At 41.9% G+C, this 125,702-nt stretch overlaps 1 protein-coding gene across 2 annotated transcripts; it reads left to right on the top strand.

Moving 5' to 3' along the window:
* Positions 1–2,780: 2,780 nt before the first annotated feature.
* On the top strand, positions 2,781–112,151 carry GLRA2 (glycine receptor alpha 2). 2 transcript variants are annotated; one of them, XM_060273500.1, is made up of 9 exons: positions 2,781–2,848; positions 5,195–5,328; positions 26,993–27,060; positions 37,789–38,012; positions 51,967–52,049; positions 53,657–53,794; positions 55,549–55,763; positions 87,974–88,123; positions 111,386–112,151. In XM_060273500.1, exons 1-9 carry the CDS (start codon positions 2,781–2,783, stop codon positions 111,671–111,673), a joined length of 1,368 nt encoding a protein of 455 aa, XP_060129483.1. In that variant the 3' UTR covers positions 111,674–112,151. The 2 variants fall into 2 exon arrangements, with proteins under 2 accessions (XP_060129483.1, XP_060129484.1); XM_060273501.1 differs by lacking the exon at positions 26,993–27,060 and adding an exon at positions 27,162–27,229.
* The last annotated feature ends 13,551 nt before the right edge of the window (positions 112,152–125,702 follow it).

The following is a 125,702-nucleotide window of genomic DNA, read 5'->3' on the forward strand; positions in this document are numbered from 1 at the left end:
TGCCCACACTGGAAGGTCTTTCTTCAGCTAAAGGGGCCCAGTCCACTCCAGTAGTCTCCTACTGCAACAGAGTGGAGGAGCCTCCAATCTCACAGGAACTTTATGGACAGATTCAGGTAGCCAGCGCTATGACTCCAATGCAATAAGGCTCCCCCCCTCTCCTCCTCCATGCCTTCCTGGAGGGTCAGGAGGAGGAAAGGGGAGATAATTTTTATTGGGCAAGTAGAAATGCTCTGGAGTGCTAAGTTGAATTTCACCCTCAGTAATGGTGTCTTCTGATTCAGAGGATTAATTCATTAATTTGTCAGACACAGCTTGGGCAGAAGATTGTAGAATCAACACAGATGCTTTATCCTTCCACATGTGATGAGTTTTAATTGAAATAACAGGTGAATAAATTAAAAGGGAAATCTAAATTGAATTGAATGCAATATCACATGACACCTGGGGTCCAACTTCAAATTGCTTTACATATTATGGTGTGCTTAATGGAGAGGGGATGGTGCCATTATGATAGGAAAGAACTGGGCTCTTCACTCTTCCCTAATCTTGGACCAGCCAGAAGCCAACTTAACTTTAATGGAAATGAGAGCTTCCTCTGGGCAGCTTCAAACTGGAACTCCATGTAATGATTTTCTAATGGGAAACATGTAAAGTGTCCATATCAGATTAACGGAAGGAAACAGCCAGCTCAGAAGTAATAGGGAGTTTCGGGGTTGGGATTGAGGACTGAATCTAATATTCCTCTTGACCCAAACACAGCATTACAAATTTTATATACTGATCTTCATGTATACAGTTTCTTGATGAGCATTTTATTTGGAGGGAAAGATGTAAAGTTGTGTTTTGTTTTTTAAAATTTAAAAAGAGCCATAGAAAATGACCCCTTTCACTCTGGCATCCCGCTATGTCTTTCTTGAATCCTCATGTGTAAAAAGTGGCAATAAAATTGGAGTACCTCCTTTGCTTGTGGAATGTCATGCTCAGTATGTAATGAGGCATTTAAAAATCTGGCTGACATCTTCATCAGCCGTAGGAAGGGCTGGTTTGCTTGACATTACATCCCAAATTTCTACATCAGAGCCAGAATGAGAGAGAGAGAGACCACATCTTGTTGAGTTACAAATACATAGGCACTGTCCACTTTACCTCTTAATTAAATGTACTCTGGAAACAGAAAGTTCTGTTGTAGAAGATTCAAATAAAGAGGCTCTTCAGTAAGCAGACTTTCTTGTGGGAGTTAAAATCACAGCCAGCTGAATAATGTCAAGGATCCTGCATTTTTCCAGGAGACAATGCAAAAGGTGGCCGCTTCCACCATGCAAAAATAAGAGGCTTTTCCTTCCCCAAGGTTGCTTTTTCTCTTGCAAATAGGGCCCATTTCCAACTCTTGAGGGAAAAAGATATGATTTCACTCTGCCATCCCACCGGCTCCACGCCCCCCCCCATTCTTACCTGTCCCTCCTTTCTCAAGCAAGCAAGGTGCAAATATATGTCTTGTTTCCACAGAAGACGAGGCGAGAGTGGGTGGCTCCCATAATCGAAGCCCCTCTGGGAGGTTATGGTGTCCTCTGAGGCGTTTGTGGGGTTTCTTCACTGATATCCTGGGGGGTCTTTTGTGTCTTTCCCCCACATCACCACTTCTTCCCATTTCAGAGTCAGGAACTGCAGTGTTGAGAAAGGCAGGCAAACCGGTTTCCCACAGCTCTGTCACCACGCCGGGAAGCCGGGGCTCTCCTTCTATGCTACATACAGTCTGGCAGCCTTAACTCTCATGAAGTGGCAGGAGTGTAAATAATGGATAATTCTGAGGCACCATGGCGGGTTTCTGACTTCTCCCCACGCTGCCTTTTCCCCACCCAAAGTGCCTCCTCTGCCTCTCCCCCCTCCCCTTCCTGCGCCTTCCTTGTTCTCCCCCCCTTTGTATCCCTCCCGCCCCACGGAGCTGTATAACAGCAGATTTGGCCATGTCTTTCCTCAGATTTCTTCGGCCCCACTCCCTCTCCCGCGTTTATGGGAGGAAGCTGGGACCCAAAACAGGCGATGGGACGGGAGAGTTAAGCGCCTGTTCCTGGAGGAAGAAACGTCTCTGAACTCCAGTCACGTTTGATGGAGCCAGAAGCATGCGCACAAGCTGAGCGTGGAGCTGTCCAAGTGCTGAAATTTATAGTCCGTGTGTAAGATCAGGGCTCCTTCCCTCATTCCGGCACAGGAGGGAGCGTAGCATTTTCCCTCCAGCGCCACACCAATCACCCCCTCTCGATATTTACAACTTGCCGATAAGGAAGAGGGAGGGAAGGAGAGAGGCAAACAGCTTCTTCCCCCATTTTTAACGACGATTCAGACAAATGCCGATGTGCAAGCCCAAGGGAAATAAGAGCAGATCTGGAAGACAGACCAGCGTGGCAGCAGCGCTATTCCCCTTGTTATGGTGCTAAGGTAGAGAAGGATTTGATTTTTCTTAGCGGGGTTCAAGATTTGGGTGAAAGCATCCTAGAGAACTGCCCGTTCAGATGCTTCGTATCTTTTGTGCTGGCTGTTTCGGATGTGCCTGGGCTTAACCTAACCATGATTCCGAGGACTGGTACTTTTGATTTTTTGCCGTCTCCAATGTATAGAAACGCAGGTCTTCTCTTTCTGATTTTAAAGAAATTTAAATTATTGTTGGATTTGGGGATTTAGAGAATACATAGTACTTTCTGAGAGCCTCCTTCCCCTTTGATTGACTCTGGAACCGTTTCTGGGATATTTTTCCACACTCAACGCAGAAAACAGGAGGAATGAACCGACAGCTAGTGAACATTTTGACAGCCTTGTTTGCCTTTTTCTTAGAAACACACCACTTCAGGTAGGTGAAATCAGTTCTGAAAGCCTCTATTAAACCTGTAGGAATTTAGGACAACACAGGAGGAGTACTCCATAAACTTGACATATTTTAGCTGTTGTTAAATATTTCATATTAAATTTATGCAGACTACAGACAGGTTTCCATTTGAAAATAGCTGTTGCTTGGTAACATACTTTTAAAATTTCTGAACAAGTTTGGACAAGAGAAGTTATATAGGTACCCTTTCTGTTAGAGAAAAAATGTTTTATGGGCAATGAAACTGAAAACATTTCCCCAATGTAATTGAAATTTACCTTCTTCAGTATTATTGGAATCTCTCAACTAGTCCCTTTTCTTCCTATATAGGATAGTAAAATCTGTTTTTGGGGATGGGCTTATTTTGTCTGAGGAAATATACTCAAGTGTATTTAGTTAATCTCTAATGCACTTTAATCTCCCTGTTTTGTTAATAATAAACGGTGGCAAAGGAGAGTTCCCACACCCTTGAAATGCATGCTTACCTGTAAAGTAGCAGTGCTGTTCTGTATTAATGACTGTGAGTAAAAACTGGAGGACTGGAGCTATTCTGGATTAATGAACATGGGGTAAAAAAAAATGATATGAATTTATGTACGGTATGTGGTGCTAAAGAGACAGAAAACTGCTTGTGGAAGAAACCTCAAAAATAAGTCATTATCCCAGCAGATTTTGATCACTTCAAAAAACATCTGTTTAACATTTAAGATGCCTAGATCATATTGTTTCAACTAAACACCCTGTATGTTCAGCAGAAGGAAAAGGTGGATAGTTAAATGAACAAATCAGGTTTTTAGATGAGGTTCATTATGTGATTATTTCCAAAGGGATAATGTATTTGTCAATGTAAGTGACAGCTGATGCACTTCAGTGAAACTGTTGGTGCTAATGAAAGGCTATTCCAAATAAAAATGGTGTAATTGATCATTATCCAATTTTACAATTACATATTTTGTCTACTTATCAGCCTATCCCAATTTCTCTACATACCAATTTTAAAAAGTGTTGTCATGTTCTGCTTAGCAATACTGTTTGTTTATTTATTAAATTTACATTCCACCCTTCCTTCCAAAGGAAACCAGGTATGTGATGTTACAAGAGTTGATGAGGTAACATGTTACTGCTTCATAGTGTAGGGATCAGGAATACTTATTGACTTCAGTGTCCAATAACCCAGAATGCATATTTGTGTGGTCACTATATAAATAAAGGGTGATAGCCAAAATTAGTCATACTCAGAGTAAACCCACTGAAATCAATGGACTTAAGTTTATTGATTTCAGTGCATCCACTCTGAGTGTGACTAATGTTGGATACCACCCATTGTATTTCTTTTTCATTTCTCTGCTCTCTCTTCACATTTAATCATTTTTAGCACTTACTTTAAGATAACACTAGAACACAGCCTATTGTAAAAGTCCCTTTGAGAGGATTACTTCTGATCCCTATTAGATGGTTTATTCAAACATACATCAATTAAAGTACACATTTTAGACACAAAGGAATATATTAAAATGTGTGGGAGAGTTATTATGATGGAATTCATTTCCTTGTGGATCAAATTTGTTCATTTCAAGTACTTCTTGTTCTTTATCTTAAGAGGGAATGCTTAGCATGTTACATGAAGAAAGCTATGAAGGCATGAGAGCACAATTAACACCAAATAGGATATAAATTGATATGAATGCTGCAGGAAGGGGCCATTATCCTTGCTTGATGTGGGCTGATTGAAAATTAAAAACCTCACATCTCAACATTTCCCGGAGGAAATAAATAGAATTGGTGAAGAACCAAGTCATTTAATTAATGCCTATTAAGATTGTAGAGTTTCTGTGCTTGTGTAATGTTCTATACACTAACACAGCCAAGGTTTCTAACTCCTCTGTGATAAGTTTTGCCAGTTTTTCTAAACAACTATGAACCCAAAGTAAGGCAGATGCATATTTAAGATTGTTGTTGTTTAGTCGTTTAGTCGTGTCCGACTCTTCATGACCCCATGGACCAGAGCATGCCAGGCACTCCTGTATTCCACTGCCTCCCACAGTTTGGTCAATAGCTATATGCCATCAGCGATACTTATAAAATTCTTCAATGATGTCTAAGTAAAAGCCAATATTGAACAAAAAAATCTCAATCCTTGACATTTCTTGCCTGATTCTTGAAGAATTGTGATGCTGTTTGCTCTTCCATACCTGAGAATGATATGTAATGCTTTATTAATATCATCAACATATTGTTACATTCTTTTCAAATTGGCAATAGATTTCTCTCATGAAATTATGTGAATTCAATCAAAGAATAATGGCTAATGGTAGTTAACTATTTGTTTAGGACAACTTTCTGTAAAGAACATGATTCCAGATCTGGGAAAACCCCTTCACAGGCACTGTCTCCTTCGGATTTCTTGGACAAACTGATGGGGCGGACATCAGGTTATGATGCACGAATAAGGCCAAATTTCAAAGGTAAGTTCTTTCTAAGTCCATTAAAAATTAATTGGGAGTCTGTAAAATACCAATTGTGATCTTTACATGTGCGCTAGTTTAGGCCTTTATGAAGCTCTGTTCTCACAAGCATATGAATCACTCAGTAATTAAAATGTGCTTTGTGTATATGAGTGATCCATAACAGATCCAGCACCATAAACAGAACTTAATATTTTGGAAACACAAATGCTTTTTAGTGGAGTGTATTCACTCGTAGTCATCAAGGCCTAGTTCACACACACACACACACACACACGACTTCATGAAGCTGATCATTGTATACTAGATGACTGGGGTGTCAACTTGAGTGAAGACAATTTATTTGAGGTTATATTGCGCAAAATGAAAGCCCCATCTGTGGTGTTAGATCTGTTATGTCCCATTCATTGCTAGATATTGCGCTTCTTAAGTGATGAACATGCATGTCTGAATCAGCTTGAAGCATTGAGGAATCATGTGATGCATATGCATGTGTAAAATGGTCCTTAGTTAGATCACAAGTAATTACTCTGATTTTAGAAATGTGGTTCTTTACTGGTTTCAACACAATTCTAAAAGTGGAGTTGAATTACCTCCATATGGAAACAGGGAGGGTAGAGAATTAGTTTTTTTTATTATATTCAACTTAGGTTCAACAAACGTACTCAATTTATCCATAAACAGGATATTATGTTGAACCTAAGTTGAATATAATAAAAAAAAACCTATCCCATTGATTTATAAACAAACACAGCAATTTGTATATACATGTCTATGATATTAGGCCTATGCCATTTAACTTCCTTATTTCAGGTTGATCTTCTGAAGTCTATTGGACTGTCAAATCCACTCTGAAATAAGTGAGCTGGTGATTAAAGAAACAGAAGGTTTAGTTATTAGCAAGTAAGACAGTACACAAGATCTATTCATGAAATACTTGGAGAGAGGGTACCCTCACCTTAGTGCACAGAAATGTTATCTTGTTCAATTCTAATTTAGATCTGAGCCATTGTAGACATGATGTGTTTAAAATTAATCTGTTTCAGCCTCTGCTGTTCAGTGGACAATACAAAGGATGAGGTTTCCAGAGCGGTATATAGACATAATAATCGGGTTGTGTGGGGAAAACAAGTGTTTCTGCTACTTTTGTCATTTGCCTTCCAGATGTTATTGGACTACTGCTCCCATCAGCCTCAGCCAACATGGCCAGTGGTTGGGGATGATGGGAACTGAAGTCCAACAACAGCTGGAGGGCATCACATTGTCTGCTACATAGTAGTCAAGAGGTGGCACATTTGAGCACATAACCTATAGAAGACTGCATTTGCAAATATATCAGACTGCCACATCTTACAAGAAACTGTGAGCTGAAGGTGTTCCTATCATTTGAAAAGAGGTCACAAAATGTACTTCTTTGCTTCTCACTTCTGCTCCCTCCTAGAGCACCCTGAATCCATTTTTTCTGGAATCCTTAGTTTATTCTGCCTCTTTTGCTTTCTAGCTGTTTAACCTTTGCAGGAATATATTGAAACAGTGAAGTAAAAGTTGCAGAAGATGGGTATAAGCACATGTGTCTGTGGTAGGATTGCCACATTCTTCACACTACACGATGGGAATAGGGTTAAAAGGTGGATGCAGAGAAGACTCTTCCTGTTGCTTATAACACAGGATCCCTTTTGGCTTATAAGATCCTGGCTTAGGAAGCTGGCAGTAAACTATTTGTTAATTAATGAAAATTATGAACTGCTTGATTGTAAAACAAACAAAAGCCCACACCACAAAGTGGTTTACAACAATATAAAATAATGCACAAAGTGTTGTTGATAAAAAAACACACAGTTAAAAACAGGTGTTCAGTATTCAAAGTGTAATTTTAAAAACCCAGTAGCAAATCATCATCATCATCATCATCCACATATAATGTCTACATGTCTGGCTAGGCTTTCCTCAACAAAAAAAAATGTCTTAAGCTAGCACCAAAAAAAAAGTGCAGCAAAGGTGCTTACCTGATATCAATTAGCAGGGAGTTCCAAGGTATAGGTGCTTCCACACTGAAAGATTGATTTCTTACAAGTGCAAAGCAAGTGGCATCTGTAACACTGCCAGATATGCAGATTGAAATGGTTGCACAGGCATATATTAGGTAAGGCAATCTGGCAAATAAACTGATCCCAAGCTGTTAAGGGCTTTGTATACTAATAGCAACACCTTGAACTTGGTCTGGTAGCAAATAAGTACAGTACAGATCTCTGAGCACAGTATTATCTGCTGACAGGGTCTCCCTGCTGTTAGCAACCACACTGCAGCATTCTCCACTAATTACAGCTTCCAGGTGAAGCACAAGGGAAGCCCCAAATAGAGTGTTGGGGGGGGGGGGCTGAAGGGACCTCGACCTCATTTGTATGAGGTGCATTCATATAACACTTCACAGATTACTTCCAAAACTTGCATGCTCCTCCATGCTCTCTTAATTGGATAAGATAAATATATTGCTTTCTTTCCATTTTTATTCCCTGACACCAGTATGGCAAAGAGCTGCCCATGCTTGAAAGGCAAGTGATTGTAAAAGTGTCACTGAGAGTAGCCTCACCCAGTTTATAAGTTTTGGACCACAACTTCAAGACATCTAGATGGCACTAAGCTGGTTTTGATGCTGATGCTGATTGTAGTCCAAAACTTTTGGAAGACATTGGGTTGGGTTGATTTAGAGAGTCTGGTATGGTAGTGATGCTGCAGAGCACATCTGAGCCTTTTACACTGTGGAGCGTTTTTGAGCTTTCCTGTGCCAGTAACTTCCAATGTGATCTCACAGTCTAACAGGTGTACATTAGCATTTAAAACGTTTAATTGCTGGCTAATGAGGGAATGCTACAGTACAATAAAATGGCATATTTGAATCAGAAATATTCTCGAGCATTTTAAGCACAAGAAACAAGCTTTCAAAAAGAAGAAAATAATTCAGATACAATTGATATGTGCCAGCAGGCAGAATAATTATACGAAAAAAGGAAACTTACCTTTCAACACTCTCCTTGTATCTGATTCATACTGCTAACCATTTAATTATGCTACTTTCTATGCAAAATCTAACATGGTCTTGTAAGTGGCTTGGAGACCTTTTCCTTGTGTAACAAGCAAAGAATAAGTTCAAGTCATCAACTTCAATGGCAGTGGGAAGCTGTTTTAAACAGCCCTCTAAAATATAACTGTCTACAACCCTCAGATATGTTATGTGTAAATGATCCTATGGAAAATGTTTAGTTCAGATGTTGCTGAACTACAATTCTCATGTCCAATGGCCAGGGGTGACAGGAGTTGTAGTTCAGCAACATCTGGAGGGTCAAACACCCCCTTACCCCTACTATAAATGAAGTATTCCCAGAACTCACACCAGTTTAGGAGCCTCATAAACATTTGTTGAATCTTTGCCCCTTTAACATGTGACCCACATAGCTGGAGTTCCAACTGATTTCATATGGTGATTGCTCCCATCATATCTCACTTCTACTTGACTTACTATTATCTAATTTAGCAGTTTTTAGTAACTTATATCCAAACTGCAGCCTGGACAATAAAGCCAATCTCTCATACTTCTCTTTTAGAGTATGGCTGCATGCAGTTAATCCCCTTTGCATATGGGGAAAAGAATGGTTGTATTTTGAAGGATTATATCTACAGCCTTAAGGGCTACAAGCTCCTCATTTACAAAATCATAGAGGAAATCTTTCTTCAACAGTTCTAACAAATTCATTGATCACCTACTCAACTCCGTTCCCATTAGTGACCATGCAAGATGTTTGCATGTCTTTTCTCTCTGTCCTCAACAAAGAAGCACCTGCCCACATTTTTTGGCACATGATGCTTCTTCCCAGTGCTCCACACTATATATATGTTAGCATGCCATTTTGCCACAAATAAGGCTGTCTTATTGCGATTACAATTTTTACACACTATTCACTTTATTTCAGCTAGTTATACAACATTTAAGTTTCAAAACTGTGTACAATAGGATTACAAAAAGCATACAGTAAAGGTACAATTAATTCAAATTAATAATACTACTATAATTTTTTAAAAAAAACTACTGGCAAACCATCCTGTGTTCCAAATTGGTAGAAGGACATGATAAAAAAATATGAAGTACATAAATTTCATAACACAGATGGGCTAGGCACCATACAGAACACATCTGTTCTTTTCTAGGATGGCTTAAAACATCCAGATGTGCTTGAGGTCTCTTTTTCAATTGGGAATGATTTCTCAACTTCAGTGACCCAGGGGTAAAAACAGCAAACTCCTTTTGGACTTCCATAATGAGGCATCAGAAAATACTCTTCTTTACTGCTCATTTTTAAAAAACATCTAATGAGGGGCCTCTGCTCTGCAATTGCTCTGGGGTGAATCTCAGGTTTGTACTTTGCCTACTTCTCTAGGGCTGTATAATAAATAAAGATGCATAAAGTCAATCATGTTGTTCAAATCATAAACATGACAAATCCTGAGCAGACACTGTCACGTTTACCTTAGTTTGCCTCATTCCACCCCCCAGCAGAAACATTGTTAATAGTCCTCCTACTCTGCAAAGCTGGATACATAGAGGTGAGTTTCTAGTAAGACTGAGGGATAAAGTGGGAACAGCAACAAAATGTTGCAGTGTTTTCCCATCTCCTTTGTAGGAGTGTTTCTGTCCATTGTTTTGAGCTTCCTTTGCCCTCCTTAGAATGAGGAAAGAGCTCAGGCAGGGCATTTGCCACCACCTTCACACTCACCACACCTTCACACTGCACAACACTTTAGTGTCTGCATTATGAAAAGGAATGGTCTCATTCTGCTTTTGGACAGAACTCGGAGCACGGTGTCTAGTACTGGGCAGCATAGTTAAAGATTGATATGGACAAGCTGGATCATGGTCTGCAGAAGAGTGCGAAAGATGGTGAGAGGCCTGGAGGCCAAGTCCTAGGAAGAACAATTGAAGAAGTTGGGCATGGAGTTAGCCTGGAGAAGAGATTATTAAGTGATTATATGATATCTGTCTTCAAATATTTGAAAGGTTGTCACATAGATGGTTGGAGCAAATCTAGTTTCTGTTGCTCCAGAGGGGAGGATCCAACCCCAAGGGGTTCATATTATAGAGGAAAAAACTTAAAGAAAAGAGGAATAATTTTGTGAGCTGTTCAACAGTGGAAGAAGGTAGACTCTTTTTCACTAGAGATGTTTTATGAGAGCTGGCCACATATCTGGGATATTGGCCCAGATCTGGGATGCTGGATTTTCTAGGAGAGGCTAGACTAAATGATACTGGAGATCCCAATCTCTGAGCTTCTATGGGTACTGAAATGAATTGCAGTGGCACAACTACTGGGAGAGGCAGCCTTTATGACAGTTGTGTGCCCTTAGATCAGTAACTAGATTGACCAGTGAGCAGAAAACAGAGGCAATGGACCATTATCTTATCCTATTCCTAGCTTAGTGAGGCCAAACCTGCTTCTCCGATAAACATATGGCCAGGCAGCCTGTGTCAGGGCTTATGGTACATTATGTGTGTTTCCAGAGCTCTCTCCTTATTACTGAAGCTACCTTGCAGAGGTTAGACGGGGGTTAAATCACTTCTATCTCATTGAGTAAGCGTGCAGGCCACTTTTAGTCCATGTTGCCCGCCACCATTTTATACATGAATCTGCCATGTCTAGGGAAAAGTATATAGGTGAATGGAAGAATGTTTTCCTTGCAGAGGGTCCCAGGTTTAGTCTCTCAAATCCCCCATTTGAAAGAAACTGTTAGCAGGTTTCTTCTGGGTAGCCACTGCTTATCAAAGTAAACAATACTAAACGGGATGGGCACATGATCAGCATAAGGCAAATCCGTTTTATGCTCAGGCTTTGCTTATTTCAAGACCCTTGAAATGTTGTCTTCCTTTCAACCAGCACATCTTGACTGAGTTGTCTGGTTAAGGTGCGCCTTACCTACTTGATGTCATGCGCATTGACTTCACGCCCACTGACAACCCTGAGACTTTGCCGTGTTAGTATTTGGCTCAGATCTTGTGGTTTCATAGTAGTCAGTATATTATCAGCTATAGCAAGGGACAACAATAGAACTTGCAAAATCCCTCCTGATAGTAACATAGGGAACTGCTTTCTACCAAGTCATACCATTGGCCCATCTAGCTCAGTATTATTTGCATCAGGGGTTGCCAGTGTGGTGCCTTCCTAATGTTGTTGGTCTCCAACTCCCATCATTCCTACTGGCCATGCCACCTAGGACTGATGGGAGTTGGAGACCTAGAACTTCCCAAGACACCACACTGTCTGTTCTGACAAGAACCAGTTCTTCTTTCTCAGCTCTGTCTGAAGATGCAGGGGATTGACGCTGGCACCTTCTGCATACAAAGCCGATGATCTGCCCTTCCCCCTCTCCTCCTTGCTTTGTCTCTCTGCTGAGAAAGCTGAGTTGCTGGAGGCACCAGAGAGCATATTTGACACCTCACCCACTCATCACAGCCTCCCTTACCCTTGGTGTCAGAATCATGTAACCCTATTACATATCACTCATGGCCCTCGTAGCAGAATTAGGAGAGTCTGCCTTCCTTTGGAAAAAAGCCTTTTCCCCCGCTTATCCATTCCATTGTACAGAGTGAAATACTGCATTTTGAGCTCTGTTATGAATGCCTCAAGTACAGCCTCAGTTTTACTTGGCAGATTGAACAACGCTAGTGAGAGTGACAGAAAACACTACATTATTTGCACGAAGCATTTTTCATCTCTCCAAAAACTGATGGTTGCAAATCCATTGCATGTAGCTAATGCCCACCTGGAAACTGGTAAGCAGCCATTATTAAACCATTTCACAAGGCAGAGGTGGATTTAGGGCAGCGCAACGGGTTCCCCCGCACTGGGTGCCGAGTGGAGGTGGTGCCTTCTTGAAGCCTGCCAGACCCCTAGAGCCTCCTTCCCAAAGCCCAGTACCTCCCTTACACGGCTTTTGGAAGACAGTGCAAGGGCTGGGTGAGGGGCATCAAATTTTGGCCTCACACAGGGTGCCAAATTACCAAGGTCCGCCATATATATATGGAATACAACAACATACATGTATGCCAAAACCTGGGGCTTATCTACACTTATATTTTGCACCACACTTTCCAGCAACAGGCCCACACTTTAAAGCACAGTGTTCAAGCACTCTTTTGTTGCCCCAGAGCTTTCCCCGCAAGAACTCACTCTCAGCAGCACAACAAACATCAAATTGGGTTTTCTTCAGATTGCTCTTTGCTCCAGTTCAACTTTAAAAAGCAGGTTTTTGTGGGGAAAGCTGCAGGGCAAAAAAGGAGAGAGAGAGAGAGAGAGAGAGAGAGAGAGAGAGAGAGAGAGAGAGAGAGAGAGAGAGAGAGAGAGAGAGATCTTGGACATGGAGCTTTAAAGTGTGCACTATGCTTGGAAAGTGTGGAGGAAAGTTACCAGTAAGTGTAGATAAGCCTGTTACATCAAGAGGAAGACCAGGCTTTCCTCTGGCTTTCCATGGGTGGGAGAGTTTGGATGTGGATTCAAACAGGCAACCTTCTTCCTGCAATCTAAAGTGGCTCTGTCCCAGGAGAATATCACCACAGGCTTGTTATGAATGAATAGATAAGCTCACATGTGCATGGATACATTTCTATGTAAGCAGAACTATTCTGTTTAGCCATTGTCACCCGCCCCGCCCCCGACGACTTTTGGACAAATGAGGCCGTACTATATATAGTGCCTTTAATGCTAGACAGTGCTCTGACAGGGCTATTATTTCATGTTCTAGAGTGACAATGTGCCCCAAGTCACTCCTTCTGATGCAAAACTTACTGCTGTCTCAGTGTGAGCTGCAGTTAGGGCAGGGGTTGCGCGGGGGTGTGTGTGTATCTGATTACAATTCATCTCTTGGCGTCATGTTATTTTCATGCTGAGTCAATGGGTTTAAGGCTGGATAATAAACACACTGGACTAGGTCATTTATTTATAATTTACCCTGACAACAGTTACAGATAATGGCTTTTGTACTTTATCTTATCCCCCCCCCCCCACACACACGTTCAAGCCCATTGCATGGCAATTTGCCAATAGCATGGGGAGAAAAATTAATTACTGAAAATACTCAGTTAGAGAAAGGAAACATTCAACAGCAAGTAAACAACAGAATGAAGGGGGGGGAACAGTTGTTGCATGGAAACAGCTTCTTAATGTGTGAAGGGGAGTGGTATGTAAAGTGCTTAGTAGAAACCCAAGAGATACCCATTTCATTTGTTGTCTAAAAATGTTTGTATTGAAAATGGAACACTGAGCACGTGTAATGGGGATCCGGAGAGACGGAGGTCTGATGAGACAGTAGATGAGCACCTTGTTTCTCACTCTTTTCCATGCACAAGCAAGCAATGGGTTGAGCAGAGCAGTGCTTCACCCACACGCACCTTTGGAGAGGGAAAAGGATCACACTCACACCAGGCCATCACACATACAGGCCTCTTAGTGTAATATTACAGACCCTTCAAGTGCCCCTATTTTCCAGGGACGTCCCTGATTTAAAGAAGCCATCCCGGTTTCTGATTTGATCCCAGAATGTCCTATTTTTCCTTAGGATGTCTCTATTTTCATTGGATAAATCTTGGAGGGTATGGAGTTATCCAGCCCTTGAGCCAGTCCTGTATAGGGAAGTTTTTTAAATGCTTAATGCTTTATTATGTATTTACATATGTTTGAAGCTGCCCAGAGTGGCTGGAGCAACCCATTAAGATGTGTGGGGTATAAATAGTATGGGTGGTGACCTGCTTCTGAAGACTTGGTCATGTGAGGGTCTGTGTGTCCCTCAATTCATGTTCTTCATCGTATACCATCAATGCGAGCCTTAATCTGTCCATAAATGCTACATAGTGAACAATCGCCTGGCAACCAGCTGCTGCTGGCTTTGCATTTTGTCTGCAAAGTCCCTTTTGTGAAAGCTCCTCCTCTACCTGCCTCTGATCTGATGTATCTGTAGGGCAGGTGGGTGTGGCTTAGCCAAAAGAAGCCAAATGAGAAAGCCTGGCAGACCTATGGCCTGGAGGCTTCCCACCCCTCCACTTGTTGGTTGGTGGTATTGTTTTGGCTACATAAGGACTGACTGTCAGAGAACTTCCCACGTTGGACAAAAAGACTCCTTCCTGCATTGCAGAGTGTTGGATTAGATGGCCCTTGTGGTGTCTTACAATTCTATGATTCTATCAACTGATATTGCTATTAGTATACACAATGATTGCTCAGGAGATAAAACCCAGATTTTGTTGGCCTCTGGAAAAGCCCTGGCTTTTTCCCTGAAAATATTCCATTCCATTCCATTTGTTTTTACTTTCTACAAATACAGAAAGCTGCCCAGTGATCAGGTTGTATATATTATCTTTTTCAGCTCTTGAAACTAGGATTCAGATTTTGCTTGTCTACTGAAGAGATGGCAGGGGGTCTCTCAACGCTGATAGATTTCACATAGATACAGTACATCCCAGTGTCACGCGGGGATGTTTGTTAGTCTGAAAAGAATGTCATGCTGGCACAGTAGAAGGAGACTGTCTGTAAGGAAGCAGGAGGAATGGTAAGCCAGCTCAAGACAAAGAGGAGGGAAAGTGATCTGTCTTATTTGAGTGTGTCAAGAAACTATTGAGTGCCATAAATCTTACACACACTTAAAAACAAATTTTGATCCAATAATCTGTACAACCATATCCATTTTCTCTCTTTTGTTCTCGGGAGACAACCAAGTAATACAACACAAATAAATAAAAGAAGTATGGAAATTTGAACAGTGCTCAACATGGAGCCTCCCTTCTTTGTGTATCACACAACTGTAATTAAAAATTTTATATAGATTTGAGACAGGATTCAACCAAAGTTGGAGGAGATGATACCTGCCCCATCAGCCCCACATAGAACACATTCTATTTATCAAGTCTTGAGGTTACCAGTGCATGATTCACCACAGCAGAGCTATACCATCCCATAATAGCTGCAATGGGCACACCAGCTATAACTGGTAAAAGGCACTGCTAGCCACTGAGGCTGCTTGAACCTCAGATAACAAAGATAGAGCAATAATACATAATTAAATCAATTTTAAAAACAAAAAGACAAGCAACATAACTGATAATTAAAATATCAGAATAGACTTCAAATACCAAGCCCACCTAATAAAAAGATTGGTGATTACAAGCAAATATTTTGCTTGAATGGTTTCCATTGTGTAAAGTCTTTGGGAGGAATTCAGCATGGCACTAAGGAGATTGCTCTGTCAATGCAAGCATTTCTGCTTGCCTGATGGAACTATCTCCCCTCTCCTCTTCCCATGTGCCATTCTGGAGGTTTTTCTGACTCCCACCCAGAGTCAATTGGGGGGCAGGAGTGGGGTGGGGGAGGAAGGCCTGTTTCACTAGCAGAAGTTTTTGCCCGAGCTTCAACTGGTGGGACCCATTAGTTGAATCTGGCCCTGTGATTTTGTGCAGAAAACACCAAGATATTAAATTCCAACACATATCATAGAATCATAGAATTGTAAAGTTGGAAGGGACACCAACTTTTTTTCTATTTGAAGAGGTCTGGACCCAGAGACACTGAGTCAAAAAACTTCCCCCTACTCAAAGTCCTGCTGTGAAAGGGGCTTGCCTTCAACTGACCAAAATCACTTAATGGCATGATATCTAGCCTTGAGAATTGTGGTGAGTAATAGAAATAATTAAAATAAAAACCAATTCTGATTTTGCATGTTTCAAGTTCAGCATGTTACATTTCAAGCCCAGTTAGATTTTCTTCCATGCCCTTCCTTTCCAATCCATCCCCATTGTTATCATTGCCCAGGCATTTAAGTAGCACAAATCTGTCTTCATTATGCCACTGTGGCACAGCAATTGGAAGCACTCAGTCCTTCCATTTGAAAGTTTGAATTAACTGGCATGTGTGAAAGCACAAAGTACGCTTCTTTTCTCTCTCCTGTCACATTCGTTGGAATGGGAAGCCATTAACTTGTGGACTCCGAGAACTAGCAGCAAAAGCACAATGGGTGGGAGCAGTTTGCAGAGACAATGGCTGTGTGCTCTTCTATCAACCCATCCACTTGTTTTGTATTAATGTGGAAAGTTTTATTTGCAGCCCATTGAGTGTTTAATTCATGCTAAGGCACCAGAGGTTCCTTCATATATCTAAGTAAAATTAAAGATCAGTCAGTAAGTCTCCATTACAAAGTATGACAAATGAAAAAAGGGTTTGCTGCCCTATGTCTCCATCAGCTGCCCAGCACAGCTCCTCGTCCACATATGACTCCTCTGCTTCTTGTAACCCCTCCGCCATGCTTTGGGTATTATATTGCCACCATTGCTTTTGCTGCCTTCTCAAGGCTGCCATGTTACACCCATACATTGGATGTGAAGGAAGTTGGGGAATATGGTACTGGATGGGACAAAGGATCAGATATTGTAGTGATTATGGTGGGGTGGGGTTGGGGGGATGTGACTATATGTGCCTTTTGATTAGAAGACTCAGAACCAAACCCCCAACTGGCCCATGGTATCTATTATGAGGAATCACTGGCAGTTGGATGCAACTAAAAGAGGATAGAACTATAGCTCAGGTATAGTTATAATTAACATGGTGCTGTTAATGCCAAGGTTGCAGGTCTGATCCCCCTATGGGACAACTGTGTCTTCCTGCATTGCAGTGGGTTGGATAAGATGATCCTCAGGGTCCCTTCCAACTCTACAGTTCTATGATTCTATTGTTTCCTGTGATGTACATGATCATCATTTTCCCCCAGGAGTCTGTCTGAGTTTTTGAAGATTTTTTTTAACCCTCTGCAAAACCCATAAAGCAGGGACAATAGTGGTTGAGTGTGCACACCACAATATCTTTATCATGCCACCTTCAATGGGGAAAAAAAGTCATCAAACTTACCAGCATCAAAGAGATCCCGTATTCACCCTGCGTAAGAATGATAAAGGCTGAGCTGAAAGGGTCTTGTAAATGAACATTTTCCATAGTGCTGAAAAGCACTTTCCCTTTTTGTGATTTGGGAGTCACAATAAAAGGGGACAAAGCTGTTCCCAAATGCAGTGTGAGGGCAATCATTGATTCAACACAGTCAGGACATGTTCAAGGCCAGGGCCGTCTTAAGCTTATCTGACGCCATGGTGCACAGCTCCCCAACTTGCTGGGGTGCCCCTCAGAAGCCCCTCAGCGCCCAAGTGCAACACGCCAGTAAACCCAAAGGGAGATATGGCTCTGTTCAAGGCAATATCACACTAACTGTCAGAGTCTTCTTCTCACTTTCATTCCCATCATCACCATCTGTTTACTTGTATGCCGCTTTCCTGCAAAATTGTGCCCAAAGTGGCTAACATCAAGCAATCAACAATAAATATAACAATTCCAAAAACATATTAAGAACAATTTAAAATAACCATAGTGTCAATAATTGGGAGGAAATGCAGCATTATATAAAGCAATACAAATAAGCTAACCTACCGGTAACTTAATTTAACAGCTAATAATAATAATAATAATAATAATAATAATAATAATAATAAATATTTATACCCCACCCAGCTTAAAACAAAACAGTTGCATTAGGTCAACATGTGATAAGGAAGCAAGATTTTGCCAGGTTCCATGTATCAGTGGGTCTTGCTCTTGACTTTCATATGTTCTGTGGAAGATGAAATCAGGGCAATATTTGCATACAGTTATGGCTGAGATTCTTCCAATTGGTCAGGAACCCTGGGAATTCAGGGAGCAGTTTCTACCAAATGTGTAGAGATTTGATCATGGGGCAGCAGATGCAAAAGCTTAGGACAAGGTCAGAGGGGCAAGCTTAGCTTCCCTATCATTTACAGAAGGGTGTGGAAAGGAAGGTGAGAACAGGGCTAAACCAAACACTTTTCAGGAACCTATCAGCACCCCACAAATCTGAGCTGCTCTTCCTTTGCCAGTAGTAAATCTATGCATGAACTAATCAGGTGTTCAGTCAGAGCCTTATTTTCTTAATGACTTCAGGGGAAACTAGATGTACGTCTATAGCTATTGTTGGGTGAGTGGCTTTAAACCATATGTTTTGGGGTCACCTGGATGTGAGGAATTAGTATTTGTAATGCCTAACTTTAAATAAGGAACCACGGAAGGAAAATGTGTCAGCCTTGGTGTGGATGCTGAATGTGGCTGGGGAATCCACAATGTTTGTGACACAAAGACTTGTGAATACTTCTTCTCAGCAGACCTGGCTAGGATTTCACTGCAAGCCACTGTGCTCTCTAAGGCTTTAATACCCAGACCTCGTTATTCACATACCATTTTAGGAGGCTTTTGTTTTTGCCTTGAGCAGACGTTTCCTTTCATTAGAAGTTCTGTCCTATTCGCACGTCACCTTTCTAACCCTTATTAAATTCAACAAAGAGCCATCCAACTAAAGCAGCACTCAACACTTCTCCTGAGCCTGCACTGCTGAAATTTGCAGTCTTTTTTGACCTCATTTTAGGTCAACCTCAAGGTGGCTTTGATAGCAGATATTTGAGGTGAAACAGCTCTGTTTGTCCTTCATGTTATGATACTGTTTGATCTAATTGGAGGTTATACCGAGAGGCTCTGAGTGTTTTTTCCTGAACAGAAGGGAAGGCTTTATAGTAAGCTACCTAGTACTGAGATTATTCCAATGATATTCATAAAATGTTCCTTTAATTAGAAAGTACCTTACATGATTTATTTATTTATTTTTGTGTCCTACTTGACAATAGTTCAGAGCAGGTTAAAATAAACCAGCATCTCATTTTATCATCCCAACAATTTATTTTATCCTGAGAGTCTGCTCCATAAATTAACAAGGATTTGAACCTGTTTTGTTCACATCCCATCCCATCTTATTTTCATTTTATATTTTATTTCATACCTGATATTTATACCACCTTTTAGGGTACAGTTGCCCCTTCAAGGGGATGTACAAAATTACAGGAAGACATAGCCTCGTTCCCCATGAATTGGTTTGATGCCCTTTTAAAGCCATCCATGGCCATGCACTATGTTAAGAGGTACTTCCTTTTATTAGTCCCTAGTTGTAGGATTACGAGAGAGGGAAAATTTCTCTACACCACACATCTACTCCCTTATCATGTTCTCCTTGCTCATCGTTTTTCCTTCATAAGTAAACAGCTGCAAACATTGTTTTAACATGAAAAATGCATTTTCTTAGTGGAAGTTGCTTGCAAAATTGTGTATATTAGCCAAAACTGCATACCAAAATGTGTGATAGGAGAAATTCACACTGAATTTCTGACAAAGTTTCATACAGTTTTGTGGATTTCTTTTTTACAGGAAATTGCAAATTGCTGTCGAAATGTGGGGAACTGAATTTTAGATTCAATTTTAGAACCAAAATTGACAGTTTCTTCTTTTCCTGTGCATATACATGATCATTAAACATGTACAACTTCCCTATTTAAGAGTGAGGCATTACTACATAATATATATTCAGAGCACTCATTAAGTACATGTTTATGCCTGAATAAGAGTCCTGGAGATGGTTTATGTGTTCCTGTGTCATACAGGGGAATCTGGAAACAGCCTCTGTGCAATTGTTTTTCAATGCCATCACAGAGCCATGTAGCACCGGTCATAGCATAAATCTTCAGCCTGACTTGGAGAGCACCAGCTGCTGTAAGAATCCCCTTATGTTACTGCAAGTGGCATGGAAAATCCATAGCATGGATGGTGTTTCCAACTTTCTCTGTGTGATAGAGCTAACACCGAGCTCCGCATTAGTGATGTGCATTAGCAATTCGGCCATGCAGCAGGATAAAGCAACTTGCTTCAGGCAAGATAGGAGAGATGAAGGCAGGAATTGATGTCTCAGTGATGAAGTGAGACTTTGAAAATTATTGTCCTTAGTGGGGGAGAAGGGGTGCCATTTGGGTTCCACTTCAAACAGCAAAATATCTACAGCTGGCACGGATTCTAAGTAGGACACGAGGAGATAGTAGCTCTTCTGTGTTGCTTAATCGGCAATAATCAGGTATGATCTGATTCTCCATTGCAATTGTGCTTTGTATATCAGCCTTCCCAAAACTCTTAGCAGCTACAATAGTGGTTGTAACATGCTATAAGGTGTCCAGTTTGGGTAGCTTTAAAAGGCGTTACACACATTCTGGCAGAAAATTCATTCAAGGCTTTCAATGGATATTGGCTATATATTGCCTCCAATATCAGAGGCAGGATGCATCCGAACACCAGTTGCTGGGGATTGTGACCAGAACTTCCCATAGGCATCTGGATGACCAATGTAGGAACAGAATACTGGACTAGATAGGCCTTTAGTCTAGCCAAGCTGGGCTTTTATGTTCATATGTCATCGGCCTCCACTTCACTAAGAAATCCAGGGAAAAGAAAGATCACTGGAATTAAACAGCGCCTTCACAGACCATAGAAGTGAAAGAGCAAGCGAGAAAGAGTGGCAGTCTTTCAACTTCCTTCTTCAACTCTATGTGCTTCTCAATAGATGAAAGCATAACCATTCTCACCACCTCATGACCAAAAGAGCAGCGAGGGAGGGATAGCTCAGATAGTTCATGAACTCCAGGGAGAAGACTTCAATGGTGCATTGTTGGTGATCCCAACACAAGGTACAGTTCTATGGAAACATCCCAACATCCATGACATTGTGTCATGCTTTGGCGGGTGGCGTTGTGGTCTAAACCACTGAGCCTCTTGGGCTTGCTGATCAGAAGGTCAGCAGTTTGAATCCCCATGATGGGATGAGCTCCCATTGCTCTGTCCCACCTCCTGACAACCTAGCAGTTCAAAAGCACGCCAGTGCAAGTAGATAAATAGGTACCGCTACAACCATAGCTGCCAAGTTTTCCCTTTTCTCACGAGGAAGCCTTTTCAGCATAAGGGAAAATCCCTTTAAAAAAGGGATAACTTGGCAGCTATGGCTACAACGGGAAGGTAAACAGCATTTCCGTGCACTCTGGTTTCTGTCACAGTGCTCCATTGCACCAGAAGTGGTTTAGCCTGCTGGCCACATGACCCGGAAAGCTGTCTGTGGACAAACGCCGGCTCCCTCAGCCTGAAAGCGAGATGAGCACCGCAGTCCCATAGTCAACTTTGACTGGACTTAAATGTCCAGGGGTCCTTTACCTTACCTTAGTTCTCAATAACTTCAATGCATAGTGGGCAATGGCAGCTTTTGGAAGATGTGACCACAATGAGAAGCAAAAGCAACATTTCCCCCCACAATCATATCCCACTGGGTATATATGCTATGCTATTTATACCCTAGATAAAGAATTTAAGAAGATAAGAGTTTGTGCTTGATAAAGCAGAACAATAATTTTAGACCTTATTTGATTTTTCCAAGAAACTGCATAATCATAAAATATCATACAATTACTACATTTTAGGTCCTAGAGGGTTTTTTTTTAACCATTTCTCTTTTTAATGGTTGCTCAAAATTGCTGTCAATGAATAGTAATATTGACTAAAAGGAATTTTTGTCAAAGCCCAGCTTTTAAGTCTTTTTACGTTCCATTTATTTCAAAATACTCCAAGATGATGAAGGTTTCTCAACAGATACCTTACATAGGGCCCTTTATATTTTTGACACACAGCATCTAAGAAGCAGAATAACATCCCAAAACTACCTCACAGAATGACAGCATAAAAGGAAGTAAAAAAACTAACTTCAATGGGAAGGTTACCTTTGATTTCTACTTGTAGCAGTTTGGGGTTTTTGTCATACACACGATTCCTTTTTTTGGATTCTTGTGATCATCTCATTCTGTCTTTCACATTCTGAGTTTCTTTATCATTTAGTTGGGATACTGTCTGGTTGTATCAAAGTTCCTAAAACGCCATTTTAATTATTGCCATAAGGCCAATAAGGAGGCATTGGTTTCCTCTGAAGGCCATAAAAACACAGAAGAAGAATGTTTTGCTCTATGATTTCGTTCTTGCTGCTTTCACCAAGTAGATGAATAGTAGAGGAAATGGGTGTGTCTGCAGTCTCTATATTTTACAGGTTAATGTTTAGTAGGCTTATTCTGGTGGCTGGACTTAGATATTTAAAAGTTTCACAGGTGCCAGCATAAAAAAATGGCTGCCACAGGCAAGAAGAATAAAAAAAAGATAGGTGATTCTACTTCTTACTGCTGAGTACCATTACATATAAAGAAGCACTAAGAGACCCCCCTCCCACCACCACCAAAAACCTTGTACTGTATTTCACACAAGGATCCACAACAAAGTACGCCGGCCACTGAAGGCATGAGAACTTCCCAGTGAATTGTGAATCGAATTACCAAAGCACATTTAGAGCCAGAAGTCAATAGGGACACACACAGTAGGTTGACATCAGCGAAATGTGGGTAACTGAACACTAAATGCTTTCAATTTATAAAGCACCGCAGAGCTTCTAGAAGAATAGATTAGTAAGCAAGTCTCTGGAGAAGGCAGATGCAAGGAAAGGCTAATCCCAGCTACAGGATCTTTAGCAAGGTTTTGCTGATTCAGAACTCAACTACGAGAAGGTATTTTGTTTTGGTTTGGAAGAAATGAGGCAGCTTTAGTGTTTTTATATGCACTGTAAGCCACCCAGAGTGGCTGGGGAAACCCAGCCAGGTGGGTGGGGAATAAATCATAAAATCATGATTATGGCAAACTAAATCCAGGCCAGGGCTGCACTCAAAATGGATTTTTCTGCCATGGGACAGCTCCCATGACGAATCTTGGGCATTATAATTCTGTGAAGACAGTAGGTGCCCCAGTGCATCCACACAGTATGGGCTGGATTCAACAAAATATTTGTGCTAATTGGGGGCAGTATAACAGGTTCCACATGCACAATGGGCCTTTCACCCTTCTCTCCCCACTTGCCCCTCCAAAAAGTTGACTTGCAGGGGGTCAGAAGAAGAGGAGAGGGCAAATTCTTCCATCATGCAGGCAGAAATGCTTATGTGGATGAAGCATACCCTTTAGTGCTACTTTTAATTCCACCCTATATATTTAAAACCTGGGATCCATGAACCAACTCATTATTTCCTTATGTGCCATTAAAGCTATGTTCTTATACAGTATTAGGCCACTTTTTAAAACGAAGTAATTACCAGCACTATGGCCTTGCCTCATTATACAGTATATTTCTTCCTGAAGGCTTCTGCCAGCTTAAAAAATGTTTCATTGACATTATTACTGAGGTGTAAAAGTTAAAAATTTGCAGCTGCAATAATACCTCCGGCACAAATTGGTATAGCTCCACCAGATAGAGATAATTGCTTAGCCTTGTTGGATAACTCACAGGTCACCTGACCTGTAAAATAAGATCTGCTTCAACAGAACCCATTCATTGCTATTAAAATATAGTTTGAAGTCACACCTGGCTGCTGACGAGCCTACTGCTTTCCCAGAATGCCACAGTGCTGAGAATGTGGCCACCAACTTATTCAGTTGAGGCACTTTCTAAACCAGATCTGCGCCAGGCCTGGAATGAAGAGGTCAGCTCAATTTGCTAGTGGGTTCTTCCTATAAATCTACACTTGTGGTGCTCTGTGAACATAGTCCACTGGGCAGCTGCATTTCCATTTACAAATACTGTGAAATATTCAGTACTTTAACAACGTGAATGCCAAAACGGTAACCGTGGGACAGTTATCATTTTTCAGTCACATGACGATTGATTGATTGATTGTTTTTTGCTCTCGAAAGCATGATACGTAAATGCTGAACATGAGATATATTTCATGAATCGGAACGCATTTATTAGCTAGTACATAAAATCACCTTGGTTAACAATGTCTAGTTTTATGAGGAAAGGCCACAGCGGTTTCACACCTTAGTGTCGAGTAGCCCTATTGCTGTGTGTCACTGTATCACTGCGTCAGCTTATGAATGAAAGGTTTCCATGACTGCTCCCAGGATGAGGTCTGATGAGGCTGTCATGCAATCTGCATCATGCCTTGCTGTCTAGTAAAAATCAATCTTGCATTAGCGGAGACTGTAGACCTATCTATTTTGTGCAGTGCGTTGCCATAATCTTTTGTCTCAAACTTTAATGTTTAAATTAAATGGATCTGAGGCAAACAAGCGACCAATGACAAGTGATGGACGGACCCTGTTCGTTTCTTACAAACATTTTAACAATTATTTGCATATATGAACATCTGTGTACTGCCATTCCTTCAGTATCCCAAGAGAGTTTGCAACACACAAATACCAGTACAATAAAATAAAATAGTCCATCACAATCCAATAAAAATCCAGCAATCGCACAGCAGCCAGGGAATTCTCCGTGGCTCAATTATCAGTAATAAATTCTTCAATTTATTATTTCTAGGCCACCCATCATCCATGCAGAAATAGGGCAGCATGCAGCAGGCCTGAGTAACATTAAACACAGCACCAAAAATGATACAATAGAATACATAAAGCAAACAATTATTATAAAAAGAAAAAATAACCAGAGCAGACTAAAATACCAACTGTAAAATGTGCCTGGGCAAGTAGATAAGTGTTGACCTGGTGCTGAAACAATCATAAAATTGGTGTCTGTTGAGCTCCTATGGAGGGCATTTGAGGAAACAGGGTGCCACCACAGAAAAGGCTCTGGAGTGTGCTGTATTTTTGTACTTTTGTCTTTCCAGGCTGTGATGCTTTAGGGCTTCCTTTTTTGTTTTCTTTATTTCTGTTACATTTGCACTTTTCCTAATATATATATGAATGAAAAGGCCCTGCCCCTTGTAGATGTCCAAATTTGTAGTAGAAAAGTCAGCAGTCAGTTTAGCCCCCTCACTCCATAGTGTTTTCTGTTTATATAAATCATCTATCAAAGAACGCAAACATTACAATATTTCAGGTAGGTAGCTGTGTTGCTCTGACGTAGTCAAAACAAAATAAAAAAATCCTTCCAGTAGCACCTTAGAGACCAACTAAGTTTGCCATAGGTATGAGCTTTCGTGTGCATGCACACTTCAGATTCTTCAGATTCTGTTTCAGTGTATCTGAAGAACTGTGCATGGACACGAAAGCTCATACCTATGGCATAGGTATGAGCTTTCGTGTGCTCATACCTTCTGGACAAGCTGGCTCATACCTTCTGGACAAGCTGGAACGTGTCCAGAAGAGGGCAACCAAAATGGTCAAAGGCCTGGAAACGATGCCTTATGAGGAACGGCTTAGGGAGCTGGGTATGTTTAGCCTGGAGAAGAGAAGGTTAAGGGGTGAGATGATAGCCATGTTCAAATATATAAAAGGATGCCATATAGAGGAGGGAGAAAGATTGTTTTCTGCTGCTCCAGAGAAGCGGACACGGAGCAATGGATTCAAACTACAAGAAAGAAGATTCCACCTAAACATTAGGAAGAACTTCCTGACAGTAAGAGCTGTTCGGCAGTGGAATTTGCTACCAAGGAGTGTGGTGGAGTCTCCTTCTTTGGAGGTCTTTAAGCAGAGGCTTGACAGGCATATGTCAAGAATGCTTTGATGGTGTTTCCTGCTTGGATGGCCCTTGTGGTCTCTTCCAACTCTATGATTCATACCTATGGCAAACTTAATTGGTCTCTAAGGTGCTACTGGAAGGATTTTTTTATTTTGTTTTGATTACAATATTTCGGTTGATTTTTTGGCTGAGGAGTGTGTGAAAAGCAACTGAAGAATCTGTTCCACAGGTCTTTTCTCTGCCATATACCAGACAATATACTAGATCCTTTGGGAATTTTGGACTGCATGCAGATTTCATAGTTTTCTAAGCCTTTTACAGTAATAAAAGCAAATAGTTTTATGGCGCCTTGTGTGGACCACAGTCCATTTCAACAGATGCATGAAGGTGTTGTCCTAAATTGGCAGGCATCAGTACCCATCACTTAGAATCATAGAATCATAGAGTTGGAAGAGACCACAAGGGCCATCCAGTCCAACCCCCTGCCAAGCAGGAAACACCATCAAAGCATTCCTGACAGATGGCTGTCAAGCCTCTGCTTAAAGACCTCCAAAGAAGGAGACTCCACCACAGGAGTAAGATAGAGAGAAGGGCAGAGAGAAATGAAATATATAAAAATCAGACAATGACCATGACATAAAAGCATTATAATTACAGTGGCATTCAACAAAACATTTAACACAGGCATTTTGGCAGCAGTGTACTAATTAACACACTTGTTACAGAGTAACTGCTATTTGTGTTACAGGAGCTCAGCTGATAAACACATTTCAAAATCGAAGAAACTGTCATGGGTACCACAAAATAATACATTTTACAGAAGAAAAACTGGTGATCCTCAAAATACTCCCCCGTACATTAAACACTCACACCCCTGAAAAACCCAAAGAAAACAAAGACAAAAAAGCAGGCAACCTCCCCAAACAACCCGCAAAAACGCACCATATGACAAATTGGGAGGGGGCCTTGGTAGGCGTGAAGGATAGTGTCTTATAGCACCATGACACCCATGTCATAGATCACCTAGATTTGGAAAGTGAATATGTGAATGTTATTTAATCAATATATTGTTCATTGCTGAGTCTCACCTTTGGCTTAGTTTTTCAGCAGTCACTTTTCCAGATTTTGTTTTATTTTGTTTTTTAAAAATAGATGCTGGTGGAGCAGAACTTTGCTATGATATATATTGCAACATTTTTATTGCATTCCACAGGTCCTCCAGTAAACGTTACTTGCAATATTTTTATCAACAGTTTTGGATCAGTCACAGAAACCACCATGGTAAGTGTGGCAATGCCACTGGCAAAGAAACAACACTCCTTAATCTATGTCATAAACACAACCTGTCAATTTTTTTCTTCTATTTATTGTTCAACTTGCAGGTCCTCCTGTAAATGTTACCTGCAACATATTTATCAACAGCTTTGGTTCAATAGCAGAAACTACAATGGTGAGTGGGAAAAACCATTGAAGCCATCTTGTGAAGGAGGGTGATGTGCTCTGGATCTGGGGAATTCTAGATGTAGGGGCTTCAGGTTCAAGGGAAACTCAACATGTACACTGTCAGCCTTAGGACAATTATAGAGGAATAATGTATATAGCAATCTAGGATTTTATTTTTTAAATTATTTTTATTGAATTTATACACCGCCCTACACCCGAAGGTCTTGTGGTGTAAATTCTAAACATGGGAAGCAGCAGAAATAATGGTTATTACTTGGATCAGGGATGGCCACATTTGAGGGCAGATGTTCCACAAGTCAAGTCCAGAGTAGCATTCTTTATTAGCAAGCCCATCTCCTACACACACACACACACACACACAGAGAGAGAGAGAGAGAGAGAGAGAGAGAGAGAGAGAGAGAGAGAGAGAGAGGTACCTTCGTTTTTTGAACACCAAAAACCTCAGAAGTAACAGCTTCAGTTTTCGAATGCTTTTCAGAAGTCAAACGTGCCACATGGCTTCTGTATTGAGTTTTCCGTAAGTAAATGCTTTGGGTTTTGAACGTTTCAGAAGTCGAATGGTTTTCCGGAACGGATTACATTAGAAAACTGAGGTACCACTGCATGTGTATTTCCCATCAAATGAGGTGGAAAATAAGCTGCAGCACAACACCAACTCTTTGCTAGTCTTTGCTGTTCTTCTAATGTTGAACTCCGGCTCCCATCAGCCCCAAGTAGTATAGCCAATTGTCCGGGGGGTGGGGGTGGGAGTTGTTTGGGAATCCAAAAACTGCCACAAAGTTGTGGCAGACTGCTCTGTGCTGCACCCATCCAGGCACAAGCATCTTCCTGGCCCTGTCCAGATGTGCACAGACTCCTATTGCTGATGCCAGTTGTGGAGCACACACTCCTTATTCAGGTTAGCCATCAAGGACTTGAATGTAGATTTTATGGAAATCAAGTTTATTGATGAGGAGTAAATGGCAAGGCACCATCACAGAATCTAGAACCCAAAGCCAAATTTAGCTTATATTGAACCCAATATTCATTAGAGTCATATTCAAGCCAGACTGATGAAGAATGCAGAAGAATCACCACCAAACTTGCAGGGTCCCCTCCCTTGCCCTCCCCCTCTATGATGTCTAAGTCGTCTTGGCGGCAGCCACCATCACACACACGCCACACCACCTGATGGCTGTGGAAGTCAGAAGCTTTCTGGAGGCCAAATGACAGCCTCCATCTAGCAGGCACAGAAAGGAGCTTCTTCTCACTGAGCTGTTTCCAGTGTTACTCATACTTAGAGTAGACCAGATGAAATTAATGACTAAGTTATTTGCTGAAATATCAAAGTGTATAAAAAAAATTTTTTTAAAGTATAAAAATGAAAAACGGGAAATTGCTATACAGCTTGGCTGAATTAAATGTAATTTTAAATTATGCCTGGTTACAATCTTCTTTTTTTGTAAAATTGTTAACAGGGCAAGTTATTTTCTTACATAAGTATTAAAATACAAAGGTCCCAGATGTAAAAAGATAAAGCAGTGTCAAGTAAGCATAGATCAAAGGTGCCTTTGTAATTTTGCAGCTTCTGCAGTCTGAAAAAAGCAGATTTGGCACCTGATTGCCTGCGTGCTCCCCCGTGGGATGCATTTGAAAGCCTACAACCAGTTGGTGGTCAATGCGGCAGGGGAAAGAAATGTGGCAATTCACGAGGAGAACCACTGGTTGCCATGAGGTGGTGGTAGAGAGGTGCAGGCCTTTCTGGTGCTGAGGGGCAAGGAGTTGCCGCAGCCGACGCTGTGGAAGTGTTGCTGAGTGGATAGTCACAGGGAGCACAGTAGACACTTTCTTTCCTTTGGGCATCTGCTGAAGTTGTTTTTCACCTGTCCAGAACAATTGCGGCCTTCTGACCTGGCATGGTTGCATGGCTGGACAACAGTAGCCTTTTGTTCAAGACCTGTCCTGTGCTGGCTAGGATGCTCTGAGGCCTTGAAGTGGAAACACTTAAGAGCATGTGTAACAGAGTTCCAGAAGGTAGTCTCCAAGTACAGGTTCCTGGGAACTGCATGGGACGCGGGTGGTGCTGTGGTCTAAACCACTGAGCCTCTTGGGCTTTCCAATCAGAAGGCCAACAGTTCGAATCCGTGCAACAGGGGGAGCTCCTGTTCCTCTGTCCCAGCTTCTGCCAACCTAGCAGTTCAAAAGCACACCAGTGCCAAGTAGATAAATAGGTACTGCTGCGGTGGGAAGGTAAAAAACATTTCCATGCACTCTGGTTTTCTTCATGGTGTTCCATTGCACCAGAAGCGGTTTAGTCATGCTGACCACAAGACCTGGAAACCTTTCTGTAAACTTTTGTTTAACACATTAAAGCAAATGTTAAACAAAACTCATCTATAACTTACATTATTTTGTCTCTCCCACCAGAAAAATAAGATGAAGTTCAATCTGATTCAGATCAGAACTATACATAATTCCAATTAGGTCTAGTGCTCCTTAAAAAATCTTATCCCGTGCCCTTCTAAAAGTGGTAAGTCTGCGAAAAAGGCTCTGTCAACATAGCCACAGGGGTTTTCTAGCTTTATCCTAAAACCTTCTGCTGACCTTAATGCAGGCAGAGAATAACAGCAATATTAAGCAGTCAAAATCCTGCATGTCACTGACTTTACAAGATGGCATTCAATGACAATATTTGCACGACCTAATGCTGATGGCATTAATCAGACTCCTCCATTGCTTTGATTAAATCCCCTCATTGCATTTTTCTGTCTATAAGGTATGTTAATGTGTGTCTTTTCCGTGTTCATTACCGCATTTCTGCTAACAGCAGCAACAACAAAAGGCTTGAATAGTGAAGTAGATCAAACAAAGATGTTTGGCTGCCTTGTTTGCTTTAATCATAATTCCTGCAGACAGCATTGAAGGAGTTGTGCCCGATTCAGTGCTGTTCTGATGTCTGATATTGACTTTCTTAAAGCTGCCATATCTTCAATGATTAGCTTTGAAACGTGTTTATAAAATGGCCCTAAAGGCAAACATCAACTACTGCTCATCTGCTTTGCTTTATAAACTTGATGATGTGCTGGACAGTATTTCATTCTTGTGGTGATATAAAATCATGAATTTCATGAGGCTCCAAGAAGTTATTGTGTCCTCACAAAACACTGTTGACAGGTTGGACATAAAACGGGAAAATTTGGTTTCTCAACAGTCTAGGGAGGCACACAATGCACTGCAGGTTAATAATATTTAAATATAATATTTAAAAATATTTTAAAATAATATTTTTTAAAAAACAAAAACCTTCCATGGCCCAGAAAACCAAAATGGCCAATATGAAGTAAACTGACTACAGAGGCAGTAAGAGGTATCTGCAAATATCTGATAACAAACTTAATGATTATTTAATATGCTTCAAGTCCAGCCAAAGGTAGGACTGAGAATCCTGTAATACACAAACACATTTTGAACGGGGAATTTTGTCTTTTCCGTAACTTGGGTTAATAGACAAAGAAAACTCTCAATCACTGGAAGAGTACTCTAAATCTAAATATCATTGGTCTTCTGAGGAGTAAATGGTACTTCAGTTGCCTTACTTACACTGGTTGGCTGCAAAAGGCTGAGACTCTTAGACTGAAGTCTCAGGCATAGCTGCCAAGTTTTCCCTTTTCTTGCGAGGAAGCCTATTCAGCATAAGGGAAAATCCCTTTAAAAAAGGGATAACTTGGCAGCTATGGTCTCAGGTAAGATTTTGTTAATCCTGGTTCTGAGTTTTATAGAAGTAAACTGAGACATCTCAGGTCAACATTTTGCAATAGTTTTAGTATGACTGGATGTTGGTGATAACTTGTACTGATAATGGAAAATATGTGCAAAACTGCTCATTGTGTGCAGATTATATTTTGGGTTTGTTATTTTTCAAGATGTTTCAATTCCACCCCCCTCCTAAATATGATTTCTGGCAAGACAAATGCTCTTTCCAGAATCTCCCTTTTCTGTCCTACAGCATAACTTGAGAAACTAACAGCACATCAAACACCCACAATTATTTTTTTTAAAAAAACAACTCTTCCTATTGTGACAGTGGCTGCAATAACATTTCAAAAATTTGGGCTTGATAATGTGCTATTGCATTTTGAATTGGTGTAATTTTATTTTTTAAAAAACAAAACAAAAAAACCATTTGTTTACTCGTTTGCTACGTTTTCATCCTTGCTTTGCTTCCTGCCTATAACAGCAAGGCAAGAAGCCAAAGTGTGCTCAACATTTTGTGTGACTTTTTCTTTTTAATGTTATGGGGTTTAAAAAAAAAAAAGCAAGGCAAGGCAAGAAGACAAACCAAATTAAACTGACAAGTATTAAGATGAAATGGTGCTACACAGTGTCAAGAGAAAGCATTTCCTGAAATACCAAAATGATGAATATACATTTTATACTTATTGAAAAAGGTTGTGTTTACATGAAGCTTGAATATAATACATGGATGTTTCCCCATTGGTGAGGAGTTGCTCTTGTCCCCTTTAAATTAGCTGGTGTCATAATTGGTCTGGTGTGTTGATTAGATATTAAACAGCAGAATTAAACAATTCTGCTGTTTGACTTTTGTGACAATAACCTGTGAAATGCCCTTGTGGCTTGGAGTTTTCTTCAACACTGCTTGCACAACAGGACTTTCTTTTTCTCAACTCTTACTGCCCCCATTAGGGCCTCCCAACATTTCAGAACTGATTTTGGGAAGTGCATTAGGGGCTGGAGGAGGCAGGAGAGAGAAAAGTAGCTCTGTTGCATAAATCGAAGTCCATTCCAGAAGCAGAGCTACAGTGCGGGCCACAGCTCTTTGTTAATGCTGCTGCATAGAAATTGTTGTTCTTGTTTAGTTGTTTAGTCGTGTCCGACTGTTCGTGACCCCATGGACCAGAGCACGCCAGGCACTCCTGTCTTCCACTTCCTCCCACAGCTTGGTCAAACTCATGTTCGTAGCTTCGAGAACACTGTCCAACCATCTCGTCCTCTGTCGTCCCCTTCTCCTAGTGCCCTCAATCTTTCCCAACATCAGGGTCTTTTCCAGGGAGTCTTCTCTTCTCATGAGGTGGCCAAAGTATTGGAGCCTCAGCTTCAAGACCTGTCCTTCCAGTGAGCACTCAGGGCTGATTTCCTTCAGAATGGAGAGGTTTGATCTTCTTGCAGTCCATGGGACTCTCAAGAGTCTCCTCCAGCACCATAATTCAAAAGCATCAATTCTTCAGCGATCAGCCTTCTTTATGATCCAGCTCTCACTTCCGTACATCACTATTGAGAAAACCATAGCTTTAACTATATGGACCTTTGTCGGCAAGGTGATGTCTCTGCTCTTTAAGATGCTGTCTAGGTTTGTCATTGCTTTTCTCCCAAGAAGCAGGCGTCTTTTAATTTCGTGACTGCTGTCACCATCTGCCGTGATCATGGAACCCATGCATAGAAATAGCATAAATTTAGTGGGGTTTATACAAATCAATATATTAGCATCATTTTTAATCGCTCTTGAAGATTAATCTTCAAGATTATGAACTCAGATTTAACATTGTAGCTGAAAGCTATCCCATCAAATATATTTAGGCCATGATCCTCAAACCATTTTTGGTGGAAAATCCTTTTGATTTCAAGGGGGTTCTTCTTAAATAGAATAATTTTTGAACAGTAGGCTAACCAGGTGCCCATGAAGTTCAGGGCTCCTGCATTCTTAATAGCTGCATGAAATAGGGAGTCTTGGCTGGTGTAGACTTTCTTTCCACTTGCAGAACTATGATAGTGGCAAAATCACATACCCTTTTCTATTTTCACTTTCAAAATTCCCAAATCTCTTTTTAGGGAAGGAGGAAAGAGCTTCTCTGGTTGGGTGCAATTTAATCCCTAGATTCCCCACTGCACTGTTGTTGTTGTTGTTGTTGTTGTTGTTGTTGTTGTTGTTTTAATGCTTGTGATTTGCTGCTTTAAGCGAAGTTTTAGTTTTCAGGCTACTGCTTTTTTCTGTTGCTGGTTTAAATGGCTTGTTTGTTTTTAATTGCAGGCTTGAGATTTTGTAGGGTTGTTTGTTTGTTTGTTTACATCATTATTAGGATTGTTAGTCTTATTATTGGTATTGTAATTAGAGACTCCTGGGCCACGAGGTGCTTGGGAGAGCAGAATAGAAATAAAGAATGAAGAGATCAATATTGCATCTGATTAACATGTTTGGAAGCTGTTGCCAGGTCAACTGTGTGCCCATACAGTCCTGTTCTTGCCTCTACCTTGTGCTGTCCTAGCCAGATAAGAGGTGGTGATGCCATGGTTGGCAGGCAGGCAGGCAGGCAGGCAGGCTGGCTGCACAACACTGCTCTGCCCTCGGGCTGCTCCTATTAACTGCTGGGGATTTTAAATCCTTCTTTACCTCAGTGCTTAGAGCATAATAGTTGTATCTGTGCAGTTTCAAAAATGAAAAAGCATATTCTGAGTTTGCATTGCAACTGTTTGCCCCTCTCTCCACCAGTTAGGGAGTGATCTTAGTTAGAATTCCACAGAAGTGCAACAACAGTCAGATTTATGTTATCACATTTGCGAAAAGTGCTGCATTGGTGGCGGTTAATTAAAAAGGAAATCCTGGGGCTATTGATTTTGGTACAGTGAATGTTAAAGCTGCCTTTCCCGCCCCTGCAAAGAAGGAACCTCACAACCACCACAAAACGAACCTTAATGGTGTTCATATTTTATACTGTATTCCTCATTGCTATTAAAATTAACAGAAATGTTTCCAGAGATATCAATGCCTAATGTTAGGCTAGGAGGAAGAGAAGCAAGGCAGAGCCAATGCCACGTAATGATATGAAAGGGTACTTTCATTCATCTCTAGGCAAACAACCCAAAGAATCCACAGATGAGCTGGAGCCCGAGTCTACATCCTTTTCCTCAGTACTGTCTAAAAATGCCTTTCATCTTAAAGGAAGGGGAACAGAGTGCCCTCCAGATATTCTTGGACTACAGTTCCCATCATCTCCAGCCAACATGGCCAGTGGTCAGAGATGATGGGTGTTGTAGTTCAGCAACTTCTGGTATGTCCTTATCTAGTGTGTGCCTTTTGTAATTCTAACAACGCATTCTTATGCGAGCTTATACAGGCTACAGTCCTAACCTCACTTAACTGTGAGTTGATTCAGTGGGACTTAATCCTGAGTCGACACTGTGAGCCCCACTTTCTCCAGAGGGGCTTATTTCCTATTAAGGTTGCTTAGGATTGCCACCTGAAATCTTGTTTATGTGAAGAGCAGCTTTCTGCCAGTTTCAAATGCAGCGTTATAATTTGCACGGGGTTTGATTTGAGGTGAAAGTTGCCATCTTCTTCGTGGGAGATTGGAAGGGTTCATTAAAATGAACCTGCTTTATTTCCATGTTTCTGTGCATTTTTCATGACTTTTCATATCCATTGCTTAACTGGTCTGCTGCTGACTCAGTGCCGTCTCCTACTACAAAAACCACTTTGAGAACTTCTTGTTTAAAAGCGTTGTATACATTCTGTATTCTAAGGCCCCATCTGCACTTAAAGCATCATCATACCACTTTAACAGTCAAGGCTTCCCCCAAAGAATCATGGGAGCTATGGTTTGTTAAGGGTGACTAAGAGCCGTTAGGAGACACCTCAAAGCGCCACAATCCTCAATGCTAGTTGTCCCTCACCGTCCTCTGCAACAACATGAGAATACTGGTCAATGAAAAGGTTTCTACATGTTTTCATGTGTACAGTGATAGATACAAAGTCACTAATTTGTTTTTAGGGAATGCCAGCATTTTCAGGAGCATTCAAAGGCTTTCCTATTTCTATTGACTTTCACTTTGGTGAGAAAGTTCCAATGATAAATGAATACATAACATAGAAAGTTGCCTTTTACTGAGTCAGGCTGTCTAGTTCAGTATTGTCTACAATGATTGGCGAAAACTCTCCAAAACCTTTCCCCCACTCAACCTAGCAATGCCAGGAGTTGAGTCTGGGAGCTTCTGCATGCCAAGCAGATGCTTTGCCACTGAGCTCATATGTGTGGTTCTATCTAAAAAATCATTAATCACCTACATTCATGAAGGCAAGGGAACTTAGTCAAGCTGAAGTTTGAAAAGATTAGTGGCCGTATTATAGCAGCAGCATACAGTGTATGTAAACTGCCATCAAGAAGGAACTTCTTTGTTGACACCTAGAAGAATACATTACAGTCCATGTAATTAGCTGGACTGAGCTGCTTAATGAAAATCTAAAACTCTTAGACATGCAGCTTTAGGTAAATAAAAGCTAAATAAAATAAAATGAGAGATTATAGCCCCAAATGATAACATTCGGGCCAAAGCCTTGATCAAAGTAGCCCATGCATATATATATTTTTCAGACTGCAACCCAGGCATCCCCAAACTTCGGCCCTCCAGATGTTTTGGACTACAATTCCCATCATCCCTGACCACTGGTCTTGTTAGCTAGGGATCATGGGACTTGTAGGCCAAAACATCTGGAGGGCTGCAGTTTGGGGATGCCTGCTCCAACCCCTAGGAGCCCCAGCCCTTTGGTCAATGGGCAGGGATTATAGGAGTTGTAGTCTATAACATCTGGAAAGCACCACATTGGCTACTCCAGACCTAAATCCTCACAATGGTTAACGTTGTAGTTGTTATAAAATGAGCCTATCATTTTGGTTTGGAAAATGTCACTCTTGATGCTGTGTTGTTTTGAAAGAAGGAATAGATTCTGGTGATTATTCCATGGACTGTACTATCTCAGTTTTGTCAGAGAAGCCTTTGGGGTGAAATCGAACCAATGCAGAAAACATCACCCCCATTACAGCTTTGAATCGAAAGAGCTGTGAAACCAGTTTCATTTCCCCAGTGACAGTTTGGACTTCTTTCTTGAAAAGCAGTCCCTCATCCCACATCACAAATCTTTTTCATAAGCAGCTTGCCATATGGCAGGTGTCTCTGTTTGTGTTTCTTGTTTAAAGGAGGGGGGCTAAAAATTACTCTGGGCATGTTCAAGTTTTGGGGGATGCCAAAAGTAGCTATTTGGATTCTCTGTCCATGTAGCTGGGAGCCAAAGAAGCTGCTGTCGTAGGTCCCACCCTGACATGATGACTTCCACTCAGGTTGACTTACAGCTGCTGGAAAGCTCCAGAAGGCATGGCTGTAGGGCAGTTCACCAACCGCCCTAGCAAGGGAGGTGGAAGACCAAGAAAAAAGTTGATGCCCTCCTATGTAGAATGTGAAAGGAAAGCCCTGTTTTAACTCCTCACCACCGCCATTTTGTGCTGGTTTCCCCCACCCTTCCACCCCTCTTCTTCACTCACTCCCTGTTGCAGGCACAGCTAATCTTCCTGACATTTATTATTCCTGACATTTATCCAAGTTATATATTAGTTGCTTGTCAAGACCCTGAGGCCACCCCCTCATTGATGAAGGACATAGATATTAGGATATTAGGTTAATGGTTATTGGGCAAATTTAGGCCACAACTTTATTGGTTACATAATGTGAGCAGTATTGGCTTAGGCATTGGAATTGACCTGACTATATCTGACTCCTGCCCATCATGCAGGGAGGCCTGTAAGGTGGTCAACCACCAGTAGAGGGAGCCCCATCGGTGCAAAACAACTCAAGCTCCCCCTGGGTTCCCAATGGGGTCATGGCATGGCCCTAGCCCCACCCCAGGCTTCGGACAAGATCCACATCCCTGGATTCCTTTCACGGAATACCCTTTAGCTTGGAGGGGCAGGTGATGGCCACACCCTCCCCCATCCTAAGATCAACCAATGCCTAACCGCCAAAACTTACAAAGTTGTGACGATTGCTATGAGGTAGGTGAAAACCAACTGGTCCAAGCCAATTTTCCAAGTGGAAAAATTCCTACCAGGCCCCTCAGTGGTGACCAACCAAGGTCCATAGCAAGCCCAATGCCGAGAACCTGAAAATAGGGAGGGAGGGAGATTGAGGAAGTGCACCAGAAGGAAGTTCTCTGGCTCACAGCTTGGTTGAAATGGGTCCTGGCCATGGCCCCTGCAGCCAGCAGATTGGCTGACTGGATCTATGATGCGGCCGGGATGTCTGGGTGACGAGGGACTCTGCCCCTGCCCCCGGAGGGAAGTGGGTGGCCACATGGTCCACCGCAAGTTCTCCCCACTGGGAAGTGGAGTGGATTTGCTTTTCACTCAGAAAGTCATATACAGAGAGAAATCAAACCATAGAACCTCAGGCAGCGTATATGAAGCACTGAGTGGATACAGATGAAAATATTGTAGAGTCAGTCCAGTTATTACATTTTCAGTCTTCACCCCAACCCATGACTGATATTTCATCACAAATGGCTTCCCAGAGGAAACTGAGGTAAAATTGCCATGCCAGTATTTTATTACCTGAAGAAAATAATAATAATGTCTGAATCAACTCTATGGTGTCCGTGGTCAAAGGAAAACATAATGCCCTCTCAGCTAATTATCTAATTGCTATTAGTCTCGGAGTCTAATAAAGCCCAATGGCATCTAATCCAGGCAAGAGATTTAATAACTGGTGTGCCTGACATTTCTGCAGGACTACAGAGTGAACATTTTTTTGAGGCAGCAGTGGAACGACTCCCGTCTTGCTTACAGTGAATACCCTGATGACTCTTTGGATTTGGATCCATCTATGCTAGACTCCATTTGGAAGCCGGATTTGTTCTTCGCCAATGAGAAGGGTGCAAACTTCCATGACGTTACCACAGACAACAAGCTTCTGAGGATATCAAAAAATGGAAAGGTGTTATATAGTATCAGGTAAACCTGTGTGTCTGTGGTGTGTGTGTGTGTGTGTGTGTGTGTGTGTGTGTGTGTGTGTGTGTCTTGGGCATGTGTTTGAACTTCCACGTTCTATTTTTTTTATTCCTCTTTTATATGGTAATGAGGCTCAAACGCAGAAGGGTGGTGGTGGTGAGGAAATCTCTCTGCTTCATTTTGCCCTGCTTGTCTTCTTCTCAAATGAGGAAATCAAGTAGGACAACAGAACAAGCTAGTCTTGGTGAGAATATAAAAGGGCCCAGGACCCCCTGCCTCCATCTGCAGCAGTGATTCCCACCAGCATCAAATGGAGCCACACTTTTTAAAACAAAAACTGAAAAGGAGGACTTCTCATTTTTTGTGCCTGAGCTTCATTAAAATGCAGAAAGAAAAAGTGACTTTTAAAATGTCAAAAGAAGCATTTTTTAAAAAGGCATCTTTAGACCTTGGAGTATATTAATGTAATAACTCAGGTGTGCCTATATATTTATGTAGCCTGTCCTCACTTGCGCAACCTAGTTATTTAGGCATTTTAAAATGCAAAGCACAGTGACATGCGTTACACTGGGATGGCTCTGGTTAAAGTTGGTACATGCTCTCACAAGCACCCTTTGATGAGATGTGATTAAGCAGGATGCGCACAGAGAATCGGAATGATAAAGAACCTCAAAAATAGCAAGGCTGAGGCATACATTGTATAAATGATTGTTGCAGCATAATCTTCATATGCTACTTAGCATGCTTCATTGGGTTATTAATAGCTTAATCTCTGCAATGAGGCTTGAAGATGGAAAGTCCACTTACTGTTAACAAGGCAAATTAATCATAGTTTTGAAAGTCCTCTTTTTCTTGCCACAGTTGGTTCTAAATCACCACCAGTGCCCATGTCTGCTTAATTGTTTAGTGAAATATTTGCAACTCTTGAGTTGTATTCAATGGATCTAGGTTAGAAATGCCAATTCATTTTAGGGGGTCCACTCCAAGTTGAACTAACACGGGATACAACCCATGATTTTGTGGTCACATGGAATTTGTCTTAAATGCAATGGTTCTAGGGCTTTCATCCATATAAAAGGAAGAGCGGACTTTCACTGTCTTTCCATAGGCATCCATGAATCCACCCTTCCCTGCCCCAGAATTAATTCTGCGATAGTTTCTGCAACAGAAGCCCATGACCTGACCACTTTCAATCTTCTTCGTCCCCTAATCCTCATGTAGACATTACTCTGTAAATTCAGAGGCTATTATATCAGGATATAATTAGGACCGTGTACAGACTCATATAAACAAAAGTCCATTTGTGTTAGTATTTCAAGTTTTGCCATAGGCACACTGATCTTATTCAGACACTTACTTGAGAATGGTCCATCTTTCCTCTGTCTGCTGTAACCTGCTCCAAATGCATTGCACCATCTTTCTCCCAATTATTATTTCTATAGTCTGTACAGTGGTCTTAATGACATAGGCAGATTAAAATGGCAGCTGTGTACCATTGGGAATAGATTCCATTGCGAGTGCATTCCAGTTGATTCCAATGAACTTCCTCATCATTCTGACCAGTCCTCAAATTATGCAGCAAAAGTTAAGGGAGGTTTTAATGAAACCCAAAGCTCTATCCCTTCACTTCCCCAATTTTCGGCAAATTATGGGCCATCTGTAGCCCCACAACCAGTAGCTAAAATGAGGGAATTGAGCCTTCTATAGCCCTCCCTTGGTAAATTCTGAGTGGACAGAGCTATGGCTTTGCTAGCGTATTAAGGCTGTGTTTGTATACTGACCTATAACGTAGCAAAAATCATTGAATTCAATGGGACTGCAATCCTGTAACTACTTTCCAGTCTGCAAGCCCCACAAAAAGCAATGTGACTTCTAAGCAAGGTGTACAAGTGTTGTGTGAGTCATTTGTAACAATTGTTCCTGTGTCTGAATTCTTAAAAACCTAGGTTGCCTTCAGTTTGATCCTAAATGCACAAATACCATTTTTATCATTGGACCTTATTTCTGTCTGTTTAGGATTTGAAATCATGGCATTTAATTAAATTATTAATGGGCAATTACTATTGTAGTAATAATATAAACATAGCACTAGCTTACTCTTGGGAAATTATTTATTTATTTATCAATCATTACATCTATATTTTCCCCTTTCCCCCAGTTGGCATACACAGTTCACCCCCTTCCTATTTTATCCTTGCAACAACCCCATGAAGTTGGTTAGGCTTGCATGCAGTGGCTGGCCCAAGGTCACCCAGTGAGCTTCATGACTGAGTGGGGATTTGAACCCAGGTCTTCCAGGTCCTAGTCCACTGCTCTAACTACTGCACCACATTGGTGGTATTATTTCATTGGCCAACCTCCACAGCACAGAAGAAATGAGAGTAGAGAAAGAGGAAGCCTGAATAATAAGAGCACCATCAAACAGAGCAAACGTGGTTACTTACCAAGTGCTGTTCTCACGTTTAATCCCCAGAAAAATCAGATATTTCCCTTTGCTTGACATCAGATGTATCTTACTGGAGGCAACAATGCAGCTGAGTGCTGCTATTTGCAGCACAGATGGATAATTTTCCTGACAATTTTTCATGCTGCAAAAGTAATATTTCCGGCTGTCATATCAGATTTGTAAAATTCAGGCACTTGAATGAAAGTTTATCTGAAGCAGAGTAAGCATATTTTTGTGTTGAATCAAAAGCTTGTCATCTCCCAGTTGTGTTTTATGGTGCATAAATGTATCTTTCATGGATAATCAGCATGAAGAATCAGCATTGCACCTATGGCCATCAATTTTTATTTTACCTTGGGTTGTATTCACATCAATCTAGCAGTTGATGCGGGGTAGGATGCCATCTCAGCAATTTTCAGGTGGACCCAAAACCACCTCATTTTGTTTTCAATGAATATGAAGCCATCCCAGGATGCTACACAGAGCAAGGTTACACTAGCTTGCCCCATCCCCATCCACAGCATCATCATCCTCTCTGTATTTTGCAGGAGGGATTCAAATGCAAACTGGGACTTTAGGTGTGCACAATTAAAGTGAATGAATGTGGTCTGTTGCCCAAACCCACTTCTTTTTAAACACAGGCTGTGTACAGGCCTTACATTTAATGCATATGATCTTCCTCAAAGAACCCATGGACTGTAGCTTGTTAAGTGAACTGAAAATTGTAGCTCCAGGGTGGGGTGGGGGGCTAAACTACAGCTCCCAGGGTTCTTTGGGGGCAGCAATGTGCTTTAAATGTATGATATGTTTGCAGCCACAGTTTGGAAAGCAATGGAGGGAAGCATGAAAAGTGTGGAATGAATGAATAATTAACAGGTAGATGTAAAAATGCCTTGCAAACAAATCATGATGAATGCATTTTGCTTGTTGCCTGTGAACTTATCAGAACATAAGGTTTGTGCAAGCAAATAAAGATGGATGCTGAGTAAACAGGTCATTTGGACCTGTTTTTCTCTGTCTGTTACAGCCTCACCTTTACTTGGCACATGCAATTCAGGAGAGCATAATTAACATGAGGTAGTTTGGCAGCAGCTTCAAGACATGCAAAAGAAAGTGCCTCTTCACACTATGCATCATTAACATGGCTTTGTTAAAGGGCCATGTTGGCTGGAACAGGACAGACTGCCTAGATTACAAATGTTTCCTAAATTTATTACAAACTTTGGGATGGAAGCTTTTTACAGCATCTCTCTTTTGAAATGTGCACCTGATTCCCCAGAAAACAATTGGCAGTATTTTCTTCTTTATTGGAAAGGGGATTAGACAAATTGATAGAGGATAGGTCTTTAGATGCCTTGCCATGACATCTAAAGGATGACTTTGTACCCAGCTGGTGTGCTTCCCAGAAACATCTGCCTGGTCATGATTGAAACAGTGGAGTTGAACTTGATAGACCTTTGGTCTGATCCTACAAGGCCAAATGTTATGGGCCAAATATCATAAAATCAAATTCCACAGAGAACATTACAAAGTTCTGTATTGAGACAAACAAATCGAACACACAGAAGAAGATGGGGAACACATGCGGCTTGGCAGTAGTACATATAAAAGGGATCTTGGGATTGTAGTTGCAAAGTGTGATGCAGCTGCACAAAGGGCTAATATTAATAAGAATTAATAAGAATCCTAGTTTCCAAGCCATGAAATGCAAATGTCCTGTTAGTTCAATAAGTCAGACCTCACATGAAGTAAAACATCCAGTTCTGAGCCCCATGCTTTAGGAAGGATTTTGACAACTTGGAATGGGCTCAGAGAAGGGCTATATTGGTCTGAGGCATGAAAAGCAAGTCTTGTGATTAAAGCATTTAAGGAACTGAGGATGTGTAGCTTGGAGAAGAGAATACTGAGGAGTGGCATGACTGCCTTCTTCAAATACCTGAAGGGCTGTCTTTTGGAAGGAAGAAAGAAAAAAGCTCTCTGCCACAGCTGCCACAAAGGCCAAAACAGATCTAATGACCTTATATTGTAGGAGGACAGATTTTGGTTGAACATTAGGAATAGCTTATTGACGGAAAGAGCAGTTTGAGCAGTTTGAAAATGGAACCAGTTTCCTAGAAGGATGGCCAGCTTTCCCTTGCTGGAGACCTCCAGGCAGAGGTTTCTGGCCAGCCATGTGCTGAGGATTGATCCTGTTCTGGATTTCCTGTGTTGAATTAGATGGCTGACAAGCCCCCTTTCAACTCTATGATTCTGTGTTCTTGCTCAAATACATGGTTGGAAGAAACGGTACAGAACCAAAGGGTTTTATGAACAAAGTCTAGGATCCCTTCATACTCTTCTGCTTTGCAAGAAACCAAACTCTTCAATGTCTCATATGACGTTAGCATCAGTATATTTTCTAGAAAGTTAGGTGCTAAATCTTTAGTTGGTGCAAACTGGGATGATTACAGTGGGCACAATTCAGCAGAAAATTCCTGTTTGTTAGCATCATTGAAACAATTGCTCTTGCACAACGCTTCTTCATCCCAGGAGCTTCATCTTTGTGCTCTGTAACACACAATGTTCAGAACTCCAGAGAATATCTCAGATCTGCAATGTATATGGGTCTGTTCATCTCTCTCTGTGTGTGCAACAAAGAGAGCGAGAGCAAGAGCTTCAGTTTGATGACTTTAATGTTGTTCTATAATCTAATGTTAAAATTTAAGAGGATTTTGACTTCCCTAGTAACATTGCTTTATCATGGAAGAGATTAGCAAAGTGAAAGGGCAGAGGTCATTATCATGACCTAAAGTCGTTCTTTGCTCTGCAAACAGCTAAGTATTTTGTGTATATTCCTCTCTCCTGTTGTACAGTGATATTGGCTGTGCCCTGATGACATTGACAGGTTGCCATTTTTTAGAAGGCAACACAGAATCTTGCCTTCTCGGGGGAACATTCCTTTTTCGATTTCATTTTTCTAAGCCCAGCACAAGAAAAATGATTCAATTATCCTCAGGCAAAATTGTATGAAATTCCTTGTTCTTTGGAATGACTTTTTAAAAATGTAAAGCATTCCACTGTGGATTGAAATAGCCTCCCGGAATAATGAAAGTGGGCTCAAAGAATACAAAAATACAGAAAATGCTAATTGATGGAGCCTGCCTCAACAGAGTTAAAGCGCTTTTGCTAGATGTCACAGAAATGGTTCACACATGCATGTGCATCACATCCTCTTTGTACACTTGATTACTGAGTAAAGGTAAAGGTAAAGGGACCCCTGACCATTAGGTCCAGTCGCGGATGACTCTGGTGCTCATCTCGCTTTACTGGCCGAGGGATGACTAAGCCACTTCTGGCGAAACCAGAGCAGCACACGGAAACACCTTTTACCTTCCTGTTGGAGCGGTACCTATTTATCTACTTGCACCTTGACGTGCTTTTGAACTGCTAGGTGGGCAGGAGCAGGGACCGAGCAACAGGAGATCACCCCGTTGCAGGGATTCGAACCCCTGACCTTCTGAATGGCAAGCCCTGGGCTCAGTGGTTTAACCCACAGCGCCACCCGCATCTCTTTGATTACTGAGTACTTGGGGCCAGTTCACACATGCAACAAATGCAATTCACATGCAACACATGCAATTCACACATGCAGTTGTAACATCAAGTGATGACTTGACTGTATCAAACACCTTAGCTAGAACTTTTACTCTATCGAACACAACTTTTTGTACAGTGTGTTCACACATTCAGCTGCTGGACATCAAGTCTAGGATCACAAAAGTCAGACAGTGTTGCTAGTACCCGGATGCACATAGCATCTTCACACAAGTCATTGGGGGTGGAGCAGGTATATATAAAAGCCAGCGCCACCCCTTGCCATCATCACAGCGCTCACCCTCTCTCTCTTGAGGTGGCAGGACAGGTGCCACAGGGTGATAGCCAGGTTCCTGCCTATGACAGGGGCTAGCCAGCCTTGCGCTTGATTGGACTCCCCCAACTCCCAACCAAAAGCTCGTAGAGCTCTTATTGCAGGCCTACACAATGGCAGAAATAGTGCCTTAAGCCAGGATGTGGAAGTATAAGTCCCGCCCACAACCAGAGGTCAGTTCCGCCCCATCTGTTGAGCGTTGACCCTCCTGTTGGCCCTGTTGTTGTGAAGAGGACCATGCCATACCCAGCACTGGAGCATTGCAGGACATTTGTCTGACCAACCTTTTGGCTCCAACTGCTACTTTAATCAGTAATCAATAGGAAAAGACGAAAAGCACATGAGAACAGGGATAACTACTTTTGATAACTGACTCCCATATGGACCCTGCAACATTGCTAGGTTTATATGCAGAGATCCCAGAAAACTGACTGTGCATTGCAGAACTAGAGCTATCAGGCATGCCATCAAAGAACCAGAATTTTGCCCACAACATTTTGAAGTCACACTTCATGTTGCAAAGCAGCAGAAAATGATTTAAATATCCTGAAAGTAACAGCTTTTCTTTTTAAACTCAAAATGCCTTTGCTTTAAATCCTTCCTCACTCGGTGGCTTCATTTCTATAAAAAAAAAATGAGCATGCTGTATTTAATTAAAAATAGGAGATATGTTGGCAGAGCCCATATATAATTTTGTATGTAGAGAGCACTATTCTTGGCTGGAAAGATTTTTTTTTTAAAAAAAAGGCAGACAGTTTCTTATGTAAATTAGTATTAATAGGCTTTTTGGAGAATGCTTACTGGATACAGGCCAAAGTACACATCTGTGTACATAAAAGTCTAACCGGCAATGGTTTGCATCTGGCATGAACTGGTAGTAACTTCTGGTGATCCGTGTCCTATGCAAAATATTCCTTTTGGCAGCACAGCACCAATGGTAGATTTAAAATGCAACAATAAATGTTCCCATTAGTCTGATTTGTAAATAAGTGCCATGAGACTTAAACAAACCAAAGCAAGTTATTTCCGTTTTTGGGAGCAGTAATAGCATAGCTCTGCTCCATACTTTTAATGATATTGTGTGGATTCCTCGGTACCAGACTTCCATGAAGATAATGACAAACTAAAAATATTTTAGAGCTACAGAGATATGCCAATGGTAGATTCTTATGGGGACAGGCAGAAGAGAATTATTTATTTAACCAACAAAGTCTAGGGAAGGAGAGGCAAGAAAAGTGCTGAACTATTTTAATAATAATAATAATAATAATAATAATAATAATAATAATAATAAATTTATTATTTATACCCCGCCCATCTGGCTGGGTTTCCCCAGCCACTCTGGGCGGCTTCCAACAGAAAAATAAAACACAGTGATCTATTAAACATTAAAAGCCTCCCTAAACAGGGCTGCCTTCAGATGTCTTCTGTCTCAAGTGCAGTGGAAGATGCTGTCCCATCGCTAGTGCTGAAGTCAGATTCAAGGTCCAGTTCTATTGCCCTCGGTATGTGTGTGCATGTGTGTTTTGTCCTTTGCCTCAGACAGCAGAATCTCTTGAGCGGCTCCTGAAGAAGGGCTAAGGCAAAACATGTGAATTAACTTGTTCTCAGGTTGCAAAGTTCCCTTATTCTCCAGTTATTTACCTTGGTCTTCCACTGATGTGTAAATCAAATTCATTGTCAAACCAGTGTTTGGCTTGAAGGCCACTGCTATGGCCTTAGGCAGCAGGCTAGTTTTTATAGAGGGTTGCCTGTCATTGCTTTTGTATCATAACATATTTTTATATATAAATAAAACTCCTACTCACTTTATGTGTAGGCTAACCCCACACACCAAAAAATAAGCAGTTTGTTGCTGGAATAATGCCAGACAGAAACTGAAAGGAAGTGACAAAAGAGTTTGAAGGTGCAGCTATGTTCCAACTTGTAATATAAGAGGTAGACTGGTGACTGGGAGCAGCCGCTGAGACCACATAACACCGACCTTGAAGTCACACTTCATGTGAAAGACCTACATTGGCTCCCAGTACATTTCTGAGCACAATCTGAGAGTGTTTTTAACTCTGCTGGGGGCTTCCTCTACGTGGGGCTACCTTTGAAGGTGACTCAGAAACTACAGTTAACCCAGAATGCGGCAGCTAGATTGGTGACTGGGAGCGGCTGCCGAGACCACATAACACCGGTCCTGAAAGACCTACATTAGCTCCCAGTACGTTTCCGAGCACAATTCAAAGTGTTGGTGCTGACCTTTAAAGCCCTAAATGGCCTCAGTCCAGTATACCTGAAGGAGTGTCTCCACCCCCATCGTTCTGCCCCAGCGCCGAGGGCCTTCTGGCGGTTCCCTCGTTGCGAGAAGCCAAGTTACAGGGAACCAGGCAGAAGGCCTTCTCGCTAGTGGCACCCGCCCTGTGGAATGCCCTCCCACCAGATGTCAAAAAGAAAAATAACTACCAGACTTTTAGAAGACATCTGAAGGCAGCCCTGTTTAGGGAAGCTTTTAATGTTTAATAGATTATTGTATTTTAATATCCTTCTGAAAGCCGCCCAGAGTGGCTGGGGAAACTGGGGTATAAATAATAAATTGTTATTATTATTATTATTATTATTATTATTATTATTATTATTATTATTCCAGAATGGCCCGATTGCTACATTAATACAGATAATGCAGACATGCTGCACCCTTGAGGCTTCTTTGTTCTCTACCACCCTTCCCTCTACTCACAGACATAGTCTTCCCATCATCTGCACTGGCTCTGCTATTAGACAGAGTGAGAGAGTAAATTTTGGTGGGAAATGGTGGCAGCCCCCCAAGCTGTTTTCCTCTGTTAGGTGGCAGAGTTTTGCATTCAAATGACCTGTCCTGGACTCCTTAAACTAGCCTGCTGCCAAAGGTGCAGTGGAGGCTGATATCCTATCGTTGGGCTCTTGTACATGGAAGGTGAAGGCAGCAGCATCTTATCCTTCGCCTCAGGCAGCATAATGTATCGAACTGGTTCCACCCATCAGAGTGACAGACACCTTACTACATATTACAAGTCTGTAAGTTTTGTATGGGGGGAGCTGGAACTGGCATGGCAGCAATGGTCTTTGTTGAAAGGAAACATGTGGCTGAGCTTAGAGGCCGTGGCCACTGGGTCCAATTCACACACTGACCTTCCGAATAGGCAGGAGATCCCCAGCCATTTTGGTGCTGGAAAAGGTTGCATACATGTAGCATAAAACTCAGAAGTGTGATCCACATTTCATTGAATGTAGATATATTGTTTGTACTTTCAGTTTTGAAGTTGCTGGCTATTATAAAGAGAAGGCAAATGTCCAGTGTTTGTCCTGAGATGCACTAAGGCATTAAAACAAAAACAAAATGTACAACCTTAAAGCAGAAACAGCTTACATTAGTTTTAACTACTAACCACAACTATATTTGAATTTAATTTCATGGATTTTCTGAAGGGATGGTTGGTAGATAGATTAGATAGATAGATAGATGATAGAGATAGATAGATGCTACATTCCTTAACATAACACATCAACATGCAGTGACTCATTACAGCATATTTTATTAAACTTTTAAAAAGAAAAGAGCCCTGCTTTCTGTTTTCGCCACCGCTCCATTATGTGCTATGCAAAGTGAAGTGAAGCTGTATGAACATTGCTCTGTGTTTGAGGGAACATTCTCAGAAACATCAATATTTATGAGGCATCAAGTGCAATCTCGTTCAAATGAGTCTCTGTGTAATAGTAGGGTGACTGTTGAATTTGTTTCTAAGTTTATAAAGCACTCCGTTGCACTGGGGATAAGGCATTCCTGCATTAATTAAATAAAAGTGAACTTTATTTTCTATATGTTAGGAATAAAGTGTATAAACCAGTAAATGATAAAGGAGCTTTTCATAACAGCTCCATAATCACACTCCCAAGGAGTGCCCATGGGAGACAGCTGTGCTGATCCATGCATATCTCCCCAAAGAGAAGCAGTAAATACTGTAGCCTAATACTTAATTTATCAGGATCCAATGACAAGTCATAGCGTAAGTGTGCTCTGATGGTGAGCATGTTGGAATTTGGAAACATTTTTTCCCCTGTAAGAAAATTCCATTGAACTCAGCACTGTTTCAATGTCTCTTGCCACCTTTAGGAGAAAGAGTGGGGTACAAATAAATATATAATTATGATGATGATGTGTAAAATATATAGAGCTTTAAACAAAAGAACTTCTGCCTGTTGCTCCAGACAGCATGGTCAATGCTCAGAGCTGATGAGAGCTGCAATCTAGGTGATGCCAGGTTGGTGAAGGCTGCTCTAGGAGAATAGGAATGACTCAGACTCAGTCCATCAAGCTCAGTGCTGTCTACACTCGCTGGCATTGAGCTTTTCTGGGATTTCAGGCAGGGAGTCTCTCCCAGGCCAATCCCTGGCTGGAGATCAAACCTGGGGCACTCTGCATACAAAGTAAGGGGTCTACCACTGAGCTACATCCCTTCCCTGTGGGCTGCAACAGCAAGAAAAAGAGGCAGCCGTCATCTAATGGCAGGTCTCACCTACCTGCAGTCCAGTTGCCTATAGGAGACACAAATCTGAAAACTGTTCCAGGCAGATGGGAAGAAAACGTGTTGAGGCAAGTGAAGAGGGAGAGTTGTGGTTGCTATCCAAACAGCCCACTGTCTTTGCTGCTGAACATGTTATCTTGCAAAGAAAAATATATTCATTCTAAAGGTGTTACCATTTCTCTTTTAATAGCTAGTGGGATGTTTTGTGCTTGATGTGTTCTCTTTGTGTTGCATTTTAGTGCGTTAAATGGTTTCATTTTATTTAGACATTACTATTTTTCACTTAATTTTGTAAACTAAAGAGCTTGTGTTACCTCCTTTCTGGCTAGGCTTTAAAGTGTTTCTCAGCCTGGTTTTTCTGTTTTTCACACGGAATAAATTTTACTTGGTTGCCCCAATGTGCTATAGGTCCTTAGTACTAAGCTTCTCATTTCTGAAGCTCTTATTCAATCCCATGGCTAGAAAATCGTCAACAAGACATCAAACTGAACCCAAAGGGTATTTCTGTATGACCTGTTATTGAGGATTTATTCTGATTTGTTTGCACCGAGCCCATATGACATTGTTTCAAAGCCAGTATTATCCCACACTTTCCAGTGCATTTCCCAATGACTTTCTTTATTTCAAAATAAAGAAACCGGGTTTTAGTCAACCGGGTTTCTTGCACAAGACCTTCCAATTCAACTATAATTGTGCAACCTGATTTTGTCCATATGTGATTGAATTCTACACAAACATAGAAACAGTCTGGGAGTGCCCATAGATTCACTTGCACTTTATTTTTCTCTGTTCTTTTTAGCTTACCCTAGTTGCAGCACCATTTGTTTGGAGGACAATTATTACTTTTATTGAAATATGCAGCATCTGGAAGGATCGTCTTTTAGCAGAGCAAGCTTTTTATGTTAGGAAGTCAGATGCTACGAAATAAGCTGCAATAAGGAGGAAAATCCACAGATAAGTGGATTTGCAAATGATCCTGAATATTATTGCTCATCCAACATTGTTAATGCTGGGAGACCTTCATTATAAATGTGTGGATGTTTTGTCAAGCACTGAATTGGGCTGAGTGCATTTATGTTTCAGACAAGTACTCATTCCTTAGAGATTGCTGAACTTTCTCCCATGTGTTTCACTGAGAAGGGATAGCCTAGCAAAGGGCTTTCCCCATGAGGAGAGCTGTCTCTCATCTGTTGAATAAATATCCGCCTAAGGAAAGATATCCATCTCACAGTGGAATATCCCTGTTTTTTTAGTTCAGTTTGTCAATGCAAACCTGACTAAAGGATATTTTGCTTTTGACCTATGCTACAAACCATGAGAAAAACTAAGTCGGGATCTCTTCCAGGTTGGGTAGCAATTACTCATAAAGCATGTCAGAAAAAAATCTTTTTTACCTTCAACAATGTTTCATTTTAGTACAATTTCCCTCACAAATAAAATGTATGTAACACAAATGTCACATCTATTACATGCAATAGAAATGTCTGACAGGTAAGAGAGGTTCGCTGTATATTCCACACCAATTCTTAATATTAAAAAATAGCTAGCCTTTGCCATGATGAGCTCATCTGCTGTTCCATAGACAAACTGAATTCTAAGACATGCAAACAGAGGAACATGGTATGCAGTTTCCCTCACCATTTAAGTGAATGATTATTTCTGTACAATAATCTGTAAACTCTCCCCCCCCCCAAGCATTTGGTTTGTGTAAATTTTCAGTTATTTTACTGGATGTGCAGTGTAATCCTTTGCATGTTTACTCAGAAGTAAATCCCACTGCGTTTAGTGGGGCATAGTCTCAAGTAAGTATGCGCATGTTTGCCAACTTGCCTGAGTAAGCCCCACTAAACATTGTGGGACTCACTTCCAAGTAGCTGTTCTGAGATGGGCACTGACCTTGGGCACGGCATGACCTTCTGCAAGGCCAGGATCCGAATGGATGTAGGGCACGGCTCGGATGTTGTGTCATACTGAGCATCAAACTGAGACTGAGCCCATCTAGCAGCAGCATATGGATCCCTGCTGATCGCCCCATCCTCACAAGAGGGTGCCTTTCAGTTAAAGGGCCCTAACACGCCATCACTTTCCTACTGCAACAGAGCACAGGAGACTTGTGATAGGGCCCTCTGAGTCTGAGAACAGCAACACCGCATCCATAGGTTGCGGCACAAGCAACCCAGTGGCTCATTGGGCTGATGTACTTCTAGGGTTTCCCCCTTCTGTTTCAATGCCCTTGTCCTCCTCACTGAAGACCAGGAATCCAACTCTAGAGACATTACAGTAACCAAGCTTGAGCCCCATTAATTTTGTTTTAAAAAAGACCCTCATACATTCCTGGAAAGCTTGGACTTTCTGATCACTGAAGTGTAACACTACACCTGTTTTTTCTAGTGATTTGTTAATCTGAACATTTTGAAAGTCCTTGTCCTGTTATGGCAAATAATAATAATAATAATAATAATAATAATAATAATAATTAATAAAAGGTGCAGCCCAGGTTTGGACTCAAATTTAGATTTGATTTCACTACTCAGTGTGATACTAATAATTCTATTTGTACTAACATGTCTCTTTCTTGACCAACTCTTAGTAGAGGTTTCGTGACTGTAATGTGCGCATGTTTTTAAAAAGAGGTCAAGAAAATGAGAACTGCATTCATAGGATTGGTTTCCATATAAATCCACTCTAGCATGCCATTTACAAGGAGAGGCGTATAGTTAATTTGCAACAGAAAAAAGCAATTTTTAATTCAGTTTGCCAGGTGATTAAAATACATATATATATATATATATATATATATATATATATATATATATATATGGTACATTGGAAGCAGACAACTATTTTTTGGAGTTCAAAGGGCCTTGTCTGTAAAAGAGCCGCTCTTAAGATAAGCAACATCTGGCATACTGACCCCATTTCACCATCAGAACTAATAGACAGATACAGGCTTTGATCTTTTTCATGTAACAATGGCTCATTTAAAAGAATCCCATTTTTGTTTATAATTCCATGCTTACTAAACATAATTAATTCTCTTTTGCACTCCTTTAGGCTAACATTAACCTTATCGTGTCCAATGGACCTGAAGAACTTTCCAATGGATGTACAAACATGTACGATGCAGCTAGAGAGCTGTAAGTAATCAGATGCTCTCTCTCTCTCTGTGCGTGTGTGTGTGCGTGTGTGTCCATGTATGATTTCACTGCTTGAAATGTCAGCATCTTATGTCACTTTTATGCTGCCACAACCTCATGTTCTCTTACACTATGCTGCTGGCGCGCCTTTTCTGCTGACACAGAACTCTGCAATAACTGCTGCTGTTTCCATCTAACCAGGTTTAAATTGTCCCTCTCACATTTTAATGATGCTTGTTAGATAGCCTAAGCACTAAGGGTCTTTTCAGGCCACAGAGCCCGATGCGCTAGCTCCTGACCTTGGGAGGTTTTCCCTTCCCCTCTCCCCAAATGGTGAGTGTTCCAAACTCTGCTGAGCCATTTGTCCTCACCTCTAGACACATTTGTTTGCTCTCTGTCCACATAGGTGCCTTTTCAGGGTGCAGTTATTTCCCAGTGTCAGTGCACATGCTATGCATATGTAAGGTCAACTTTGTTCGGGTGCCAAAGACATTTTGCTGTCTGAAGCAAAGGACGAGATGGAACACAAGATGGAACACAGAAGCCTACTGTCATGGACTGGCTGGATTAGAGGAGTGGTGGGAGACACCAGCTGGGAACACCTCCACCCCCACCCCCAAGGAACCCCCAAGGGAAGAAGGGGATGGGTGGTGAGATGACAAGGAGTGGTCAGAGGGAGAAGAGGGAACAGACTGGGTGGAGGGGGTGTCAGAAGCTGAAGAGGTAACAGGCCTTAGTGAGCAGGAAGAGGCTGTGGCAGACAGCAGTCCAGAATCAGCAGCAGAAACAGAGGCTGGAGAGGAGGGGATGAGTGAAGCATTGGATGTGAGGGCAATCTGGCTGTGTCATTTGTCACCCCGTTGATCACTAGGGTTGATTCAGTTGATCTGGCTGGTAAGGCAGGTATCCCCTCCCTCCCTACTCCATGTGCGTCCTTCCCAAAACTGCATGCTCAGTGGAAGACGATGGCCATCCCAGACACCCCCCGCCATTCGCTGGGCTCTACATTTATTTATTTACTTACTTATTTTTCCTTCCACCGGTGCAAAGCTGCCATTGTGCAAATAAATTACTCATAAGTTGTGGGCCCTCTATATATATGTTGGAAAGCTGTTTGTTTGCCGTGAACCTCTTAAAATAAATTTTGCATGGTGGTTCCTGAGATCAAGGGGCAGGCTTTTGTGTATATTTGGATACAATTGGATGCCATTTGGAATCAATATGGTAGACTAAACCTTTTAAAACTTCATTGATTTTACTGCACTGATTTTTTTGGTTTCTTACAATTATAGAGCAACACAGGGTAAAAGGCTGCTAGAATTATATATTCCCAGCTAGAATTATATATTCCCTCAAATATGGTCTTATCATAGATATCTTTGTGTGTTTCCCTTATTTATACTGCAGGTATACAGTCATTATTATCATGTCACTCTTTGTGAGAAAAGTAGTGATTATAGTGCTGTTTAAGAGTTAATTTAGTGTATCTGCCATTGATGTTTTCCCACTGAAAACCAAGAGCACTTTTACTGCCATAATTTGTTTCTCTTGCTTTTAGACTGTGCTACTCCGTTATTATCTAATCAAATATAATTTGTTTATTTTAGTTGGCTACACTATGAATGACCTGATATTTGAGTGGATGAGTGATGGTCCAGTGCAGGTAGCAGAAGGCTTAACTCTGCCACAGTTTATTTTGAAAGAAGAAAAAGAACTTGGCTATTGCACAAAACATTACAATACTGGTGAGCATTTGCTTACTGATTTAACAGTTAACTTCTGCAGATGTTAGGAAATGGGGTGGGAGGGGTAAAATATAAGCTGGGTGTGGAAGGGTGAGTAATGCATTTTATAAAGCCTTCCCCAACTTGGTGTCCCCCCTGACTCCCATCAGCCCCAGCCAGCATGGCCAATGGCGAGAGACAATTAAAGTTGTAGTCCAAGACATCTGAAGAGCACCAGGCTGGAGAACGCTGATCTAATATACAAGGGTCATCTTCCAACAGTATATGTATGCATTTCTCTGTAGCTACTATGAAATCTGGTTCTTTACTATTTCATTATGTGGACTACACGGCACTCCAAAGGATCAGGGAAAAAAAGAGGTTGTTTTAAAATTTGAACCAGGAAAAACATTTTAAGGGGAAATGCCACTCAATTGCAATGCTTGGAAAGTTCATTTTAAAAAGTAGTTCTTGTTCAATTAACCCTGTCCAAACGGAAGCTTGTTCCTCTTATACAAAATGAACTAGTTCAGTTCAAGTTCATCCCTGACAACATTTTATCAGCATTCAGAATGTTTGCAAGCTGCTGTGCTCAGAAGTAAAGTGGTAGCACACAAGTATTAAGTTGCCCGACAGACAGAATGTCAACAGGTGAAGTTTTCACCAAAATTGTATTTTCATACTCAAAAAAGTTTCTTTTGTTTAATTGCTGCCAGCCACACAGTGCAAGCCATCATGTGCTTTGTTCCTGTACTTCTACTTCTCTCTCTGAAAACTGTTCCTGTTGGAAAAAAAGGAAATCTCTTCAATTGAGAAGATAATTGAATTACCTCACATTCCTTCCTTCAGATTGTTTAACCACAGTGATTAAGTGACTAAGCACCATTAACTATAACAGTGCCTCTGTATCTGCCTAATAAGCCCTAGAAAGATGCCTTCACATTTTGCTTTCTTGGTTTCATTATGGATGTTCAGTTCATGTATCTTTAAAAAGAAAGAAAGCTAAGAGCCCAGGTTTTCTGCTGGGGTTGGGATAGGGAAGAGACAAGAAGAAGAACTAGAACTTATTCAAAGTTCTACTCTAAAATTAATTTTAAATTCAGTTTTTACACACCCTGCAATTGGGGGAACTACTTTCAGGTGTAGTTCATAAATTTTTGGACTAGTTCAGTGAACTAGTTCACTCCAAGCATTGCTGAATTTGGAATGCAGCCAAGTATTATGTTCCAAGTCGAGTTACTAATTACAAGCATTGGTGACTTTGATAGTTTCCATTGTCAAAGATATAATCCACCATTCAGTTTTTAAAAGGAGCTTGTTTATTCGATACAGCAACTCACATTGCTGAAAACATCAGGCCAAATGCCCCAATACAAGTATTTCATATCTGATTGTTCAGGAATAAAAAACTGTTTGCTATTTGAAAACATGAATAAAACTACAAAAGCCCTCATTATACATTAATAAAACTATATATAAACTATCCAGCAAAAACAATGCGTATCTCCGCCCCCCCCCCCCATGGAAAAAAATGTGTTACAGTCAATTGCGTCAAGTGATATAAAATGTCAAGTGAGCACCTTGAGGTCAGCTCCACCAACATAGGATGCCAGCCACAAGAATTTGTGCAGTATTTTGAAGTCCTTGGTGAAGGAATGAATGAATAATATTAGACATTTCAAAACTCCCTGTGCCTAAGGCAGTTAATTTATGCTCATAATAAAAGAAGATTAAAATGTACAAAAATGATTTATAAAAGCAATTTCATGTTCTAGGAAAATTTACATGCATTGAAGTAAAGTTTCATTTGGAGCGTCAGATGGGATATTATTTAATCCAGATGTACATTCCTAGCCTGCTGATCGTCATTTTGTCCTGGGTTTCTTTTTGGATCAACATGGATGCTGCTCCAGCCAGAGTTGCCTTGGGCATCACCACAGTCCTGACAATGACCACTCAGAGTTCAGGCTCCAGAGCTTCTCTTCCAAAAGTAAGGATTCTCCACTTAACCCACTCGCTAATGGAAAGCAGTGAATGCTCTTTGCTATAATCTTTTGTGCCGTGCTCCTTAATTTTTCCTCACGCATTTTAATTGCCAGATGGCCTAATTCTCCATGTGCTCTGCCCTGGTGAGATCTTTGAATTTGGTCCTTTTTACTCCGAGAGGGGGCTCCTGTGTGTGCAAGAGCGTGAGAGTTAAAATACGTAATGCAACATATGGAAGGAACAGGATAAGGTCATGATTCCTCTTGGGAAGCCATATGCTGGGGTTGACAGGAACGCTGGTCCAACATGAGGAGACAGAATCATTGGAATTGCGTGGGCAGCTTTGGGCCAATGAAAGTGTTTGATGGTTGCACCCACACAATGCAAAAGTGTGTTCTCTGATGCGTTCTTGTCCTCTGTTTACTAATTTACATCTCCTGAAACCTTCCTTACAAGTCCATGTATATTGGGTTGGTTATGCTTTCGAAATGTTTCCATTGGATTCCTAAGCATGTTTAAATGGAAGGAAACTTGACTGATTTGAATGTGACTTATGCTGTTATGAACATGTTTAGGATCAGGGTGCGCTTATATTTAGGAAAACTCCTCCTTTGAGTAAGGGGAGGTTTGTTGCTGCTCCCTTGTCCTTCCAGTTACAAAAACAAACATGAACAGGGTTTTCCATCAATTGCACATGCAGAGCCCATAAGCAAGCAGCTTATATGTCTGTAGGCTCTGTTCACATCTTCAGCTGAACATGACAGGGTTGCTACTTCCCACATAAAAGCAGTAGAATGATTCCACACAGCTTGGTCATCTTTCAAGGCCATGATCTGCAATGACTCACATTTAATTATATTTGAAGATACTGTAGTGTAGTCTGCTGAAATGGGATATTTTACTGAAACTTTGAAAATTGCACAGATTTTGTTGATGTTGCTCTTCTGGTGGTAAAAATGAAACACTTCTGAAAAATCTGGTGATTCATCACTGTTGGCTCAACTGAGTGGCTTGCTTTGCAGAAGACGTGGTTTTACATGCGGATTGTAAGTAATGAAATGTTTGATGGCGAATACTTCGATATTTTCATCACAAATGTATGTGACATTTTACATACGGATAACCGTTTAGAACACATGAAACTGCTTTTTTCCTGGTGAGACTATTGGTCCTTCCAGCCTTTTATTTTTCAGTTGGCCTGGCAATAGCTTGTTAAGGGTGCTGAGTGTTGTTACACTTCCCGGGGAAATGTATAGAGCAGATAGGAACAGAATTAGGCAGCCTCCTGAAATGACTGGGGTGTGGAGCTGCAACTCCTAAGCATTTACTCCTAAGCTAGCCTCTTGTCTCCAGATGGAAGACACTGTCAAATCACCAGTGTTGAGCTTAGAGACTCCTGGCAGTCCAGCTGGATTCTATATGTTGAATGAGAGGGTGCCATATTGTCCTTTGCCTCAGGCAGAAAAATGTCTTGGCCTGGCTTTATGATGGATTGCTTATAGATGCCTTCTGATGAGTAAAGGAATATTATGTTAAAGGTGTGATAAAGGTAAAGGGACCCCTGACCATTAGGTTCAGTCGTGACCGACTCTGGGGTTGCGCGCTCATCTCGCATTATTGGCCAAGGGAGCCGGCGTACAGCTTCCAGGTCATGTGGCCAGCATGACAAAGCCGCTTCTGGCAAACCAGAGCAGCACATGGAAACGCCGTTTACCTTCCCGCTGTAGCGGTTCTTATTTATCTACTTGCATTTTGACGTGCTTTCAAACTGCTAGGTTGGTAGGAGCTGGGACCAAGCAACGGGAGCTCACCCCGTCACAGGGATTCGAACCGCCGACCTTCTGATCAGCAAGCTCTAGGCTCAGTGGTTTACCCACAGCGCCACCTGGGTCCCGAAAGGTGTGATAGCTGGACGCAATTGAAGAAGGGCCCACAAGGAGGGAGAATGTAACTGTTTAAATGTGGGATTGGTTCTGATTTGATGCTTGTAAGGATCTGACTTATAATTGTTTCCCAGAGTCAATGCCACAGTACTCGGGTTAGGCCCTATTCAATTCAACAGCAGCCCCACTTTGTGAAGCAAGGGATTGGACACAATGGTGTTTTGAGGCTGGACCTCAAACCAGATAGCGGACCTTCTTTACTGATTATATGATGGATTTAATAGACCTACAACTAGACACTATGACTTGCTTACTTAATATGATTGCTAGCGGAATTACCTTTGACTGACAGCAGTGTTCAAACTGTGAAAAGTTTGAAGGTGGTGTTTTGAGACATTTTCCTGTTATATGAGCTAGTGGTTGACAAATAAATAAATAATTCTAGGAAACAAAGAAGGGTGATTTTTAAAAGAATAATTTGTAACTGTGGAAGGGAACATTCGAATTACATGAAAAGGATTATCAAAACCTCTAAATCTGGACTCGTTGAGTTGAGGAACATTAAACCGTATATTTGGGGGCCTGCCATGATTATTTCGAAGCTACGAACATGAGTTTGACCAAACTGCGGGAGGCAGTGCAAGACAGGAGTGCCTGGCGTGCTATGGTCCATGGGGTCACGAAGAGTCGGACACGAACGACTAAATAACAACAACAACAACAACAAAACATGATTATTTCTTTCACAGCTACTGCTCTTCTTCATGTCAGATTCCCTGATACTAATGCTGTTCTATTCTGAAGACATCGAGATTGCTTCTCTGAAGATGGATTGTTGTATGCAGTCAAACATGGCTCTCTATAATACACTTCCAAAACATTTTACCTACACCTTTAGAGTTACCTGAGATGTACAATTCTGTAACTGAGTTGGGCAAGCAAACTACAACCAGTTTGCAAATGTTCACAGATAGCCAATGTCTTTTTCTTAGTAGAAACATAGGAATTCAGGTCATTGGTTCATCTAGCTCTCCACTGTCTGCTCTGACTGGCAGCTGCTCTAACCGGCAGCCAGGGCTTAGAAAGTACTATCCTCACACCCCACTTAAGATTGCTTTGTTAGTTTGTAACCTGAAAGATCTTACATAATATACAAAGATTTTGAGATTTTTATATCTATATGTTTCCATCTATATAATTAAACACGAGATGCCAAGGCTTTGTGTCTGGTTTCCATGGAAATGCACCAACAGTAACAGGTGTGCTGCATAATTATAGGCATTGGTTTTTTGCCTGAGAAAACACCTATCCACAAAATGCCACAAAATATACTCTATAGCATGCGTAACCATCTTTCTGTGCATGTTCAACTCATTGGGCAGAGTGTTGAAACATCCAATATTGGGACTTCTTGAAAAAGCTCCAAAGAATTTGTTGTAAAGTCGGATGTTTAAAAGCAACGATAGAATTAGTATCTTTAAAAATGGTAGTGCAAACTCCTTGTCCTTCTGCGGTTGGTTTGCTTTTTTTCTGGGCCTGAAACAGGCTTTACAGTACCTCTCAGTGGCCTAGTTTGCATGCAATGATGAATGCCATAGTGAATGATTGACCATGAGCACACGGATATTGCCCATTAATATGTGAGATGAACAAACCACGATTCCTGCCTTATCATAACAGCTGAACCAGAGACCATAGTCTATACAAATCACAATCAGTAAGCCAAGAACAAGCCTTAGCTCTATTGAAATAACATCCAAACAGGTATTATGGTTTGTTTCTCCCACACATAGTAGAGAGGGAGCAAAGTGGATGAGATTGGCACATTCATGGAAATCCATTGACTATGTTTTGCCATGGTGTGTAAACCTCACCCCAAACAAATCAGAACAAAGGCTCCATAAAGATCAGGAATAATCTAACCTTTGTGTAAGCTTTTTGCAAGCAAATCAGGGTGAATGCCCAGTAAAAAGATGGTCTGGAGGTGCCCTGAATCACTTCCAAGCTCTTGGCATATTGCCCCTTATGACTGCTGGGCAGGGATGGATCAAGAGGAATTTTATGCAGTTCACATTTAAAGGCGAGCCTACCAGATCTGCACTTTCTGAAACAATACAAAATTTCAAAATTTGCATTCCCCTGAATTTTGCAATGCATCTCTCCAACCAAGTGATGTGTACAACAATTCATATGCTAGGGCAAACTGCTAAAAACTCTGAATATATTAGTGGAAATAACATCCAAAAATCTGTTGCGTTAGGGAGAAATGATTTGCAAAAATTGCATAGAAGAAATATACAATCGTACATTGTTTTGAGGCCGGGATCCATTCTGGAGCCCCGGCCGCTAGGCGAAAAGGATGCAGGGCAAAGCACCACGTCTGCGCACACAAGTGGAGCAGTTTGCGCTTCTGCGCATGCAAGAGCGACAAACCTGGAAGTAACCCATTCCAGTACTTCCGGGTTTGCCGTGGACGTTCACCGGAATGGACGCTAGACAAGGTGGACGTTCACAGAGGCATTACTGTATATATAATATATATATATTCGTAGAAAAGTTGATGAATTTTCATGAGGACTAAAAAAAAGTAATCATGAACAGATGTGGCATTGTGGAAAGGTGGACTGGAAAAGAGAGAAACTGAAATGGATTTTATCAGGGTGCCCTGGGCTGGGCTGGGCTGAACAAAACACAAGTTTTCCTCTTGCTGACTCCCTCATCCCTGATTTTGTTTCATTTTTGTAATTCAATGAGTGGGACACTTTGAGGTTACATTGAAACATACATGGGAATGATGCATATTTGGGGACTGTCACCACTTTTGTTCCTTTGTTGGGTGGTTACCTAAGCAGTTATTTGAATAATGATCCAAATATATACCAAGGGATGAACAAGCCCTCAGTGGGAACCTATTTTTAATGCACAGTGTGACACAAGTAACATGGAACTTGCCTACCCAACCTGCCCACCCAGTTGTCCTTATTCCACATCATGAAGGCTTTTTAAGGCTCTAGAAAGAATATTTGGATTTCACAAAAGATCAGCAATCGCACTGTTATAAATACCTATGAATTTTTCAATCTCGTGTTTGAAAGTCTGGATTCTATGGCGTAATTGCATTCGCTTGCTGGAACTGGCTGCTGTGAGCAGACTGCCAATGACTGCACACATTCACGAAGCTTTGATGTTTAGGTCATTCTTTAGCACTGCTATTGTGTCCTCTTTCATTATGGTTCCCTTTCCTCCATATGTATCATTTTGATAACTGGAACCATTTAGGCCTGCTTAAACATATCAATGCTTTTGTTCACGTTGAGGAGTAGGGCAGGTTTTGGTATCTATTCAGTACACAGTACACAGTACAAAGCAAACACTTGCTCCGCTTGTGATTTACAAACTGTTCTTTGCCAACTATTGTTACCTGAAGTGTCAGCATTTATTTTGGATTAAGGAGCTTTTGAATAAGACAATGGTTTTCATGCAGACTGTAGCAGCAGTGTGCCAAAATAAAAAGAGGTTTGCATTCTGCACAACACAACATACAGAAATAGTTCAATTGCAATTCACACACACACACACACACACACACACACACACACACACAAAGTATTGTGCTAGAATAAACCCTTTTGTAGACCTGCTCAAAATATTTGTTCTTTTGTTTCAAAAATAAAAAATAAAAAGCCACTGGCTATCGTCTTATGTGTTCTCTACATCTCTATCAACCAATTTAGCATTCACCCATCATAACTATTTTGTTGTTGTTGTTGTTGCAAGTCCCTGCTTTCTTAGTCATGTCAGCAGGCAACCTAGGAAGATTTTAACCAGGACTGGAGCCCAAGTACAGGAATGCACCTTCAGCAGAGGTCTGTTCCACTAATTACTTGTACGATCTTGTTAGATAAATTATGAATTACAGTCAATTTACTGTGCTTAGATTTAGTTGTCATCCAAACAGATCTCTGACTGAAGGCAAGGTACGCTCTGTCTAAAAGCTCTATTTTAGAGTTCTTTGAGAGCTTCAATAATCATGAAGATAGGGGCGACCCAGAAGACACAGTGTACTTGAGCTTTCAAATAGGCTCCTGATGAAGCTTAGCAGTCAGCAGATGGACCTGCTTTTGGCTCAGTTACTGGTTAAAGAACTCGAAACAGAGAAAGTAGGAATGAATGAATGGTTCTCACAAGTGAGAGATCTACGAGGTTGGGGTCCCCAAGGATCTGGATTGGGTCAAGTGCTTTTTAACTTGGTCCAGAGCAGGGATGGGGAACTTGTGACCCTCTAGCTCTCATCAGCCACAACCACCGTGGCCAATGGTCAGAATGGGGGAATGGGCATTGAAATGACAAATGCAATCAAGGGTGATGTGATGCACTTTGAAGCAGGAAGCCCTGACCTCACATGCACACTGATGGGGTTTGAACTGACAGTGGTGTACCAAGAAAGAGATCTTGGGGTTGTTTTGGAGAAGTCAGTGAAAATGTCAATTCATTGTGCGGCAGTTGCAAGGGGGGGGGGGCAGGAAAGTGAACTGTATGCTAGAGACCATTAGGAAAGTAGTTGAAAATAAAATAGCCAATGATGATGAATATAGCTGGGACGGAGAAACTTTTTCAGTCAATCCCAGCCCTTTTGCATCTGCCCACAGCCCATTTTCTTTGATGCTTTTAGCAAGCCGAACTCAAGGGGAACAGCAAAGCCCCTAACTGGCGCCCTGAATAAGCCTGTAGAATCTAAGAACATCTCCTCACAATAGCTTCCGATCTGGTTCCTATTTTGGTTCAAGCAACTGTATGCCCTGTTGTGTTGTTACATATATTTTGTAGGATAGTTAAGTATGGAAACAAGAAATACTGTCTTTTGCTTATTTCTGGAGCACTGAAATAGCGCTCCTGAAATCTGTTGGTTTCCATTTTATATCATCGACTTGCTTTCCCTTTCCTCCTATCTAGCAAGAGACAAGAGCAATATATTACTGTTGTATTGATAGTGGTAGCCTATTTATCATGACTTTGGTGGCATATATTTGGGGAGAAATATATTCGTGTTTCTCTAGGATGACTGGGGCAAAGACAGATGCTTTATAATTTTAGCAAGGCCGCAAAAAAAAAAAACACTCTGTGTGAAAAGGCTGCCTGAGCAGTACCTGCAGTGGAGCAAATTGGTTAATGTAAAATTCCCCAAACATGGTTCTAAGAGTTGATTAGCTTCACAGTTTCCAAACATTAATGAGGCTTCCGTAAAAGCTGTTCACAGTTTAGACGAATTGCTCTGAGCACTTTTCTCATTTAAAGGCATGGAGCGGGTGTAATGAACTATATAGCAGGTTCATTTGGTCAGCCTCATTCAATATTTGGATTATTAGATAGCCAACTTACTCCAAGTTCATGTTTAAAACTATTAGTGCTCCCCCCCCCTAGAAAATTAGGTGCCGGCACTCACCATGAAGTTGTTACAGTAAGTGCCACACTTTTTAACAATGAAAAAAAGGTGCTGGTACTGCATACCCTTGAGTACCCCCTTTAAAAACCACTGGGAACTATATAGTGTACTTTGCATCCAAGAGTAATCTACCTGTGTTCTCCTTGCTGCTGCATGGAACAATGCATGATTCAGACCTTTGGATTTAGTAGGTAAAGCTTTTTAAATTTATTTAAGAGTGTGTGGTCTGCTCACTGCTAGATGGATTGCATAGCTGCCAAGTTTTGGTTAATGTAACCTTTTCTCGCGAGGAAGCCTATTCAGCATAAGGGAAAATCCCTTTAAAAAAGGGATAACTTGGCAGCTATGATGGATTGAGAGAAGGTGGCAGGAGCTTTAAAGCAGACTAAATGGGATATGCAAAAGGGTTTAACAACCTAGATTCCACACTGTACTTACTGCTTAAATCTGAGAGTGTTTTTAACTCTGCTGGGGGCTTCCTCCTGCTGGAGAATGTGAAAAGCCCTACATTTTGAATCTAGGTGCCCAGCCAATTATTTTGTTAATTACCTACACATGGGTCTGATCTATATCCCTCCACATTCAGAAGGGCCCCACACTAGTCTGATCAGTCCACACTGCTAAAGTTCCCAGAATATTTTTATTGGTATGGAGGATGTTATTTAAATGTGCTTTCAATGTATGGTGTGCATGCATCCCTGGTTTCTAAGTCTCCAACCCCTGAAGATAGGTCTAAGGTTGCCGACCTTTTTTGTTATTAAAAAGGTAGCTTTGTTCCTGTGCCTTTAACAGTAACCTGACATGCAGGCATTTAGCAGAATGAAACTTTCCCAGGATTTTAACGCCATTGTAGGAAATGCTTGTGTTGCTAAACTTCCAGGAGCTTTAGAGGAAAAATAACTGAGACCTCGGACACTTATACAAATGATGTTTACACATTAGAACAAAACAAACTCAGATTATTCCTTTGCGAAGAAGAAGAAGAAGAAGAAGAAGAAGAAGAAGAAGAAGAAGAAGAAGAAGAAGAAGAAGAAGAAGAAGAAGAAGAAACATACAAATGGAATTCTAAGTTTAAGCATGTGCAAGAAAATAAATAAAGCACTGATACTTTTCCCTCCACATAAGAAAAGGAAACACAGCAAAGGGGTGGGGGAATCACACTGAGGCATGGATGACAGAAGGATATGTAATGAGCCATTAAATTATAATAATTAAAATCAATTATCTCGCCAGCTAAATACAGTCATATTTATTGTTGCATGTACTTTTTCGTACGGGGGGGTGGGGCAAAAACAAAAAAAATCAAGGATACGCTTGCAGTTTTTTCAGGAGATGGGAACTTACAACTGAGGCAGGAGAGAGTTCCTCGCATTTGTGTTGCTTTTCTTCCTCATCCCGCCCTCCTTTTGTTTACAGTTTTTTAAAGCCAGCAGCTTTATTTGCAGTGCTTGCAAATAAGTTATGAGGAAAGCACTCAAGATACAAACTTGTGTTTTGTACTGACAAACAGCAAGGTCAAAATGGGTATGCAATTTTGATAAGAGCTTTCTCTTTCTTTTGTCACTGGATATTCTCAGATCCAAAGGCAAGAACGAAGCTGAGATCAGCTTTGTGAAACTGGGCCAAGAACTCCTCAAACATAAAGTACCGGCCCATTTTATCTTTGCTTATTTTTGAAGTAAGGATGGGTAAGGAATTAAAGAAGATAGCATTAAGTGTGTGTGTGTGTGTGTGTGTGAGAGAGAGAGAGAGAGAGAGAGAGAGAGAGAGAGAGAGAGAGAGAGAGAGAGAGCGCAATGGAGTGGTGCTGTTTCTCAATGGTTGTGTGGCAATGTCCCTCCCTCCCCAGGAAATAAGACGCAAGACACAGTGAATTGAATTTTAAGTGGGCGAAAAGGCCACAACTTTATTGGTTTCGGATGTTGAGCGGTATTGGCTTAGGCATTGGAACCTAACCGGCTATATCCAACCGATCGCGCTGGGTGCCGGGGCGAAAAGAGGCAGCGTCCCCGCCTCCGACTTAATTTAAACGGGGGAAGCCTCGCCTCCCGGCCGACCCTATTGGTCGGCCCAGCTATGACGGAGGCGGGAACTCCATCCCACGAGGGGGCTGAGCTCTCAGCCCCCATCGCGGGGATTCAGTCAGTCCATGCCCACAACACCACCTCCATGCGATGCGGAAGTGGTTTTATAATTAACAAGGCTTTTGATTGGTATTGTCATGTGGCTCTCAGACATGTTTAAATGCAAAAGTTGTTCATGTAGTATGAATAAATTCCTGTTATAAGATAAACACTCTGGTGCATGTCTGCCATGTCACTTCTCTGGTTTGGTGTATTAGTGTACACAGGGGCGTAGGAAGATGGGGGGGCACCCCGAGCAGCGCGATCCCAGGGCGCCATCTCGGCTTCCTGCCCCGCCCCCAAAATGCACGCCCCACCCTCAAACACGTGCCACGTCCCTGGGGGCAGTGCGCCTGCTCTCCGCCTGGATGCATGAAGCTCCGCCGCTGAGTTTACACTGGAAATCAAAACATTGAAAAACAATATATGTAGGAAGAGGTGGTGTTGGGTATTGTACCATCAAGAAGTTGCTGGCTTCTCCAATGGAATGATTGTTCTGGCCAGGGATGCTACAAGAGTGGTAGCATTCATCCATGGGGGGCGGGGGGGGCATGCGCAGTAAAGGGAAAGGAAGGAATTCTGCTGGGTATGACACTAGCCCAGAAATTCATGTCAGCTGAAGGGGCTGGCAAGAGAAAGGGCTGTCCCGGCTAGAGCTGATTAGCCATTTTTGTCTCCCCCTCTAAAGCGGATGTGTGTGAGAGAGACATAAGTAGAGGGAGAGATCATGGCCTCTGATGCTATGGCAGAGTGATTGGGACATCACCAAGAACATGTCTTGTTGGCATTGAAACATTTCCACTGGCTTCCTGTTGGTTTCCAGATACAATACAAATTCTGGTTCTGAGTTTTTTAAAGACCTTCATAGCTTGGACCCCAGGTTTCTCAAGGAGCTCCTGGTCCTTGCAAAAAGTTGCCCAGCTCTTATGATCTTCTGGTAGTATTAATGTTACCTGAGGTCAGGAGATCTATGATGCACCAGAGGGCCTTCTCGGGGAGGTAGTGAAACACTCTTTCCCCCCTGATGTCCCTGCTTTGTCTGTATTTCAGTGACAACCCATGAACAGGCTTTCTGAATATTTGGGGAGATATGGTGGTGGATATGTAAGTTGATAGGTTTTTATTGTGCTTTATGGTTTATGTTGTCTTTTATATTTGAACAATCTAACCTTGGGCCACTTGGGTTGAGGGGCAGAATATACAATATACAAATAAAGTAAGAGCCTAATAAGAGCCCTGTTGAATCCAGGCAAATGGGAAACATTTAGCAATGATTCCCACAAACACTGTTGTTATGATAATCTAATCCTAATCATTAAGGGTTCATTTTAGCTATTACATAGGATAGTGAGAATCTAGCTCCATGTAGGGAGATGTGCATGTGTGCAGGTGCTCCTCGTTAAAAGCACATCAAGAGTCAAGGGTGGAACTTTTTACAGTCTATAACCATAGCTGTCAAGTTCTCCCTTTTTTAAAGAGATATCCCATTATGCTGAATAGGCTTCCTTGCGAGAAAAGGGAAAACTTGACAGCTATGTATAACTGAAGCAAGTAAAAATCCAGTTTTTTAAGGGATGCATCCTGTCCAATATACCACAGACTAATCATACACAACAGGTTCTTGATATTTTCCTTGTTCTCTATTTTTCCATATTACATGATTGCATTTCTAAAGCCATGCATCTTCAGGAGTTTAGGTGCTGCTGCAGCTGGTTTGTTTTTCTTAAATGTATTTAACAGTTTAGGGGACAAGGTGCTACATTTGCTTTATCTTGTACTGATTCTCAAAAGGTGGAAAATTCAGTAACTGGAATAGACGTTAAACCTCATTTAACAAATAAACATGCAGCGAGCCGTTTCAAGCAATAGTTTGCTGTTCTGGGAAGTTTGCCAAGAAAAACTTGCATCCAGGCATTAAAATCTCTTTCTTTTCACAAGGCAGTCCTAGGTAAGGGTGTATGGGATTGCATCCTTAGTGCATAGGTTTAGGGATCCCCAATATTCCATTTTGCTTGGTGTTAACATCTAAGAGCCTATCTTCTCCATCAGTAATTCTTGGGATAGTTTGGTTGGTAGAGCAAGAGACTCTTAATTTCAGGATCATGGGTTGGAGCCCCACATTGGGCAAAAAGATTCCAGCATTGCAGGGGGTTGGACTAAATTACTTTTGTGGTCCTTTCCAAGTCTATGATTCTATGACCATTTAAAAGCCCAGCTGGAATACATTTTGGTATTAAGAAACAACTGGAGGTGGCTAATTAGAATACCTCTAATGTATCTGAAGCAGCAAATATTAAAAACAGTATCTGGCAGTGACTAAAAAATTCTTCTTTTTGTATCCAACAAAAAAAAAACCCCACATTGTACCCAACAGTTAACAGATTGCAGATTGTCAAAAGTAAGGCGTTAACTCATCTCTATTTATTTACCAAATCAATGATATGATTTGGATCTAAAAATAACTTATGTAATGTAAGGCATAGATATATAGTTCTTGTTTGTTCCAACTCCCTCTGTGTGTATCTATCTCATATTTCACACATTTTCTTTTCTGAGAGAGTGGAGTTGCCAAGATACCATAAAAGGTGCTCCTTTTCTCGGGCTTTCCAGCTGTGAGTAGAGAGGGCATGGGAAATCTTTTGTAAACTCAACAGATGCTGCAGACAACCTTTGCGGCTCAGAGAGGTGTGGACAGTTTTAACTAAGTTCAGAGAACTAAAGGTTGCTCTTATCTGTCTCAGTGAGTTTCAGGGATACTGAATGGCACTATTTAGAATTGTCTTTTTTGGGTGCTTTCAAGAATGTAAGTACCAGAGCACTAGGAAGAGATCGATCAGTCTTTTTCACATTCCATGCCAATTTCACATATATTCATTCTTGTTCTGCCCTCTTTCTGAATTTAAATGTGTAATGTGCTATGCATTTTATCACAAAATGCATTTTTAATACATACTTTATCTCAATGTACACATTTCTAGATCCATTTAGTAATGTATTTGGGTACATCCTTTAAGCTGAAAAGTGCAAAATCCAAAGGATAAGTACATTCCAATTCACACATTAGTCCAGGAGTTGTGGATCAGGTAAGTATTCAATGGAATTGACAGAAATAAAAACACATTAAGCAACTCTATGCACACGACACACCATGGCTATGGTGACCCAGTTCCAGCTGACAATTGTTGTTTGCCTTCTTTGATCTTTGTTGGAAGTGTAGGGATGAGGCCCAGCCAAAGCATTTTGCTGCCTTTGATGGAATAGGGAATGGTGCTGTCAGGATGCTGTCAGCAGCTCCCGGTTGGCTGCCCATGAAAATCTTCTTCTTCTTTGGTGATCACTTGTAGAGCCCAGGAAAGTATAAAGGCCAGGAAAAGTTTCCTACCGACCTTTTTTTTATTTCAATCTTTACAGAAAGAACCCAGCATCTTGGATAATGGTGTTGTCCCAAGTGAATTTCCACCCCCACCCGCCATCTCTCCCACTTCCTCATTCGTCATTCTCATCACCTCCTCTACGGATGCTGCTACATGCGCTCTGTCTTTGAGCTCTGTGCTCTCCTACTTTTAAGGCTCGCTGGGTTTTGGGAGATGGAGGGTCTGGAATGCTTTCTAATGACAATGTGTCAGCTGAGTGTTGTTCTGGCTCTCCCATGATTTCCCAGCTTTCCCCCTCATCTGCCTCTGAGCTGCTACCTCCCTCAAACCCCTGTTGTAAATCTGTACTATCTTCCTCTTCCTCCTCCCTGGAAGGGTCAGGCTGGGGAGGTGGTTTCTACCATTCCTCCTATGCCTAGTCCCTGACAAGTGCATCTACCATTTGCCACAATCCCCAAGAAAAGGTGCTTAGCATCTAGCATCTGCAATAACTTCCAGTCCATTTCTGAGCCCGGTTCAGGCCGCTGGTCTTATCCTCTGAAGACCTTAATGGCTTGGGACTAGGGCTGAAGTGTAAGTCTGTTGTCTTGAGCCAGAACTTGGGAGGACTAAAGAGCTCCTGAACCTGGGGGGATAATTTCAAGAGGCACAAACATTTTTCAAAAGGTTTCAGGGGGGCTAACACTGCCGTGGGCAATGATTTTTATTATTTTTATTTTTTACTTTAATGTTGCCACTAACTATAGACGAGGCGCCCCTTTTGGAAGCTGCTGGCTCAAAGCTACTGTTTCCACTCCTCCTTGAGAATGCCCCTGGAACAGGGCACCATCACAAGGCAGCATTGATCCTAGGATCTGATGACTCTTTGGTATTCCCATGGATAGAGAGAGTTTGTTCAGTGGTCTGGGGAAGCACCTTGCTTCTAGCTCTCTAAATGAGACACATTGTCCGCGCATCAAGTTATGCTGAAATGCCAAGGGAACACAAAATGGCTTTACTCTTCCTAACGGGAACCAAAATGTTCACATTACATAGCACCGCTAAGTCAAGACAAATGTGATATTGTAGGTAGCAATCACTAAGCACAAATCATAGGGATGGTGACATTTACCTAAGGGGAGAAATGGAGATGGGAGATTTTGCTGTTACACATGAATAAAGACGAGCCTGTTAATGACAGTGATGTTGATGAAAAGTGAGCTGCAGGGAGCTGTTCACCAGAAAATTTAAGGTCAGGTAAAGAAATCCTAATAGTCTCTTTTAAAACTGCTGTCAAGGCAGCATTCCACACACTTAGTTCTAGGGGGAAGGAGCAGAGGGAGACTTCTTAAAATTTTGTACTGGTTTTCTCATTTGGAAACAATGGATGGAAAGCACAACCCAGATCTGTTCAGCTTGTATCTGTAACTGAACATTCCCTTCAGAAGCTCCTTTCAGGGGTTGTTGGCCTGAAGTGAATGCTTGGGTGGACCAGCATCATAGCAGTAGGCTCCCCCCACCCAACCTACATGTATTCATGATAAGTGTAGAGAATCTTGCTGCATATGCTTTGATGGATCTGGCCGCCATGACAAACACAAACCAGTCCACTAAAATAGCATGCTGTGCGTGCCCCTCTATCACAGGGGTCACTGTTGTGTGACAACCATGAATTTAATGATACCCAAGAAGTCTTTCCAGGGTGCCTGTAAGGCCTCTGAGCCCCCAACCTCACTGCCCCTTTGGTCATGAGGTGCTGAGGGTCATTACCTTCTTCTCCCTTTAGAAATACGCAGAGTTGAAAAAGGAAGTTGAAAGAATGACACTCTTTCCCACTTCCTCTCTCAGCTCTACATGCTTTTCAAGGTGCAGATTAATTCTACAGGATTGGACATTTATCAAGATGAACTGGAAATATGAAGTGTGCTCATTTCTTAAGATAAGCTTCAGAGGGCCAGCTTGTTTGTGCACCTAGACGATAAATTGGTTTTGAGACAGCAGAGGCAATGCCTTTTCCGTGGTTGACTTCCAGTTAGGGAACCCCTTCCAAGTGAATTGGTTCCCTACAATACAGGTCATCAAATGGGCCTTGAAAACATGCTTGGTTTGGTGTGGACTTCCTCTAAAGGTGTTTTTTTTTTGTAGCTGCAGGGCTTTGCTTGGCTTGCTTGTTTTTTGTACAAATGCTGAGGGCCTTTAATACATTTTTATGGGGTTTTCTTGACCTATGCTTTTAAGATGTTGTGTTTCTAATAAAGTTATTTGAAACTTGTGCTCAAAAACCTGCTTGCGGGTTTCCCACAGGCATCTGGTTGGCCACGATGAGAACAGGATGGTGGTCTAGTTGGGCCATTGACCTGATCCAACAGGTTCTTCTTATGTTCCTATGAAATTTGACTACATGTTATATTTTAACTATGTTCTGAAAGATGGTATTTAAAATACTTGAATGAATAAAGAAACCTTTACTGAAGTTCTCTTACACTGAGTAGATCCATTGGTCCATGTGTTATCTTTAATTATGATCCCTGATATATATAAAAAGGAATAACAAGGGTATTTGGGGGGGGAGTGGTAGCAGAGAATAGAAATTTATACTTCTTTAGAGAATTCCAGCATTAATGTTCCATACTTCTTTAGCAGAAGATATTCACATAAAAGTATTAGCATTCCATTTTTACGTCCCTTAAGAATGAGCCAGCTTAAAATTCAACTCTGAATTTTCTACATGACATGGCTTTTGCATGGCCAGTGTTTGCCAGTGGCATCTCAGGAACTGTCAAATATGTGGTATACAAGGCTGAGGTTAAATATACTTAATGACTCATACTGCAGAGTTTTGTCTGCTTTCCTCACTAGAAGCAGACTATTTGCACACTGAGCGCACAACTTTCCAACTGATCCATTTAGCAAATGCTGATATTCATGTATTGAACACCATGTGCATTGGCTGCAATCCTGTGCCCACTTGAACTCCATGTCTAGAGGGCTTCAGTAGAAAGGATAGGAGGGGAAAGGAGGGAAAGAGAGGAAAAAATGGAAGGAAGAGAAGATATTTGGGTCTATAAATAGGTAAGACTATGTGGGATATGGTTATTTTCCAGGAACTTTGCCAATAATCTGTAAGTAAAGCAACAGTAATGGAAATGCTTTTGCCAAACTATAATTCCCAGGATTCTTTGGAGAGATCCAACCCTATATAAGTTTGAAGAAATGCCCCTATTGGCAAGATATCAACAGGTCTTCTAAATAAAATATCCTCAACCATTGTATCTTCCTGTAGAAGGCTACGGAAATAGAATTACATTTCTTCTATGTCCCCACAAAAATGATTACCCATGCTCTTGGAAATGCTAAGGCGCAAAAGAAAAAAAGGTGGGGAGGGAGAAGGAAAAAATAAAACTCAGATACCAGTTCTTAAATTTACAAAGTTCTTATAATTATCATCTTAAAGAGAAATTGTTCTGGGAGAAGAGGAGCCGATGGCAGCAGCCAGTCTCTTGACATAAGAGATGGATGCAACACTGCTTCCCATCTCTCCCTTACCTACAGCTTGGTGGAATTTGCATTTCGTATTAACATTCTGAATATCCTTATTGGTATTTCTGTATTGAATAGTTAAATGGGTGAAGGTGGATCCATGCTTAGGAGAGAAATTGAGGGAGACAAGAGGATGGATGATACAGTGAAACGGAAAGAAAACTCTTCATCTTTTATGAACTGAAAGGAAGAGGAACAGCTGGAGGACAAACAGAGATGTGGATGAACTAAATGTTGTACAGCTAATCTGCTCACGAGTAATCATGAGTAATTAAGAAGGGCTTTGAGAAATGAGTTTCTCGTTAAGTAGTTTGGGACAATGGAGCATCTCCTGTGTTTTATTAATCAGCCAAGCTGCTGATTAGAACCTTAACTTCTCATTTGAAAATAATTATAAAATAGTAAACAACACTAGTAGATGACCTTTGAAAACTCAATGTATCCTTCTTCTAAAATAATTTTGGAAAGGACACGAGCACCTCTAAGCAGTTTTTCAGAACCATGTGGGCATGTAAAAAGGAAACAGATAATTCCCTCAACACTCAATTTAGTCAACCATGACAGCTCCAGAAGAATAGTCATTTTGGTCCATAGAAGCAAAAGAATGTAAGGAAACCAACTTGAATTTTGTGGCCTATGTTTTCATAGGCTCATATGCATTATTTGCCTCCATCATGAACCTGGGGTGTATAGGGTGTTAGGGGAGGAACACGTATAGTCAAGGAGCTTTAGGGTAACCACAGATTATTTACTTCTGTAAAAGGTGGCTTTGCGTAACACAATACTCTGATATTTTAGAATAATGATTCCAAGCTGCTTCACAGTCCTTTACAGACCAATTTTATGCACGATTTAGCCTACAAGGTGCGTTTTTCTATACAATACATGGCTGGAGAGCTCTGCTGAAAAATTCAATGAAGTGTGGACTTGGAAGAACATATTGTTTTGGAAAGTTGGGTAGATTTGCTTTCAGAGTGAACTGTATTTAATTTCTCCCTTCTCCCTAATCCCTGAGCTGGTGGATACCTTCCCCCTCTCCACAGTGCTTTTTATCTGCCTGGATCTTCCCAGCTTTGGTGGCCTGGTAGGTTTCTTGGCTTGCTTTTTCACAGCAGCCACTGTAGATTCATGATGACAGGTAGGTAAATGTCAGTTTACGCGGAAGAAAAAAATTCAGCAGGTTATGTGTGAAACAGAGTTCACCAGGGAAACAAAAGCTTTGTTATATTTCTAATTACTAATGATGGAGGAGATGATACTGACATTTCTGGCATTTAAAAAAAAGAAATCATAAGACACAAAGGTGATTTAAAATCCTTGAAAGCCCCTCTATTTTTACCACTTCTGTACAGCAACTTGCAAGTAATCAGAACCAGGGGTCACAGTTCAGTTCATTTCAAGCACACCTCTGTTGTTTTTCAGTACCTGCTGAAGACCTTCACCAAACCTTTTAAGGGGAGTTCCCCTCGCCCCGCCCCCCCCAAATCTATGTATAGGATTTGAAATTGTTTTTATCTTTGAAATGGTATTTATATATATATATATATATATATATATATATATATATATATATATATATAATAGTTTTGTATATGTTTGGATTGCTGGTGTGTTATTGCTAAATCACTTTGAGATGTTTCCTAGGAAATGATCTTTAAATGGAATGAAATAAACTAACAAATAAATAATTTGCCAGCAGGGTCAGTATCATCAATCCTTTGAATATGGAACTTGGGTGGTCTGGTGCCTCTCAGTTTGGCAGTGGAAAGGTAGGCAGTCAAAAACAAGTAGTTTCTGGATGCTCGTGGTACTCCTCAGATAGGAGATTAGGCAAATAATAATAATAATAATAATAATAATAATAATAATAATAATAATAATAAGTAAATTCAAACATAAAAGTGTCTTTATAAAAAAAAGGTGCAACAAGGATCTCTATCCATAAGTCCTGTGAAATTCTGAAGGTTTCAGTGGAAGATGCAAAACAGCAGGGGCTGTCGCCCATTTGGACAGGTGGGATGGAAGACAAGGAGGTCAACAGTAGATGGAGCTAGAGCTAACAACCGGCAGAGCCAACTAACTCTAGTTTTGTCCCTATCCTCTTCCCTGCTGAGTTCTACAAGGGGAAAGATGGAAGAGGAAGCTGCTGCAGGCAGTGCCATTCTCTTGATGATAGTAAGAAAGAAGTCATGCAGGTGGGGTTGGCTGAGGGCAGAGTAAGGTTAGTGGACCAGCCTCCACTCAAATGGAAGGGAAATGGTTGTGAAGGAGGATTGGGCCATTTAAGGTCTTAACAGCTTTTAGGCATGGGCATGAGGCTAAAAAGAAGGGGGAAAGGGCTCTCTCTGAACTCTGTGGGGAGATTTCAGGTGGGAGGAAAAGGGAGGAAGTGAAATCCTTCACCTTTTCACCTTTTCCAGAGCCAGAGAGAGAGAGAGAGAGTGTGTGTGTAGCAACAAAACAATTAGCACGGTATAGCTCCCACAAATTCAGGAGGAAGGAAAGATGCCCTTGTTCTTTCCCTTTCCCATCCAAATGTCTTTAAAGTATGTGACATCTTTGGCAACCTCTATGTCAAACAGAGTGATTTGAGAATCACAGCTTCCCTTTGATGACTTACTAAAGTGCCAGGAGTGAAGAGTAAATGGCAGCCATTAAATATCTTGCCATTTTTGTCCAAATATTGATGTCTTACATAATTGGAAAGCAAATATGAATACATCACAGGCTCATGGTTTTTCGGAGCCCTAAGGTAAATGGTTTTTAAACCTTGTTTCCACAGTATTTTAATACATTTGGGGTAGGTGGGGGGGCGTATACACAAACACAAAACAACAATGGTTGACAACAAAGGAATGAAACATACAAAGTAAGACGTAAATATATTCATGAATATATTGAGTGTCATATCAGTAACTGCAGGACCAGACTGCATGCCTTACAACAGTTCATCATGTTGTTGTTGTTGTTTTATTTTGAAACTGTTGATCTGGTTTGGATATTGAAAGAAAACTGATGCATTTGCTGTAGCTTGATTTCCTAAGGAGAACAGACAGAGGTTTTTCAGAGGATATAAGATGTTATTCTATGAGATAGTTCCAGGAAATTCCACATCACTGGATCACAGCAGCCCTGTGATCTCACCTCACAATACAGCAGCATCCAGTATATATAAAATATGATCCTAAAAGTCAGGAATCTTCTAGAGCTGCATTTGATCCTGCAGACAGAAGCCAAAATTGAATGCTGTCCCTGTATGTTTAGAAGCACCTCAGGATGCTCAAGAGACCCCTTTCATCAGCGTTTCTAGAAAAAGGGTTGCCATAAATCACCATGAATACCTTCCTTGTTCTCTTAGAATGGCAATGGTGCCCACCTGAGAGGTGCTGAAACTGAGTTCAGCTGAGTGCCAGCTGAAAAAAACCCTGCTTTTTCACCCTGAGGGCCACAATCCCAGAAGGGCAGCCTGCTGAGAGCTGCAGGCCAATGATGGACAGAGTGAGAGGCAAAACTATACCTCTGTAACACATCCCAGCCAAACTAAAACCAAAGGTTTCCACACATAGAGAGCCAGGTGGGCCAGAGTTTACTCACTTGAGGCCTGAGAAAATATCTGATGGCTGGACAGAGAATTCTGGATGGTCACACTCAGGTCTTGAGCCTGAGGTTCCCCAATCCTTATTTAGTTCCTGTCCAATCATTGCAGATAAGGGCACATATTGTTAACATTTACTGAAAGCAATAGAAGGCAGTACTGTATATGCAAATGATTTAATTCTTCTGTTGTATTCAGTGAGCTAACAGTTTCCACCTACAAGTGGAAACAGAAGCAGAGAAGTTGTTGGGTTTCTTCCAAATCACCTTAAAATTTCTTCATGAAACACTGCTGCGTTATACTTGACAAATACTTTGCCTTTTCAGAATCCAGCAAATATGAGGCTAGCTTATTTTGAGTACAAACATCTTTTGGATGACTCAAGTTTCCAAAAGAAGGTATTTCTGAAGTGTGCAGAAAATGCTTTAGATATGCATGCAGTTGCTAAGGCAATAGGAGGGCTAGGTGTTTGCACATAGCTGTTCATGGGCTTCAAGGCATTGTTTAAACTTAATCTTGGCCAAGTTTCAAAGCTATGCAGCGCTGAGATGCAGCACCAGCATCAACAGGCAGCATAGTCAGGCACCAGCTGGGGGTCCACTGCTAACCAGAAGCCTTTGAAACAAACACTGATGCTTCTCCTGTTTCCCAGGCATGGGAGTCCTGCCTTTCCATCCGCCTTTCCTCCTTTGACTTGCCAGAGTTGACAGGGTGGGTCTGAGTCTGTCACCCAGAAGTGGTCCTTGACACAGCCCTGGTGAGGCCCCCTTGCTCTCCAGCTTCCCACCACAGTGGGCTGCTGGTGTTCCCAAGAGGAGAGGGGTGAGGGGAAGGGAACTCAGAACTGTGTGGAGCAGCAAGAGGATGAGGTTGGCTTTGCCATGATGCACAGTGCTGAGCTCCCCATGCTTCACCCCTACTCTCTCCCTATCAGTGAGCACCAGTTAGAAACCAGGCTCCCTATATTTCTGCTCCAGCTTTCTGGAATTCCAGTTGGCACCCAACTATATCCAAACAAATACAAAAAATAAATAAATCTCCTTGATCTCAGGAACATGAAATTTGATTGTGACATCTTAAGAGGTGTCCAGATTTTAGAGCAGAGACAAAGAGACAAACAACTTTCCAGGTTGTTGTTGTTGTGTGTGCATGTGTGTGTGTTTTTCTTAGTTTTCTTTGGTAGGTCTCCTTCTTGACAATGGGAGAGAGACTCTCAGATCTTAAGGAGGTGGGGTGTCACATGAATACATAAAGTACATAGAATTGGTAAGCTACTGATCTGAATGTTTCGCAAATTTGAGGGTGTGGTAGATAAGATATCCAAAACCATGTACTGTATTGATTTACAAGATAAACCCTAGATTTCTAAGGCTTCGGTGGAATTTTTATTGCAAACTCATCTTAGCAATTAGCTGCACAACAGTGAGGGAAGAGGGGACTGTGCTGCTGTCCAAGACCAAGCAAATTCAGTATTATATTTTTCTTCAGTGATATTTGTATGTGCATTGTGAATGCCTGTCATATATGATATCTCTGCCTATATGACACCCATTCACTTTAAATCTGCATTGTGAGAGGGAGCATTAGATGCGTTTGACCAAAGGAAATGCATTTGAACTTGCTATTCTCATAGCAATATCAGACCAATTTAAGAGGTGGAGAATTCATTGCATGTCACTTTCTGCCAATCATCAAGTATATTTGCCCTTATTTTCTCATTCTGCCAACCCACGTTTCTAAATTGCAAGTTTATGCTGAGATTCATCTCTTTTAACATTAACTTCCTTCAGTCCCATGGTAGCACTTTGACTTTTCTGAAACAAGAAAAGAGAAACAAGAGAGTAATGGCTTGAGGCAATGTTTCACAGCCAATAGTTTAACTAGCTAGGATATGAAGGCATTTGCTGTCTCATAATGGTCTGTGCTGCTAATTTGGAATCAGCACAACTTTTATATAATTTTCAAATGAGTTACAATTTATCCACAGTAGCAGGTGGCAGAGTGGTGGTGCTCACCTGACCTATGGCAACCAAGTTACAGCTGGCAGCTGGTTGGCGCTGTGCAAACACACCAGCAAGAGCACCATATTGGTGCTCCTGCTGTTTTTCACAGCACTGGCCTTCCTGCTCCCTTGCCCTTCCAGCTCTACCTCCCAGTAAGCAGCAGTGACCCATCTGCCAGGAGGTCAGTTAAGTGATGATGCCCCACAACTCTCATTCCATTCCTTTCAGCACGCGCAGAATCTGCATTCAGTGAGTTCCACTCAAAACAAGGCGGTGACACTGTTACCAAACCAATTTCCAGTTGCAAGAGTGAAGGACAGCTCTTGGAACCCTGAAAGCTAACATTCAGGGCCAAGTTGCACAGCTGTTGTGTGCATGGCTAGCCACTCTTTTACTACAGTCCCTTCAGATTACCCTCTTGCATGGTGGTCCTTTGTTGCTAGCATGAGCAAAGTAGTTGCATGAGGTGTGGTGGTGCACACAAAACTGAATGAACTGAGTTTTAGCAGACTGCAAAGCCACAGATTTGGCCTTTGCATTGGCATATTTAAACTCAGAGTTCTATGTGCTCCATCACTCCCCATGCAACCACTTCAGTTCATCAAAGCCATGCCTTCCTGTCATTGAGAGCAAGTAACTACCAAGCCCAGGAGGGGCAGATCTTAGGGACCAAAGCACAGATAATTCTTCACAGTGATTGTATATTGGTGTTTGATTGTTCAGTTCACTTTAAACAAGCCTGCAGAGGCATGCCAGGATGCAGTTATGAGGAATGGTTTGTATGACAGGTTCACTGTTCTTTGTGGGCTTAATAAAAAGTGACCATCCATCCTCACATTTACTGTTTGAACTGCCCATCCTCACCTCCTGCAGAAGCTTGTCAAACAAAAATATCACTGTGCAGGCATGGCCACAATCCATATAACATAACCATAATCATAACACGAACATGAGTTTGACGAAACTGCGGGAGGCAGTGCAAGACAGGAGTGCCTGGCGTGCTATGGTCCATGGGGATACGAAGAGTCGGACACGACTAAACGACTAAACAACAACAATCATAACACTGGGTACCATATGGTATAAATCTAGAGCATATAGGCACATAAAACTTTTATTGGGACTCATGATTTTCTACACAGACATTACAACATTTTAGGATTTTTTTCAAGTGGGGCTGCTTTTTCTGCCCCCCCCCCAAGTTCTTTTGTAGTCATTAGCAAAACAAACACTTGTGAAAATGTGTGTTTGTATGCGCACACGCTCACACACACACACATGTATACATATATGTTCAGTATACACACATTCTACATCTTTATTTTATATAAAAAATACATTCCATAAAAAAGATGAAGGATTCCAAAAGCCAAAGGAGAAACGAATTATTAATTTGTCATGTGATTGGACCGAGTTAAAGTCTATCATTTGGTAAGCAGCAAGTGGTCTGGGTCATCCCATGAAGGTGAAATGGGTTCAAATTGTGGTACATCCCTACTTTGAGATGTTGCAGCCAACCAGCTAGCATGATCAATAAACCACTTTATTCCAAGTAAAGAGACAGTCAGTCAAAAAAGTGGCAACTCCCAGGTTGTGCATTAAGTTCTCTATGAGAGTGCAGGAAAGCAGGAGAATATTGTATTAGAGGAGCATACACTATTTCTGTTGTCTTAACATTTCATAAAGGAGCTGGGCAGGTACCTGATGTGGTCATCTTTCAAAGCCAAGCCATAAATAAAGCTTGATGGGTGCACTGTAACTAACAAGTTTTTTTGACAGCAAGCAACCAAGAGAAATCCATCATAGTGAGATAAGTGCACACACTTATTTTCACAAGGTCCAACATGAAAGGGAATCTAATAAAACTGGGCTGGCTTAAAAACAAGTCCCTGTACACCTGCTTTTACAAGCCATATATATATAAACAAATACCAAGAGTCCAGGAAGGAATTGTGGGAGGTGAGAGGTGTATTTTCACAACATTGTTCATATGTTTCAGTGAAAGGGATATTTAAAGGAGAGAAAGGATTGATAACTCTTTGTACTGCTTTGGTAGCTGTGCACAAACCATACCACCCAAATACATTTCGCTGTGAGACTTGGACTGTTTTACTCGCCTTTGGCAGACTTGCTCTGCAGATGTTCAAAAACATCACATAGGCCTTGCAGAGAGGCAGAGTAGCTCCAGAAAGTATTCTACAGAAGAGATTCGAGCACATGCTAGGAAATTTAGGTCTGCACAATTAAAGTGAATCAAAGCACTCTGTCACCCTGCAACAAATCCACATTTTAAATGCTCTTTTTGTGGTTAGGAAATCAACATGGGAAAGAATTGAGAAGTGTGGAATGAACCAATGGTTAACAGGATGATGTATAAATACCTCACAAGCAAATCAGGATGAAGCTCATTGTTGTATAACCATCCCATAAACAAATCAGAACAAATGCTCAATAGTCCAACCACAATGTAAGGTTTGTGCAAGCGAATCAATGGAAATGCTGTATAAGCAGCTCATCTGGAGGAGCCTTTGGTACCTGTACACAAAACATGCCATCCAAATATCTTCCTCTGTGGGACTTGCAGTACCTCCAAACTATCACTGTTTGCAGGAAGGATTCAAGTGTAAACTAGAACTTTATATTTGCGCATTTTAAAAAAGTAAAGGTAAAGGGACCCCTGACCATCAGGTCCAGTCGTGTCCGACTCTGGGGTTGCGGCGCTCATCTCGCTCTATAGGCCGAGGGAGCCGGCGTTTGTCCGCAGACAGCTTACGGGTCATGTGGCCAGCATGACAAAGCTGCTTCTGATGAACCAGAGCAGTGCACGGAAACGCTGTTTACCTTCCCGACGGAGTGGTCCCTATTTATCTACTTGCACTTTTATATGCTTTCGAACTGCTAGGTGGGCAGGAGCTGGGACCGAGCAACAGGAGCTCACCCCGTTGCAGGGATTCGAACTGCCGACCTTCTGATCAGCAAGCTCTAGACTCTGTGGTTTAACCCACAGCGCCACCTGGGTCCCTATTTGCGCATTTGCAGTGGATTAAAAGGCTGTATCACTCTAGCAAAGGGATGGAAGGTTCTCTCCATTTCTCTCTCCATTTCCCAATCTTAAATTCATTCCGACTTCCTTTCGTATGGCTTTTCTAGGCACGGTTCTGGGCTTTACAGCTCTGTGTCTGAGCACGTGTGTGTGCTTGTCCCGGTGCTTTCCATGGGAAAATCCATGTTTTTCTACTGCATCAGTTCAAATGGCATTTGCTGTTTTCGTGGATTCAGTGGTATAACACTGGGCCAACAAACAAACAAAAACAATGCTTGGGCATGAAGTTTTAGAGCGCTGACTTGTGCCTGGAAAGCACACTGCAAAAGGAAGTCTGGACGAGCCCTTAGTTCTTCAGATTTCTGCAGTAATGGGGAATTCTTTTTTTCTTTTTTTAATGCTCATGAAAATTCACTAGCATTTTAATGTGAATTTTGCCCAATAAACACATTTTGTATGCAGTGGCTGGAGCTGATGTGAGTTGTAGTTCAAATCAACCGGAGGGAAGAAGGTTGAAAACAGCTGAGCTAGATGAACAAGTCCAAAAGAATTCCAAAAAAGCTGATGATGGCCCGTGTGCAAAAAACCTGTAATAATCAACCCAACCAAAGAAGTATGTACAACTTGCAGACTTAACATATAGAATAAGAGAACAAGAAGAACATACGTTTAAAGAAGATTGGAAAATGTTAATGGAATTTATGGGAAATAATGGTATACAGCTGAAAACGCTGGCAGCAATAAGATAAATTCAACAGTGTAAATAAGTTTTGATGGATGCAATAATGGAATACTGATTGGTATAGTTTTTGTAAAATATGCAGGGATTTATGATATGTAAAATGAACCATGGAAAGAGAAGAAGGGAAGTCGCTGATATCTTAAGGATGTAAAATGAGTATTTTAAATTGTAAAACAGAAAACTTAATTAAAATTATATAATAAAAAACCCTATAATAGTCAAAAGTGTAAGCTACATAATTCATTTAACATTTGATAGCTTTGATATTAAGTGGAGAGCACTTTTGATTTAATTGATTTCAACCTTTCGTTTAAAATGGTAATGTGAGTAGCTTTGTTGCAAAATTAAAGGTATGGTTCATTTTATTCAGCATTGCAAAACATAAGCAAAATGAACAAAGTCATGCAGTATTTAGCAGCTGGAAATGTAAATGTTAGAATTGTCCAGTTAAGTGTTCTGCATGTGGGTTTGTGCATGCACACAACTGCGTGTGCACACACAAACAGCTCTGTATTGCTTTTGCCTTTGAAAACGCTGGTGAAGTTCAGAATAACTCCAACTATGCAGGTGACTGCAGTACATTAAGAAAATACATTTTCCACACTGTAGTTTCTATAGCAGTCGCAACTAAGTGAACCATTAAAAGTGATCCAGTTCACTGAACCAAATAAGAAAAACTAAAATTAGAAAAAGTAAGCCTGAAGCTATTGGCTTAAAAAAAAATACTCTTGATCTTTGCTGTTGATGATTAGCCAAAAATTATTTTTTAAAAAGCCTCCTCCTGTATTCTTTTCTATCATTTGAAGCTTCTTTCAAAGCACACAGATTTCTATGACTTTCTTCAAGGCATAATTATGAAAGGAAGTATATTTGTTTATTTCTTATGACTGATCGTCTCTCCATATTAGCAATGAATAAATTAAGTCCATTGGTTAGTGACAATTGCCTTGCCGACACTGAAAACAACATCAGATTAAATGATGGAATGTGAGCAAATGAGGTATCTCCTCCTATTATGATCACTACCAAGCAAGCCTCTTCTCATCCAGCTTGAAAAGGTCCTTGTCATTCTAGGTTTGGGTAGCTGAAATATCCTCATTCCGAAAAGGAAAAAGATGGTATTTCTTCCTAGAACCATGATTAGGGCTAGAAGAATTACTGTATGTACAAGCCCCACCCCAAGTCCTGTTTCCTTCACAGAAGTGAATGTGGAAGCTCTTTAGCAGGCTTCTTCAAACTCGGCCCTCCAGATGTTTTTGGCCTGCAACTACCATGATCCCTAGCTAGCAGGACCAGTGGTCAGGGATGATGGGAATTGTAGTCTCAAAACATCTGGAGGGCCAAGTTTGAGGAAGCCTGCTATTTAGTATCTTCTGATTGCATAGATTGGGGTATGTTTTTAACAACAACAACAACAACAACAATTTTATTATTTGTACCCTGCCCATCTGACTGAGTTTCCCCAGCCACTCTGGCATATATAAAAACATAATAAAACATTAAACATTAAAAACTTTCCTTGCATGCTTGTTACCCCCATGCGTAAAATGGGACAGATTTATGAAACAAAATGTAAAGTGGTGGTTTGAAGGGATCCGTATTATGTGTGTTTGTATTAGGCGAAATGTATGACTATGGATTGTGGCACTGTTGAGTGTTGTCTTCACTTCTATGCTACAAATTCCTTGACTCTTTTCTTTTTTTGCGGATCATACCTGATATGATGACAAGGTGCTTTAACCAAAATAATAATAGTAATCCTAGCAATAAGCAACCCTGAATTCAATTTATTTCAATTTAGTTATTTTACAACTATGTTTGGTCAGCATGCAGTACACCCTAGTCTAGTGTGCTAAAGACCGCCTCTGTAAATAATTTCTTTCCCCCTCTGAAAGAGTTTTGTATAGCCCAAGTTGCAGTTTTCTTCACAAATTACACTTGAGCAAATAAGAGCACATTTCAGTCCTTCGTCACCAGCAGACTCAAGGTAACAGGTCTGGCCTCTTTCCAAGCTAGGAGAGACCTTGATGACATTGAAGATGGAATCAGGACATTCCAGTATTACCGTAAAGGGGGCATGTTACACAAAAGCTTCTTTCTTTCTTTAGAAAAGGCAGAAGGCAAAAATAGATCATATATTATTTGTGCCATTTAATACATTTGAGTGATTTAATATTCTGCAGATGTCAGGGCAGGTAAAAATGCTCCAGGTATCTTTGATCAAGAGCAACTGCAAGCGTATTTCCTGACGTATATCACTCATAGTCATCAAAAACAAAATAATTCAGCATCCGCATGAGATATTTGGTTTAAGTTAAGAAAAAATGGCTTTGAATTGATTAATGATCATTTGACTGCATGGCAAATTATGGATTTTTTAAAAAAATTAATTTGTTTGTCACAGTATCCCATCCTTTCTCTAAACGTGAGAGCCTAGATTCCTAGAGAAGAGTGACAAATGGCTAGAGAAATCTATATCTTCCATACCCTGCAAGAAAAGCTATGCTTTAGACCATGGGCAGGCAAACTAAGGCGTGTTTTTACATGAGTAGAATGTGTGCTTTCATTTAAAATGCATCTCTGGGTTATTTGTGGGGCATAGGAATTCGTTATTTCCCCCCCCCTCCAAAATATAGTCCAGTCCCCCACAAGGTCTGAGGGAAGTGGACTGGCCCCCTGCTGAAAAAGTTTGCTGACCCCTGCTTTAGACCATCTACACCTGGGGAAAGTGTTATTCCATTGGGATAACAAAGGCTGTGTGCACACCATACTTTTAAAGCACATTTAAAGCACATGGATCTCCTCCAAAGAATCATGGGAACTGTACTTTTTAATGGGTGCTGGGGGGGGGCACAGCCATGTGTTTAAACATATAGTGTGCATGCAGCCAATGCCAGATTTTCTGAGCTCTGGGGGTGGGGGGAAGCTGAGGGGGGACATTTTGTTCATACAGATGTGCCAGGAACAATGAGTCAGCAAAGCATGGCTATTCCACAATAATGAGTCATTCAGTGACCTCTCATTGCATGGTTTTATGTGGATTACAGTTAAAGTTAGGCAATCTAGAAACCATTGGGATTCCCTAATTTAGTCAATTAAACCAGATCTAAAGGTAAAGGTAAAGGGACCCCTGACCATTAGGTCCAGTCGTGACCGAATAAAGCACCTTTCCTTGTTCCTTCTCACTACAGAAAATCTGCAGGCAGTCTTATATGGACTCCCCTGTGCCTGCATGCTGTTTATTCTAAAAAAAGAATTGATATAATTATTAATGGCATCTAGTTTGACCCACAAAGTGTTGTGTGACAAGCTAGTGAGCCACTAACAAACACGGGCCAAAAGATCTAGATTTGTTCCCTTAGAAGCTAATGGTCAATATTGAGAATTGCACCCCATAACAGATGAAGCAGACAATATATATCTTGCTGACACTCGTGGGAGGTTTGCTGATTGTTGCTATGGATGCAGGATTTTATACCTATGATTCTGTTTTTTATTTATTGCAATGCACTGAGAATAATGCTATATTTTCTTTCCACATAAATCTGTATGTGATTCTGCTTTGGGGCAGAATATCACTCTGGGGAGATGATTTAGTTAGAAGAAATGGGCACATGGGGGGTATGGAAACATAGAATTGTAGAGTTGGAAGGGATCCTGAGAGTCATCTAGTCCAACCCCTTGCAATGCAGGAATTTCAACTATATCATACATGACAGATGGTGTCTAGCCTCTGCTTAAAAACCTCCAACGAAAGAGAGTCCACTACCTCTTGTGGGAGTCTGTTTCATTCTCAAACAGCTCTTACTGTCACAAAGTTCTTCCTGATGTTTACTTGGGATCTTTTTTGTTGTTACTTGAATCCATTGGTTCGGGTTTTAACCTCCAGAGCAGGAGAAACCAAGCTTGCTCCATCCTCCATGTGGCAGCCCTTTAGCTATTTGAAGGTGGCTATCGCCTCTCCCCTCAGTCTCTTCTTCTCCATGCTAAACATATGCAACTTCCTCAACTATTCATCATAAGACTTGGTTTCTAGACCCTTGGTTGGTTCCCCTCCTCTGACCATGTTCTAGTTTGTCAATATCATTCTTAGATTGTGGTGCCCAGAACTGGACACAGTACTCCATGTGTGTTCTGACCAAGGCAGAAAAGAGTGTGACTGTTTTCTTTCAAGATGTCTGAGGGATGTTTGTCCTTTCTTTCATTCTACAGATAACCTCTCTGGTGACCTGCACTCTGCAGCCTTCTGGAGTGCCCACACTAATAGGAAAGCCCAGCCAAGCATATTGTGGGGCTCCCAGAAAGTGAAGGTTGCAGAAGACCCAGAGATGGTTCTACAATGAAAGGGGACACTCACTCAATCCTAAACGCCCCTCACCTCCCTCGTAATTAAGGAACTTTTTTTTAAATGCTCAAACAAAATTATAAAATAAGTTCTCTAGAATCCTGAGAAAGAGACTGGGGGGGCAGCCTTTTCCTTATGAGCAATGATTCTCTAGAACTGTGAGGGCAAAATTCAGCACAGCACAAAATATTACAGCGTCAAAATAATCCAGCTAGCACAGCATCTGGAAATTTAAGTGACAGGATGGCTAAGTGCCCTCCTGCCCTCAGTGCCTTTATTAACTCTAGGGAAGGATTTTTTTTCCAGTCAGAAATGCGGGTCCTTGAGGCTTCACATCCAACAATGAGGTGACTCAGAACAACTTCCAGGTGTTCATACATTCCTTATAATGTGGGTGGTTTTATGGGATGGAGGGCAGGGGAGCGGGGAATAGGAAGACATGCTATGAAGGCGTTGCAAATATATATTTAGAAGAGCTCATAACAAATGCCAAGTACAGCTGCACTGGAGACCAAATCACGTCATGTGTTTAAAACTGGAGTTGCTTCGTAACATTTTGCTCACTTACAATTAGGCAGTAACTTGTTTGAGATGGTGCTGAATGAATGAAAAAAAACAGAGGACAAGGAGCGGGATGAAACTCAGGAGGTTGTTGTCGCTTATTATGAATGTGTTCTGAAACCAAGATGAAGGGCAGCCACTTTTTGCTATCTCTGCCCTCAGGTCCTAATGGTCCTTTCCCCTAAAACCTAATGGAGGAAGTGAAACCCTTCTGGGTGCTGTTGGTCCCACCCCCTTGTCTGTTTGTGTTCTGCTGCCATTTTTTTGTGAAAGTCTTCTCATATACTGACAGTGTCAGTTGCTGCCTTTAAACCTCCTGACTCCACTTACACATGCACATGCATGGTGATATGAAAATAAGGCCCACTGCCTTCATTAAGACTTACTCTCCAGTAGTAGCAGCAGCTGGTGATGTGAGACTGAGGGTTGTGAGAGGTAACCTGCTCAACCTTACCTCACTTGCTACCACCGTTCCCTGGTTAGTATGTGCAGCATTGTGACTGTAGAGTTATTATTGATATTATGCAGAATGTAGTGGTGGGCAGATAATAAAGTTCTCGACTTCAGTCTGCTGCAAAGGTGGTGATATTTCTGAAAATATAAAACACAGCACCTTCTTCATTTGGGGAGTTTCTTTGGGTGCTTCTGTGAGGACTTGTTTTCATGTTGCTCAAGAGTGTTGAAAAGTACCTTCTCATTTCAGTGGATTTCCTGCACAAATTGTAAACACACACCTGTCCAATCTTTGCTGTTCTTCTCAGCACTGTTTCTTTTCATCATATTTCCCCTCATAGTCCTCAGCCACACTGACCTTTAATCCTAGTGGCTGTGGCGGCCGAAGTGATTTTGATAATGATGTCATGATGTTACGGTTGAAGTAATGATGTCATGAACACCCTGTGGGTCATTGCAGCCAATCACACTTGAGGAGACTGCCCAAGGGTAAAGAAGAATTGCACTGAGGAGAACATATCAAAGGGGTCACCGTACAGTAGCAAAACAATGCGAATGCTGGGGATGTGTATGCAGGGCCGTCTTACCCATAGGCACTAGGGGTGCAGGGCACCCGGGCGCTGGGCTCTCAGGGGTGTTAGGCCGACAGTCCGGGGCTCGAGAGTTGAAGAGCCCATCCGTCGGTCGGAGTGCCGCGGCGGGCTCTTCTGCTGCGGGCGGCTCTGCACTGCGAGTTCGGGGGCGACTGAGCCAGCGAGACTCTGAGGCGGCTGGCCTGCGCTGCCCTCCTGCGTGCCTGGGACTGGGCAACCGGGAGGGCGGTGCTGGCAAGATCTTTGCACCCCGGTGCCGCATATGCTTAATACACCCCTGTGTGTATGTGTTCTGGCCATCTGTTTGACTGGATCAAATGTAGTACTTTTCAAAGGGAATAATAGCAAAATTAGAGAACATTCAGTGCAGTCCTAGTTTATGTGACAGTTTGCAGTGCTTAGTAAACACAGAAGACAAAGGATCTCTGTGCAAGCCCACATTCTCTGTAGATGTTTTCTGTCTTCATCTCATGCAGGTCTGTCATTCCTCATTACAAGATGCCATGATTTTTATTTCCCGTTTCCTTTGTCTTGTAGGTTTCTTATGTAAAAGCTATTGACATCTGGATGGCTGTGTGTCTTCTCTTTGTGTTTGCTGCCTTGCTCGAATACGCAGCAGTGAATTTTGTGTCAAGGCAACATAAGGAATTTCTCAGGCTTCGGAGAAGGCAGAGGAGACAAAACAAGGTACAAGACTCTATCCTCCATAATATCATGGTTTTCCCCAAAAAAGAATTGTTTGCACTCTTATGATTTCCTCCCTTTAGCACGCAAGACACAAAATATATTTCTTTATCTCCTCAAAATTTTAGTCAGTGAAAGGAGCTGAGAATTTAAAACAAGAGTTCATTGTGTTTCTATCAATGCCTGAACTGAAAACAAAAGGTTTTTCATATTTGCAAACAAGTCCCAAGTATTCCTTTCTGTAGAGAAATATTCAATATTGAAAGGGCAAACCTATGATATTTTGCAAATTTCAGGCTTGCTGTGAATATTCATTTCACTTTTAATTTGAATGTCTTCATTTCATTCTTTTTAGCATTGTTGTCTTTAGATTCTGCTTTAGCTGCCAATCCATCAACCAGTATTTGCATTGGAGCAGCTAAAGTACCTTTATTATGTTAAACTGGAATTTTAGAAGTAATTTCTTGCCTGGAGTTCTGACAATAGCTACTCATTCAAGTTGATATTCTCTTGACCTCCATATGATATTTACCACCCACCTTTCTCAACAACGAACAACAACAACAACAACAGCGCATACACCATACTAATCACATTATTTCAGCTACTCTTTGCTTTAGTTTGACTTTCATAGCCAATTCCAATTGATTCCCTTCTCAATTGCTTTACATTGTTCACCTGGATGCTCTTCAATAACTGTGCCATTCTTACTTTTCTTTTTGTTTTGCTTTGTTTCGTTTCATATATCATTGCACCATTTCCATTATTGCTGCTGCTCTCTGTTCTGACCAATCTGGGAACAGGCTCAGACTGTGGCTATTGGGAATGAAAGCGTCGAGTCGGTACGGCGTATGAATGGCTTGCGGATGAAAGAGTCACCAGCACACGGGATAATGAATCAGATCTGCAATCCAAGTTTGAGGGTAAAGAGAGAGAGAGAGAGAGAGAAAGAGAGAGAGAGAGGTTGTATGAAAATGATGTCATAAATTGGCAACTGCCAATATTTATGGCATCGTAAGTAGTAGAACTCTTATGTCAAACAGAACAGTTCTGACCATATGTAGATCTTGCTATGTTTCGACTTCTTGTACTCTGTGTTTCTACTGCTTTCCCATTACATCTTTCATGGCAGTTGTGAGTTGTGCGGCTTCTTTCACCATGGATTACATGGGTAAGCTCACTTCTGCTATTATTTACAATGCATTTATACTGCTGAACTTTGAAGTTGTGACTCAGAGCCAATCTGCATGTGGCACTGATGCCATGAGTGCAACATGTGTGTCTCGTTACTTCAGTGTAAACAGAAACCTCAGCAGGGCCGTCTCTAGGCCTGGGCTCGGTGGCGCAATGCGCCAGGGAACTTGGCCACCAGGGGGCACTGCTGCACCAGACAGCTGACATTTTAGAAGGACCAGTGTCATCTTAAGCATATCCGCCGTGGCGGACGGAGAAGGTGGCTGGACTCGGCTGAGGGTGCCTGCCGAGACGGAGGAGCAGCGGCGGCAAGAGGCAACAAGCCAGGAGAAGGTGGTGGGGATGTTTGGAAGCAAAGGGCTCCCCCCGTCCTCGGCCGGCCCAGCCAAGCCTGCCCCTTCCGGGGCCTCACCCACCTTCCCCGCCCGGCAAAGCGCAGCGGGCGAAAGTATCCTGGGAGGGGCGGCAGAGTTATTTCCCTGCTCACCGCCTATGGGTGCCAAAAATGCTCTGAGCTGGAGTTGTAGGGCAAGAGAAACTTTCCCGGCTTGATCCCCTTCCTAAAAAAAGGTCAACAACTCTGGGAAATGGGAGGGGGCACCAGAGGGATCTTCGCATCATGGCACCGGATATGCTTAAGACGGCCCTGAACCTCAGCAGTAGTAGAATGAACAGGACTGGGCCCAGACAAGGGAAGGGGATTTGACTCCTTCCCTCATCCTGTGACCTCATTAAGCCCCATCACCTGCTATTAGTCCCCAGAAGCAAAGCCTCCATTTATGCCAATGGAGGCTTTCCTCTTAGGGACAATACCAGCTGTGGGTAGGGAAATTTTCATCAGGATCATGGTATGGGGAGGCTCGTTATCCCTACTGTGTGCCATGACAGACCCTCCAAAGTGTCCCTATTTTCCAGAGGCTGTTTCTATTTAGAGAAGCTGTCCCAGTTTCTGATTTGATCCCAGAATGTCCCTTTTCCCCTTAGGACATCCCTATTTTCATTGGATAAACGTTGGAGGCCATGGAGCTATCTGAAGGCAATCCTGGATAGGGAAGGTTTTTTTAAAAAAATGTTTATTGTTTTATTATGCTTTTATATATGTTGGAAGTTGCCCAGAGCGGCTGGGGCAACCCAGTAACCTGTGAGGGGTATAAATAGTAAAATTATCATTATGGACTGGGACGTCCCTATTTTCATCGGAGAAATGTTGGAGGGTATGCCATGATCCTGCTCGCTCCTCTCCTTGCCATGGCTGCTAATTACACTGGACAACTCAGACATGTTCACTGCAATTAGTGTCATGTTTCGTTTGGCAAACAAGAAAGCGGGTCACCTGTGAAGAATGCTATTGTGACAAGTGTCCTATCTCACGTCAAAATGCATTTTCAGAACCCAGTTGTGTGAACAGAACAGAAACAACCCTACCTGCATGTTTAAGACATGGTATTTAAAAAGTTGCTGTTAGTTGCTGGGCAGCTTTAGACAAACGCATGGCCTAGTCTCAAAACAGAAGAGCTCTGTTGAATCAGATCAAAGGCCCAGCTTCTTGGAGTAGCCAAGCGGATACCTCCAGGAATCTTACAAGTAGAGTTTGAAGGCAACAGCGCCCCCCCCCCACAATGTTGTTCACTGCCACACAGTGTTCACTGAACAAGGAGCCCCTGAGCAAGGGAATTTCAAAAAGCCCAATCATTAAATAGTAGCCTTTGATACTCTGATCTTCCATGACTTTCTGTAATCCCCTTTGAAAGCTATCTATGCTCATAGCCATCATTGGCACATTTTGTGGCAGTGATACCCATAAAATAATTGGACATTTTGTAAAGAAGCACTTTCTCTTGTACTGACAATTAGTTCCATCAGATTAGCTTGCATTCTCGTGTTATGCAATATGTTGGTGGTGGGGGAACCCTCTTCCCGCTGTCTCCACTCAGTTGTGCTATTGCACATTTATAACGCTATTGCAACATTCCACGCACAGAATCTGTTCCAATCCCTTCATCATTTTTGTTGCCCTTTTCTGCGTCTTCTCCAGCTCTACAATTTCCTTCATGAGCTAGAGCAACCAAAACTGTACCTAGCATCACTGTCACATCCAGAGTATTTAATTTGCATTGGGAATTTGCATGAAGAAATGCTGTCTCATTTATGAGGACAAAAATCACTTTGAAATCATATATGTTCTCCAACCTTACTACTTATATGTTTATTTAGAAGAACATTCTCAACCTTACACATAGGAAGAGAAGAAACAATACAGTACTGTGCTGAACTGAGGGAAGCAGATTAGCTTGGAGGAAGGCCATGGTCTAGAGATAAACCACATGATTTGCATGCAAAAGGTCCTAGATACAATTCCTCATCTCTCCAGTTTCTTTTTAAAAAATTAAATCCAGGTATACCAACACTCTTACAATAAAAATGAACTTTCTTGAACTTCCCCCTAATTCTGGATTCTTTTTTTTAACATCTCTGCCAAGGCTGGTGCTAAGTAACAAGAATAATTTTTGAAACTAGGGTGATTTTGCATTATAAGGGAAGTATCTGCCTTTGTGATCAAAGCAAGAAGCACTGTGCATGCTGCAAAGTCTTTATTCTGTTGTTCCTGAATAATTCAAGAAGCTATTGTCTCATGTGGCAAGTCAAGCAGGATATTTCCCAAAAGGCTGGGAACAGCAAAAGCCGACCTCTCTATTAGAGTTGACAATGCTGATTCTGTTGTTAGCACTGATGTTACATCAATACTGGTGGGATCAAGAAAACTGGAGCTCAGGGGGAGGTATTAATTGATTTGCATATTTATGCCACAATAACCTGAGCAGATGCACCTGCAGACAGAACAAGGTGCTTCAATCTACATCTACTGTACATCAATACCCAGAAGTCCAGTTACCTCCTCTATATTATATAGATGACCCTGTGATTCGCTTCCCCCCGCCCCAGCAGACCAGTCTAAATGAAGTATCTTGCCCCTTAGAAACAGCTGTACAGTCATACCTCGGTTTAAGTACACTTCAGTTTGAGTACTTTCAGTTTAAGTACTCTGCGGACCCATCTGGAACAGATTAATCCACTTTCCATTACTTTCAATGGGAAAGTTCGCTTCAGGTTAAGTACGGTTCAGTTTAAGTACTCTGCGGACTATCTGGAACGGATTAATCCACTTTCCATTACTTTCAATGGGAAAGCGCTTCAGGTTAAGTATGCTTCAGGTTAAGTACAGACTTCCGGAACCAATTGTATACTTAAACCGAGGTACCACTGTACAACTGGAATGATCTGGTGTATCTTGCTACTCTGAATATTATTAGTCATGCATCAGCCAAAATATAGGGGAGAAATGGGATCCTGGGTTTAGTATTTTTGGGGGCATGACCCTTACCATAATAGAAAATAGGGAGCGTGCTTAAAATGTGGGCCTCCAAGCCACTCTCTCTGGCCTTTGAGATTCTCCCTGGCCCATGCTATCTCTGCAGACCACACTTCTCACTGTGCCCCCTTCAAATGCTTTTGCTTGGCTGGAATGCATTATTGAACTGTGCTCATGCCTCTTGCTTGCCTAGCTCAGTGTTTCCAACCTTTTTTGGGCCAAGGCACACTTGTTCCATGAAAAAAATCACGAGGCACACCACCATTAAAAAAGTTAAAAAAATTAACTCTGTGCCGCCCTATATTGACTATATAATTATGACTGTAAGAAACACTTGCCAATTGCTGTGTTGGTTGCAATCTCCTGTAATAAGGCTTCACAAGCCGCTGATTTCTCTGCCAGCACAATCCTTTGCTCAGCAAGTTTCAGGTTGAGCTCATCCAGCCAGCTTCTTTAAGTTTGTCTAAAACCACCCTCCCGTGGTGGTGGCTGTTGAGAGCTGCGCTCGCCCCGCGTCGTGACCCGGCCGGCTTCCTTTCCGGCGGGTCAGTGGTGACCACCAGGCACGTGACAATGCAAATCGCCCTTCTCGTCGCCGCACGTCGTGGCACACCAGCCAGCGTCTCGCGGCACACTAGTGTGCCGCGGAACAGCGGTTGAGAAACGCTGGCCTAGCTGAATGAAGGAGAGGGGATGAGTGTGCAGACTAGATTCTTGCAGGGCTGACTTCATTCATGCCTGTTGCTCCACATAATTTTGCTTCTGGACACACCCATTTATTTGCATCTGGCCCTGCCCTGCTTCCCAGAATGTCAGCCAAATGAATGCTGCTCTAGGGCTGGAAAAGATTCCCTAGCCTCCAACATTTCTCTGATGAGAATAGGGACGTCCTAAAGAAAAGCAGGGCATTCCGGGATCCAGTCAGAAACTGGGACGGCTTCTGTAAATCCGGGACTCTCCCTGGAAAATAGGGACACTTGGAGGGTCTGAGGTTCCCTGCTGCTGATCTCAAAGCAAAAGAAAGTCAAAGGTTTTACAAGAGTAGTGTGGCTCAGTGTCACATTATCATATACATGGAGAAGGATGAAAATACATTTGCATACATGTTAGTTAGGAAAGAGCTTGCTAGTTCACTCTCATTTAGCCCCCCTACCCTGGACGTCTAAAGTGGCCTGCCAAGAAATCCAAGCAGTCACCCCTCCTCAGAAAGTCCTTGTCATTAGCAGCTGCTGCTTCCTTACACCTCTATGCTGCATGATTCAAATCAGAAGCGGCAGGAAAGAAAGAGGAAAGGGGGGGATTTGTGTCTCACTCTATGATACCTGCAGCCATTCCAGGAAGTGCAGAAGAGTTTCGGTGCTTTTAGAAATACGTAGAGTCAGAGGGCTGATGTGTGAAACACATTTGTGTATCACAATGTGGAGGGGTGGAAATCTTTTGCAACTCGGATAGCACATCTAAGGAACTAGCTGGAGAAGCAGCAATGGCCTGCTTCTAGCTTGGGGAATATTGTAGTAAATGTTCAGGCATCTAACATGAACAGAGGAGAGAGAGAGAGAGAGAGAGAGAGAGAGAGAGAGAGAGAGAGAGAGAGAGAGAGAGAGAGAGAGAGAGAGAGAGAGACTGCATACATACAGGTGAAACTCAGAAAATTAGAATATCGTTGAAAAGTGCATTTATTTCAGTAATGCAACTTATTATTATTATTATTTTATTATTATTTTTTACAAATGCTTTCTTGTGGAAATTCCGCAGTAATAAAACAAATAGTTACAATAATACAAAAATAAACATCGCTATTACATTTCATTAATTACCTTCCATTTAGCATTGACCCGCCTAACGACAAATAATTACAACAAATAAAGGCATGACATATCTTGCTTTGCATGTCCTGCATCTATCTCATATATTGGTTTCACCTTTTAAGTTGGGTTACTGAAATAAATGCACTTTTCGACAACATTCTAATTTTCCGAGTTTCACCTGTACACATGCTACATTCAATGCACATTCTTCCCCTCACAGAATTCTGGGCAATGTAGTTTACCCCTCACAGAATTGCAGTTCCCAGCCACCCTTAACAAGCTACAGTGCCAGAATTCTTTGAGAGAGAAAATGTGCATTAAACATATAGCGTGTATGCAGCCTTAGTGTTTGCGTGTGTGCTTTGAAATGTGCTTTGAATGTGCTTTAAAGGTATGGTATATACACAGCCTAGTGTTTCAGCCCTATTGCTGTAGCTAAGCCGAGAGCGGTGTGTATGTGCAAAGCATATATTCCATAAATGTGCATGGGTTTTTCCCTATTGCTGGTTGCTTCTTATGTATTTGCTTCAGTGCTGGGTTGCTTCTCCCAAAATGTGAACTTACCTACTGGATGGCTCAGTTGGCTAGAGCGTGGTGCTGGTAACACCAAGGTTGCAGGTTCAATCCCCATAAGAGACAGCAGCATCTTCCTGCACTGCAGGGGGTTGGACTAGCTGATCCTCAGGGGCCCTTCCAATTCTATGATTCTATTTGGGGGGGGCGGATAATGAAATCAGTGCCTTGAGATTTCTGGATGGGTCTTGCCAGACAGAGACAGATAATTGTCCCTTCTCTTGCCTTCTCCTTTCCAGCCTCCCCAACCCAATCTGATAACGTGCTGCATTATTAGCACGTCTCAGTCATAACAGGAATGGAGACAACAAAAGGCTGGGGCTATTTGTAAAGGCATAGCTTTATTACTTAATTTTGACTGAAATGAAACACTCATATCTTGTCAGTAATATATATATATAAAATATACTCCCAGGCTGGATTTGCCTTGAAAAATATTCAGTGCTTCTGTCCCCAGTGGAAATGTTTTATACTTCCTCAGATCCTTGCGTATAGCACTTTGTGGTAAAATGTGCCCTGTTTGTTTTATGTAACATTCCGCATCATGTGAATAATGGAAGTGCTCAAGGAAAACCCTTTTTTGCTGGGCTATTTTTAGCCCTCACAATGCAAGCTCAAGCACATGGGTTTCATTGTGAGAAAGACAGCCTTAATATGAATGGCTTTATGATTCCCACTGCCTTTAGCATCTTATTTGCTTCAGGCAACCAATAGAAGTTGAAGATCAACACTTCTTCAGGGCAGACCTGTTGGCGGTTGACTGTGTCACAGCGATGTGGACATTTGACTAAGGTTACCAGATTTTTTTCAATGAATCCAGGGACACTTTAAAGAAATACATACATACATACATACATACATACATACATACATACATACTACACGTTCGGGACGTTGATGCTGCAGCGATGGCGGTGGCAGAGGGGCAGCCACCACCTTGACCTCAACCGCCACGTTTCCCCTTCCTCTGAGGCTCCTTTCTCCATGAGCCTGGGCAGCCCCTGAGTTGTTGGTTCTTCGGTGGGGGTGGGGAAGCGGTGTGTGGTGAGTCAGGCATGGAAGGTGGAGAAGGAGGGCCAAGAGCAGCAGCCTTTCAGAGCAGCCCCATCCCAACTCCTACTTGCATGAAAGCAGGAAGAGGCTGGGATCTCTCAGGCAGCGCAATGCCTCCCTTCCATCGGAGCAGCCCCAATCCCATTCCTACTTGCATGCAAGCAGGAAGGGGCTGGGATCCCTCAGCTGGGAAGGGAGGCTTCCTGTTGCCTGAGAGATCCCTGCCCCCTCCTGCTTGCACACAAGCTCTGATAGGCAGCGTGAAGCCTCCTTTCACAGCTGAGAGCTCCCCTCCCCGCTCCTGCTTGCACGCAAATAGGAGTTGGGAGGCAGCATGAAGCCTCCCTTCACAGCTTAGTTGCTGGGGTCAGGGAAGGTGGAGGCAGCCCGGAAGCTGCATCTTAGAGCCCCTGCACCACCATCATATGGGGACTTTCGAGCAGCTCCTGAAGCTAGCCAGAGCCAACTGCTCCAGGCTGCTGAGACTGCCACATTTCCTGGGGACATTAGATGAAATCCGGGGACATTCCAGGGATGGAATTTGTCTGGGGACTTATTCGCAAATCCGGGGACTGTCCCCAGGAAACGGGGACGTCTGGTAACCGTGCATTTGACACCCTTTAAACACACCCACAGAGCAATCCTAACTATAGAAAGCTGGTGTGATGTACACCCGTGTAAATCATGGCAGCTTAAGTTACTCCTGTTCCAAATTCCATTCAGGAAGAATTTGACTTGTAACCACCCTTTCTGCTGGCTGATTTTCACCAGGCTGTTAGGTCATGTGTCCAAGCTGGAAGGGGTTTGGACAGTCTCTCCCTGCCCCGTCTTGCACTGGATTTAGGGCAGTGCGGGTTGTTCCGCCACACAGGGGAGCCAAGAGGGTGCAACATTGAGAAGATCCGTAACTGGGAAGATCCAATTTGGAGCGCCAAATTTTTGGGCTCAGTCAGGGCGCCATATTACCAAAGGTTACCCCTGCTTACACCTCAGAAGTTCCATGGACTTAAGCTGAACTGCAGCGAGGAACTGACACTGTCTCAGCCAGAGCTCAGCCAGGAAAGCCCAAGATCCGCAGAATCCAAACTCTCACCCCAGTATATCAGTATAATTCAGGGACACAAGGAAACTTCAACCCACACATGGAGCTTTCCTGTGGTTCAGTAAAGAAGAATGTCTCTAACTTCCACAAACCCCTGTATGCCACATTGCATTGTCATTTCTTACAATACTGAGTTGAATGTTATCCACTGAGAACTTTTGACTCAAATTTTAGACGGCAGGAGGTAGGTGCAAGGGGGGTAAGATACAGACATCAGGACTGGTGGCCATTGATAGCCTTATCCAGTGTGTAGAAGAGACGTGACTTTTGACATTGAACCTGTTTGCAATAAATTAATGACCAGTTATCACAGAATTTTTCTTTTTTTTAAGGGGAAATGCTGTGGAAATCTTGACCAACAGGAACCCTAGGAAATTCAGGCCTAGTTCTCACTGGGGTTGTGCCACTTCAGAATGTGTGTGTGAATGGCATAGTGACTCACATGATCGAACATTACTCAATAAGAAAATCCCTAAATGTCAATGTTTTTGGATGGAGAATTATTCACTCAAGTATGTTCTTATCTGTACTCCAGAGTGGCAATGTCCAGATAACTCATTGAGAAATCAGCCTTAAGAAAAGTAATCCAAACCAGGTAATCTACTCGGCATATTAACTGTTGCACGATTGGACAACGATTTATTTAAAGGGATAAGTAACAGATAATTTTGTTTTGGACACAAAATCATTACAGGAGGAAATAGGATGTTTCATGGGCTGTAACAGGCATCCACAGAATGCCAAAGGCAGAGTTTTGTGGTTTATTTGCATCTATCCATTTGGGATCAAATCTGTATTCCTTAGCCAAGAGTAGACTGCTAGAGAGCCTGGGAGGTTTGTTGTTGTTGTTGTTGTTGTTTTTGGTGTTTCTTTTTTCCTTTTTCTTTTTAACCTTATAACTTTGTGCAAGAGGCCGAGTGATACTCATCACCAGGTAAGGAAAGGGCTGTACTTCAGTTCACTGGGTTTGACGTACAATTTGCTCATAAACAGCAGGGAACACATCGCAACTGTACTTTGCCATTTCCCAAATGATGAAAAGAGCCCACCTGCTGGGTGCAAATACTCCCATTCTTTTCTGTGCCTGGAGAAAGAGAATAAATTGAAAATAGGACATGAACAGCTGGAAAAGAACCAGAAAACAAAGCACACTTTTATTTTTAAGGCCACAGGAGCACAGTTTAAAAGCCACCTTCCAAAATTAAACTGCACGCACATGGAGTTTTTATATATATATTTTAAAAATGGAAATGTATACCATGAAGAATCCTTTTCTCTTTTTTTCTTCCATGTTTCTTTTTACAGGTCCTAATACTTGATTTGGGCCTTGTCTTTAAAACATGGATGCTGTTGCAGAGCATTTATTACTGTAAGAGAGCTTGTGATACGGATTTCCTAGTATCTGTCTGCACTTCTTAATACAGGCATGGGGAATCTCAGACCATAGCTGCCAAGTTTCCCCTTTTCTCACGAGGAAGCCTATTCAGCATAAGGGAATTTCCCTTAAAAAAAAAAGGGAGAACTTGGCAGCTATGCCTCAGACCCAGAGGTCTAATGTGACACTCCTGGCTTCTCAGTCTTGCCCACGGAACTCTCCTCAGACCACGCACCCTTCCCTGCCACACATCTCTCAAGTTCCACATTGCACTCCTTTGAGTGTTTTTCCCTGGCTAGAATGTATTCTTATAAGTTGGGGCGTGCTCCCCTTGTTGTTGGCATCCGTCTGTCTTGGGAGACAAGAGGAGTGTGCCTTTGTGGGTGAAGTCAAACTGTTGGAAGGTTGCATCGCCTGCTGTGGCTGTACCCACCAATATGGGAGAGATGTTTTGTTGCAGTTGGGGCAGATGACGGCGTCTGGCTGTTCACCATGGTGTTTCTTTCTGTGCTCCTCCCAGCGTTCATTCCTCCTCTGGTCATGGCTATGGATGCACAGCCTGACTGTCTGTCTCCAGGGACTCCCCCCCCCCCCCATTAAATCCAACAAATTAATAAATGGCGGGATTTTGATTATTCAGAATATGAATGGAAAACACAAGCTACAGAACTGTGCCAGTCAAGGAATCTTATTTAAACCAGCCTGGCTAGTTAAGGGCAAAGACGTTAACAGATCAAGCTGCTGGTTGCTGGTCTTTAGTGCATCAAAAGGAAGGGTCTCAGGTCTGTGAAAGATGGGTTGCCAAGGTGATGGCGAGGGAGCAGGCTGTGCTCACTGGAAAAATATGTCTCCTTGTGATAGGAGATGGATGGAGAGGAGTTGCTTAGGTGAGAGGTGTGCTGCAAAGAGAAAGGAGAACAAAGACAGAATCATTTTGGCAGGCTGGCTGAAGGGAAGCTAGGAGGGATGCCTTGGATTCCAGCACTGCACTGCTGTGGGGAACAAGCCACCATTGAGATGGTCACACTGTAAGATCTGGACTCCCTCCCTCCAAATTCAGGTGGAAATATGTGAATAAATCAAAGGAACACAGTCTCCTGGAGCCCCCTGGAATATTGCTACCACTCTGCAGAGATTGGGGGTGGTGTCCAACCTGTGTAACAGTACCTTGGAACTCTGATAATGCCTCTTGCTTGCCTAGATGGGGAGGATAGAAAGGGAGGTGTGAACAAATTAAAATGTGTTGCTCCACCCACTTTTGCTTCTGGCTCCTACCACCTCTCGTATGTGGACCCTGGAAGGCTGCCTAGAAGGAAATGTGATCCTCAGGCTGAAAATGACCCCTCAATTAATGGATTGAGCCATGGTAGGGTTACCAGATGTCCCCAGTTCCCGGGGACAGTCCCCAGATTTGCAAATCTGTCCCCGGACAAATTCCATCCCTGGAATGTCCCCAGATTTGCAAATCTGTCCCCGGGAAATGTGGCAGCAGCAACCTCAGCAGCCCGGAGCCAGCCTGGTAGCGCAGTTGGCTCTGGCTGGCTTCAGGAGCTGCTCACTGCCGTGGCGCCTGCCTGCGCAACACATCATATGGGGACTTCCAGTGAGGAAAAATGGCAGGCGCCACAGCAGCGAGCAGCTCCTGAAGCCAGCCAGAGCCAACTGCGCTACCAGGCTGGCTCCGCACTGCTGACTGCTGCTTCTGCTGCTGCTGCTGCTGCTGCTGCTGCTGCTGCTGCTGCCACTGCCTAAGGGGAACTGGAGACATCTGGTGCTACAGATCTCCTGCCCTCTTCCCCCTTTGTTTTGACTGATGGGGGAGGCTCGGGAGTTGCAGGCGGGCGGGCATTGCCCAGTTTTTTAAAAACTCTGCACATATATGTTTCACAGGGTGCGAAAGAAGGGCCTTGCACTTTTATACAATATGCATGTGTGCTTGGGCCCAGGGTCTTTTGCCTAACCATGCCCACTACTGATTCCCTGTTGCTACTCAGCTTCCAAAAAAAAAGTGTCCCCGGATTCATTGAAAAAATCTGGTAACCCTATGCCATGGGAGCCTCGTTTCTCAGACTCTCCAGCAGCAATGGAGGACTGCTGTGACATTCCAGGCCCTGGGCATCATATGTTACTGGGTAAGTTTCCTAGTGTGTCCACTGAGTTCAGGCTTCCCCTAATTTCGTCCATAATAAACTGCTTCCACCACCTCTGAAGGCCTCCCTAATGCTTTCATGGAGAATGCTTAGAAAAGGCTGTACCTTTTTCTGAAAAGCCGCAGAGAAAAGCAATGGGGAAGCTGTGCTGATTACAAGATGAGCCTGCGGATCTCTTCCATAACTCATGCTGAGTTTCTTTTTTAAACCTCTCCCTCCTCTTCTTTCTTACTTCATTTCTTCCTTTCTACCCCATTCCTATGAAAATCACTTCCCTCTAGCATCTCTGCTCTTCCTTAATTTTTTTTAAACTTGTCTTTTCCTTCAACCTTTTTACCACACTACAATAATTATTGACATCAGATTCATGTGCTTTCCCATAAAGCAGCAATAAAAGAAGGACAGTTTAACTTAGGTTACAAAAAGTGGTAATTGTTTCTAAATTATACATATAGAAACACAAAGTTGGCTTGCAGGTCGGTTCACCTGGTGGAAAAGAAATGAACAAAGTGTTTGGGAATGCTTCCTCTCAAGGTGAGGGGTGTGACCTAGCTAAGCCTGACAGGACAGCTTACTCTGAGGTCTTAACCTCTTCATGCATTAATTAGAGTTAAACATGTTGGTTATATGAGACTGAGTTATCCCACAAGTGCGTTCAGGATGATAAACTAGTGTTTATCACTAGGATGGCTGGAAGCTGGCCACATTCTTTTGGTAGGTTCTGCTGTTTTCCCAATACTGTATACCTCTGCTCAGCTGTCTTAATAGAATGGACCCATTTACTAGAATGAGTCACGCATTCATTTTTAATGCTCTGCCTTCCTTGGTGGCAACAGAGTTGCCTCCTGGTGCTCTGCAATCTTCATCTGCCACAAGAACTGCTAATTAAGAATGGAAAGTGCAGTTCATGTTTCATAGAGATATACTAAACTGCAAGGATATTGCAGATTCTAAGCATGTTCATATATAGATTCTAAGCATGTTCATATATATATATATATATATATATATATATATATATATATATATCCGAAAACACACTTAGATTTGCTAGCTTACAATGGAATGTTTTGCTTTCTCCAGGCTTATTCTCCTTTCATCTGTAATGGCACGTACTTATAGTGATGCTCTTTGGTGAAAATCTCCCTAGTTTGCCCTAAACTCTGTTTGGTCACTTTTAACAGGTGGTTTCCCACAAGGAGTGCTTCAGCCCTGTAGGTTTTATAGTCAGCTTCCTAATTTAGCAAAGAGACAGTAAGAGCTTGTAAGGCTGACAGCACCTGGCCTAAAGAAGTTTCTTTTGCCCGGTTTATTTGATGAGCAGGTGACAGCCAGCCAGCCAAGCTTCTCTCTTTGCTATGCTGCACCACTGCAGGAGAGGCTGTACTCAGCTGGCAAGCAGATTAATCTTTTTATTAGCGAATCTTTTGATGACAAAGCAAAGTACAGGCACTGAGGCAGAACAAACCATCCCTGTGGAAACTGGGTGCATGAAGAGGAAGTTTTAACAAGTAATTGTGAGGACTAGCATATAGCAAGGCGTGTGAGTCCTTTCCAGAGAAGGCTGGAGTCCAGTTTGAGGACTCTCAACTTGTCTGGAGCTTGGGGCTTGGCAAATGAATGCTAATAGTTCAGCAATTTGTTCCATGGCTAGAAAATGAAATGGACAAACGGCAGACCTCCGAGCTGAGGATGTTGCAATCTAGGTGTCTATGAAAGACACCTAGTTTCCAGTTTGAGTTGGACTGAAAAAGAGACATGGAAAGCTAAATTAGGGCTCTGTGAGCATTTTAGGGTGTTGGCTGTGGGAGCAGTGGGTATTGGCTGTCTGTTATGCTCAGACTGTATATTTGTAAATAAGCACAACTACAAAATGCTCCGAAGCCTTCAGTGGCCTTTCAAAGGAAACCACTCCTGGGTGAAGTGGAACTTTTCAACTCTTGGAGAAGTGAGGCGAGCTTAACAGTATTATTACTTATTAACGGTGGGCATTAGTGTCATATCTGAGAGCAGTAGATAAAACTCTTCTGCCAAAAAAAAAAAAAAGCACTGTTGCAATATTAAAATGGGACCTTGCTCTCAAGATTGCATGCCAAGGTTAAAAAGATCCCACATACAGGCTGGAATGAAGCAGACTTTGGTGCTATGCTATTATTCATTGCTAGGCGGGGAGTAAGTTTATCTCTTCAGAGTCCTTGGTAGGGATGTCACCTTTTAGCGGTGTCCTGCTTTTACAAATGAGTTAGATCAGGCAGCTTGGAAATGGGAGTGTGATTACGCAGCAGCTGCTGTGTCTCTTCAGCATGGCAAAACCAATCCAGATTGGTGCTGTTTACATATAGGCAAGCCAACACAACACAGAAGTTAATGAATTATTGAGCACCTCTCTTAAATTGGCTGGGGCATAATTAACTTTGCTCTTTAAAGTGCTGGGTCCAGGAGGAAAACTCGTAATGTGCAGGGGGGGGGGAGAATGCCATTTTTCACAACACTATGTGGCAGATTGAGAAGCCAGGGAGGAGTGGGAAAACAAAGATAAATTGAGTGAGATAACCTCATTGTAGACACATTGAAGACTAACTGCAGGTAGGTAGGCAAGGATGGAAGTAAGGAAAACTAAAAGCTACCATCTTCATTCATCTCCCACTCATAGCTGCCAAGTTTTCCCTTTTCTCGTGAGGAAGCCTATTCAGCATAATGGAATTTCCCTTTAAAAAAGGGATAACTTGGCAGCTATGGTCCCACTCTCGTAGAAACACAAACAGACCCCGGCTGGGTCCCATATTACAACCTGTTTACTTTGTTTCAGGAAATTCAATGGGTGCCATTTTGCATGTTTAGACCTTTAAACCTCCCCCCTTAAATAAATTCAGACAAGACTCAAATTTTGGTTTGGTTTTTGGCAGAATTTAGGCCACAACTTTATTGATTACATCAGGTGAGTGGTTGCATAGACTCTGGTTCGACTAGCTCCCTGCAACGTTGCAGGTAGCGCTGACCCAGGACGCACCATAGGTCAGCCTAGGGTGAACACCCGGAATGGCGGAAAGCTGGGGACATGCTATGTCTGCCACCCAGATGTCCTACTGGACTCAGGCACGGGCACAACCCCTCTCAGTGTTGACCAAACCATTGAGTCCCTGAACCAGAGCCTATCCACAACCTTACAAGTTGTGATGATTTGCTACGAGGCAGGCGAAACCCAAGTGGCACCAGCCAATCAGCCAAGTGGGGAAAATTCCTGCCGTGCCCCTGTCCCAACGACAGACGACACACGACAGCATAGCAAAGTCAAGTGTGCAAGCCCTAAAAGTAGGGAGAGGTGGGCAGGTGTGCTGATGCACTGACCAAAAGAGGAAGCTCTGAGTCACGTGCATGGGCATATATAAATCCCTTGATTGGTTTGGTTAGCATCCCATTGGCCTGATTCAACCCAGCTTCAAGGGACCTTGAGGAAAATAATGGCCCAGTAAAATAGTGAACTCAGAAAGGTCTATCTGAATTGATCCTCAGCCTTAAGAAAGCTTTTGGCATCTGATCACTACACCAACACCAGCCACTAAAACAGCATGCCTATTTGTTAGATTAGAATGATAAGGTGAGATAGCAAACAAAGTGGCTGACCCTATTAAAAATAGTTCCCCCTTCTCTTTCTAGGCAAGATTATCCTCTTAGTTCGGAAACATCAAAGAAACAAATCAGCTGAAACAAATCACTGAATCATGTTCAGAGATTTCTGACTCCCTCTCCACTACACACACACACACACACACACACACACACACACTGTGTTATTTGTGCTGCAACTTTCCTTATGCCTGTGTGGTGACAATCAGTAATGTAACCCTACGGCCAAGGAGAAGGGAGCAGTTTTATGCATTTGAGGTAAGCCATCTGTGACGACCCGTGTCCCACTCTACCTTACTATCACTGCGACACAGGAATCCAGAGGGGAAAACACCCACCCTCTGGTCCTGCCGCCTCAAAAATAAACCCCTTTTACTAATGGGTTTCTAAGTAAGGAGAGCCTTCCAGCCTGCGTGACCTGGTACCTTAAGGAACTCTAGGCTGTCCCACGGAATAACCTCTTGCCTCCAGTAAAGGGTCTCCCTCAGTTGGATTCCCCACTGTAGAAGTTTGCCCTATGCACTCTGGCAACTCCTTGGCACCTCAGGTTACCCTTCTAAGCCTCCTCCGTGTAACTTCAGGACACAAACTGCCACCTCCCTGCCTGAGGTGAGTTTTGCCCTCTCTTGAGCCACCACGGTTGTGAGTCCTGGTACCTCACTGGAAAAATAAAGACGGACCTTTTTGGCAAAAACAGAGATGAAGTTTTATTGTGTTAAAAACATAAGTGTTTCTTTAAAGTGTCATTTATTAATTAGCTTTGTTCCAGTTGTACAAAATAAACTCGGTCAAACATTTAACTAAAGTTTTCCTAGCCTCTTCACTGTCTTCATACAAGCCACCACAAAACACCACACCACATCCTCCTCCCTCTCCCTCCTAACTGACCAAACCGACACTCCCTCCTTTCAAACCGGGCACAGTCCCGCCCCCATCAGAGTTCTATGCCAGTCAGGCTGGAGGTGGGTTAACTCTTTGCCAGCCGGGCAGAAATAAACATTTTAAAAGTGCTTCAATTTGTCACACCATCTTTACTGACCCAGAAAACGATGCCTAGGTTACTTGTTGCAAACAAAAGATGTGCAAGCTGATAGAAAGAAGAGGGTTGTGGTGGTTTTTCTATAGCTAGATGAAATGCCACTTTGTGTTACTCTGCTACTCAAAGCTCTTATTTTATTGTTGGCTGATGCTGGCAATTCTTCTCCGTGCTGCTTCTCTTTTGTGTTTGTCCTTTGATCTCCACCACCCCTCTTGTGGCTCTTGCTGTTTAGTCTTGATGCACACAACACACAAAACATTTGCTTGCTTCATTTTCTTGGGGCTTTTTTGTTTTTTGTTTTTTTGCTCCTTTGTGATAGTTGGCATTCATATTTTCTTCCCATATGGTATTTGCTGTTTCTCTCATGTGTTATCCTGGCGGAGTTAGCAGATGATGAGACCACATGAGGACCGTCACTTTAGTTGCTTCCAAAGTTTAGTCTCTACAACCAGAGATGGCAGAGCTTTTTTGCCCAATGTCTGCTGGTCAACCCTCAGGGGGGGGGTGTCACATGCCAGTGATGGATGTGGTCATCCTACACTCTATTATTATTATTATTATTATTATTATTATTATTATTATTATTCATCCTTTTTGCCTGATGTGATTCAAGGCAGCTTGCATACACACACACACACACACACACACACACACTCCTCAGCTGATTCAAGCTGGTTCGCTTGTATGCTTACCTTTCAGCCTTGTGCAGTGGTGTAGTGTGGGCTGCCAGTGCCCGGGGCCACATGGAGGGGTGGGAGGGAAGGGGAAAAACAGATAGAGTATACATGCTCTTTCAACTATCTAACTGCATCACCCAGGACATTGCAACCGCAGAGATGAGAAGAGCCATTCCGTTGTTTGGAGAGGTCTTTTCCTAGTTTGCATGGAGAAGCCGTTTTCAACAGAGCCCAGCGACGGAAGCATGCAGCTGAATTGAGGCAGCACTGGGTGTTGAAATTTTGTTCCCCCTAACAATGTTGCACACACACACACCCCATGCTACACCACTGGTCTTGTGAAGTGCTCTTTTGTGATTGACTTCATACCTTGGCATTACTTCCAGGTCTATGTTTTTAATGTAGCAACTTTGAAATCTCTTGTGGTGAGCCAATATTCGTCCAATCACTGTCGACTGACAAGGAGGCATCTAGTGGCCTCCACTTTAAGCTGGTTGCTTCCTAATGTTAAGGTAGTGGACCAGGGACTCAGTATATGGTCCGTGGTAAATGCCTAGATGAATTTTTCCTTGGCTGTTGCTCGTTTAATTGTGCAATTTTTTTTCTTCCCTTAAAAGAAAAACCTCTTCACTTTTTTATAATCTGCTCCAAAATCTCCCCCGACCCCTTCTGCTTCTCCTCTCTCTCAGTGGATTAGCTGATCCACTCTGATATAGCTGCAGAGTTTATTTGCAGGCAGAAATATGGAAGCCCCTCTGCCTGTCTTTGGCATGAATGAACAGGCATGCCTGGACAGCTCTGAGATGGATATCTGGCTGCTAAGGAGAGCTTCATGTTTAAATTGATGAGGCAGGTTGATGAGCAATTCATGTTAAATTTAGCCACTTCATCATGTCCTGTGTCTCACAGGCTTTTAACTCACACCTTTTGGAACAGTTTCAAAGTCTTCCAATGAAAACAGACAGGTTATGTGTGTTGCTTGTGTATGTGATGAGTCTGAGAGCCAATTGCTTTCCAATTTTATAAGGGCCGTGTGAAGATAAAGCATCAAAACCGATAAAAGCTACTGAAATGAGTTGAACTGAAACAGTGCTCTGTCTGTACATAACCGTTGAAGTGTTTTCCGTACATTTATTTCAGTATATCTTTGCCTACTTGAAGCCTGCATTTCCCAGACGCAGATATCAATTTAGCAATAGGAAGGACACCCACACGGCACTATCTTCCAAAGTGCTTGAAATACCCTCATTTAAATTAGCGGGAGGGGATCTGCAGACTTGAGGCAGCAGCGATCAATTGCATTGATGAGCCTTCTTCCTGCAAGATGCGTTGGTAATTGGGAGGAAAACACATGTTAGGAGTTTGCTGGAGATAAGTCTCAAAGCTAAAGCAAGTCTCACTTATCTCTTGAACATGTGTTACCACAGCTGCTCGTTTAAAACTGGCATAGAGTTTAATATTTAGGGCAGGCAAGTAAAAGGCAGATGGGATTGCGGGGGGGATTGTTGGCACTTGTTTGCACTATTCTTACTGGGCAAGGATTCATTATTTCCCCTCCCCATCATATTTTGGATAATTAGGACAAGACATACCATTTTGGAGGCTTGCAGGGACTTCCTAGCCAAGTGCCAGCAGGGAGGCAAGAAATGGCTTTCTCCCAAGGACCTATTTTTTTTATCTTGTGTTCTTGAAGGACAGTGGACTAGCCACAAAATTAATATTTGCTCTAAATAATAATTGTAATTATAATCATAATACCCCGCCCATCTGGCTGGGTTTCCCCATCCACTCCCATTATATTGTCTTTAAATCTGTGTACCCCAGCAAAATAATATGTTTTTAATGCACATACAATTGCTTGTGCACGTGCTGCTCAAAGAAAATATCTGAGTTGCCTGTTCACAAATTTCTGACTCCCTGCGAGGGAAAGAAGCATCTCTTGACATCTCTTTACCCCCTACATGCATATAATTAAAAATAAAATAAAAAAGAAAGCAGGGATTGGTAGAGGAAAGGGAGCTGACACAGTCACTCATAGGTCATGATCTGAAAGGCTGCATAGCAAGCCCTCCCTGAACGATGTGGCTTCTGAGTCTCCTCCCAACAAATCCCTCATCTGCTTGACAAGCCATTTTTATAGCTCAGAACTTTCCTCCCACACTCCTCTTTTAGCATCTCCTCAGGGCATATCTATGCTAAAGAGCCAATCTGCATATTCAGAATGAGGTGGTGGGTAGAGTGATGTGGTAGAATTCTGGGCTGTACCACTTCAGACTGCAGGTGAGTGTGGGTGGGTATCATGTTTTTGAATGCTATTGGTTGGGGGAGGGGGAAAACATGCTAAACTTCTCTCCCTGATGTAACTGCTTTGCCACATTGCGGTCAGTATTTTTATTTGGAAAGGTTTAGCATAGACCCACAGTGATTTCTTTTTTCTTTTTTAAATGTGAACAAGGATTCAAAAAGAATAACCCCTCTACTGAGATGGTATAGTCTAGAATGCTCCCATGTCAGTAGGTATGGAGGAGAAAATCAATTTGGTTTCTGTTTAAAGGCAAACCTACCTAATTCATGTTTTCTGAAATATCCTTCAAATTACCTGAATTTTGCAATGCAGTTCACTAGCCAAGTAGCATGTACAAAAATGCGAGCGCTAGGATCCAGTATGCCTAAAAATGTCAATTGCATTATGTTACAGAAAATTATTAGGCAAAACTGCATTCAAATATGTATCAGGAGAAATTTGCACCAAGTTGCTGGTGAATTTTCATGAGGATTGTTTTAAAATTTCACAAACGTATGTGGAAATGTGCAGAACTGAAGATTGGAAAAATTAGAAATGGATAAAAAGCATAAGTCACAGATGTACCCATCCGTGCATGTCAGTCTTGTACCTCATTCTGTATAATGGGTACAACAGCTATTAAATTGGTGAAGCAGCGGTTTCTTCTCCTGGCAAACTGTATTGCATAACAACCCTATGACCCTGGAAGGGTTTTGAAGGTTTCTTCTCTTTTAAATAAATATTTTTTTTTATTTCCAAAAAATAAAATATAGCAACCTGCAGAATCCACCTACAGACAAAAATCCCTGATACAGAGTCAGACTAGATCGCAGCAAATGATCGAATTATAATAAAAGAGTCGTTCCTAGCTTTGCATGATCATTATGGGTCTGTATAGCCCCTAACAAAGGGAAGCATGGGTGTTGGGAGGGCCTGAGAATTTTGAGTCCTAATTAATAAAGGGAAAAAAATTAAAACCGCACTTCCTAGCTGATCTTTATTCACTTTGCCTGTGTTGTGTAAGACATTTGGACAGGACCGTAACCCAGACATTATTGAACCATGACTACCACTATTGTGTACCATGTGCCATTATTATACATGACTACCATTGTTTAGCAGTGACCATCTGAGCTCCCACCAGTAAAAAAATAAATAAGGCAAGTTATTTATCCCTAACTGTCAGATTAAAGTCACTTTCCAGTGCTCGCAGTGCTAAGCAAAGGGCAAGCAACAGGAATTAGCTGGTAGTTTCCCCAAGGCAGTGCGAGGAGGTGCTGCGAGGGTGTGTGAGGCAGAGACACACACATAAGGAAGTCTCTCTCTATTGCTGTCGCCTCCTTCATCAGGAACTCCAGGCTGGCATGTGTAAAGTAGAAGCTCATTATTTTGGGAGAAATCTGGACAAGCCAGATGAACGTCTCCTATAATAAGCTATTAGCAAATTTGAGAGTTTCCAAATAGATTTTAAACACAAAACAGTGGCTGCTGAGAACCTGTTCTCCTTTAATTAACCTTCTGACCTGGATTTGCATTTCTTCTGCGTGCAGCACTAAGGAACAGGAAAAGCGTCCTGGGAATGAAGCTTCGCTCTATGCTTATGCTATTAAAGGTTTTAAAAGGAACTCAGTTCATTGCAAATTTACCAGGGCATGTTTCCATCCAATTTATAATTTTATTTTCTTTGGGGTGCTGAGCACTTAGACCAGGCTTCCTCAACCTCGGCCCTCCAGATGTTTTTGGCTTACAACTCCCATGATCCCTAGCTAGCAGGACCAGTGGTCAGGGATGATGGGAATTGTAGTCTCAAAACATCTGGAGGGCCGAGGTTGAGGAAGCCTGACTTAGACTCATAGGAGACTTACACAGAAGCATGCAGAAGACTTATGTGGAACTACTAAAGCAGGCATCCCCAAACTCCGGCCCTCCAGATGTTTTGGATTACAATTCCCATAATCCCTGACCACTGGTTCTCTTAGCTAGGGATCATGGGAGTTGTAGGCCAAAACATCTGGAGGGCCGCAGTTTGGGGATGCCTGTACTAAAGGGATGGTATTACTCAGAGTAGACCCACTGAAATGACAGGCTCTAACTTAGTTGTGCTCATTAATTTCAGCGAGTCCACACTGTGTAAAACTTAGTTGAATACCACCCAAGCTATCCAAGCAACGTTTAGTCAGGCTTCATATTAAGCAAATTACATGTGTGAAAGAGTTTTGTTGGGATGTCTAAATGTCAGATCAGGTCTGCAACAGAGATGAAAACCGACTTCATATTTTGTCTGTACAGGACATTGCAAAGGGGTTGTTGCTGGGAAAGAGATAGAAACCTCTCAAAGCAAGTTTCTCAGCACCCTTTACAGAATAACAGTTCTTAGGATTGTTTTGAGGAGGCCAGTGTTGTTTTGCATAATACTAAAACTGCTACTAATCCATCATCCCACACAGGGGAGTTATCTCATTTTCACAGCAACCATGTGAGGTAGGTTGGGCTGGCAGATAGTGATTGGCCTAAGGTCTCCCAATGCTTTTCATGGATACCTCTCAACTGCCCTGATTAAATTGGGACATCCTGTTTGGGGGCCCTATACTCTCACACAAAAGCATGGCACTCAAAAACATGTAAGAGCACAGGGCCAAACACATGTGTTTTGGGGCTTCGTACTTTCACACGAGTCACATGACTTGCCTGGGAACACAGCCCAGAAGTCATGCATCACAGTTTTGGGCCCGAACTTGCTGAAGGGTATGTTCACTGCCAGTACTGAACTAAATGAGGCAAGGCCGTTTCCTATGGTCCTATGGTCTGGTCATGACATCTGTCCACCACTCCATTGGGGAAATCAATAGAATTAGAGGATATCCAAGTGTTCCCTTGTCGGAAATATTGTGGCGCTCCCCATTTGGAAAGCAACATTATAAACAGAGCTTTTGCTCAACAGCTAAGGGCGAAAACTTAAATGAGATTTGCATAGACAATTAACCGCCTTTCCTTTCCGTTGCTCACCCTCCAGGAAGAAGATGCTGCTCGTGACAGCCGGTTTAACTTTGGCGGCTATGGGATGGGTCACTGCCTCCAGGTGAAAGATGGCACTGCCATCAAAGCCACACCTCCCAACCCGCCACCGCCACCGCCCCCACCGCCAAAGGATTCCGATTCCATCAAAAAGAGGTTTGTGGACCGTGCCAAAAGGATCGACACCATATCCCGAGCGGCGTTCCCGCTGGCCTTTCTCATCTTCAATATATTTTACTGGATTACGTACAAAATTATACGCCACGAGGATATACACAAAGATTAGAAACGTTTGTGTCTGAGCTGGGACCTTCTAGCCAAAGTGACTCTCTTGTAAATAAAGAGTGAAATGTCTTTCCTGTCATTGACGGAGGGTTTTGTTTTCTGTGGTACTAAAGAAAGGGCGGGGTTAGAAGAAGAAGGAAAAAAACAGAAAGGAAAGTTTTGATAACAATTGCACAAAATGAGATGCTGTGGGATCACCAAACGAGGATTTGCCCTGATTTCCTCCTCTTGCTACATGGTTCTTCCAGACTCTTGCCAAGATCAAGCAAACCTAAATGGGGCCATTTCCCCTCTCTCCAACCCCCCCCCCCCTGTCTCTAGGCTGTATTTAAGAAATACTTTAAAGCATCTACCATGGGACTGTCTGTAATGGCTGCACTGCAATGAGTTTAAAGAGGACCAAACTTTTTTCAGGGTAATGCTGCCTTTCTATATGAAACAAGTCTAAGCTACATTCCATTAATGTCTGTAGTTAATGATTTGCCCAGAAGTCCCTTTGTGGATTGTAAATTATTTCTACTAACAGGGCATTTGGGGGGGGGGGTCCAAAGGGGACGATTTATACTTTAATATCCTTGTGGGTGTGCATTTTAATATTCTTGCTTTCCTAGAACTGTAGTTTTTGAGGTCCAACTTGTGTAGGGTGTGGTTAATTTAATAGTGTCCACTTGTAGAAACAACCTGAGAAATGGCTGGTTTTATCTTGGTTCTAAGACAGTGCACTTATTTCGTTTCATTTCATTTTTGCCTGGTTATTACTATATTTTTTATTATTGATGACATTCAGCATAAGGTGCCAAAACTGTAATTTGACCTATCGTATTTCCCTGTATTGCACTGTTGATTAAGAACTTGTTTCCTGACCTAGCTAAGTTTAGCATTGACTTTCTATTTCTGCTCTCATTGTAGCTGCGAGTTGATAGCTCTGTAGGTAAACATGACTTGTTTACAGACCTCTAATTTATATATTTACTATAAAAAAGAAAAGAAAAAAGAAAGAAAGAAAAAAGTGGCTATCATTTTAAATATCATTGACTTATCTGAAGAATTTTAAAAACTGTACTGTGATTTTCATAACCTGTTAACCTTTTGGTGCCAGAGCTATGTGGTCCAAATCCTTGCTATGTGTTCTAAAGTAGAAATAAAAAGTAATAAAAAACCAAACAAAAAAATGAGGTATTTTTGCTTACATGGGTGGCAGGGGTGAAACCTGAAAGATTTTTATTTTTTTTAAAAGCATTACAATTTCCCATTTTCTGCAAAAGGGTTTACTGCAAAAAATTAAAAATGTATTGTTGATTTGGGGGGAGGTATTTTCCTTTCATTGCTGCTAGTTCTTGTTGCAAGAAAAAAAACCAACCCACAAACTGAACTATTATGGTTGTTTCAAGATGACCTATTTTATTGAGAAGTAATTATGACTTGATTGCACAGTTTATGAAGACGCTATATGCTGTCCGCTGTTTACTGCGCATTCATCCTTATTTGTTTGCAGAGAAGTTATATAGTTCCCTGCAAATCAGTTGTTCACACTTTCTAGGGCATTTTACCATCACTTTCCTTGCTGAAAAAAGTATTTTTGTTTGCTTTTTGAATTACATTTGTTCCACAATACTGCCAAAGTTTATTAAAGCCATTTAAATTAGGCAAATCTACATTTCCAAGTATGTGACTGAATTGCTCCTGCAATTTAGTGATCATCTGAAAGCTACCTAGGGGCAGAGGGAGTAATGCCACTTCTAGGCTGTTGCTATTTTGAGGGATGATTAAATCACATACCAACAAATTAAGGTTGCAGAATTAAAGTGGATTTGCTGCTCTTGCAACAAACTGATTTTTTTAAAAAAAAATCCAACTCTTTGCTGTAAGGAAGGTGACAGGAATATGCCATGGAAATTGTGTTGTAACATTTGCTTGACGGAACATCATGTAATTTCCCTGCAAACAAATGAGAACAAATGCTCAAAAAGCAGCAGACATCCTATTACCCCAACACAAACTTTCTGCATCCTATTACCTCCACATAAACTTTCTGCAAACATGTCAGAATAAATGCTCAATAAGGAGGGTGTATAGAAGCTACCCAAGTCTCTGGGAATCCCAGGTAAGTGTGTGTACATGCGTTTTATACTGATGAAATTGCCAGAGAAGGTTCACAAAGAATTAGAATGATAGCTGTTTAAAATCTTTTATTTCCTGAAATTTCCTTTTATTACAAAGCGAGGATCAGCAATGATTCTCTTTAGTACTACTTGTGCTTTTTGTTCAATATTAACATCTTGTTTCAGTGCTCTTCTCTTATAAGCTACCATTGCCATCTGTTACAAGAAATGAAATTAATTATCAGCCAAATCACAACAACGCTTTCATTTCAAATGAAATTCCTTCATTAATCTTAAGCATTCTTTTTCCACCCGCTTGGTCAATTAATAGTTAGTTTTTAGTTAATGCATCTATTTATCAAATCATTTCAACAGAACGATGTTAACCATTCTTTTGTAGCTGGGTGATGTCTGTCTCCAAAGAGAAACACAGAAGCCACTCCGGGTCGTCACCATTGTTTGTTTGTTTACTTACAATCAAGTTGGTAAGAATCTCACTTCAGTTCATTAGCTGAGAAAGTAGAGCAGTAGAGAAAGGAGTACATGCAGGGAAGATAACGATAAAGCAGTCACAGCTTTGGGAGTTTAGGGCAGGGGTCAGCAAACTTTTCCAGCAGGGGGCCGGTCCACTGTCCCTCAGACCTTGAGGGGGGCCGGACTATATTTTGAAGGGGAAAAAATGAACAAATTCCTATGTGCCACAAATAACCCAGAGATGCATTTTAATAAAAGGACACATTCTACTCAAGTAAAAACATGCTGATTCCTGGACCGTCTGCGGGCCGGATTTAGAAGGCGATTGGGCCACATCCGGCCCCCAGGCCTTAGTTTGGGGGGGACCCCTGGTTTAGGGAGTTTTCTTCTTCAAATACCGCTGGGCCCAGGCGCTCTCCCAAGTGAAGGTCAGAAAGGATTAAAACAACTCCCTTAAAACTTATGACTAAAATTTAGAGCTTAAAACTAAACTAAGTTAAACAGATAAAAGATAAAACAAGAATAAAATATAAACACGAGATAAAAACAGTAGAAAATCATAAAAACAGACCAGTAAAATACGGAGGTCAAAAGGGAGGGTGTTGATAGTCTGCCATCTTTTTCCCCTCCCATCGAATAAACCCAGAAAAACAGAAAGGTATAGAGAATGCCTGGAACTGGCACCAGAGGTCAAAATGGCTGAGCACCTGCCAAGGTGCCACCTCACAGAAAAGATCCCATCACTGAGCGCATCCGAGTCCTGCTTCTTCTTCGCCCTGTTGTTTATTGTTTGGCCAAGAAGGGATTGTGCAAGTGAATAGCAATGGCAGAAATGCTTCAAGGGTTGGCAGATGCTAGGCTTGTGCAATCTACTTTATTTATATCTTCTTCTTCTTTTTACTATAATCCCAAGGTCCACTAATGGGAAACAGGTGGAAAACATTGACCCAGGAGGCAGAATATACTGGAAGAATTCAGGACAAGGTGCCTATGATCCCAAAAGTAGCAAACGATGTTGTTGGACGATAAAACCTACCATTCCTGATCATTTGCCGTGCTTGCTTGGGCTGATGGGAGATGGAGTCTGACAACAGATGCCGAGCCTTTGTTTTCTCTCAAACAATTTTTGTTTCAGGAGCAAGTGCTCTGTCACTGGGCTGCAGCCCTTGCCCTTCCTTTCTCTGGCATAACTCCTGCTGTTTGGGGATTCAGAATAGGCAGAAATTCAACAGGGCAGGAGTTGTTCACTCTGGAAAATGCCAGCTATGCTTTACATTTGCCCAGAGTCTTGTTATCAGCTGAAAAGGGAAATGTTAAGGGAAAGTCAGCTCCTTGGAGGCAACAAAACAATACAAGTACACCTGACAGAATTGACCTTAAGAAGGAAGGAGGGGGAAAAACAACCTCACAAGCCAATGGCTACTCAATCAGCAGCAGCATACTCTCACAGAACACTGTAGTGCTCCAACAAATGTGAACAGCAAAGTGAATGTCCTGCTATCAGCAGCTATCAAGGTCTCTCAGAGAAAGCCTCCGGAGTGAAGACTCAACCTATTATGTACCAGAAAACAGCAAACAAATTGAAGCAGATATTGAAGCATCTATGATAATGCTGTGGTGACATATTCTAAGGAATACAGAGATAGAATCAAAGAGGAATGAGATTTCATGATCCGTCTCAACGGTATCTCCTTAATTTATTAAATCTGATAGGAAAAGGATAGAGCTGAATAATCCAATTTCCTCTCTCCAAAAATTCTGCCTGACTTGTTGACATTCTTACTAAATAAATACTTATTTCCTTTTTTAGACAAAATACAGTTTCAACAAAATCAAGCAAAAATCAAGCAGTATTCAGTGATCCTGAGAACACAAGCTTGCTTCTGTAACTACAGTGCCTCTGCTAGACACTTGTGGGAATCTAAAGATTAGTCACGACACATGGCATTGCATGCCGATGACCTCTTGCTTTGGACAGGACTTAAATGTGTTTATCGCATTATTCCAAAAAATAAAATGTTGCGATGTAAACACTGACAACGGGGGTTATTTTAAAAGTCATTTCTCCTTTGAAATTTGGAAATGGTATTCATGGACTTGATTCGTGGCATGTGATTTCATTCACTTAGACCAAAATGCTGTGGAAAGGCGAGGTGGTTTCTTTAAGCCTATTTGCCTCCTGCGCACAAGAGGCACAAGATCCCTGCCACAGCTGTTAGCTTTTGCAACATGATTCAGTTTCAATGAGATTGTCCCTACCCTTCATCACGAAAGCAGGTCAAGTTTGTGAAGGCAAGCCTTGAGGCAGATCACACACCCCCAACACCTTTCCCTTAATGCAACCAAGCTGAGCTGTTTAGCAATCCATCTGTAGCCTTGCTCCTTTATGCTGACAGTGCTTTTGACAGGGCTGCTTGGCTGTATGTTTGATGGCAGCCGTTCAGCAGAGCTGGAGCTCCACTCCCCCATCATTTATAAAGTCGGGCAGGGATTGTATAGAAGCCGCTGCATGTATCAATAATAATGGATGGTGTTGTGTTAAAGGCCTTTCAGCTGGAAGAGACAAATACAGAGCGATGGTCTTGCAACAGGTAATCCATTATGTGAAGGCCACTGGAATCAGTCTGCATGTGGTAATTACAATGTGTATCTATAGGGACAGCGCTGGACAGTCTTGAGTCTACCAGGTTCTTTTCCTTTAGGGGGGAAAAGGTGGAGAGGGAATGAGCACAGAGGAACAATAAGGACTTTTTTTCAAGTGATGCAGTTATACGCACTACAGTGGTGCCTCACTAGACGAATTTAATTCGTTCCACGGGTCTATTCTTATAACGAAAAATTTGTCTAGCGAATCCCATAGGAATGCATTGAATTTTTTTTTAAAATTGCCCATAGGAACGCATTAATTGAATTTCAATGCATTCCTATGGGAAACCGCGATTCGCTAGACGAATTTTTCGTAAAACGAATTTGTCTAGCGAGGCAACCTCCGCTAGAAAAATCCTTTCTTTAAGCGAAAATTTTGTCTTACGGGGCGTTTGTTAAGCGAGGCACCACTGTATATGAGCAGGAAAAATGACCCCGAGAAGCAGCATTTGGTTTATAGGGGTGTCATCTGGCAAACAATGGAGAGGGAAGGCAGGACTGATTGTGCCACACAGATGATAAAGACAGAATTTCAGTAATGAGAAAAACACTGGATATTTGGGATAAACAGGACTACAGCTGCCCAAGTGAACCAATGAAACTTGCGGTTCAAGACACACACAAAAATACTTCAGGAAAACATTCAATCATGGTAAGTGATAACAGGCTCCCAAAGCTGAGAGGCAAAATGCCTATACACTTTATAGAAAATACAAGATAAGACAATAAGGCATAATATTTTGATAGTTTTAATTTGTGGAATGTTGACATCTATTGGGGGAAGTCTTTGTGTTATTAGTTACAATTCTCAAGGTGCATTAACAGTCAATCCCTCTTCCCAGGGAATTATGGGAATTGTGTGAGGGGAATAAGGGTCTCCTAACAACTCTCAGCAGGGACATGGGTGGCGCTGTGGGTTAAACCACAGAGCCTAGGGCTTGCCAATCAGAAGGTCGGCGGTTCGAATCCCCGCGACGGGGTGAGCTTCCGTTGCTCGGTCCCTGCTTCTGCCAACCTAGCAGTTTGAAAACACGTCAAAGTGCAAGTAGATAAATAGGTACCACTACAGCGGGAAGGTAAATTGCATTTCTGTGTGCTGCTCTGGTTCACCAGAAGCGGCTTTGTCATGCTGGCCACATGTCCTGGAAAGCTGTACACCAGCTCCCTCGGCCAGTAAAGCGAGATGAGCGCCACAACCCCAGAGTCGGTCACGACTGGACCTAATGGTCAGGGGTCCCTTTACCTTTACCTTAACAACTCTCAGCACCTTTAGCAAACAACACTTCCCAGGATTCCCACTCATGAATCTATCTGAACCTTATTCATTGATTAGACTCTTCTACCCCCCCCTTTTTATGTGATGCTCCAAATAAGGATGAACAAATATGTCGATTTTTGGTTCCCTCAGCTTCTCATTTTCACCCATGTTAAAATCGGTTTTCCTCATTTCTGCAGCAATTTGTGATTGATAGATATTCCTTATGGAAATTTATCAGATTTTAGTGTGGGTTTCTCTAATAAACTCATTTTTTATATTATCTTAAACATAGAACATATATGCTGCTATTGCTGTCAATTCTGCCAATGGTGGTTCATAGTGGGTGGTAGGTGTGGAAGCTCAGGCTTGATGACCTGCATCTTCACTAAAAGAGAGCCAAAATTGTCTCTGGCCTCTTCAGCAACCTTAGCCTTTGTATCTGGAGTCCATCAGGGCCCCACCCTCTCAGGCCAGGGCCCACACCCAAAATATATACATTTTTGCAAGGAATTGTCCCTAATAAGATGCATTTTGTATGTTATTTTCACTAATATGTTCATTTATTTCCACACGTTACCCTAATATCTGCAAAAAAAAAAAAAAAATGTACACACTACTTGGCTGGAGAATTTTGCATTGTGTGAATTTTGTGTGAATTTTGTGTGAATTTTGAACGATAGTTGTGTTTTGGTTCACATATTGTTTCAGAAAATGCAATTTTCTAAGTTTGCCTTTAAATGCAAAGGGAATTGAATCCCCTCTAGCACATGAGAGGGCAGCATGTTTCTCCTTTACCCCATCCCACCTCCGGCTTTGATACGCAAGGTCAAGCAAGCTACTGTACAGCGATAGCCAAAGCAAATAAAATGCAAATAAACCAAAAGCTCAAGCAGGAAATGAAACAGAATAGTCAGGAAAGAAATCCACATCCTTTTTCTCACCCTCCTCCCAACTGAGATAAAACATTTTAGAATAATGGATGCCTTAAAAAAAAAACCATTCCGGTAAAGACTGTTAAGCACATTGACCTTTACATGGCAATGGCAAGCATTACTGGAACTTCCTAGCATTTGATCAAATGGGAGAAACTTTTGGCTAATGTAATATGAGTGAGAGAATCTGATTACCAAAGATGAAGGTGTCTCAAGGGGAAGAAAAAAAGAGAGGATGTCATGTCCAGTCTATGGGCTCCTCCCAAACAACTTTTTTTTTATTGAGCCTTCATCCTGATTTACTTCCACAAAGCTCTTGCGGAGTTTAGACTATGTTGAGCCTTTACTGAGCCTTCATCCTGATTCACTTGTTTGGTAGTTGTATGTCTTTTCATTAATATTTGCTATTGTAATATTCAACTCACACTTTTCAGTTCATTTCCCCATATAGCAGCATCAAAAGAGCCCAGTTCTTATTTTTTGAAGGGGGTAGTGGTTTGTTGCATCAGGCCAGCGTTGACAGAGCATTTTAATCTCCTTAATTGTGCAAACTTACATTTCCTGTATATCCTTGAATCTCTCTGGCAAAATGCTGTCTTAAGGCGGCTTAGGATCAAAAGGAGAGTGTTGAGCAAGGGCTTAAATCAGCGACCTTTTTATTTTTTGAAAGCTGTTGTGCCACAATCCGAGACTTGCTAACCAGGTACTGTGCCAAGCACAGGAATCCTGAATGGAGAAGGCTGCCACTGTGTGGTTAATAATGCAGAGGGTGAAACCGCTGTGCTTTTTAACATTGCAAGCAGGAGTTGTGCATAGTCTCTTTCTCGTGGAAGAAAAATAAGAAAAGACGGCTCTTGCATCACTAAATCCGTCTCCTAATCAAATTAACCCTTATGTAAGCAGAATTAACACACCGTCCGTCCCCATGAGGAGCAGATAAGCCCACACGTCTGTTCAAGGCTGCTGCTGAAAACAGTAGAGCCAGATTCCCTCCGTAATAATCGGGAGCATAGGCTGTGATCCCATGTTCAGTTATGTGCACATAACATATGTCGAAACCAATGGGATTTACATCTATGGAACAGAGCATAGCATTTCTTGTCAAATGATTTGTTTCCTGCTACAAGGAACAGACTGGAAAAACTGTCCCTCTGCTTACATGTTGAACCCAAGAGATTCCTAAATATTTTGTGGCATATCCCTGCCTGATTACCAGCTTCATCAGGAAGCAACCTCAATATTTAAATGTCACATTTTGCAGCCTCATTTTGGTGCCAAAATTATTAATCCTGCCACAGTTTCAGTCTTGACATTTTTCAGATCCCTTGATGAATTTCAGATTTATAGTTGGCCCCTGTAATATCTCCTCAATCAATTTTGTCACAGTTCATTTCGTGTCTGGCAACACAATTACATCCTGTGGCTTGTCCTCATTATATTAGTGGTGAACTGGAAGTTTAGCTCTTCTTCTCCCCTGCCTCTCTGTCTTGGCTTTTAGTTCAATTTTTCTAGATGGTTTTTGGCCTTGTTGAACACCCTCCCATCAGATGTCAAGGAGATTAAGAACTACACAACTTTTAGAAGACATTTAAAGGCAGCCCTGTATCAGAAAGCTTTTAACGTTTGACATTTTGTTACGTTTTTATATTCTGCTGGAAGCTGCCCAGAGTGGCTGGGGAAACCTAGTCAGATGGGCGGGGTATAAATAATAAAAATATTATTATTATTACTAAGTGCTTAGAATGATGGTATATGCAAAATGGGGGCAGGGAGTATCTTCAGCCAATTAAGTAGAGAGGCCTCATCTGCACTGTACGTTTAAAGCGGTGTTCCCCTATTTTAACCAGTTATAGCTTTTAGCAAATAATCAAGATAAGTGTAGCAGAGAGCTGTGAGGACTGGACACCCCTATTCCATAGTCTCCAACTGTCTCCCAAATGCCAGGACCAAGTGTTTCAGGAGGTTATACAGCACCCACTGGTTATCAAGCATTCATTCTGATTTGTTTGCAGTGAGGTTATACAGTGTTGTGTCACACAATCATTGTCCCACACTTTCCCCTGCAGGTTTTTTTTTTTAAAAAAAGCTGGTTTATGATATCTGCTTTCACAAGAATTCCAAACACACTTTAATTGTGCAACCTGACTTTGCCAGTATGCGGTTAAACGCCACATACAAAATAGTGACAGTCTGGACCTGCAGCTACATCGTCTCCCTTCAAGCAAAGGAGCAAAATAATAATTATATATATATATCCAGCATCAATGCTCTAACATATCAAGAAAAACCAGGGGTTTCTGGGAAATGTTGGCAACATTAACTAATAACTGCCCTTCACTCTCCTCTTCCTGACCTACCTGGCTGATATCTCTGAAAACGTTGCGTCTTCTTCTTCTTAGGTTTGAATCATCTCCTGGGACTGAATCTCAGAACAATCCATTTCATTTACCTCTGATCTCCTTATGGAAAAAGCCCAAGAAGTGCTCCCTTGGGAACGATTACACTCATTCAGATTGGCTAATACACTGTAATGGATTACAAAGACAACTAAAGAACAGCTTAGATGTAAGGCTATTTACTATATATCCCTCCCCGTCTTGCAAAAAATAAATAAAGAAAAGAAATCAGATGTATTTTGCTAACTAGGTGGCAGCCTTTCAGGTTTACACACAAATGCTGCCTCCCCAAAACCCTTTCTATTGTGATTACTTGTCCCCCCCCCCACTCTGTGTTGATTTGCAGAACCACGAACATTCTTTTAAACTTATCTCTTTATCTTGTTTTATTTCTGTGCTACCAACTACATTCAGCTTTCAAGATATTATTAGCATTACGTTTATTCTATTCCTCTGACGTGGTATCTCCCAAACTTGGGTCTCCAGCTTTTTTCAGATTACAATTCCCATCATCCCTGCCAACTGGTAGTCCAAAAAAACCCATGTAGGGGGTTAACATTAGGGAAATGTTATACTGTAGCCAGTGTGGTGTGGTGGTTAAGAGCGATAGACTCGTAATCTGCTGAACCGGGTTCGTGTCTCTGCTGCTGGGTGACCTTGGGCTAGTCACACTTCTTTGAAGTCTCTCAGCCCCACTCACCTCACAGAGTGTTTGTTGTGGGGGAGGATGGGAAAGGAGAATGTTGGCCGCTTTGAGAATCCTTTGGTTAGTGATAAAGCGGGATATCAAATCCAAACTCCCCCTCTTCTTCTTCTGTATACATGCAAGAATAAGTTGCTTCTGGGGGCCCTCTGAGATTGGTATGTGTTATTCAATTCAATCTGATGCTCATCCCATAAACTATTTTTGGTTTGTTTGTTTTTTTACAGACAGCATGGGTATTTATCAGCAGTCAAGGCAAATGTCACACTGAAATGTTTCGGAAGCAGTAGCTGACTACATTTCAAAACATAATTAGCTCTTTGAATATAGAGAAAGAGATGCCGAGGCTGTTTGCGCCGCACTTGGCTGTGCCAGAGAAGCAGATACCGGCCAGAATAAAGAACATTTGTAAAGCAAACAATGCTCAAGGGGAAAAGAAGAAAATGTACAAGGAAGCAGACAGACATGGACAGCGTTATTCTCAAGGGCACAGCAGACATGTAATTATAAAAATGATAAAGTAGAATGCATTTAGCCTGGCTTCATGTATTTTTTCAGCATAGCTTTTAAACCTTGTTTAGGGTCCCTGGGTTGTTGGTGGTGAAAAATGTCTTCCCCATTGCAAAATCTCCAGCATAATTGATGGGCAACTTGGCTGTGGGTATCAAAAATGTATTCATCAATAAAATGAGAGCCTTTACTTTTTTTCAAAATAATATTTGATCACCTCTGCGTATGCATTCCTAAGTTATCTTTCTCATTTGTTAGTTAGGTTAAACTTTAGCAAGTAAACCAGGGTGAATGCTCAATAAAGAAGTTGCCTTTAGGAGTTCTGAGTCACTTTGCAGTTGCGGACCCATTGGTCCCTTCTGAACACCAGGTAGGGATTGATGAGAAATTTGGCCAAGTTCATATTTAAAGTTGAACCTAGCAAAACTTCAGTTTCTGAAACAATATGCCAATCAAGGCACAGCCATCCTTTAAGATGTGCATGTCTCTGAATTTTGCAGTGCAGTTCTCTAGCTAACTAATGTGCACAAGAATGCACGTAACAGGGTGACATGGACATATATTAATGAAAATAGTGTTAGGCCTGGGTGATGTTGAGTGTTGAGCAAAAGGAAAATCAGATAGTACAGATTGTAAAGAATTATATCTTGGAAAATAACTGATTCTTGTATCTGAATAAGTGTGCATGCACACAAAAGCTCATACCAATGACAAACTTAGTTGGTCTCTAAGGTGCTGCTGGAAGGAATTTTGATATTTCATGTATTGAACATGAAGGTTTTTGTCTATTTGCGACGAACCTATGCTCATAGCTACTTCTGACTCTAATTTTAATGTTATTTTTTAACAATGTCCATGTTATTCTTTTCTAATCACAGGTGTGAACAACCCGTCAAAGTAACAAATAGATGGTTGTGTTATTCTCTCAGAAGAAATTATTACTGCCGTTTTCACTGTAAGTATAGCAAATGGCACCTCAGCACTTCCTTTCTACAGATAACTTCAATGTAATGCTATACTACTAAACCATGGTTTCCTGTTACAAAAACTACCTCACAAGCCTCATGCTCTGCACTTCCCCCTCTTCCACCATGCATGTGAAAAAATTGAAAGTTTTTGAGAACTGACCAGTTTCCCTGTTATATCCAACCTCAACAAACTGTAGTTTTTTCCTAACTATGATTAGTTTATACAGACAAGGATCAAACCTGGTTTGTTATTCTGCTTTAAGTAACCACACTTACAGCAACCCACAGTCTTTTGATTTCAGGCATCACAGGAAGGGTGCTCTGGTTAATTTTAAGTGAAAGCTTCCAATTTCCCCTCTATGCATGCAAAGGAAGGGGAGAAAGGAAGTCCGGGATGCCCAAATCTCATTCAGTCTCTTTTTCCTATAGTGTTAAACCATGACACCAAGATCACCAATGGACACGCAGCAAAGAGTTGTTGTCCATCGGAATCATTTACGACTTAAACAGGCAGCATAGAGAGATAGCAGCTGCTCCTGCTGAATCATTCAGTCATGAAATGAACCTACCTTGAAAGAACAGGTGGTGACCACAAGCCTTCCAACACAGACAACCCCAGAATGAGGGAAATTATCCAGGTGGGAATGAGGAAAAAGAAAAGCACTCATGGACCTTTGCTCCCACTGCTCTGAGTTTCTGGCGTACTCCACTTTTGGCAGATTCAGTTAATGGGGTGGTTCTGGCTATTGTGATATTGGATGAGTTTCTGGGCCTGGAGCAGATGGTACCTTCTGGGTACCTTCTAGATTTTGATACATTTTATTGTAGTCTCAGAGCAGGTCCAAAAATCAGCAGCCAGCCGTTCCTGGGAGATGATGCATGCAAATAAATTGCTGCCTGATACCCGAGGACAGTGGCTGTTGTTCTCTTTTGAGCCCAACCTTGATTACACAGAGTTCTCTCTAGCCTTTGCTCGTGTGATATTCCCATCAGCAGGCACAAGGAATCTGTTTCTGCTTACTGGAGCTATGAATATGAAATTGCCTTACAGAGACAGCATGGAATGGGGCTTCCCCCTCAAGAAACTGCACATACTCATTCATGCTCAGCCAGTTCTAAACTGCTCCTGGGCCCGTCGTGAGCATGGATTTGCAAAAGTGGAGGCAGTTCTGATAATGCTGCCAACCCTCACAACAATGGGTCACTGGATCCTCATAAATGTTAATGCAATGTTTATGGCTCGGACTTCAGCGCCACATGGACTGCAAGCTGTTTCACACTGCTTGGGAGCTCCGTGGGGATGTTGGATTGAGTTGCTTGGGAAACCAGGGCAGTCCTTAAGGTATATTTCAGGCAGTGCTGATCCCACTTTCTCTATACAGTGGTACTCGGTTTAAGAACAGTCCTGTTTAAGAATGATTTGGTAACAAACTCCGCAAAACCAGAAATACGTAGTGTCTTGGTTTGAGAACCTTACCTCCGTCTAAGAACAGAATCCGAACGGTGGAAGGGCACCGGCGGCAGGAGGCCTCATTGGGGAAAGCGTGCCTCAGTTTAAGAATTGTTTTGGTTTAAGAACAGACTTCCAGAACGGATTAAGTTCGTAAACTGAGGTACCACTGTAAAACACACAATGCTTCTGGCACAGTGCAATTCTGTGAAAAGTAGCACTAGCAAAGTCATTGGGACTTGCATCCTTGCTTGTTTGGGGAAGGGCAGATTCATTCCCAACAAACATGCCCACGATTTTAGCCCTGCAGACTAATCCTATGCATATGAAGAGCACTGAGTTCACAAAGAGGTCCCTGCTCCCCCCCACCCCCAGCCCAAGTAAGTGTGGATAGTATTCTGCCACAATGAATTGTTGCTCTATATAGCATCCATCACGTATGCACCTCCCTGCATTATGTTCTTCCAGCTCCCTACAACAACTCTGTTAAGACTGTAATAATGATGTCTCACCAAAGAGAAATTCCTTGATGATATTTTCTGCTGAAATGGATCCTAATGTTAAGTCTTTTTCCAGTTTCCACCCTCCCCT

This window comes from Zootoca vivipara, chromosome 4, assembly GCF_963506605.1.
Source record: "Zootoca vivipara chromosome 4, rZooViv1.1, whole genome shotgun sequence".
NCBI classification, from domain to species: domain Eukaryota; kingdom Metazoa; phylum Chordata; class Lepidosauria; order Squamata; family Lacertidae; genus Zootoca; species Zootoca vivipara.

What these genes read in the sequence shown, in the direction of transcription:
- GLRA2 (XM_060273500.1), top strand. Translation starts at nt 2,781, where the DNA reads ATGAACCGACAGCTAGTGAACATTTTGACAGCCTTGTTTGCCTTTTTC. An exon ending in CAGTCACAGAAACCACCATG is followed by an intron (nt 27,061 to 37,788) that starts GTAAGTGTGGCA and finishes ACATTTCTGCAG; the next exon opens with GACTACAGAGTGAACATTTT. An exon ending in CCAGAGCTTCTCTTCCAAAA is followed by an intron (nt 55,764 to 87,973) that starts GTAAGGATTCTC and finishes TTTGTCTTGTAG; the next exon opens with GTTTCTTATGTAAAAGCTAT.